The sequence below is a fragment of the Stegostoma tigrinum genome, chromosome 12 (genome assembly GCF_030684315.1).
Source record: "Stegostoma tigrinum isolate sSteTig4 chromosome 12, sSteTig4.hap1, whole genome shotgun sequence".
NCBI classification, from domain to species: domain Eukaryota; kingdom Metazoa; phylum Chordata; class Chondrichthyes; order Orectolobiformes; family Stegostomatidae; genus Stegostoma; species Stegostoma tigrinum.
The window spans coordinates 78,610,224-78,729,399 of record NC_081365.1 but is presented as its reverse complement, the minus strand read 5'-3'; the positions used below and the strand labels follow the sequence as shown (position 1 = coordinate 78,729,399).

Genomic DNA, 119,176 nt, shown 5'->3' with positions numbered 1-119,176 from the left:
GCACAATTCTCAAAAAACAGGCAGTAAAACATCCAACAGAGGGGCTTCCTGCCCCAAACATCACTTTTGAGTTAAGTGTCAAAGCTCCCGGGGCTCAGGTAAGCTCAGAGAGGGTAGAGCTCGCTTCCGGTTGTCTGCCACTTTAACACACCACCCTGTTCCCGCGCCAACATCTCCAGCTTGCTACAGCGTTCCAGTGAAGCTCAACACCAGCTGGAAGAACAACACCTCATTTTCCACTTGGGGACCCTACAGCCCTCCAGGCTCAATACTGAGTTCAGTAATTTTAGTGCTTACACTCTCCCATGTCCCAGCCCCCAACCCCACACACCAAGCCTTGTTGTCACACAAACTACCAATTTTTGGTCACTAACAGTCCCCATTACCATCTGTTCACCCTCCCGGCCAGATCGCTACCCACTCCTTTGTTTATCCAACTGCTCTTCTCTCTCTTTAAGCCCGAAATGTTAACTCTGAGCTTTCTTCGCAGATGCTGCCAGATCTGTTGAGCTTTTCTGGCATCTTCTGTTTTTGTTCCTGATTCGCAGCATCTGCAGTTCTTTCAGTTTTTATCAGTGATGGGCAAGTTGTTGGAGGGGATTCTGAGGGACAGGATTTACATTTATTGGGAAAGGCAAGGACTGATTAGGGATAGTCAACACTGCTTTGTGTGTGGGAAATCATGTCTCACCACCTTACTTGAGTTTTTTGAAGATGAAGAGGATTGATGAGGGCAGAGCGGTGGATGTGATCTATATGGACTTCAGTAAGGCACTTGGGAAGGTTCCCCATAGTAGACTGGACAGCAAGGTTAGATCACATGGAATACAGGGAGAACTAGCCATTTGGATATAGAATTAGTTCAAAGGTAGAGACAGAGGGTGGAAGGGTCTGGGCCCAAAACGTCAGCTTGTGTGCTCCTGAGATGCTGCTTGGCCTGTGTTCATCCAGCTCCACACTTTGTTGTCTTGGGTAGTGGCGGAGGGCTGTTTTTCAGACTGGACCTACAGTGAGCCACAAGTATTAGTGCTGGGTCCACTACCTTTTGTCATTTATATAACATGACTTGGGTGGGAACACAGGAGGTACGGTTGCTAAGTTTGTACATGAAACCAAAATTGGAGGTGTGGTGGACAGTGACGAAGGTTACCTCAGAGTACAATGGGATCCTGATCAGATGGGTTGGTGGTCTGAGCAGTGGCAGATAAAGGTTAATGCAGCTACATATGAGGTGCTGCATTTTGGAAAGGCAAATCAGGGCAGGACTTATACTCCTAATGGTAAAGTCCCGGGACGTGTTGCTGAACAAACAGACCTTGGGGTGCAGGTTCATAGTCCCTTGAAAGTGGATTCGCAGATAGATGGGATGGTGAAGAAGGTGTTTGGTATGCTTGCCTTTATTGGTCAGTGCATTGACTATAGGAGTTGGGAGGGTCATGTTGTGGCCATACAGGAGAGTAGTTAGGCCACTTTTGGAATACTGTGTTCAGTTTTGGTCTCCCTGCTATAGGAAGGATGTTGTGAAACTTGGAAGGGTTCAGAAAAGATTTATAACGATGTTGCTGGGGTTGGAGGACTTGAGCTATGGGGAGAGGCTGAATGGGCTGGGGCTATTTTCTCTGGAGTGTCGAAGGCTGAGGGGTGACCCTATAGAGGTTTCTAAAATTGTGAAAGTTATGGGTAGTGTAAATAAACCAGGTCTTTTCCCTCGGGTAGGGGAGACCAAAACTAGAGGGTATAGGTTTAAGGTGAGAATGGAAAGATTTAAAAGGGGCCTAAGATGCAACTTTTTCACACAGAGGGTGGTGCATGTATGGAATGAGCTGCCAGAGGAAGTGATGGAGGTTGGTACAATTACAGCATTTAAAAGGCATCTGGATGGGTACATTGATTAGGAAGGGTTTAGAGGGATATGGGCCAAATGCTGGCAAATGGGACTAGACTAATTGAGGATATCTGTCGGCATGGACATGTTGGGCCGAAGGGTCTGTTTCCAAGCTGTACAGCTCTATGACTCTATAACATGCCTCACAACTGTCCTCAAATTGGCAACATTCGACTCAAACTCTCAAGAAGGAACACATATTTCTGCAGCACCTTGGGCTGCCTCAGGATCGATACCGCAAAGCATTTCACAGCCTTCGAAAAGCAACACATTTGACAGCGTGGGGAATGCAGAGATCGAATTGAGCACAGCAATCTCCCACAGACAGCAAGGTGATAATCACTAGGAATCGAGGTTAGTCGGGTCACTGGTGGAGGGGTGGGGGAATTATTTGAGAGTCCACCCTTCCCTGCTGTGGGCAATAAACTTCCAATCAGGACAAAACCCCTGGAGGGGACCGGCAGGGTCTGGATTCACAGTGGACTCTGACATTGCAGTCCTGAGCCACAGCCCCAAACCCTGCCCTACTGTCACCCAGCTGGGACCTGTCATTCATTCATTATTTCCTCTTCAACCCTAGACCAAGTCACATGGCTGTACAGCATTAGATCGCAGCAGGGACGGAGTGCGTGTGTATGCGTGTGTTTGTGGCTGGTTGGTGGCTCCAGCGAGATGTATTCACAGCCCAGCCACTAGGGGGCAGCTTTGTGACATCTGCCTGCCTCAAGGATGAGGGACAGCATGGCCTGGAGAAAAGGAGGGGGAGAACATCCTTATCTTGTGCCTCCCCAGCCCACACATCTTAGTTCACGGGATGTGGGGCATCTCCAGCTGGGCCATCCTTAGTTGCCCCTTGGAGGAGGTGGGGGGTGAGATGCCCTCTTGAACCGCCTCGTGCTGCAGCTTGACCCACAATGCCCATAGATAGGGAATTCCGGAGAAAACCGTAAGAGAGGTTTTATTCACCACTTGGTTTCATGTTAGAAACCTGCAGTCTTTCATTCCCCACCGAAATCATGACGTGGTGCTGTCAACCCAGACAGCGCCATCCTTGCAATCAAGCATAACCTATGGCCCGCTAAGGTGGTGGCCACTATAGGTACTGCAGCTCAGCGCTGAATTAATTAATCGCCAAAATTCATCAAAAAAAGTGTAAATAAATAATATCTGTAAAACAGGGAAATAAAACCGTGAAAATGAAAACTACTGTGAGCAATGAAGGCTTTGACAGACCAGACATGTCAGGTTTCTCCGACAAAACGTGGTCAACGCTCAAAAGGTCAATTCTGAGATAAGTTCAGTACCAGAACACACCATCTGGGATTCGTGTCCTTTTATTGAGAGAGGCCGCTGACCTGCTCACGAGGAGATGCAGAGACAAGGGGTGGCTGGTCACGTTGCACAGCAGCAGACTCGGAAGTAAGGGAGGAAACGGCGAGACCCCCTTGCAGGAACATTTGCATCATCTCTAACTGCAAGTTTGGTGCCTGATGACTTGAGGGGGGCTGTTGTTGCACCTTTGTTTAAGAAAGGTTGGCAGGAGAAACCAGGGAACTATGGACCTGTGAGCCTGACTGCAGTCGTGGCTAAATATTTGGAGGTGTGTACAAAGAATAGGATTTATGGATATTTAGAGAGGCAAAATTAAGGATTAGTAGCATGGTTTTGTGCAAGGAAAATTGTGCCTCACAAACTCAACTGAGTTTTTGGAGGAACTTACCAAAATGATTGATGAGGGCACAGCAGTAGACATTGTTTACTTCGACAAGGATCCACGTGGCTGACTAACTGGTAAAGTTAGGTCACACGGGATTCAGGGTGAGCTTGCAAATTGGATTCAAAATTGGCTTAATGGCTGGAGCTGAGAGTGATGGTGGAGGGTTGCTTTTTGGATCAGAGGTCTATGTCCAGTGGTGTCCCACAGGGATTGGTTCTGGATCCTCTTTTATTTATCATTTATATAAATGATTTGGATGAGAATATGGAAGGTATCATTAGTAATTTTGTGCACGACACCAAAGTTAGTGACGTAGTAGACAGTGAAGAAGGTTTTCTAAGATTACAAAGGGATCTTCATCAAATGGGTCAATGGGCTGAAAAATGACTTATAGAGTTCAACCTGGATAAATGTGAGGTCTTGCATTTTGGTGCAACAAGCAAGGGTAGGGCTTATACAATTAATGGTAAGGTCTTGGGTAGTGTCGTAAAACAGAGGAACCTAGAAGTACAGGTACATAATTCTTTAAAGTTTGCGTCACATGTAGACATGTGGTTACATAGAACATAGAACATTACAGCACAGTACAGGCCCTTCGGCCCTCGATGTTGTGCCGACCTGTCATACCAATTTCAAGCCCATCTAACCCACACTATTCCATGGACGTCCATATGCTTGTCCAATGACGACTTAAATGTACCTAAAGTTGGCGAATCTACTACCGTTGCAGGCAAAGCGTTCCATTCCCTTACTACTCTCCGAGTAAAGAAACTACCTCTGACATCTGTCCTATATCTTTCACCCCTCAATTTAAAGCTATGCCCCCTCGTGCTCACCGTCACCATCCTAGGAAAAAGGCTCTCCTTATCCACCCTATCTAACCCTCTGATTATTTTATATGTTTCAATTAAGTCACCTCTCAACCTTCTTCACTCTAATGAAAACAGCCTCCAGTCCCTCAGCTTTTCCTCGTAAGACTTCCCTCCATACCAGGCAACATCCTAGTAAGTCTCCTCTGCACCCTTTCCAAAGCTTCCACATCCTTCGTATAATGCGGTGACCAGAACTGTACGCAATACGCCAAGTGCGGCCGCACCAGAGTTTTGTACAGCTTCACCATAATCTCTTGGTTCCGGAACTCGATCCCTCTATTAATAAAAGCTAAAACACTGTATGCCTTCTTAACAGCCCTGTCAGCCTGGGTGGCAACTTTCAAGGATCTGTGTACATGGACACCGAGATCTCTCTGCTCATCTACACTGCTAAGAGTCTTACCATTAGCCCAGTACTTTGCCTTCTGGTCATTTAAGTCGTCATTGGTTAAAAAGATGTTTAGCACGCTTGCCTTCATTGCTCAGTCCTCTGAGGACAGGAGTTGAGACGTCATGTTGAGGTTGTACAGGATATTGGTGAGGCCTCTTCTGCAGTACTGTCTCCAGTTCTGGTCTCCCTGTTATAGGAAGGATATTATTAAGCTGGAGAGGGTTCAGAACAGATTCACCAAGATGTTGCCAGATATGGAAGGTTTGAGTTACGAAGAAAGGTTGGATAGGCTGGGACTTTTTTTCAAAGGAGTGTAACAGGTTGACAAGCAATCTGACAGAAGTTTATAAAATAATGAGATGTATAGGGAGAATTAATGGTAGCTGTCCTTTCCCTAGGATGGGGGATTTCAAGAATACAGGGCACATTTTTAAGGTGAGAGGAGAGATTTAAAAAAAGACACGAGAGGCAATTTTTTTATGCAGAGGGAGATTTGCATGTGCCATGAACTTTCTGAGGAAGTGACGGATGTGGGTACAATTACAATTATAAAAGACATTTGGACGGATATAGAAATTAGGAAAGGTTTGGATGGACATGGGCCACGATCAGGCAGGTGGGACTCGTTTAGTTTGGGATTATGGTCGGCACGACTGGTCTGTTTCTGTGCTGTATGCCTCTGTGATTCTTTAAGTGAACACTCAAACTTGTGATAGCATCAACCACCCTGGAAGGGTTACAGAACAGCTATCTTGGGCCAACTCAAAAGTCACTGTTGAAGCATTACAGAAAGTCAACAGGTCAATGGAACCTTGTCAGTGGGTACGCCAAGGGTACAGGCCTTGTGTAATTCACTCATCATCAGCATGATAGCCCATGTAAGTGATGCAGGTGGTGTGGCCGGATCCAGAACACAATATGTGTAAGGTATGTGGCAGCAGATGGTTAGGAGATACCGCACCCCAGGATCTATACAAAGTTAGTGTGACTGCAAACACCCATTGTAGTCACGTCTGGATGGTGTAAATTGTGTTCACTGTGGGTCCAGGGATCACAGGCTTACTGACGCACAAGGGTGTGGTCCCTGTCCATGACATCATCATGACAACCGTAGACCACACAAGAGCACCATCAGAAACCCTAGGTGTGCTTTGGGGTAAGATTGTCCAGCTCTACAATGCAGGTCATCAGTCAACAAGCTAGACAATAGTTTAACCCATTACAATACCCATTCTGAATGTGGAAATGTTATTTGTTTTTTTCTTAATTCATTCATGGGATGAGGGCACCACTGGCCAGGCAGCATTTATTGCCCATCCCCAATTGCCCAGAGGGTAGTTAAGAGTCAACCCCTTACGGTGGGTCTGGAGTCACATGTAGACCAGATCAGGTAAGGAAGGCAGTTTCTTTCTCTAACGGACATTAGTGAAGCAGGTGGATTTTTCCGACAGTCGACAATGGATTCACGGTCATCATTAGACCCTTCATTCCACATCTTTTCAAAACTGAATTCAAATTCCACCATCTGCTGTGGCAAGATTCAAACCCAGGTCCCCAGAGCTTTAGCTGGGTCTGTGGGGTAACAGTCCAGCGATAATACCACTCAACCTCTCCTTGTTAGACAAACCTCTCCTGTTACTCACTGATACTCGCAGCAAATGCATTATAAAAACAGAGTATAGCATTTGTGAAATATTTTGGAATCTACTTTTATAAATGTTATGACCAAAGCATATTTTTAAATAAGAAATTAAATGGTGTATGTTCTTGTCCTTACTGAAGGAGGGGGCGGGTAAGAATTATAATACATATTAAATTGCTAATTAGTCACGAAGAATTGAAATAAGTGCTGTTGCTGAGCAGTGACAAGTGTTGTTTGAAGCCTGCATCACATTGAGAAAAAGGACATACTCCCCCATCATTCCTCAGCTGATAATGAACTGCTCTGTAGGTGTAAGGAGTTCAATACACACCTCAAAGCATCAGTAATTCATAACTTCCTCACTTGTAGCCATTAAGGTTTGATTAAGTAATAATTCACCAGGTCCTATTACTGGTAAAGGACAAGTTGACAGTTAGCTCTCTGTGCACGAGTCCTGTGCGGTCGACTTTATGGTGAACAAAATGTTCAGATGTACAAGCAAGGTCACGATTTAAGAGCAAGGTGGGATCAGGATTATGTCAGTCACAGTGTATTCCCATCCCTGACTGATGCTGCTAGGGTGAATTTAGCTTCTATCTCACAATTACAACAACGTGTTCCAGTTTGCCTGAAACGCTTCCAATAGCTTGCCACCATCTTCTCGGGGGGGCGATTAGGAACGGGCAATAAATGCCAACTTATCCTGCCAACCGACAAATTAATGTTTAAAAAGCAGAAAACCTTCATACGAGGTTATTTGGAGGTCATTGCATTGAACCACAAACACCTTGAGAGCAATGAAACTGCGATTTTTTTTCACAGCGGAGGTTCCTCCCTTGAAGGGGATTAATGAATCAGGACTTCTCTGACAATCCAATGGGCTCTTGTTGTTATTTTTAAAAAAGGAATTAACATTTGCCAGCAAACACAGGGAGAGATTTAACATAGCCATGATACTCCCTTATTCTGGGGGAGAAATCACCATGGGGTTTGTTGTCAATGATAACTTTCTGAATTAACTCATGGGATGTGGACGTCCCTGGCTGGACCAAAATTCACTCCCCATCCCTAGTTGCCCTTCAGAAGCTGGTGCAGTCCATTTTGTGTGGGTTGACCCTCTATGCCCCGAGGGAGGGAATTACAGGATTTTGACCTAACGACTCTGAAGGAATGGCGATATATTTCCAAGTCAGGACTGCGATTGGCTTGGAGGGGAACTTGGAGGCGATGGAGAGCCCGTGTCACTCATTTTTAGACATTTATAATCTCGACGTTTGCTGTGGGTTTGATTCCAGCTCCAACACGAGACTCACCACAAGTGTGTGACTCACTAGACTCCCAAAGCCCAGAGAATCAAGAGAGAGTACAGCATTCTATTAAAACATAACAACAATGTTCTTTTTCAAATGTACAGGTAACAAGGGCCCATAAACCTTATTGGCCGGGGTAAAAATGGCTGCAACCATAGGAGGGACGTTGGTATCATTTTGTTAACCAGGACATCAGTCCAGCTATCATTCACATTCTTCCCTTACAGAAGCGGCCAAAATCCATTTAGGCCACGGTGTCTTGTCAAAGACACAAAGCTTCTAACAAGCAATGCACTTTAAATAAAGCCGAACATATAATCTCAACGGAGAGCAAGCGAAGTTCAACTCTTTATCCCTCCCGTCATTCTGTCCTACTCACTGTATGAAACATTTCTACAGGAGCAGAAATGATAGAGAGGACTGCAATGTCAAGGCCAGGATGCAATTTGTAACACAAGTTACGAAATGCAGTGGGTGTATTATCCTGGGAACCTACGAGACCTTGAAACATTGCCCACTATTATTGGTCACACGTTGGCTGGCGCTGGATTACCTCTGTAATACGGAAACTGGCTTGGATTGCTGTAATAACCCTGACAGGAAAGGAAAATCATACCTCGGGACTCATTATGCATAGTTGCACCATAAAGTCCTGGCAGTCTCCAATCAAACTGAAAATGTCCATAAAATTTTGTCCATCAGTCATAACTGCTTTGCTCAGCACAGGTCCCAGATAATGTCTCGGTCACACACACATATTTCCATGGAAACCACTGCACTGCTTATATACTTAGCAAATTTCTACCGTCATCCAGTGACCAAGGGAGTAAAAACGGTTACAAAAGAACAGCCCGAAGAGCTGCGAACCCTGGAAATCAGAAACAAAATCAGAAACTGCAGGAGGAACTCAGTAGGCCTGGCAGCATCTGCAGAGAGAGAAAGCAGAGTGAACATTTTGGATCAAGTGACCCTTCCTCAGAACATCTCCCAGCCATAGGAATGATGTTGTGAAACCTGAAGGGGTTCAGAAAAGATTTACAAGGACGTTGCCAGGGTTGACCTATAGGCTGAATAGGCCGGGGCTATTTTCCCTGAAGCAGCGAGGCTGAGGCGTGGCCTTATAGAGGTTTACAAAATCGTGTGGGGCATCAATAGGGTGATTAGCCAAGGCTTCTTCCTTTCTTTTATGAAGAGGTTGTGGGCCGCCACCAGCGAAACCCCACCCCCAAAGTAAGGACGTCCAGGCCAGACCCACCACACAGCTAACGCTGAAGGCCCCTGCATCTCCGCCACAGCAAGAATGGACAGATTGGACCCACCAAGTTGCCAATGCTGAAGCCATCGCCACTTCCCTCGCCACCCGAAGCCACTACCATGCTGCTACAGCAATGAGGAACAAACTAGAGCTACCGCACTACGACCCCGAGAGGCGTCACTGCACCGCTGGCAGGAGGAAGCGACCAGACCCACCAACGGCGAAGCCTCAGCCACAAGGAACGGACATCCGGGTCTACCAGACTGCCACCACCGCCACAGCACATCCTCACAACAGCCTTCCTCCATCACAGCTGCGGATAAGAATCTGCTTCGAATCCCAACACGGCAGGCGGTGGAACTTGGAAGTCAACAAATATCTGGGAATGAGGCGTCTCACCATGACCATGGACCCATTGTTGGAAAACCCCACCTGGTTCACTAATATCCTTTAGGGAAGGAAACTGCCATCCTTACCTGATCTGACCTACATGTGACTCCAGACCCACGGCAATGTGGTTGCCTCTTAACTGGTCTCTGGGCGATTAGGGGTGGACAATAAATGCTGCCTGGCCAGTAAGGCCCTCACCCCGTGAGTGAATAAAAAGTAAAGAAAAGGTGAACTTTGCTACAAAAGGGAAACAACAGGAGAAAGGAGAATGCGGCCAGGCAGGTAAGTGGGTGCTGGAGAGGATGGGGCACAGAGCCTGAACACCTCCTGCTGTGCCATTTCGGGCTTCATTCCCTTTTTTGTTTGATTTTTGACCGTGTTGAACACAACTGAGTGGCTTCCTCAGGCAATCGCAGGCAAACACATCCTGGGCTCCAGAGTCACCTGAGCTAGACCGGGTAAAGTCGGCAGATTCATCTTCCCTCAAGGACTTTAGTGAACCAGTTTCTTGGCCTCCATTATCAGGAATGGCTTTCAATTCCAGATTATTTTATTATTAATTAATTAATTGAATTCAAATTCCTTCAGGTGTCATGGTGGGTTTTGAACCTGTGTCTCCACGTCATTACCTTTATCCTCTACTATTAGCCCAGTGACATCAACTTCTTACCATTGCCTTAGTCATCAGGAAAGTCTCTGGTCTGGTAAATGATTGGGGTCTAGTAGTAGTTGAATCAAATGTTCTCAGGGCTCAGTCACTGTCGTGATGTTGGCAGCTATTCATGGTAAATTCATGGAGAGAGTTTTCTCACGGGAGATGGTCAGTCATTTGTGTGGTATGGACTTGCACAGGCTCCCTACAGTGTTTGGCCCATAAAGTTCATACTGATTCTCCAAAAATCATCCCCACCCAAACCCAACCCCCCTACCCTCACCTTGTAACCCTGCAGTGATCATGGCTAACCCAACCTAGCCTGCACATCCCTGGCTACCATGGGGCAATTTACGATGGCCAATTCACCTAAATTTGCACATCTCTGGGTTGTTGGAGGGAACCAGAGCAGTCAGAGGAAACCCATGCCAAATGGCCTACTCTTGGCCCTATATGACATTACAGGTGTACGCACAAAAGAGGAGCAACAGCAGGCCATGCAAGGCATCCTACGTCACACTGAGGTTGTACGGAACGTTAGTGAGGCTTCTTCTGGATTGGTTGCCCTGTTACAGGAAGGATATTACTAAGCTGGAGACAGTTCAGAAAGATTTACCAGGATGTTGCCAGGATTGGACGGTTTGAGTTACAGGGAGAGGCTGGATAGACGGGAACTTATCCTCGCTGGTGCATAGGAGGTTGAGGTGCAACCTTATAGAGATTTATAAAATCATGAGGGGTGTAGTTATGGTGAACAGCAAGGGTCGTTTCCCTAGAGCTGGGGAGTTCAACATTAGGGGGCATGTTTTTAAGGTGACAGGAGAAAGATTTAAACAAGACATGAGGGACAACATTTTTACGTGGCGAGTGGTTTGTGAGTGGAATGAACTTCCTGAGGAAGAGGCGGATGTGGGTACAACTACATTGTTTAAAAGATGTTTGGACAAGTTCATGAATAGGAAAGGTTTGGAGGGATATTGATAAAGCTTAGGCAGGTGGGACTAGTTTAGTTCAGGATTATGGTTGGTGTGGACTGGTTGGACCAAAGGTCTGTTTCTGTGCTGTATGCCTCTATGACATGATCAACACTGATCTGTTGAGTGGTTCCCCATGACACTCTCCCGCCTATCTCCCAATAATCACCAATTTCCTTGCTAGTGAAGAATCTCTTCACCTCTACCTTAAAAATATTCAATGGCCCTTTCTGCACAGCTCCTGGTGTAAGGGAGCTCCAAAGACAGAAGACGCCCTGAGTGAAACCTCATTCTCTATTGTAAATGGCAGCTCCCTGTGTTTAAGCGGTGTCCAGTTTTGAAGAGGAGGGGTACCCAAAAGATAACTAGGAACCTGAACATGACAAATTGTATTCCCGGTTCACAAAAAGGCACTGAGTAATGGATGTCTTCATCACCACAGTACATATTCTCCGAATGTCTGCTGGCGTACTTTCTGATGCTGCTTGGCCTGCTGCATTCATCCAGCTCTACGCCTTGTTATCTCTACTTTCTATGCCTGTTGTGTTTGTTGTTGAGATGGTGAAGAGGAAAACATTAAGTATTAGAGTCATCGATATGTACAGCACAGAAACAGACCCTTCAGTCTGACTCGTTAATGCTGACCAGATATCCTAAACTGAATTAGTCCGATATGCCAGCATTTGGCCCATATCCCTCTCAACCCTTCCTATTCATGTACCTATCCAGATGCCTTTTAAATGCTGTAATTGTACCAGCCCCCTCCACTTCCTCTGGCAGCTCATTCCATACACGCACCACCCTCTGTGTGGAAAAGTTGCCCCTTAGGTCCCTTTTATCTCTTTCCCCACTCACTTTGAACCTATGCCTTTTAGTTTGGACTCCCCCAACCTGAGGGAAAGACCTTGAGTATTCACCCTATCCATGCCCCTCATAAACCTGTATAAGGCCATCCTCAGCCCCCAACACTCCAGAGAAAACAGGTCCAATCTATTCACCCTATAACTCAACCCATCCAAACCTGGAAACATCCTTGTAAATCTTTTCTGAACATTTTCAAGTTTTACAACATCTTTCCTACAGGAGGGCAACCAGAATTGAATGCAGTATTCCAAAGGGGCTGAACCAATGTCCTGCACAGCTACAATGATCTCCTACTCCTGTACTCAATGCACTCAGCAATAAAGGCAAGCATACAAAATGCCTTCTTCACCATCCAGTCTACCTGCAACTCCACTTCTGAGGAACTACGAACCTGCACTTCAAGGTCTCTTTGTTCAGCAACAGTCCCAAGGACGTTACCATTAAGTGTGCGAGTCCTGCCCTGATCTGCCTTTCCAAATAGCAGCACCTCACATTTATCATAATTAAACTCCATCTGCCACTCCTCACACTGTGCCAAATGGGTCAGACTTTGAACTGATCTAGCAACTCAATACTGCATATCTGTGAGACACTGTGGCCCATCAACAGCTGCAGAATTGTACTCCAGCACAATCTGTAACCTCATGGCCCGGCATATCCCCCACTCAACCATTACCATCAAGCCTGGGGGTCACCCTGGTTCTAAGGGAGAGTGCAGGGGGGCATGACAGGAGCAGCACCAGGCCTACCTGAAAACCACCTGGTGAAGCCACCAAGCAGGACTACTTGTACGCCAAGCAGCAAGTGATAGACAGAGCTATGCGATTCTCTAAGCAACGGATCAGACCTAAGCTCTGCAGTCCTGTCACATTGAATTGTGAATGATGGTTGGGAATTCACAACTCACCAATGGAAGAGCCCAACACATCAATGCTAATGAAGCCCACATTTCACATTCCAGTAAGCATTATCCCAGCTGATGTCAAAATGTGAAGGTAATACAAATGAAGCAAGTAGTTGTAATTAATAGCATTGTACAAATAATCCTGAATAAAAATAAAGCATAGAATAATAAGAAAATTGCAAAATTATAAGGGAGTTACTGTATTATAATGTCTTCATGTTGTGCCCTGTCTGAGAAATGTGCATTCTCCATACTGAAAGCAATCACTCATCTTCCTGAAACAATGGACATGCAGACAGACTGCTGCACTGTTTAAGAAATGGCTGATTCTCATACTGAAAGTTCCCCCAAGGTCAACACTGCTGGTTTCAGGCACAAGAATAACACAGACATTGGAATCGACAGGAAAATTACACACGGGCCAATCTGGAGAGGAGCCAGACAGCAAAGAGGACATTAATTGACTGCTGGGTGCCAGGCAACACAGACAGGCTCACGAAATGAGCAGTCAAACAACAGCCAGAATTTAATACAGAGAACTGACAGCTGAAGAAATGGGGACAGCAAATATTAAGTTCATGGCACACTGCTACAGATAGTGCAGGGACAGGCGACACTCGTGTATATGGGACTGGAAAGAATGCACGACACAGCGAATAAGTATTTGGGATCTTGGCCTTCTAAAATAGAGGTGTAGAGTTGTGCTGAATCTGTACTGAGCTTGGGTTGTGGCACATCACTAACTAGCAATCCAGAGACCCAGGCTAATCTCTGGGAGCGTGGTCTCACCTGGCAGGTTCTAAAATTTGAATGAAATCAATAAATTATAAGGGAATTATAAGGCTAGTCTCATAATGGTGATCATGACAGTCATCACTGATTGCCCTAAAAATCCCATTTGATGTCCTTTGGAGAGGGAGATCTACCATCCTTACCAGGTCTGGGCCAATATGTGACTCCAGACCCACAGCAACACGGTTGACCTATCGCTCTGTGCAATAATTGCTGACCTATGCCTCCTCTTCAGAACCCTTTATTGTCCACATGACTGAGTTATGTCAATCATGGTAATACCCACTGAGCCATCTCCAGGGAAACACATGTTGAGTTAAACAAGACAATGATAATAAACAAAACCAGAAATCGCTGGAGAAACTCAGCAGGTCCAGTTTCTCTCTCCATGGATGCTGTTAGACCGACTGTGTTTCCCCAGCCTTCTCTGGTGTTTGCAATCTGTTGCTTTTATTTAAGCACAATGACTACTTTTTAATAGGATATAATGGAAACAGTAATTTAAAATTGGGATGGGTGATGAATGTGTCTTGTCAGTAACACCCGCATTCCATGAAAGAATATAAAGGAATCTGGTCATGACTATACCACAAGGCCGACTGAACAATTATAATACATCGAGCAGTGCTGAAAGAATGTCAGCTTCCAATTTTCTTTCTTTGCAATCACTAATAGCTTCGGAAAGAAAGGAGGAGAACACACCCCCATCTACATCAACAGAACTGAGGTTGAGAGAGGGAAAGAGCATCAAGTTCCTCAGAGTGATGATAACCGACAACCTGTCCTGGACTTCCCACGTAGATGTGACGGTCAGGAAGGCACAACAAAGCCTCTTCTTCCTCAGGCAGCTCAGGAAATTTGGCAAGTCCGTAAGGTCCCTCGTCAATTTCTACAGATGTGCCGCTGCAAACACACTGTGCGGGTGCATAACGGCCTGGTGCGGCAACTGCTCTGCCCAGGACTTTAAGAAACTACAGAAGGTGGTGTGCACAGCCCAGACCATTGTGGAAGCCACCTTTCCATCCATGGACTCTACTTGCATGGCTCACTGCCGTGTAAAGGCTGCCAACATCATCAAAAACCCATCTCACTCCGGTAATGACCTCCTACAACTCCCTCCATCAGGCAGAAGATACAGAAGCCTGCACACACGCATCAGCAGGTTCAGGGACAGCTTGTTCCCAGCTGTTATCAGATTGTCGAATGGACTGTAGCCTCAAAAAATGCTGATCTTGCTAATGTTGACCTCACCTAGCACACACCCTGCGTACTGTAACCTGTATGCTTCTGTCCAAGTCTTTTTGATCTGTACATCCTTTGCTTACTATGACCTGCCTGTACCACTCATAAACAAAGCTTTCCACTGTATTTCAGTACAGGTGACAACAAATAAATAAGTCAATCAATCAAATGTTAGTATTTGACCCTTACAAAAACGTCCATTTGTAACAACTCTGAGATAGTCATGAAGCCATACAGCACAGAGACAGGCCCTTTGATCCAACCACTCTGTTCTGACCATAATCCCAAATCAATCTAGTCCCACCTGTCTGTGCTTGGTCAATATTCCTCCAAGCCTTTCCAATTCAGGTATTTATCCAAAAATCTTTTAAATGTTGTATCCGTATCCACATCCACCCGCTTCCTCAGGAAGTTCATTCCATAGACAAACCACACCCTGCATAAAAAAATTGTCCATCTTATTTTTTTTTAAATCTTTCTCCTCTCACCTTAAAATATATACCCTTACTCTTGAAATGCCCCCACCCTGGAAGAACGACACCTGCCATTAACCCTATCTACGCCCCTCATAATTATATAAACCTCTAACAGGTCACCTCTCAACCTCCTACACTCCAGTGAAAAAGTCCCAGCCTATCTGCTCATAACTCAAACCCTCCACTCCCGGCAACGTCCTGGTAAATGCTTTCTGAACTTTCGCCAGCTTAATAAAATAGTTCCTATGAAAGGGCAACCAGAACCGGACACAGACATCGAAAGCTATGAAAGGTTATGGCTATGTAAGCAAACTCTAGATTTGCACCAAACTCCAGAGCAATGAGGACTGAAGGTGTGGAGGGAAGGAAGAAGGTGCACTTACATAGCACCTTTCATGACCTCAATATGTACCAAAATCATGAGGGGCACAAACAGGGTTAATGGTAGGTGTATTTTCCAAAGGATGGGGAATTTTAAGATGAAATGACAGGGATTTTAAAAAGACCTGAGAGGCAAATATTTCACACAGAGGGTGGTTTGTGTGTGGACTGAACTTCCTAAGGAAGTGGTGGGTGTGGGTACAGTTACAACATTCAAAAGACATTTAGTTAAGGACACGAATAAGAAATGTTTGGAGGGACATGGGCTTGGAGCAGGCAAGTGGGATTAGTTGAATTTGGGATTATGTTCAGCATGGACTGGTTGGACCGAAAGGTCTGTTTCTGTGCTGTATGACTCTATGAGAGATGTCACCAAGGGCCCATCTGATTGTGACAGTCCCAGGGCACTATAGTGAAGAGCAGGTTGGTCCTCTCTGGCCACTATCGGTCTCATGAGCCAGAATGTGGGTGCTATGTCGATGGTGGAAAAGGACTCCAGTTTATTTGCTGTTCATTCCACGTTTGCCAATTTCTGTGACTGACATTAGCACCTTTCCCATCTCTCTTCAAGTTGGTTACAATGCCGTCAGATTGAGCCTTCTCCCCCCAAGAGACTGAAAACCCTCAGATGCGCTGTATACGTAACACCAGGGAGTAAGTGAACAGCCTTCCACAGCTAACAGGCATCATCGAGTTCTGGGAATCCTCCCATGGGTTGAGGTGCTATCTGTTTCTCAGAGACAGCTCCGCATATCTCAATCCCCTACCTCCCTCCTGACTCAGGGCTGAAGGTTACCCATTTCCACATTGGTCAGACAATAGTGCGTTAGCCAGGGGCTGAATGCTACAGGGTCAGCAGATCATCGTTCAGCTGCAGTTACAAACAAACTCTCAGAAACCAGGCTCATCCCTGAACCCCCAATGCAGGTCGGAGTTATCAACTGAAGTAAAGAAACAGCTCAAAACAAAACGCAACAAGGAGAAACTGACTGTAGAACCTATCACAGCTTTCGTTGATCTAAACGAGTGATGCCAATGATTCATCACGGGATCCTTTTCAATTCTGACCTTAAATCAAGTAAATCAAAGCCACATGAATGTACAGTCACTCCAATCCCCCCAACCCACCTCCCAGAGGGTGCACCATCCCCTGTATTCCCCCCCAGGGGGTTCATTACCCTCCCTGTATTCCCCCCCCCCCAAGGGGGTTCATTACCCCCTGTATTCCCCTCCCCAGGGGGTTCACTACCCCCTGTATTCCCCCCCAGGGGGTTCACTACCCCCTGTATTCCCCTCCCCAGAGGGTTCATTACCCCCTGTATTCCCCTCCCCAGAGGGTTCATTACCCCCTGTATTCCCCCCCAGGGGGTTCACTACCCCCTGTATTCCCCTCCCCAGAGGGTTCACTACCCCCTGTGTACCCCCTCTGGGGGTGCAGTAACCCGATGTACTACGCCGCCTCTCGAGAGCGCATTAGTCGCTCTATTACCCCCAGAGGATGCATTAACCCCTGCATTTCTCCCACTGTCCCCTCCCCGCCGCGGCTATGCCTGCCGTCCGTACCTGTCCGCCGCGGTGAAGCCAGCAGCAGTAGATCCGACATCTTCGCGGTCCCTGCCGCCTCCCTCAGCCCGCTGCCTGCTCCTTAGCGCACTGCGGCACTCACTCTCCCCCCACACCCCTCTCCCCCCACACCCCTCTCCCCGCCCCGTCTGCTGGGGGCAGCGGCGGGGGGGTCAGTACCGGCTCTCCGCCCCGGTACCGGGCATTGCTCACACTCCAACCTCTCTACCCCCACCGAGCACAGGGATACTGTCTGTCCCCAGCCCTCCCCGGCAAACACCGAGCGCTGTCTAATCATCGCTTCTCCGCAACTGTGTCTGTTTCCACATCCATGGCAATTCAGCAATATACATTCCTGTGTGTGCATGTGGGTACATGTTCATCAATATACGTTCCTGTGTGTGCATGTGGGTGCATGTTCCTCAATATACCCTCCTGTGTGTGCATGTGGGTACATGTTCATCAATATACATTCCTGTGTGTGCATGTGGGTACATGTTCATCAATATATGTTCCTGTGTGTGTGTATGTGGAGTTATGTTCAGCATTATACATTCCTGTGTGCGCATATGGATTTATGCTCATCAATATACATTCCTGTGTGCGCATATGGATTTATGCTCATCAATACACGTTCCTGTGTGTGCATGTAGATTTATGTTCAGCAATATGCACTCCTGTGTGTGCATGTGGACTTATGTTCATATACATCCGTGTGCGTACATGCAGAGTTACATTTATATACATTCAGGTGTATACATGTGTAGTTAAGTTCATACATGTTCTCGTGTGTGTGTGGAGTTTGATTTATGTAATATCCTGTGCGTACATGTGGAGTTATGTTTATATACATTCCTGTGTGCACAGATGGAACTGTGTTTATATGCACTCCTGAGTACATGTGGCGTTATCTTTATACACATTCCTGTGTATGCATGTGGAATTGTGTTCATACACGTTCTTGTGAATGCATGTGGAGTTATGTTTATATACATTCCTGTGTACATGTGTGGAGTTGTGTTTATATACATTCCTATGTGTGTATTTGGAGTTATGTTTCACAATATATATTCCCATGTGTGCATTAGGAATCATGTTTAGCAATATGTATTCCCGTGTGTGATTTATGTTCAGCAGTATACATTTCTGTGTGTTTTTGGATTTATGTTCAACAGTATACATTCCCATCCAAGCATGTGGATATATGTTCAGCAATATACATTCCTACGTGTGCATGTGGATATATGTTCAGCATTATAGTGTTGTGTGTACATATAGAGTTACTTTTATATACATTCCTGTGTATACATGTGGAGTTATGTTTATATACATTCCTGTACATGTGGATTATGTTTAGCAGAATAGAGAATTCTGGGTAATCCAAAATGGAGGACAGTAAAAATTTATGGCTGTAGGAGGTGCTCCTTTTTTTGAAGTATTTTCAGTGTTGGAGCTGATTTGCTCAAATTCTAGGAGCAGTAATTACTGTGTTATAAGCTGTTGTATTGCTTTCGAACTTTAGGGGGACAAGAAAAGATGAAAACAAACACGCTTTAAAAAGTAGAAATTGAGACAAAGGTAGTGACGACGTGGGAAGTGGAACAAATGGAGAAGTAAATGTATACATCTGTCTGACTCAGCAGTGAATCTACATAGCTGATTGCCTCTGCCATTTGATTTCAAGTACCTGTGGACATCAGAGTTTGCCTGTGAAAAATGAACAAACAGGAAAATTCACAGCTGACCCTTGGAGAAATCTGTGTGGATGAGCTCACAGCAGGGGAGCAGCTAAGTGGCTAAAAATATAATTTTACCATTTTATTTTGTAAATCTACAATAATGAGCAGAGTGGGCTCTTTTTATTGTTATATATTTTTATATCGAGGTCTGACTCTTGATTAAACTATAAACACATAGGTATTAAGTTAGTCTGGAGCAACATTTTTAGAGCAGTAAGACTGTGCTATTTCTGGGTCTGTAGTTTGTTGAGGCACAAAGATAGCCATTAGTAGAGTGATGTACCCATCCAGTTGGATGTGGGAGATTAGGGCAAGTTTCCATGTTACTGATGATTATATCTGCAGGAAGTGTGCTTGATTGTGAATTCCATTGGATCACATGGATTGGAGTGGCAGTTAGAGGCAATGAGGAATTTACAGGAGCTAGGGAGTGTGATGGATGATGGTTGCAGGGAAGGGAGAAAACCGAAGACTAAATTCAGGTAGATGGGTCACTGCCAGGAAAGGTAGTAGAGGACGTAGTCGTGCGGGACCTTCATTTAGTTTTCTCCATCTCAAATAATTGTTAGCTGTTTTGGAAAACGTAGGGAGTGATGGATTGTAAGGAAGCCTCTGTTATCTGTAAGAATAATAGGATGGTAATGGTAAAGGATTTTAACTTTCCAAACATAGACTGGGACTGCCGTAGTGTTAAGGGCTAGGATGGAGAGAATTTGTTAAGTGTGTACAAGAATATTTTCTGATTCAGTATGTGGATGTACCCTCTAAGAAAGTTGCAAAATCTAACCTACTCTAGGGAAATAAGGCAGGGAGGGTGACTGATGTGTCATTGGCGGAGCACCTTGGGGCCAGTGACCATAATTCTATTCTAATGATGGAAAAGGATTGACCGGATCGAAAAGTTAACTGTCGATTAATTAGATCAGGAACATTTAAATTTCTCATTACAGGGAATAGAAAAGAATATTGATTTCTTGATCAGTTCCAACAAAGCCACATGGTTACACAAAATGTCAGAATTCTTTACCTGATAAGTTTTGTCTCAATGCATTCATTCAATTCACTTTCCAATGTCTGATAATCTTTGTCCTCCCTATAATGATAAGGATGGGTTGGGGCACCTCTACTACCTGAACTGGTTTAAATCTTTTCCTCATATGTTTGTGATGATTATTGTACAAACGTGGAACTATAACTGTATCTGAACCTGTGGCTATGCTTATCTGAAGGATCTTAACCAAAATCTACTCTTAATGTTATAACAGACTGCTTAAATAAATCAAGAGAAACAACTAGTCAGTGTGAAGTATTATTATCTGTGGGAGCAATTGAAGGTGCATGTGCAATCTCATTTAGTACAGACCTGCTATTGTTCTGCTTGCTGAGGCTACAATAAGCAAATAATTTCCCACACACACTCTCTAAATGCTGTCAGCCATGTTCTGCAGAACTTGCTTGAGGCATTTGTTGGCCATTTTGTGCCGAAGAGAATGTGGGGAAATAAACAGCCACGTGTTGAAAGATGTCCGCATTACGGAGGAAAAGGTGCTAGACACCTTAAAATGCATAAAAAACGTGGATTAAACCCCAGGACCTGATCCAGTGTACCCAGAATTCTATGGGAATTGATATTTGTATCATCATGGGGTAGCACGGTGGCTCAGTGGTTAGCACTGCAGCCTCACAGCACCAGGGACCCGGGTTCAATTCCAGCCTTGGGCATTTGCATGCTCTCCCTGTGTCTGCGTGGGTTTCCTCCAGATGCTCCGGTTTCCTCCCACAGTCCAAAGACGTGCAGGCTAGGTGGATCGGCCATGCTCAATTGCCCGCAGTGTTCAGGGGTGTGTGGGTTATATGGGGGATGGGTCTGGGTGGGGTGCTTCAATGGGTGGTGTGGACTTGTTGGGCCGAAGGGCCTGTTTCCACACTGTAGGTAATGTAAGCTAATCAACAGCCATAGGTGAGTTGCTGGAAGATGGAGGTCAGCTAACATTGTGCCGCTATTTAAGAAAGGATGGAAGGAAAGGCCAGGTGAGCCTGACATCAGTGCTGGGTATGGTGTAGGAGGGAATCATGAGGAACAGGAGTTACATGCATTTGGAAAGGCAAGGACTGATTATAGATAATCAGCATGGCTTTGTGCATGGGAAATCATGTCTCACCAACTTGATTGAGTTTTTTGAAGAAGTAACAGAGAATTGATGAGGACAGAAAAGTGGACATGATCTATGTGGACTTTGATGAGGCATTCGACAAGGTTCCTCATGGTAGACTGGCTAACAAGGTTAGATCAGAGGGAATACAGGGAGATCTAGCCATTTAGACGCAGAACTAGCTCGAAGGTAGAAGACAGAATGTGGTGGTGGGGGGTTGCTTTTCAGACTGGACGCCTGTGACCTGCGGTGTGCCAAAAGGATCAGTGCTGGGCCCACTGCTTTCCATCGTTTATATAAATGACTGGATGTGAACCTGTGTGGTAAGTTTACAAGTGACATCAAAATTGGAGGTGTAGTGGACAGCGAAGAAGGTTACCTCAGAGTACAACGGGACCTTGATCAGATGGGCTAATGGGCTGAGCAGTGGCAGATGGAGTTTTAGAGTAGATTAGATTAGATTCCCACAGTGTGGAAACAGGCCCTTCGGCCCAACAAATCCACACTGCACCCTGGAGCATCCCACCCAGACCCATCCCCCTATAACCCACACACCCCTGAACACTATGGGCAGTTTGCCATGGCCAATCCACCTAGCCTGCACATCTTTGGACTGTGGGAGGAAACCAGAGCACCCGGAGGAAACCCACGCAGACACAGGGAGAATGTGCAATCTCTGCACAGACAGTCACCCAAGGCTGGAATTGAACCTGGGTCCCTGGCGCTGTGAGGCTGCAGTGCTAACCACTGAGCCACCGTGCCGCTAGTTTAGATAAATGTGAGGTGCTGCATTTTGGAAAGGCAAATCAGGGCAGGATTTGAATGCTGCTGAACAGTCATCTTGGAGTGCAGGTTCATAGTTCCTTGAAAGTGGAGTCGCAGGTAGATGGGATGGTGAAGAAGGTGTTTGGTATGCTTGCCTTTATTGGTCAGCACATTGAGTATAGGCGTTGGGAGGTCATGTTGTGGCTGTACAGGACAGTGGTTAAGCCACTTTTGGAGAATTGCATGCAATTCTGGTCTCCCTGCTATTGGAAGAATGTTGTGAAACTTCAAAGGGTTCAAAAAAGATTTATGAGGATGTTCCAGGGTTGGAGGGTTTGAGCTATAGGGAGAGGCTGAATAGGCTGGGGCAATTTTCCCTGGAGTATCGGAGGCTGAGGGGTGACCTAAAAGAGGTTTATAAAATCGTGAGGGGCATGGATCGGGTAAACAGACAAGGTCTTTTCCCCGGGGCGGGGGTGTCCAAAACTAGAGGGCATAGGTTTAAGGTGAGAAGAGAAAGATTTAAAAGGAAACTAAGGGGCACCTTTTTCGCACAGAGGGTGGAACGTGTATGCAATCAGCTGCCAGAGGAAGGGCTGGGGTCTGGTACAACTGCAACATTTAAAAGACATCTGGATAGGTATATGTATAGGGAGGGTTGAGAGGGATAAGGGCCAAATACCAGCAAATGGGACCAGATTAATTTAGGATAGCTGATCACTATGGACAAGTTAGACCAAAAAGATTCTGCTTCCGTGCTTACATCTCCATGACTCTAATATACATTCCAGTGTGTGTACGTGGATTTATGTTCAGCAATATGCATTCCTGTGTGTGCATGTGGAGTTATGTTTAGAAATGTATAAGTGTGTGCATGGGGACAAGTGTTCAGGAATGTACAAATCTATGTGTGTATGTGGGGCCTTAGGAATGTGCATAGCATTGTGTACACAAGAAGGTATGTTCATGAATATATGTGCTCATATCTATTTGTTGAGGCATTTTTAATAATGTGCATAACTGTGTATATGCGTGGAAGTATGTTGAGGATTGAATGGATGTGTGATTCTGTGAGGATATATTCAGTGATATACAGACCTGCAGGTATGTGCATTATGTTCAGGAAACTATAAGCACATGCCTACACAAGGAGACATGTTTAGAATTACGTATACTGTTGTGTTCAGGCAGTATGCACTGAAGTGTATGTACCCTTGTGTGCAAGTCAAAGTGTGTTGAGTCATATTCAAACCTCTCTATAAATATGTGGAGTTAAATCCAGGAACATACAAAACTATGTAAAACATTTGTAGATTTATTTAGGATGTGAATTTGGAGATATACTCAGAAATGAAGAAATGAATAGGTATATGCTGGGTGTCTTTAGGAATGTACATTGCTAGATGCACATGTTTCCAGGGATAATTGTACCCCTGTTTGTGTGTGGAAGTTTGTTTAAGAATGTATGTACCTGTATGTACATGCGAAGGTACTTTTGGAAATACCCAGACCTGTGTGTATACACGGGGTTATGTTCAGGAATATCTGTTCCCATGAATATATTACAAATACAAAAACAAAAGTTACTGGAAGAGCTCAGCTGGTCTGGCAGCATCTGGAAGAGAAATCAGAGTTAACATTTTGGGTCTGGTGACTCTTCCTCAGAACTGATGGCAGCTGGGAAAAAGTTGTTTTTTTATGCAGAAAATAGAGCAGTTGGAGGGGGGTAAGGAGTAAATGATAGGTGGGGATGGAGCCCAAAGAGAGAGAAGAACAGTTGGACAGACAAATGAGTGGATAACGATCCGGCCAGGGCGATGAATAGCGATTGATGGGGACTGTTAGCGGCCAACAATAGCTTGTGTACAACAGCAGACTATGTGATAACAAGACCAACTTGGGGGTGGGTAAGGAGATGGCAGAAGCTCAAGGCCTAAAGCTGTTGAACTCGAGTCCAGAAGGCTGTAGCTTTCTCATGACAAATGAGGTGCTGTTCTTCCAGCTTGTGCTGAGCTTTGCTGGAACATTGTAATGACCAGAGACGATGACCAGGGAACAGGATGGTATGTTAAAGATGCAGCAAACTGGAAGCTCAGGCTCTTTTCTGCAGACAGAATGTAGGTTTTCTGTGAAGCAGTCATCCGTGAATGTATTCCCTGTGGAGTTGGTTTAGGAATAATGGTATGTGAAAATGCTGGTGGAGTTATGTTAACGATTGTTTAATGTTGTGTCATTGGAAAATATAAAATTATTGTAAGCACTGGAAAATTACTTTTTGACATCACTGGGTTGCAAGAGATTGATCATTCGAATGCTTGGATCTGCAAGGTCAAAAGGTTAAATGAGACTATGGTCCATTTGATCTTTATAAATAAACGTGTGACTTTGGAAAGCAACGTGTGGCAACATTTTAGAGAGTGTTATGGGTACTATTTTATTGTTATAGTTGTTGGGGAATCAGACTGTCATACAATTCCTGCTGGAATGTGCTTTGGCAAAGGAAGTCTGGAGAAAGATGCAGTGGTTTGTAACGAGGTTCATCCCCAGCAGCTCCATCATGTGGGACCCTGTGCCCTACAGTCTGTTCCCCGGGATGCACAGTGAGACAAACATCGACTGGGTCTGGGGATCCACCAACTCAGTGAAAGGCGTTCTTTGGTCTGTCCAAAACCTGTTGGTCTCCCAGAGCAAGGAGTTGGCCCTGTCCGAGTGTTGCAGACTGGCACATCCCAAGGTCTGGGACAATGCGCTGAGGGACGCACTCAAGCTTATGGACAGCTTCTGCTATAACGCAGTGAGGAAAGATCACCGTCTGAGGTCTTTGTGCTAAAGTTAAATGGGGGTCCAGTCACTTATCAGACCCTCATAGTGCCTCAAATACATGTAAATGCCGTTGTGTAAAAGTCAGAAATTCCTTTGCTTTGTTTGTTGGATACAGTCAAACTCCAATGGTTGTTTGCTTCTTTATATCCTACTGTACAGATCCGAACTGCTTTAGTGACTATGAATACATAAAAATATTTTTATGAATGAAGTATATTTTTGACATAAAAAATGGCTCATGCATAGGTAAATGTCAAAGGGTTGGATTTTAATTCATTCTGAAAAGAAGGAAAGAGAGATTTTGAGGCTATTCTGTAGCTGAGTGCTGTTAAGGTAATGGTTCCGAAAGTGTTAATGTTGCATGACCTTCCCTCAGCTGGATGATGTCACACTGTCTGTGAAGAGTGTTTGATGGGGTCGGGATGAAGATGGATGAGATTCACAAAATGGCTCACAATAGCTGTAACAATGCAGCTATTTAACATTAATGTTACAGGGAGCTGTCACACCTCACTATGTAAGACTTTGGAACTTTTCAAACTTTTGCTAATTTTATCTGTTTCATCCTCTGATGTTAATAAGCAGGGCTGTATGTTTTGCTTAGAACAGCAGCTTCTGTAGCCTCATGGATAAGGTACCAGCCCCCTGAGTCAGGGATTGTGGTGTCAAATCCCATCTATTGTGTTGTGTGTTTTGCTTCGAAATACTCACTGGAAAGCCAGCTGTGCTGTGGTTATATCACAGGTAACAGTTCTGAAAGTGTTAATGTTGCATGAGCTTCCCTCAGCTGGACTATGTCTTTGGAGAGTGTTTGATGGGGTCGGGATGGAGATGGATGAGACAGACCAGGCTCACAATAGTTGTAACAATACTGCATTATTTACTGTTACAGAGAGCTATCATATGTCGTTGTGTCAGAAAATACCCCTTTTCAACATGATGTTGCTTTGTCTTCGATCACTGTTGTTAAGGAGGGCCATATACTCTGTATGGAGTAGCCCAATGTGTGGCTCCAGTGGCCTAAAGGATAAGGCATTGGCCTCCTAAGCCAGGGATTGTGGGTTCGAGTCCCACCTGGGGTGCTGTGAGGTTTGCATTGTGATTTGGACTGGGAAGTCAGCTTCACAATGATGCTGTGCTTGTATCACAGGAGGGTATTTCTGGCTCTGTGTTTCAATGCCCCCCTTGCAGATGGTGTGGTGCAATTTCTATCTCATAAAAGTCTGGAGAGTTGGTTTTGTGCTAATGAGCTGCTCTTGCGAGAATGGCCTCCAGTAAAAGACTTGGAGGCAATGGGCTCGGTGGATGTCGATCTAAGTGCGGCAGCAGATAAAACAGCTACTTTTTATTGTTTCTCCTCTTGATTTTGTAGTTTATGAAGGTCTGTGAGCCAATGGTAGCCCATGATAGGACATTGCCTGCTGTCCCAGTATCAGACACCAGTTAGAGCCCAGCTGGAGTATTGTGTAACTTGGTGACAGCCCCATTATTGGAAACATGTGAACACATTGGAGATGGAGAGTGCAGCAGTGGTTTAAGAACGACTCCAGGATTGAGAACCTTCAGTGCTGAGGACAGGTTGAACAAGTTGGGAGTGTTCTCCTCGGAGAGAGGAAGCTGAGAGCAGCTTTGATGGAGTTTTTTCAAATCATGATCGGACTGGATAAAGTAAATATTGAAAAGTTGTTTCTGCCTGTAAAAGGAAGAAAAATACAGTGGAGATGGACTTAAATTGATGTGCAAAAGAAGTATTGGAGATGTGAGGAAAATGGTTTTCACACAATGAGCAGTTAGGATCAAGAATGTACTGTCAGGAAATGTGGTGGATGAGATTGGAGTCAATCAGAAGGGATTAGGAGGGTTATTTGGATAAAAGACAATGTACAAGCCTCAGGGAAACAAAAAGGAGAATGGGCCTTATACGCAATGTTTCCCGCTGTAGATTGGATCGTTGTTCTTTCTCGATAGGAGCTTTCTCAGCTCAAAACAGTCATGTCTGTCCCTTTTGTTCCAGCTCTTCAACACTCGCCCTCAGCTCCACGTTTGACACCATGTTACACACTCAATCCAGTCACTTGCTTGTGTTCTGGACCATTTTGGAAAATGGTCGCAAGAAGGATGCCCCAGACAGTGTCCATGGCAGAGTTCACATCGGTATGAAAAGCCAGACGTATAATGGTACAGTTTTTTTTTTCTATCTCAAACAGCCAGAAGGATGGAGAAGCAAAGGCCACAGATTTAGGGAGATTGATGAAGGAGTGGAATAATGGAGGGATCATATTCAATTGTAACATTTCATTGGGAATTGGATGACGAACTTGAGGATAAACTGTACATGGCAACAGACACATGTAGTGGTATTTGTCTGCTTGGGGAATTCTCCCTCAAAGTGTTAACACTGCCACAACAGCCCTCAGTCCTGAAGAAGACACCAGACTCAGAACATTAACTCTGCATTTCTCCACAGATGCTCCCAGGCATATTGACTTTATCCAGCTGCTTCAGTTCACAATTTCGATCTTTAGACTACCTTAGAATCGTCTCCTTCCATGATGCCCAACTTAAAAAGCCAGAAAAGAAACTGACCAATCTCAGAAAATGTGTACAGTACTGCAGATTTCCTCTCACTGAAAGCCATGCCCTAACCCCAGGTGGGACTTGAACCCACAATCCCTGGCTCCGGAGGCCAGTACCTTATCCATTAGGCCACTGGGGCTGCTGATGGCCTTGGCTGCACCATGCCCTTCTGTAATCACTCTCCTACTGGTGTCTCTTTCTGGACCAGCTCTTTCCTTTTGTTCACACTCCCATTTGCCTCAATCCTGTTTCAGACTCAAAACCAGATCACTCTCCAATGACCTTGAAGAAAGCCTCACTGAGAGATCTAGTGACCTCTGTGTCTCTTTCTCTCCTGTTTTATCCACTCTTTTTCTCATTGACGAGGAATCCGAATGCACTGCAACAGAATTCCAAAGACTCACAACTCAGTGAGAAAACATCTTTCCTCAGCCCTGGTTCAAATGGGCGCTGCCTTCATTTTAAACGATGGTGAATCATTCTGGAGTCTCCACTGAGACAAAACACGCTGTCAACAAATACCTGGTCGACCCCCTCAGGATCTTTAATGTTTAAATTAATTCACCTCTGTTTCGTCTAAACACCACAGGATACAGGCGCAGCCTGTCAACCTTTCCTCATAAGGCAACCTGCTCTTTCTAGGTATCAGTCTCATAATCCTGCTCTGAACTGCCTCTAACACATTAACATCTGCCTGTGCATACAGTGAACAGTATTGTACACTACTCCAGATGCAGTCACACCAATGTCCTGTATACCTGGAGCAGAACCTCCCCACTCTTCAATTCAATTCTCCTCACAATAAATCATCACATTCTATCTGTTTCTCCTGATTACTTGCTGTACCTGCACACTGCTGTTGAGGGTTCATGCACTCGGACACCCAGATCCCTCTGCATCACTGAGATCAGCAACTTTTCACCATTTACATTAAACAGATCTTTTCACTTCTTTGTGCCAAAACGGACAATTTCACACTTTCCCACATTGTACACCATTTGCCAGACCTTTTCTCACTCACTGAACCAAAGAGCCCAGGCCTGAAACATCAGTCGCATTGATCCTCTGATGTTGCTTAGCCTGCTGTGTTCATACAGCCCTGTACCCTGGTATATCCATTTGTAGGCTCCTTATGTCCTCTTCACAACTCACTCTCCTGCCTATCCTTGTGTCATCAGGAAATTTAGCTGCACAATTTGGATCCCTCTATCTAAATCATGTCTATGCACTGTACAGAGTTGAGGGTCCATCACTGACCTGTAGGAACATACATTCCTTCAATGCATGTTCAGCAATGTGCCGTCCTGGATGTATCCATTAGAGTCAGACAGATGGACAGCACAAAAACAGATGCTTCGGCCAACTCCTCCATGCCGACCAGATATCCGATATAAATCTAGTCCCATTTGCCAGCATTTGGTCCATATCCCTCTAAACCCTTCCTATTCATATACAGACCCAGGTATCTTTTAAATGTGACTGTACAAGCCTCCACCACTCCCTCATGACAGCTCAGTCCTCACACGCACCATCCTCTCTGCCAAAAAGCTGCCATTTAAGTCCCTTTTTATGCCGTTCCCCTCTCACCTGAAACCGATGCCCTCAAGTTTTTAACTCCCCGAATACTGGGAATAGACCTTGTCTATTTACACTATCCATGCGCCTCATGATTTTATAAACCTCTTTAAGGTCACCCCTCAGCCTCTGACAGTCCAGGGAAAATAGCACTAGCGGATTCAGCCTCTCCCTGTGGCTCAAGCCCTCCAACCCTGGCAACATCCTTGTAAATTCCTACTGAAACCTTTCCAGTTTCACAAGATCCTTCGCACAGCAGGGAGACCAGAATTGCAAAAGTATTCCCAAAGTGGCCGAGCTAATATCCTGTATGCATGCAACATGACGTCCCAACTCCAATACTCAATGTGCTGACCAATAAAGGCAAGCATACCAAATGCCTTCTTCATCGCCCTATCTACCTGCGACCCCACTTGCAAGGAACTATGAACCTGCACTCCAAGGTCTCTTTGGTCAGTAACACTCCCCAGGACCTTACCATTAACTGTCTCAGTCCTGTCCTGATTTGCCTTTCCAAAATGCACCTACACATATTTATCTAAATTAAACTCCATCTGTCATAGCTCACCCCATTCACCCAAATACACAAGATCCTGTTGTCCTCTCACTGTCTGCTACTTATCTAACTTTAGTGTCATCCGCAAACTTACTGACCAAACCTCCTATGTTTGCATCCAAACCATTATATAAATGACAAAAGGCAGTGATCCCAGTACTAATACGTGTGGCTCACCGCTTGTCACAGGCCTCCAGTCTCAAAAACAACCCTCCACCACTACCCCTTGTCTTCTACCTTCCAGAAAGTTCTGTATCTAAATGGCTAGTTCTCCTTTTATTCCCTCTGATCTAACATCGCCGATCAGTGTACCATGAAGAACCTTGTCGAATGCCATACTGAAAACCATCTCGATCAAGTCCACCGCTCTACCCTCATCAATCCTCTTTGTCATTTCTTCAAAAATACTCAAAGAAATTAGTGAGACACGATTTCCCACACACAAAGCCGTGTTTACTATCACTAGTCAGTTCCTGTCTTTCCTAACACATGTAACTCCTGTCCCTCTGAATCCGGTCCAACAAGTCTCTCACCACCGATGTCAGTCTCACTGGTTTCTAGCTCCCTAGCTTTTCCTTACCACCTTCCTTAAATCTTGGCACAACTTTAGCCGACGTCCAGAGTTCCAGCATCTCACCTGTGGCTATCAATTATTTATTGTGTTTCTTTTGCTCAGAAGTGTACATATTGGTGTGTGTGCATGGAATATGTTTAGGGATGTATATATCTGTGTAAGTGTGTAGAATATTAAACTATAAGGTGCAAGTGTAACAGTAAACTCGGTGTGTGTATCATGCCTTGAAAGCACGGTGCTCCCGGGTACTACCCAGGAAGGTCGTGAGAATGCCACACTTTGCGCGGTGAGAGGGACCTTTCCAACAAGCACCAAGGCATCACTGGGCTGGTGGGGAGAACGGTCCTACCTGTGAGATCCTCCACGTGTCCCCACACTCTCTGCATCACCACAGGCTGTCCCTGATGTAGCTGTGGTTGGGAAATAGGGAGTGGGTGTTGAGACTGTCACGTATCTCCTGCTGGAATGTGCTTTGGCAAAGGAAGTCTGGAGAAAGGTGCAGTGGTTTGTAACGAGGTTCATCCCCAGCAGCTTCATGATGTGGGACCCTGTGCACTACAGTCTGTTCCCCGGGATGCACAGTGAGACAAACATCGACTGAACCTGGGGAACCCTCAACTCAGTGAACGGTGTTCTTTGGTCTGATCAAAACCTGTTGGTCTCCCAGAGCAAGGAGTTGGCCCTGTCCGAGTGTTGCAGACTGGCACGTTTCAAGGTCTGGGACAATGCGCTGAGGGACACCCTCAAACTTAGGGACAGCTTCTGCTATAACGCAGTGAGGAAAGATCACCATCTGAGGTCTCTGTGCCAATGTTAAATGGGGGTCCAGTCACTTATCAGGGCCACACCGTGACTCAAATATATGTAAATATTGTTGTGTTAAAGTAAGAAATTCCTTTGCTTTGTTTGTTGGATAGAGACAAGCTCCAGAGTTTGTTTGTTTCTTCATATCCTATCGTACAGACCCCAACAGCTTCAGTAACTCTGTATGTCTATGAAGATATTTTAGTGAATAAAGTGTATTTTTGAAATAAATAAAAGGCTGATACATAGATAAATGTCAAAGGGCTGGATTTTAATTCATTCCTAAAAGAAGGAAAGAGAGATTTTCAGGGTATTCTGTTGCTGAGTGCTGTTGAGGTAACAGTTCTGAAAGTGTTAATGTTGCATGAGCTTCCCTCAGCTGGACCATGTCTTTGGAGAGTGTTTGATGGGGTCGGGATGGAGATGGATGAGACAGACCAGGCTCACAATAGTTGTAACAATGCTGCACTATTTAACGTTACTGTTACAGAGAGCTATCATATGTCGTTGTGTCAGAAAATACCCCTTTTCAACATGATGTTGCTTTGTCTTCGATCACTGTTGTTAAGGAGGGCCATATACTCTGTATGGAGTAGCCCAATGTGTGGCTCCAGTGGCCTAAAGGATAAGGCATTGGCCTCCTAAGCCAGGGATTGTGGGTTCGAGTCCCACCTGGGGTGCTGTGAGGTTTGCATTGTGATTTGGACTGGGAAGTCAGCTTCACAATGATGCTGTGCTCGTATCACAGGAGGGTATTTCTGGCTCTGTGTTTCAATGCCCCCCTTGCAGATGGTGTGGTGCAATTTCTATCTCATAAAAGTCTGGAGAGTTGGTTTTGTGCTAATGAGCTGCTCTTGCGAGAATGGCCTCCAGTAAAAGACTTGGAGGCAATGGGCTCGGTGGATGTCGATCTAAGTGCGGCAGCAGATAAAACAGCTACTTTTTATTGTTTCTCCTCTTGATTTTGTAGTTTATGAAGGTCTGTGAGCCAATGGTAGCCCATGATAGGACATTGCCTGCTGTCCCAGTATCAGACACCAGTTAGAGCCCAGCTGGAGTATTGTGTAACTTGGTGACAGCCTCATTATTGGAAACATGTGAACACATTGGAGATGGAGAGTGCAGCAGTGGTTTAAGAACGACTCCAGGATTGAGAACCTTCAGTGATGAGGACAGGTTGAACAAGTTGGGAGTGTTCTCCTCGGAGAGAGGAAGCTGAGAGCAGCTTTGATGGAGTTTTTTCAAATCATGATCGGACTGGATAAAGTAAATATTGAAAAGTTGTTTCTGCTTGTAAAAGGAAGAAAAATATAGTGGAGATGGACTTAAAATAGACTTAATTGAAACATATAAAATAATCAGACGGTTAGATAGGGTGGATAGGGAGAGCCTTTTTCCTAGGATGGTGATGGCGAGCACGAGGGGGCATAGCTTTAAACTGACGGGTGAAAGACATAGGACAGATGTCAGAGGTAGTTTCTTTACTCAGAGAGTAGTAAGGGAATGGAACGCTTTGCCTGCAATGGTAGTAGATTCGCTAACTTTAGGTACATTTAAGTCGTCATTGGACAAGCATATGGACGTACATGGAATAGTGTAGGTTAGATGGGCTTGAGATCGGTATGACAGGTCGGCACAACATCGAGGGCCGACGGGCCTGTACTGTGCTGTAATGTTCTATGTTCTATGTTAAATTGATGTGCAAAAGAAGTATTGGAGATGTGAGGAAAATGGTTTTCACACAACGAGCAGTTAGGATCAAGAATGTACTGTCAGGAAATGTGGTGGATGAGATTGGAGTCAATCAGAAGGGATCAGCAGGGTTATTTAGATAAAAGACAATGTACAAGCCTCAGGGAAACAAAAAGGAGAATGGGCCTTATACGCAATGTTTCCCGCTGTAGATTGGATCATTGTTCTTTCTCGATAGGAGCTTTCTCAGCTCAAAACAGTCATGTCTGTCCCTTTTGTTCCAGCTCTTCAACACTCGCCCTCAGCTCCACGTCTGACACCATGTTACACACTCAATCCAGTCACTTGCTTGTGTTCTGGACCATTTTGGAAAATGGTCGCAAGAAGGATGCCCCAGACAGTGTCCATGGCAGAGTTCACATGGGTATGAAAAGCCAGGTGTATGTGAATACAGTCGTCTTTTTCTGTCCCAAACAGTAGGAAGAAAGGTTTCGCAGTGGACACAGATCAATGAAGGTATAAAATAATGGAGGAGCCTCATTCATAGATCTGTAGAATCCCTACAGTGTGTAAACAGGCCCATTGGCCCAACAAGCCCGCAACAACCCTAACATTTCAGTGGGAATTGGATGAGTACCTTTTGGTGTAAAATGCACTTGGCGATAGAGCAATGCAGTGGTGTCTGCCTGTGGAACACTCCCCCTGAGGCAGCACGGCCACACAGCCCCCAGCCCTGAAGAATGGACACCAGACTCAGAACATGAACTCTGCTTTCTCTCCACAGATGCTGCCAGACTTATTGACTTTCCCCAGCTGCTTCTGTTTACAATTTCAATCTTCAGACCAGTTTCGAATCATCTCCTTCCATGGTGTCCATTTTAAAAAGCCAGAAAGCAAAGTGACCAACATCACAGAGAACACAAACAGTGCTGCAGCTGTTCCATTACAGTCAGCCAATATCAGTCCCAGGTGGAACTCGAACCCACAATCCCTGGCTCCGGAGGCCAGTGCCTTATCCATTAGGCCACTGGGGCTGCTGATGGCCTTAGCTGCACCATGCCCTTCTGTAATCACTCTCCTACTGGTGTCCCTTTCTGGACCAGCTCTTTCCTTTTGTTCACACTCCCATTTGCCTGAATCCTGTTTCAGGCTCAAAACCAGATCACTCTCCAATGACCTTGAAGAAAGCCTCACTGAGAGATCTAGTGACCTCTGTGTCTCTTTCTCTCCTGTTTTATCCACTCTTTTTCTCATTGACGAGGAATCCGAATGCACTGCAACAGAATTCCAAAGATTCACAACCCAGTGAGAAAACATCTTTCCTCAGCCCTGGTTCAAATGGGCGCTGCCTTCATTTTAAACGATGGTGAATCATTCTGGAGTCTCCAATGAGACAAAACATCCTGACAACAAACACCTGGTCGAGACCCCTCAGGATCTTTAATGTTTAAATTCATTCACCTCTGTTTCATCTAAACACCACAGGGTACGGGCCCAGCCTGTCAAGTCTTTCCTTATAAGGCCAGTTAACACATTAACATTTGTCTGTGCGTACAGTGACCGGTATTGTACACTGTACTCCAGATGCAGTCACAAAAATGTCCTGTGTACTGGAGCACAACCTCCCCAACTTTTTCTGTTTATGGTTCAGATATTCAGCATCTAGAGTTTGCTGATTTATTTCAGAATAGTATCCTTCTGTGGTGTATGATTTGGAAATTCATAATGAAATCACAGAAGGTACTTCATCTTTCCTCTCAGTCCAAACTAAGCTGAAGCCCCAGGTGGGACTTGAACCCACAATCTCTGACTCCAGAGGCCAGCACCTTATCCATTAGGCCACTGGTGCCACACAAAATCGATCCTGCAATGTGTTCTTCTGTAATCAGGATGTTCTTTGTGTCCTTGTGGGTATCTGTTCTCTCCTTTTCTAAATAATCATATTCTCCTTAATTCTAGGTCAGCCTCAAAACCACATCACTCTCTTATGTCTGTGAAAACACCTCACTGTGTGATCCAATGATCCCTGTGTCTCTTTGTCTCTCAAGTTGGAATCCACTGTCTTTCTCATTGATGGAGAATCTGAAGGCACACCCTTTTGAGAAGGAGAGCTCCAAAGATTCACAGCCCAGAGAGAAAACATCTTTCCTCATCTCTGTTTGAAATGGTCCCCGTGTTAATTTTAAACATTGAGTCCTAGTTCTAGATTCTCCAATGAGACCAAACATCCTTTCAACGCCCACCCATTTAAGTCCCCTCAGGATCTGAATTGCTTCAATTAAGTCATTTCTGACTCTCCTAAACCCCACACAATACAGGCCTCGCTTGTCTAGCCTTTCCCCATAAGGATCTCTGTTCATTCCAGGTCTAGCAAACCTTCTCTGAACTGCTTCCAGCACATTAACATCCTTCTGTACATGTGGTGACCAGTACTGTTCGCTGTTCTCTCGATGCAGTCTCACCAATGTCCTGTATAACTGAAGCAGAACCAGCCCCACTCTTGCTTTCAATTTCCCTCGCAGTAAACCACAGCATTTTTGACTTGATTTGATTCATTGTTGAGACATGTAATGAGATACAGTGAAAAGTATTGCATTGTGTTAACCGGACAAATTGTCCCTAACATAAGTACATCAGGGAAATGGAACAGAATATAGTGTTACAGCCGTAGAGAAAGTGCAGAAAAATATCAAATTCAATATATGAGTTCTCTTCTGATTACTTCCTCCCGTTGCGCACTAACCTTCAGTGATTCATACACAAAGACGCCCAGATCCCTCTGCATCTCCCAGCTCTGTAACCTCTCACCATTCAGATAATAGGCTGCTTTCTTATTTTTTCTGGCAAAATGGACAACCTCACGCTTTCCCACACTGGAGTCTCCTTATGTCCTCCTCACCACTCTCTCTCCTACCTATTTCTGTGTCATCAGTAAATTTAGCTCCATACTTTAACCCAGCACTGACCCCTGTGACATATCATCGTCACATCCTGCCAGGGTGAAAACAGACCCACTTTTATCTGCGGTCTGCTTCCTGTTCACCCGCCAATTTTATATCCAGGTCAGTGTGTTACCCACTTTACCATGAGCTTTTATTTTCTGCAATTGTTTTATTGTAATTGGCAAAAGAATCAGAACTGGAATGGGGAGCAGAGGAGCTTCACCCGCATGTTTCCTGGGATGGAGCATTCCAGAGATGGAGAGAGGCTGGATAAGCTCATGTTGTTTTCCCGAGAGCAGAGCAGGATAAGGGGGGTTGGGGGTGGACCCCTGCTAGAGGTGGATAAGTTTATGAGGGGCACGGATCGGGTGGATAGAGAGCAGCCGTTCCCAGTGGGTGTAGGGTCTATAACAAGGGGGTATAATATTAATCTTAAAGGTTTAAAGATGATTGGGAAAAAACATTATCACCGAGAGGCTGGTGGGAACCTGGAATGCACTAGTTCGGTGGGGGGTGGCGGGGGGGCTTAAGTCAGGACAGTACACAACCTTTAAAAGCACATCAATGTGCTCCTGAAACATCATCATATTCTAGGCCGTGGGCCGAGTGGATTCATGTGGGCAGGCTGGTGAGAACTTGATGGCCTGAAGGTCGTCCTCTGTTCTGCCTGACTGTCTGCCTCTAGAACCTTTGACATGACTCCTTATTAAATGCCCCCTGGAAATCTCAGTGCGTCCTCTGGTTCCCCGTTCCCCACAAAACACGTTCCTTCTTCAAAGGAATTCAAGCAGAGAGCGCAAGGTGATTTCCCTTCGACCAAAGCCTGTTGGCTCTGCCTGATTACACTGAGCTGATCCAGGCTCCTACCGGCTGCTTTTGTGGTTCCAATCACAAACACCCGCAACCTCTGACATTCTGCTGTAAGGAGACCGTGTCGCTCTCACCATTGGGACCATCAACTGAACTGGGAGTTGGTCTGATATTACTGGAACTTAAAAACAAACAGGCGTTGTATATTGTTAAGCTGTGCAACACAATGATGATCTTGGGAAGCAGTAAGAGGGAGAAGGTGACACTGAGCAGCACCCAGGATATTTGAAGTTGAGGAAATTCAGCTTAATAAAAGTTTCCTGATTGGTTGACTGCCCTCTGCAACTAGATCCTTCCTGATCCATAGGCTCTGCCCAGGACTGTAAGAAACCAGAAGGTGGTGGGCACAGCCCAGACCATCACAGGAGCCGACCTTCCATCCAAAGACTATACTTACGCAGCTCGCTGGTGTGGAAAGGCAGACAACATTATCAAAGACCAAATGCACCCTGGCAATGATTTCCTACAACCTCATCTGTCAGGCAAGAGCAGTTTCAGGAACAGCTCCTTTCTGGTCGTATCAGACCGTTGAATGGATTCTAGCCTCAAATAATTTAATCTGCAAAGTAACCCATATGGCTCTCAGTCTTTTTGATCTGTAGATGCTTTTCTTGCTGTGATCAGCCGTACCACTCGTAAACAGACCTTTTCATGGCATATCAGTAGATGTGACAATAAATCAATCGATCAATAAATGTCAATGCAGAAGGAGAGAACATCCAGAGGCTGCAGATAGAAAGCTCCATATCTCCCACACTCTCACCATGTCGGAAAAAGACAGAGAAAGCAAGAAAGCTTCCAGGAGAAAAATTCTACAACAGAAGTTAGAAATGTATCTGATCATTGAGGGATGTGTCACCTTATAGACAGTAGCATATCATCATTGCAAAACTCCAAAGCACGGTGAGAAAAAAGTAACTTTCTAGATTATGGAGTGGCATTTGGATTTGCAGAATGTTGTTTACTCTGTCTCTGTTCATTGTCCATCCTCAGGAACGGCGTAAAACTATTAGCGTTTTTTCTGTCTTAATCATGTATGTGTGGGTGTGTGTGTGCGGGTGTCTGTTTGTGTGTGTGTGTGTGAGACTGTGTGTCTCTGTATATGTATGTATGTGTGTGTGTGTGTGCATGTATGTGTCTGTCTGTGTGTATTTGTGTGTGTATGTGTGTGCATGTGTATGTATGTTTGTGTGCGCATGTGTGTGCGTGTATGTGTGCGTGAGTGTGCATGTATTTGTATGTGCGTTTGTGTGTGTGTGTGTGTGTGTGTGTGTGTGTGGGGGGGGGGTTGTGTAGGTGTGTGTTTGTGAATGCATGGGAGTGTGCGTGCCTGTGTGCATGCATGGGTGTGTGAGTGTGTGTGTGTGTGGGTTTTGCAAGGTGCAGCGAAACCTTCCCTTTGAACTGCCCATGTTAAGCTGATGGAGATGGGTGAATGGATTCTGCAAAATAAATCTGTCGACAGATGCTACTGCAGTGTCTACAGTCAGTGAGGTGCTGCTGAATATAAGCTGAACGGACCCAGGTGCAGGTGGAATTGAACATATTACCCACTGATGAACGATACCAATTGTTGAGAGACTGCAGCAAGTTGGTGCCTGCCAACTCACACAGCTGCACTGGAAATTGTGCAGAGAAGATTTAAGAGGATGTTGGCAAGACCAGTAGGCCTGAGTTGGAGGGAAAGGTTGGCCAGGATGGGACCTTAATCCTTGCTATGAAGGAGAATGAACAGTGAGGTGCATAAAATCAGGAGGGGCACAGATAGGATGAATATATATTATTTATTTTCCCCCAGGGATGAGGAATTGAAAACTGGAGAGCGTGGGTTTAAAGTGAGAGGGGAAAGATTTGAGAAGGACCTCAGGGGCAACTTCTTCGTGCAGAGAGTGGTGCGTCTCTGGAATGTGCTGCCAGAGGAAGTGGTTGAGGCTGGTACAATAGTAACATTTAAAAAGCATTTGGATAGGTTCATGGATGGGAAGAGTTTAGTGGAATATGGACCAAACATGGACAATTGAAACTAGCTGCGTGGGCTCCATGGTCAGCATGGACCAGTGTAGGCTGAGGGGCCTATTTTTGTGCTGTATCACTCTGTGGCTGTCTGACTAAGTCATTGCCGCGACTTTTGTTATTAATATAAAGCGACTGCCTACAGTAGCACCCCAGTGGCCTGATGGACAAGGCATTAGCCTCCTAAGCCAGGGATTATGGGTTTGAGTCCCCCCACCTGGGGTATGCTGAGTTTTGTTGCCAAACACTTTTGGTTTTTCTCGCAGTCAACATTTCTGTCACAGAAGCAGCCAATCTTGTGATCTCCCGCTCAGTGTACAAATTCTCACTGTCTCTGCCTTGCCAGTCTCACAGTGCTTCTGCCCAATATTGTCTCATCACAGAGTTGGGAGGCAATTTCAGTGTGATGTATATTTACAGGATAACTCACAAGAGAGAAGCAGTTGACTTACAGCTCACGGAGAATTTTGGGATAATTTGATGCGTTACTAGTCAGAATCCTGAACAGTGATTCAGGAACAGGCTCAAAGCACACATTTTTCACACTTCAGCAAAAAAACCAAGCCTTCAAGTATTGTATTGATTGGTCTGATGCTTCTATATACCTGTGGATCCAGATGATCTCCCTAGCTCTACTTAGAATTCAATACAATCGGTCATATACCTGACCTGCCTCATTTCCTGTACATGAAAGCAACATGAGATGTGGCAGTGGAAAATTAGATGTAACAATTGGAGTATTAAGGTCATGAACGATATGCTTGGAACAAAGGATTGATTGATACAGACAGTCTCACCACCTACCTTAATGACTCCTATGCCAATAGCAATACTGTAGCGATTACAGTAAATGGTTGGTCAGCATGCCCATTTCCTCCCACAGTCCAGAGATGTGCAGGTAAAAGCGGATTGGCTCTCCCGAGGGCCAGGGTGGACTTTTTTTTTTTTTTTTTTTTTAGAAATGGCCTCTTTTTGCACCGTAAAGATTCGACGATTCTAGTAAATTGCCTCCTTTCCCAGTGTTGAACACCAGTTAGACCACAGCTGGAATATTGCGGGAAGTTGTTGGAAAGATGTGAATACAGTGGACAGAGGGTGCACAAGTGATTTACAAGAATGGTTCCAGGATTGACAAGCATCAGTGATGAGGACAGTTTGAAGAAGCTTGGATTGCTCTCCTTGGAGAGAAGGAACCTGGGAGGGAGATTTGACAGGTTTTCAAAAACACGAATGGGCTGGGTGGAGTAAATAGGGTGCAGTTGTTCATGCTTGTAAACAGAACAAAAATAGAGGGCATGGATTTCTAATGATGGGCAAAAGAAATAACAGTGACGAGAGGAAAGCGTTTCTCACACAAATTGCCGTCGGACAATGGAATACATTGCTGGGAAATATGGTGGAGGTGGGTTCCATGGAGCCCGTCAGGAGGGAATTGGATTATTATTTAAATAAAAATTATGTGGAAGGTTATAGGGAACAAACAGGAGACTGGCCCTAAAGTCATGAGGCTCGGTTGAAGAGATAATGGGAACTGCAGATGCTGGAGAATCCAAGATAACAAAGTGTGGAGCTGGACGAACACAGCAGGCCAAGCAGCATCTCAGGAACACAAAAGCTGACGTTTTGGGCCTAGATCCTTCATCAGAAAAGGGGAATGGGGAGAGCGTTCTGAAATAAATAGGGAGAGAGGGGGAAGTGGACCAAAGATGGATAGAGGAGAAGATAGGTGGAGAGGAGAGTATAGGTGGGGAGGTAGGGAGGGGATAGGTCAGTCCAGGGAGGACGGACAGGTCAAGGGGGCGGGATGAGGTTAGTGGGTAGGAAATGGGGGTGGGGCTTGAAGTGGGAGGAGGGGATAGGTGAGAGGAAGAACAGGTTAGGGAGGCAGGGATGAGCTGGGCTGGTTTTGAGATGTAGTGGGGGGAAGGGGAGATTTTGAAGCTGGTGAAATCCACATTGATACCATTGGGCTCCAGGGTTCCCAAGCGGAATATGAGTTGCTGTTCCTGCAACCTTCGGGTGGCATCATTATGGCACTGCAGGAGGCCCAGGATGGACATGTCATCTAAGGAATGGGAGGGGGAGTTGAAATGGTTTGCGACTGGGAGGTGCAGTTGTTTATTGTCAACTGAGCGTAGGTGTTCTGCAAAGCGGTCCCCAAACCTCCGCTTGGTTTCCCCAATGTAGAGGAAGCCACAACGGGTAAAGTGGATGCAGTATAACACATTGGCAGATGTGCAGGTGAACATCTGCTTGATGTGGAAAATCATCTTGGGGCCTGGGATGGGGGTGAGGGAGGAGGTGTGGGGGCAATTGTAGCACTTCCTGTGGTTGCAGGGGAAGGTGCCGGGTATGGTGGGGTTGGAGGGGAGTGTGGAGAGGACAAGGGAGTCACGGAGAGAGTGGTCTCTCCGGAAGGCAGACAAGGGTGGGGATGGAAAAATGTCTTGGGTGGTGGGGTCGGATTGTAGATGGCGGAAGTGTTGGAGGATGAGGCTTGGTTGAGGAGTCAGTGCAGCCATAATGGGCCAAATGGCCTCCTTATATACCACAACAATTCTGTCATTGGGTGATGCTGTAGGCTTCAACTGAATGGAAAGGCAGGCCTTACAAGTTGAAGGCAAACTCCTGTTCCTAACAAGCTACTCACAGCTGCTCTGGCTGGCTGGGTCGATCTGTCACAATTTCATCATTTTGCCATTGTGGATGGAAACACTGCCAGTTCTGGTTCTTATTACCCAACATTTCCACCGGGGCTAGGAGAGGAAAACATGCAGCTATTATGCCTAAAACACAATGTTCCCACCGTAGGTTACATCCTTGTTCCTTCTTCAGTGGCTTGTAGGAGTTTCCTCAGCTCCGAACAGTCATGTCTGTCCCTTTAGATTCAGCTCTTCAACACTCGCCCTCAGCTCCACTTCTGACACCATGTCACACGCCAAATCCAATCACTTCCTTACATTCTGGATCATTTGGAAACTTGTTGCCAGATGGATGCTCAAGTCAATGGTCAGGGCAGAGGTCACATGACTATGGCAAGCCAGGAGGTACATTGGTAGAGTTTTGCTTTTCAATCTCAAACAGACAGAGGGATGGAGAAGCAGAGGGCACAGATTTAGGGAGATTGATGAAGGAGTGGAATACTGGAGGGATCATAATCATTGTAACATTTCAGTGGGAATCAGATGTGGACCTTTAGTATGAAATGTAGATGGCGATAGAGGAATGCAGTGGTATCTGCTTGAGTAACACTCCCCCTGGAGTCAGCAATGCCACAACAGCCCCCAGTCCTGAAGAAATGTCACTAGACTCAGAACATTAGCTCTGCTTTCTCTCCACAGATGCTGCCAGACTTATTGAATTTCCCCAGCTTTTTCTGTTTATGGTTCAGATATTCAGCATCCAGAGTTTGCTGATTTATTTCAGAATAGTATCCTTCTGTGGTGTATGATTTGGAAATTCATAATGAAATCACAGAAGGTACTTCATCTTTCCTCTCAGTCCAAACTAAGCTGAAGCCCCAGGTGGGACTTGAACCCACAATCTCTGGCTCCAGAGACCAGCACCTTATCCATTAGGCTACACAAAGCCATAACTGCAATGTGCCCTTCTGTAATCAGGACGTTCTTGGTGTACCAGCTCTCTCCTTTTGTCAATAATCATATTCAACTGAATTCTGTGGTCAACCTTGAAACCAGATCATTCTCCTGTGATCTTGAGAAAAGCTTCACTGTGAAATCTAGGAGTCAACACACACACACACACACACACACACACACACACACACACACACACACACACACACACACACACAGAAACATACACACACACACACACACACACACACACACACACACAGAAACATACACACACACACACATGCACAGAAACATACACACACACAGAAACATACACACACACACACACACGCACACACACACACAGAAACATATAGACACACACACACACACAGAAACATACACACACACACACACACACACAGAAACATACACACACGCACACACACACAGAAACATATAGACACACACACACACACACACGCAGAAACATATAGACACACACACACACACACACAGAGAAACATATAGACACACACACGCACACACAGAAACATATAGACACACACACACAGAAACATACACACACACACACACACACACACAGAAACATATAGACACACACACAGAAACATACACACACACACACACACACACACACACACAGAAACATATAGACACACACACACACACACACACACACACACACACACACGCACACACAGAAACATACACACACACACACAGAGAAACATATAGACACACACACGCACACACACACAGAAACATATAGACACACACACACACACACACGCACACACAGAAACATACACACACACACACACACACACACACAGAGAAACATATAGACACACACGCACACACACACAGAAACATATAGACACACACACACACACACACACACACACACACACACACACACACACACACGTGGGCAGGCACTCACTTGCTCCTGACTATGACAGAAACAGGTGAGCGGTTTAATCTAGTTCCTATGGAAGCACCGTGAGCAGAGGCAGAGGGGACAACATTCTGAAGTTCCAAATTACACTCCACAGTCTGGAAAGTTACTTTTTTCTCACAGCCCTTTGGGGTTTTACAGTAATGTTAAACTGTCGTGTTAAGGTGATAGCCATCCCTCATGTACAAGATTAAAGTGCCTAGGATAGGGAGAAGGATAGTGAGGTGGAGAGGAAGCTGGTTGGCAGAGAGGAAACAAAGAATTAATGGGCCCTTTTCAAATTGGCAGGCAGTAGCTAGTGGGGTGCCACAGGGATCGGTGCTGGGACCGCAGTTGTGTACAATATATATTAATGATTTGGATGGGGGAAGAAAATGTAACATCTCTAAGTTTGCAGATGATACCAAGTTGGGTGGAAGGGTGAACTGTGATAAGGGTGTGACAATGGTATGCCAGAGGGGTCAGTGCTGGGCTTAGGTATGGAGCTAAGTTTACTGATGGCACAGAGCTGGGTAGGGAAGTGAGTTGTGAAAGGGAAATAAAGAGCCTACAAATGGATACAGATCGGTTCAGTGAGTGGGCAAAGATGTGGCAAATGGAGTACAATGTTGGAAAGTGTGAAATTGTCCATTTTGGGAGAAAGAATAAGAAAGCAGCCTATTATCTAAATGGTGAGTGGTTACAAAGCTCAGAGATGCAGAGGGATCTGGGTGTCCTAGTGTATGAATCACTGAAGGTTAGTGTGCAGGTAGAGGAAGTAATCTGGAAAACTATTCAAATGTGATGGTTTAGTCTGAGGGGAATTGAATTGAAGAGTGGGGAGGTTCTGCTTCATATATACAGCGCATTACTGAGACTGCATCTGGAGTACAGTGAACAGTATTGGTTGCTGTCCTTACGGGAGGATGTTAATGGACCTGACTGTCTCAATATTGAAAGGAAGATTTGTATTGCTGGAGAATCTAGAACAGTTTAAGGTGGTACCCATTTCTAACAGATATGAGGAAAGATGTTTTCACTCTGGGTTGTGTATCCTTGGATAAAAACCAAAAGAACTGCAGATGCTGTAAATCAGGAGCAAAAACAAAGTGGCTGGAAAAGCTCAGCATGTCTGGCAGCATCTGTGGAGGAAAAAAACAGAGTTAACATTTCGGGGCTGGTTCTGAAGAAGGGCCACCAGACCCGAAATGTTAACTCTCTTTTTTCCTTCACAGAAGATACCAGACCTGCTGAGCTTTTCCAGCAACCTCTGTTTTTGTGTATCAAGGGAGTTGCCTTCCTCAACAGGCAGTGCATTAAGATTGCCCACCATTGAGAATGACAGTGGATTCCAACATGAGGCAGACAGAGAGAGAGAGAGAGAGAGAGATGCACACACATGGATCACTCCAGGCTGATTGCAGGATTAAGGTGAATATCATTATTTAGAAAAGGATAGAGCTGGTACACAAGCAAGAATATGGTAATTTCAGAAGGGCAGGGTGCAGCATTGCTGTTGTGTGGTCCCAGTGGCCTCAGTAGCCTGGAATTGTGAGTTTGAGTCCCACCTGGTGTTTTGGTTGCTTTGCTTTGAGAGGGAAGGTGGTTTGCTTCCTTTGTTAATTTTCAAGTTGTACACCACAGAAGGAGGTTACTTGAAAATAAGAAAAGGAACTGTGGGTGCTGAGTATTGGGGATATTTGGCAGGAGGAAAAGCAGAATTAATGTTCTGAGTCCAGTGACTGTTGTTCAGGACTGGGGGCTTCTTGCAGTGTTGCTGCCTCTGTGGGAGAGTTACCCAGGTAGGCAGTATTTCCTTCTCTGTTATGTTCCAGTCACCTTTACCACTTGTCTTTGATTTTGATGCAGTGCCCCAGGGGTCTACTTTGCTGTTATTTATTTTATGTCTCTCTCTCTGAAAGAATGGAGGGAGGTTTATTCTGTATGTAACGTCTTGTTGTCCTTGTCACGGGAGTGTCTGATGGGAACATTGTTGGCAAAATTGGCTTTGTGTTTGATTTGTGTTTACTTTGTGTTTTGTGCTGCTCCTGTCTTGGCTCTGTTTTGTACTGTCAGAGTCACTGAGCTGTACAGCACGGAAACAGACCCTTCGGCCCAACTGGCCCTTGCTGACCAGATATCATAAATTAAGCAATTCCTATTTGTTAGCATTTGGCTCATTTCCCTTTGTATTCATGTACCATCCAAATGCTTTAAAAATGTTGTTATTGTACCAGCCCCCACCACTTCCTCTGGCAATTCATTCCATACATGCGCCACCCTCTGCATGAAAATGTTGCCCCTTAGGTTCCTTTTAAATCTTCCCACCCTCACCTTAAACCTAAGGCCTCTAATTCTGGAGTTCCTTACCCTGGGGAAAAAATCTTGACTATTCACCGTATCTATGCTCCCTACAATTTAATAAACTTATAACCTCAGGCTCTGATGCTCCAAGAGAAATTGGCTCCAGCCTATTCAGCCTCTCCCGATAGCTCAAACCCTCGAACTCTGGCAACATCCTTGTGAATGTTTTTCTGAACAATTTCGAGTTTAGTAACATCTTTCCTACAGCAGGGCAACCAGAATTAACACAGTACTCCAAAAGTGGCTCATTAATGTCCTGTACAGCTGCACTATGACCTCCCAACTCCTATACTCAATGCACTGACCAATAAAGGCAAGCATACCAAACGCCTTCTTCAATATCCTGTCTACCTCAGACTCCACTTTCAAGGAACTACGAAGCTGCACTCCAAGGTTTCCTTAGTCACCAATGTCCCCCAGGACCTTACCATTTAAGTCCTGCCGTGATTTGCCTTTCCAAAATACAGCTCCTCACATGAATGTAAATTAAACTCCATCTGCCAATCCTAGGCCCATTGGCCCCATCCATTTCATAGGGATAAAGTTGAAGAAACCTTACTTTCTGTTCAACAGTTGAGTGTGTAACATGGTGCCAGACGTGGAGCTGAAGGTGAATGTTGAAGAGCTAGAACAAAAGGGACACGCAGGGCTGTTCAAAGCTGAGAAAACTCCTATGAGCCACTGAGAAGGAACAAAGATACAAGCGACAGTGGGAACATTGTGTATGACGTACAATACCCACATCCTTTCCTCTCCTAGCTGAAAAGCGATATGAAAGAGAACTGGCAGTGCTTCCATTCAGAAAACAAGGTTAAATGGGAATGTGTTTTGAAGATGTGAAGAAGTTTCAGGAAGATTTAGGCAGGCTTAGTGACTGAGTAAGAGCATGGCAGACTGAACTCAACATGGAAAAATGTAAAGTCAACCCTTTTGGTGAGAGAAGAGGATGTAGAGAATTTCTTAAATAGTAAGAGCTTGGAAGGTTTCAATGTAAGAATGAGCCTTGCCCACTTACTTAAACTATCTATATCCCTCTACAGACTTACAGTGCTTACTGCGCACTTTGCTGTGCCACTCATCTTAGTGTCACCTGCAAACTTTGACACACGACACACTGTCCCCAACTCCAAACCATCTGTGTAATTTATAAACAATTGCAGTCCCAACACTGATCCCTGAGGCACACCACTAGCCACTGTCAGCCAACCAGAAAAACACCCATTTATCCCTGCTCTTTGCTTCCTGTAAATTAGCCAATCCTCTGCCTGTGCTAATAGGTTGCCCCCAACACATTTATCGTTTGTGTGGCACTTTGTAAAATGCCTTTTGGAAACCTAGGTATATCACATCTACCGGGTCCTTGTTGTAATGTCTTCATAGAATTCCAGTAATTAGTTTAACATGACCTGCCCTTCATGAACTCATGCTGTGTCTGCACAATGGGACAATTTCTATCTAGGTGTCCTATTATTTCTTCCTTGATGATAGATTCAAGCATTTTCCCCACTGCAGAAGTTAAGCTAACTAGCCTGTAATTCCCCATCGTTTGTCTACCCCCTTTTCTAAGGAATTGAGGGATAATTATTCTATATGTGAACCTTTTTCATGTATTTATTGATTCACAGGATGAGGGCTTCGATGGTCAGGGAGCATTTTTTGCCCATCCCTAATTGCCCAGAGGGCGGATAAGAGTCAACCACATTGCTTTGGGTAGGAGTCACATGTAGGCCAGACCAGGTAAGGATGGCAGTTTCCTTCCCTAAAGGACATTAGGGAGCTGGATATGTTTTTCCAACAATTCATTGTCATCATTGGACTTTTAATTCCAGATTCTTTTTATTGAATTCACATTCTACCACCTGCTGTGTTGGGATTCAAACCGAGATCCCCAGAACATTATCTGGGTCTCTGGATTAACATGTCTAGCAATAATACCACAAGGCCAGCACCTCCACCTCCCCTAATTGTTACCCCCCCATCCTGAAAGTACACAAGGTGTCAAAGGATCTTTACCTTGCCTTTAATTTGAGTTTAAGGATTTAGGGGAGATTTTCCTCTATGTTTGCCCTGTGCTATCCCTGTCCACATGTACGGCGCCGAACAAACCTTATTTTCAGTTCATGAGTTGAGCGTGTAACATGGTGTCGGAAGTGGCACCGAGAGTGAGTGTTGAGGAGCTGGAACAAAAGGGACACACAGGAGGAGATTTGCTTTTCAGAAGCCATTCTCTTGTGTGTTTAACCTTAACAATAGCAGTCAAAAGAAAATATTTCTGGTTTCTGCAATTAAACTACACACCTTCAATATCTCAAATGCAACACAAACACACACACCCACACACGCGCGCCCACACACATACACAAACACGCACACATATGTGCACACACACACAAACACGCACACACACATACAAACACACACACATGCGCACACACACATAGACATACACATACACATGCACACACACAGACACGCATATACACATGCACAGACATAGACACACACAAACAGACACACGCATGTACACGCACATAGACACACGGATGCACAGTCACACAATCACACACACACACACACACAGATACATTGACACATATACACACATAGAGACAAAGACACACACACACACACACACACACACACATATGATTTCAACAGACAAAAGGCAAAATGTTTATCATAGATATACTGGATGGAGAATGAACCAAGATGAAGCAGGCAACATTCTGAACATTTGAACAAAGTACTCAGGACATACGTCTGAATTACAGGCCATTAACATTGTCACTATAGTGCTGTGCACCTTACTGAGAAACTTTTCCTGAGACAGATACAGATAGGTCACCTATAATGAAATAGTTGCATTCTTGTGTGACCTTACACTGTAGAAATTCATGCTATAGGGAAATCGCGATACCTATACAGCAGAAAGTTCACTATTCATCAATCGCATTACAGCCAATTTGTGTTAATGAAACACGCATTCTGGCAGAACTACCTGCAACAGAGAGTATTTCTAAACAAGATCACAGCTTAGCCCAGACTGGGCTCAAGTCCTAAATCCCTAGCTCATAAGGCCGGTCAGATCCTTTAGGCCACTAGCACCACAGGAGATGCAGCAAAGATGTAACATTAATGCCAGGCCTTTTTTTAATGTACAGACACACCATGGTGAACACCCCACCCCCTTCACTCATTTCCTCTGCTGCCTTATTAAAGTAAACCCTCATCTCCAGGTCTTTTAATGAAGGCCCATCTAAGAAAAGCACTGTATTAGCACTAATCCAACTGCAAGAGTGTGATTTGAACTTAGCACATGGAATGACAGCCCAGTGACATCCCCATTATGCCTGAGAAATATTTCCTGATAGAGATGGAGATAATATTTCAATACAGAACTCACAAACAGCATCTTCAGATGTCAGCACCTCTCCTATCAGACTACTGAGGTGAGACAACACCAGCCCCCTTATGTAACCCAGCAACTATTTCACAGTGTTTAATTTGCCGCAGTCCTTCAACAATTGTTCATCACGGGGGTAAAATATTGATGGGATGTGAAGTGCAACAGCTTTTACAGAGATGCATTGTTGCTTGATCCAGGTCAATGTTTCAGTCATTTACAATGCAGCAAATGCTCCATCACTGCAGAAGGGTCACTGGACCCAAAACCTTAATGGCTTTGGCTTTCTCTCCACAGATGTTGCCCGACCTTTTGAGTTTCTCCAGCAATATGTCTCCAGCAAATGCACTTTGAGCCCAACATTCATGATACTTATGGACAGAGATTGTCCAAGAAAGGCTTTCCTGCTCCTCTGACACTGTCTGGCCTGCTGTGCATTTCCAGTCACACACCGATAGACTCTTCCAGCACCTGCAGTCCTTATTGTCTTCGAGGGGAGAGGAAGATTATTGGTCAGTGTGTGACTGTACTGATATATCCGAATGTGGGGAATTTGGAAAACTGTAACAGGATCTCAGCAGAGATAACAGAATCTACACAGAGAATACTGGAGAAACTCAGCAGGTCTGGTAGTTGCGGGAGAGAGAAGAGAGAGAGAAAGAGAGAGAGAGGGAGGAAGGGGGGAGGGTTGTGAGAGCAGGGAGAGGGTGACAATGTTTTGAGTCCTGTGTGATTCTTCTTCAGAATCTCCACTGATGCCAGACCTGCTGAGCTTTTCCAGAAACTACTGTTTTTGTTTCCGACGATCTTTGGTGCATCTTGTAGACAGTACAACTGCTGCTACTGATCGTCAGTGGTGGAGGGAGTGGATGCTTGTGGATTGTAAGAAGCATTTTTTGTTAAATTTTTGTGTCTTTCCTGCCCAACAGAAGCTGGTTGTTCTCTGCATTAAAACACAATTTGAATTTGGATTTAAAAAAGCAGTTACTTTCCTGCAGCTGTTGCTATGAACCATGACTTTTGAATTGAAAGATTAATTGATAACTTATGTTTTATAAGTCAGTAACTCCAGGATTAATGCTAGGTGATATACTGAGCGCAGTGTCCCAGGGACTAATATTTCTCAGCCTAAGAAAATCAATTCATTTGTTTGTTAGGGCAGTGAAACCATCCAGTTCAAATCCTGGTACTGTGTGAATTTTTACTGAGCAGATATTTGGTTGGTTGATCTAATTGACATAATTCTGTTGGCCAATCCCCATAAATAGGTGTGGGATTTACACTGACATTGTGTTTGGGTATTTTCCTGTGTTTGGAAGACAGACTGTTCCCAGGCAGCAGTCTGAATCCTCAAGGGTTTGGTCTTCATCAGTGACTGGAAGAGCAACAACTTGCATCTACATAGCGCCTTTAAAGCATTTCAGCTGATCCCATTCGATAACACCACAATGTGTCCCCAACACCAAACCACTTCTGGAAATTAGAGCATATAGCAGTCAGCTCTCAAGTCTGCCACCTGGTGGAGAATTGTCAATGATAATGGGAACATTGTCAATGTTCGGTTTTCCCAACGTAATTGAAATCGGCAATTCTCATGGAATCTGTGAACCTTTTCTCGGGAATTCACAGCATTGACGAAATTGTGGTTCACTCTAAAGTAAGCTCTGAGTTTTTTTTTTAAATGCGTTCATGGATGCGGGACTCTGTGATTTATGATCTGGTCCCAGGGATATGCAATGAGACAGCCACTAACTGTGCCAGGCGGCCATCTATTCAGTGAATGGTGCTGGCTGAAAATTGTTGGTCTCACAGCGAAAGGCCTTGTCTCTAAATAAGCATTGCACAATCGAAGGTCAGGGGCTTCAGTCAGAGGCTTGTGCTGAAGCTTGGGGCAGCTACGACTGAGATGCAATGTGGAAAATGCCTCAGACTAAAGCCTTTTAGCTAGAGTAAACTGATGGGACAAGGAACTGGGGCAACCCTCATTCTGCATGTTCAACATGTACCATATTGTGTAAATATTACTTGTATGTGTAAATGCACTGAGCAGTATGCAGAGTTGGAAAAAAACATGGATTATACTTTTATGTGATGCCAACTCTGAATGATCAGGTCATGCAATTTTTGTAAATCTTATGAAGAAAATCTATTTTAGGAAGAAAGTGATGTATGAGTTGGGACATGAAATGGATTGGTCTTTTATGAGCTGGCTGTAATTCAGTCTCAGTATTGTCTACAGTCAGGCGCGCTAAGTACAGGAGGACTGTATCCGGATAAATTTCCGTTGGAAATAGCCCTCGTTCAGGAAGTGAATTAACTCAACTCACTATTGCTGTCACACAGTCCGAAGCCCTGGAAGTAACCGCCACAGAAAACACTGATCGTGGAATGTGACCCAAATCCTCGTAGTTACAGACCCCCCAGTGGAGATCACTTTGTGCCTGAGGCTTCAGGGTGGAGAAGTTAAAAATGCTTTGTGAAGGTTTCAACATTTGTAAGTAAATGAGTAACCTGGGGTCAATATTGACGTGAAAAAGCCTGCAAGGTTTTCTGTTTGTCTAGTCAGTTGCTCGACCCAGGCAGTTTTGGCTTGCTGTCGTTTTGGCTTGTTTTGAGTGATGGAGCTGTTGGTATTCTTGCTTTGTGCCTCTTGGTGCATGTCAGTTACCGAACAAGCACCTTCGTAAGTAATACTTTTATCTTTGCACTTTGCTACCCAAAACTGGGCTCTTCCTGGAGCCCTGGGCACTGTCCTGGGTGGTTTCCAATGCAGATGCATGGACGGTTAGTTACCTGGCTCCTCCCTGGCCCCTCAAGGCTGCTGAGGGGACAATTCAGTTGCTGGACGGGGTATGTTTGAACATTTGAGGGTCCCTTCCACTCCAGAGTTTATCTCGTTCACAGAGTGACCCAAACACACGCTGATCCAAATTCATCATGTCCCACTCTAGGGGCAGAGGGGGTGAAACCTGAGACCAATTTGCTGAAAGTATTCTTCTGAGAGGCATTTGTTCCTCCCATTGTAGCAATGCTTCAACAACACATAGTTAAACGTAGCAAACCTAGAAGATAGGAGCAGGATAGGTCCTTGTTGTACCATCTGTGGCCAACTCTCTATCTTAGTGGTATCCTCCTGCTCCCTTTCCATTGCCCTCCATGCCATCAGCCCAGAAAATCTTTCTTGAGTACAATCAATGATGTGGCCTTCTGTCGCAGAGAATTCCACAGGCTCACTACCTGCTAGATGAAGGAATGTTTCCTCATCTCAGTCCTAAGCTGGCTACCCCATATTGTGAGACAGTGACTCCTGGTTGGAGACTTTTCAACCAGGGGAAACTCCTCCCTGCCTCTAGTCTGTCTGCCTTGTTAGAGTTTTATACATTTCAATCAGATCCCCTGCCATCCTTCCAAACTCCACAGGACACAAACCCGATAAACCCAACCTCTCCTCATACCTGCTATCCCTGGTATCAGTCTAACGAACCTTCACCGCACTCCCTCTCTGTGGTAAGTCCTTCATTTCTTAGGTAGGGAGTCCAAAACAGCACACAATGAGGGGAAAATAAAACAACAACTGTTTTTTCATTAAGTAGATTCCTGAGAGAATCTTCACTAGGGTTCATTCAAACTCTACCATCCTGAAGGATGGATTTATAACAGGATGAGCAGGACTTCCCATTCCGGTCATAAACCTGATGTCAGGGGTCAAGCAGGGGTCCTGGACACGAACCATGTTGGGTACAGTAACCTGATTGGATCCCTACCTGACCAATTAGAAGCCAGGCTTGCTGTTTAATCGGGGTTGGTAGGTGGAGTAAGGAGCTGCCAGACAGCCTCAAACCAGGTAAGGTTCGGGGAGGGAGGAAGGGCTCAATAAATGGCAGAGATGGCAGCAGGGCAAATGGGTATCCTGTTTCAAAAAAAATACCATCCTCAGTCCTTGTGTCTGCCTATGAGAGAATTAAAGAACGTTTTTGCCACTGAATCCCCCAAGGATTAGGCCTCAAATGATGGATCTTTGAAATTGGAAAGGACCTCTGGTCTCTCTACTGCAGAGTGGGATTCCCATTACAGTGTGGAATTGTAGCCAGGAATGGGACAGGAGGATGTCAAAGCAATTGCTGTTAACTCCCTTATCTCCAATTTTAGGGGCATGGGGGAGGGGTACTGAAAGATCGTCTCCAGAGTTCCCTGACATCATGGGGTCCTGCACATTTCTCCTTCAGATCTGGCTCTGAGATTTTCTCAAGGCCTATTTGATATTTTCTTGGTTTTCAGGCCCTCACTGGGTTTGAATCAGACGCCAAACTGGTCTCAAAGTGTTACACTCTTTCAAGAAGGTTTGAGAAACTTAGTACTGGGCAAAGGATTCAATAAGAATGAAGCAATTTTCCTTCCATGTACCCCCCAACCCAATTCAGTAATTATAGAATCTCCAGGGTGGAAGCAGGCTATCTTCTGAAGGCACTGTCCTTATCCTATCCCAGTAAGTCTGCATTTCCCATGCTATGAGATAGTAGCAACTGCAGATGCTGGAGAATCTGAGATAACAAGGTGCTGAGCTGGATGAACACAGCAGGCCAAGCAGGAAGGCTGATGTTTTAGGCCTGGACTCTTCTTCAAAAATTTCTGAAGAAGGGTCTAGGCCAGAAACATCAGCCTTCCTGCTTGGCCTGCTGTGTTCATCCAGCTCAACATCGTGTTATCACTGGATGCTGTGGGGCAGTGTTGCATGGCCGATCCACCTAACTCACACATCTTAGAGCTGTGGGAGGAAACCCATACAGACTCAAGGAAGAACATGCAAACTCCACACAGGCAGTTGCCTGAGGCTGGAATTGAACCTGGGTTCCTAGAGCCATCAGGCAGCAGTGACAACCACTGGGCCACCTTTAACATCAATTGGGAAAAAAGTTTGAATTGAGAATCTAATCCATTAATCCATTATCAATTGCTGGGAAAAACCCATTTGGTTCACTAATGTCCTTTAGGGAAGGAAGCTGCTGTCTTTCCCCAACACAGTGGCTCAGTGGTTAACACTGCTACCTTACAATGCTAGAAACCCAAGCTCACTTCCTTCTGATGTGGCTGACTTGAAAGCAAACCCAAGCGACTAAGGGCCCTTTTTCTGGATCAACTGGACTCTGAAACATTTATCTCCGCATGTAAACATTTCTTCATAAAACTGAGAGCGCACACACAATCCACATACGTGGCCAAACACATCAAATCTGTAACATTTGTAAACACAACTCCAAAGCGATTAACAGAAAAAGAAAACTGGACTTATTGCCAGTCCCCAATAATTTTCCTCCCATTCCCTCAAATCTCTCTACTTGAGTTTTTTACCCAATACAACCTGGTGGGCAAGTATGAAAGGGGAAGGAAAGGGTTAACTACTCCTTGTTTGCCTATTGAACTCATCTTTAGTTAATAAACCTCAAAGTCAGGCCTAGGGCAATGGTTGAACTAAATAAATGTAAGCTTTATATTGAAGAAAACAATGAGAAAATCAGGTGTGCAAACAGTTAAGATATCAGTGTAGAAGTGACTGTGGTGGGGGGAGTCTCTACTTTTTCAAACATTCCCTCTCTCTCACTGTTTGTTATGACAGGTCCTTCACTGGGGAGATTAAGCGAGGATTGAGTGTGTGTTTCCTTAGGGTAAAGCCAGGCTCGGAGGCTCTTGGGCCACAGTGGTACTGTCCCTAACTCTGAGCCAGAAGGCCTAGTGTTTATATACCACACGCCCTACACTGTGTGTTGTAATACACCTGAACAGGTTAATTAGAAATCATAGAGGGCATGGGGGTGGGGGGAGCAGGGTCAGTTTCTGCCTCTCCTGTTGCCACTCTCTCATTTGTCGGAAACGTTTTACAGCTGTCAGGGAGTCCTGGAGAGCTGAGCCCTGGCTGTTTATATGTCTCTTCTTTCCAAGAGTCTCTATTGTAATGTATCTGCAAATTGTCCCTCCCTGGCGAGGTCATTGAGGGACAATGTGAGGGGGCAAGGCTGGTCAACTGGGCCAAATAGTCAACTCCTATTCCTAATTCACATGTTCCTGTGCTATGTTCCTATACATCGAGTTACCATTGTTTATGGATTACACACACCTAAAGAAAGGGTGACAGACTTGAATATTGATCCATATCAAGCCACTTTATCTTTTTTTGCAATGTCATTTAAGACTGAAATGAGGAAGGATTTCTTCAGGTGGTGAATCTTTGGAACTCCCTACCCCAGAGGGCTGTGGAAGCTCATGCATTGAATATGTTCAATGCAGGGAGCTATAGGTTTCAATGCATGAAGGGTTGGAGGATGGTGGAGGAAAGTAATATTGACACAGATGCACATTCATGATCTAAACTGGTGGTTCAGTCTCAACAGGCCAAATGGCCAACTCCTGCTCCTCAGTCGCATGTCCTATGTGGTAACTATGATTTGTGGAGTGCACAGACCTATAAGCTGGCTGACCTGAACTTTATTATTGGTCTATGTCAAGGCAACTTGCTTGTTTAAATGCTTCCAATTGATGCCCTGACACTGAAACTTGAATGAAGCATGTGCAGGAAGAGGACCGCCTAGTCCTGAGGAATAAATGAACACAACATTTTGTCTAACCAAATGATCAAATCCTTCGAACATCTCAATCAGACTTACCCTTCCATTTTTGAAACTCAGGTTTTGACAAACCCAGTCTGTGCAACTTGGCCCTCTGTATATAAAACCCTAAGGGGGGGTGGCGAAGGCTGACTGATTGTTGTTCCCCATCTGTATTTCTCCAGATACTTGATCACTGCTCCAAAGATTGTTCGTATTGGTGTGAAGGAAACAGTAACCATCCAAATGTTTGAGGCTCGCGGGAATTTTGATGCCTCCATTTACCTCCTGAACCAAAGAGAGATGGCAGTGTGCTCCGACAGGCACACCGTCAAACTCAACCACACAAACAACTTTGCCGAAGTCTTATTTATCCAGGTAACCGGCACTGTACGAGGGCCACTTGGAATTACCCAATTCTTTATATTATCGTATTAATGGCATGGTTAGCACTGCAGCCTCACAGCGCCAGGGACCCGGGTTCGATTCCAGCCTCGGGCAACTGTCTGTGTGGAGTTTGCACATTCTCCCTGTGTCTGCGTGGGCTTTCTCCGGGGTGCTCCGGTTTCCTCCCACAGTCCAAAGATGTGGATTGGCTATTCTAAACTACCCTTGAGTGTCCAGGGATGTGTAGATTAGATAAGGATGTGTCTGGGTGTGATGCTGTGAGGTTCTGTGTGGACTTGTTCGGCTGAAGGGCCTGTTTCCACACTGTAGGGATACTATGATCGCTCTTAGTGAAGCCTTGTGTTTGGTTTCCTCTCAGCTCAAGTACTCCGCTGGATATCCTCCCTGCTCCACCCCCCCCCCAATCTAGAATGACAGGGTGACTATAATAGAAGTTGAGCCATTTAAGGTTATCATACCTTTAATGATTCTCTGCAAGACTTATCGTATTATTATCTCTGGTTTCCCCTTCAGCCATTACTCCCCCTTCAGGTATTGATCCAATTTGTGCTCAAGGACTGCTATAGAATATGTTTCTATCATCAATCCAGACAGCACACCCTGGATCGCAGCAACTCGCTGTGTGAACATTTTACAAATCTCATTTCACCTCAGCTTCTTTGCTAATTTCCTCAAATCTGTGTCCTCAGTTATTGAGGCTTCTGCCACTGGAAGCAGTTTGTAGCATTCATACCTCCTCAGTCAAACCCTTTGAGATTCTAAGCAAAACTCTCTGGGATCTTCTCTCTGCCCCAAGATGTGGGTAAATTTTCTTCTCCCTAGTACCATTCCATTATATCACACAGCCCCCGCCCCGCCCCCCTTGAGTTCTAACTAACCTGTATTTTATTGAGGACTTCCATTATCTCCTCGATATGGCCACCTTCTCACTGAGGATTCAGGGCAAGTCCCCACGCTGCAAAACCCCAAATCTTCAGCCCCTCGTGCCAGAGGTGGGAGAGTGATGTGGGCAATAACCGGTGCTGTGGTCACCAGCCTGGGGGCCCACATAGGCCTGCTGCATGCCAGGACGGTTCTCTCGTCACCTCCCAGTGAATGCCAGTCCAGCAAAGGTAACAAAATTACAGCCCTCTAGCCTTCACCCCTTATGCTCCCCCTTATCCTACACGGCCCCCATGCCCTGTTCATGCCAGGTCACACCACCTCATGCCCCCCTCCCTGCCCACATATTCTCATATAATCTCATGCCCTCCATTGCAACACATGCCCCTCCACCCACCCCTCATATCCCTTTATTGCCCTCTACCACCACCCTCTGTCTCCTACCATCAAGCCAATTTTGTATTCAATTGGCTAGATCCCCCTGGATCCCATGTGATCTAACCTTACTAACCAGGTTTACAATGTGGAACCTTGTTGAAGCTCTTGCTAAAGTCCAGGTAGACAACATCTACTGCTCTGGCCTCAGCTAGCCTCTTGGTTACATCTTCAAAAAATTCAATCAAGCTTGCGAGACACGACGTCCCACACACAAAGACATGCTGACTATCCCTAATCAGTCTTTGGCCTTTTAAATGCATGTAAATCCTGTCCCTCAGAATTCCCTCCAACAACATACCCCATCACTGGGGTCAGATTCACTTTTTCTCTGGAGTGTAGGAGACTGAGGGAGTGACCTTATAGAGGTTTATAAGATTATGATAAGCAAAGATAAAGTGAATAGCAAAGGTCTTTTCCCCAAAACTAGAGGGCATAGGTTTAAGGTTAGAGGGGAAAGATTTAGAAGGGATCTAGGGGGCAGCTGTTTCACACAGAGGATGGTGCGTATGTGGAATGAACTGTCAGAGGAGGTGGGAGATACAGGCACAGTTACAACATTTAAAAGACTTTTGGATAGGAGCATGGTTAGGAAAGGTTTGGAGGGATACGGGTAAATCACAGGTGAATGGGACTAGTTTGGGAAACTTTGTGGGCACAGATGGATTGGACTGAAGGGTCTGTTTCCATGCTACACTCTAAGACTCTATTGCAGACTGTCACAAAGTTTGGCCTTTATTGCTGGGTTAGGGGAGGGGGAGGCGTCAGGCTGCGAGAAGAGGGCACGGTGGCTCAGTGGTTAGCACTGCTGCCTCACAGCACCAGGGACCCGGGTTCAATCCCATCTTCAGGTGACTGACTGTGTAGAGTTTGCACGTTCACCCCACGTCTGTGTGAGTTTGCTCTGATTTCTTCCCACAGTCCAAAAGTGTGCAGGTTAGGTGGATTGCTCATGGGAAGATGTCCAGGTGGACTGGGTTAACCTTGGGCAATACAGGGATAGGGTGGATCCAGGCAGGTGCTCTTTGGAGAGTTGGTGTGGACTCAATGGGCTGAATGGCCTGCTTCCATTCTGTAGGGAAGTCTTGTTACAATTGTGCATAGCATTGGAACAGCCATGGCTGAGATTTTATCCCAGCATTTATAAAAAAGGGCATTAGAGGCACCTCAAAGGTGATTCCTAGGTGAAGGGGCTAACTTATCAAGAATGGTTAAACAGGTTTGGTTTTTATTCATTGTACTTCAGAGGAATGAAAGATGATCTTATTAAAACATACAAGATTCTGAAGGGGCTTGACAGGGTAGACATTGAGAAGATGTTTCCACTATTAGGGGAAACAGACAAAATGGAAATAGTTACAGAATACAGGGACTCTCGTGGAAAACCGAGATGTATTTCTTCTCTCAGGGAATACTGAATGTTTGGAATTCTCTGTCCCAAGGAGCAGAGGAGGCTGGATCACTGGCAGTATTTAGAGGGAGGTATTTTTGAAGTATTGAGGAATCAGGAACTATTGAGGGACTGGTAGCATAGAGCAGCTGAGACCTTGAGCAGATCAGTCATGATATTATAGACTGATGGGAGAGGCTTCAAGGGCTGAGTGGCCTGTTTCTGAGCCTATTTCTGAAGTCCGTCTGTTTACGGGTGACCCTCAGAATGTGGAGACTGCAAACTGAGGACAAAGTCCTATCATTTTTGTAGTAGGGGAGGGAAGGAGGAGACGGCAAAGCTATGGGAGAAGGATTGGACGTGGCTGAGGGCCCTGCCATAGCGTCGTAGAGATGTACAGCTTGGAAATTGCCCAGCCCAGCCCATCCATCTGGACCCAATATCCTAAATTGATCCAGCCCCCAATGCCAGCATTTGGCCCATATCCCTCTAAACCCTTCCTATTCATTCCCCCATCCAGATACGTTTTAAATGTTGCTATTGTACCAGCCTCCACCACTTCCTCTGGCAGCTCATTCCATACACACACCACCCTCTGTGTGAAAATGTTGCCCATCAGAACCATTTTAAATCTTTTCCCTCTCACCTTAAATCTAGTTTTAGACTCCCCACCCCAGGGAAAAGACCTTGTTTATTTATCCTATCCATGCCCCTCATGATTTTAGAAGCCTCTATCAGGTCACCCCTCAACCTCCAACACGCCAGGGAAAATAGCCCCAGCCTATTCAGCCTCTCCCCATAGCTCAAACATCCTTGTAAATCTTTTCTGAATCCTTTCAGATTTAACAAAATCTTTCTAACAGGGAGACCAGAACTGCATGCAGTATTCCAAAAGTGGCCTAACCACTGTCCTGTACAGCTACAGCATGACCCTCCCAACTCCTACACTCAATGCACAGACCAATAAAGGCAAGCATACCAAACACCTTCTTTACCACCCTGTCTACCTACATCTCCACTTGCAAGGAACTATGAACCTGCACTCCAAAGTCTCTTTGTTCAGCAACACTCCCCAGGACCTTACCATTAAGTGTACAAATTCTGCCCTGATTTGCCTTTCCAAAATGCAGCACCTTGCATTCATCTAAATTAAACTCATAGAACATAGAACATAGAACATTACAGCACAGTACAGGCCCTTCGGCCCTCGATGTTGTGCCGACCTGTCATACTGATCTCAAGCCCATCTAACCTACACTATTCCATGTACATCCATCTGCTTATCCAATGACGACTTAAATGTACCTAAAGTTGGCGAATCTACTACCGTTGCAGGCAAAGCGTTCCATTCCCTTACTACTCTCTGAGTAAAGAAACCACCTCTGACATCTGTCCTATATCTTTCACCCCTCAATTTAAAGCTATGCGCCCTCGTGCTTGCCGTCACCATCCTAGGAAAAAGGCTCTCCCTATCCACCCTATCTAACCCTCTAATTATTTTATATGTTTCAATTAAGTCACCTCTCAACCTTCTTCTCTCTAATGAAAACAGCCTCAAGTCCCTCAGCCTTTCCTCGTAAGACCTTCCCTCCATACCAGGCAACATCCTAGTAAATCTCCTCTGCACCCTTTCCAAAGCATCCACATCCTTCGTATAATGCGATGACCAGAACTGCACACAATACTCCAAGTGCGGCCGCACCAGAGTTTTGTACAGCTTCACCATAATCTCTTGGTTCCGGAACTCGATCCCTCTATTAATAAAAGCTAAGACACTGTATGCCTTCTTAACAGCCCTGTCAACCTGGGTGGCAACTTTCAATGATTTGTGTACATGGACACCGAGATCTCTCTGCTCATCTACACTGCTAAGAATCTTACCATTAGCCCTGTATTTTGCTTTCCGGTTACTCCTACCAAAGTGCATCACCTCACACTTGTCTGCATTAAACTCCATTTGCCACCTCTCAGCCCAGCTCTGCAGCTTATCTATGTCTCTCTGCAACCTACAGCATCCTTCGTCACTATCCACAACTCCACCAACCTTAGTGTCATCTGCAAATTTACTAACCCATCCTTCTACGCCCTCATCCAGGTCATTTATAAAAATGACAAACAGCAGTGGACCCAACACTGACCCTTGCAGTACACCACTAGTAACTGGTCTCCAGGATGAACATTTCCCATCAACTACCACCCTTTGTCTTCTTTCAGCAAGCCAATTTCCAACCCAAACTGCTATATCTCCCACAATTCCATTCCTCCACATTTTGTACAATAGCCTATTGTGGGGAACCTTATCGAACGCCTTGCTGAAATCCATATACACCACATCAACCGGTTTACTCTCATCTACCTGTCTGGTCACCTTCTCAAAGAACTCAATAAGGTTTGTGAGGCACGACCTACCCTTCACAAAACCGTGCTGACTATCCCTAATCAATTTATTCTTTTCCAGATTATTATAAATCCTATCTCTCATAATCTTTTCCAACACTTTACCAACAACTGAGGTAAGGCTCACTGGTCTGTAATTACCAGGGTTGTCTCTACTCCCCTTCTTGAACAGGGGAACCACATTTGCTATCCTCCAGTCATCTGGCACTATTCCTGTAGACAATGACGAGTTAAAGATCAATGCCAAAGGCTCGGCAATCTCCTCCCTGGCTTCCCAGAGGATCCGAGGATAAATCCCATCTGCCCCAGGGGACTTATCTATCTTCACCTTCTGAAGGATTTCTAATACCTCTTCCTTGTGAACCTCAATCCCACCTAGTCTAGTAGCCTATATCTCAGTATTCTCCTCGACAACATTGTCGTTTTCTAGAGTGAATACTGTTGAAAAATATTCATTTAGCGCTTCCCCTATCTCATCTGACTCCACACACAACTTACCACTACTATCCTTGATTGGGCCTAATCTTACTTTCGTCATTCTTTGATTCCTTAAATACCGATAGAAAGCCTTAGGGTTTACCCTGTTCCTATCCACCAACAACTTCTCATGTCTCCTCCTGGCTCTTCTGAGCTCTCTCTTTAGGTCTTTCCTGGCTACCTTGTAGCCCTCAAGTGCCCTAACTGAGCCTTCACATCTCATCCTAACATAAGCCTTCTTCTTCTTCTTGACCAGAGATTCCACCTCCTTCATAAACCACGGCTCCCGCACTCTACAGCTTCCTCCCTGCCTGACAGGTACATATTTATCTAGGACACACAGGAGCTTTTCCTTGAATAAGCTCCACATTTCTACTGTGCCCATCCCCTGCAGTTTCCTTCCCCATTCTATGCTCCCTAAATCTTGCCTAATCTCATCGTAATTGCCTTTCCCCCAGCTTTAACTCTTGCCCAGTGGTATACACCTATCCCTTTCCATCACTAAAGTAAACACAACAGAATTGTGATCGCTATCACCAAAGTGCTCACCTACTTCCAAATCTAACACCTGGCCGGGCTCATTACCCAGTACCAAATCTAATGTGGCTTCGCCCCTTGTTGGCCTATCTACATACTGTGTCAGGAAGCCCTCCAGCACACTCTGGACAAAAACTGACCCATCTATAGTACTCGAACTATAGTGTTCCCAGTCAATATTTGGAAAGTTGAAGTCCCCCATGACAACTACCCTGTCTCTCTCACTCCTATCGAGAATCATCTTTGCTATCCTTTCCTCTACATCTCTGGAACTATTCGGAGGCCTATAGAAAACTCCCAACAGGGTGACCTCTCCTTTCCTGTTTCTAACCTCAGCCCATACTACCTCAGTTGACGAGTCCCCAAACATCCTTTCTGCAACTGTAATACTGTCCTTGACCAACAATGCCACACCTGCGCCCCTTTTGCCATCTTCTCTGTTCTTACTGAAACATCTAAATCCCAGAACCTGCAACAACCATTCCTGTCCCTGCTCTATCCATGTCTCCGAAATGGCCACAACATCGAAGTCCCAGGTACTAACCCATGCTGCAAGTTCACCCACCTTATTCCGGACGCTCCTGGCATTGAAGTAGACACACTTCAATCCAACTTCTTGCTTGCCGGTGCCATCTTGCTTCCCTGAAACTTTATGTCGGACCTCCCTACTCTCAACCTTTTCTATAGTTGAACTACAATTTTGGTGCCCATCCCCCTGCTGAATTAGTTTAAACCCACCCGAATGGCCTTAGCAAATTTCCCCCCCAGGATATTGGTACCCCTCTGATTCAGGTGAAGACCATCTTGCTTGTAGAGGTCCCACCTACCCCAGAAACAGCCCCAATTATCCAAGAATCCAAAACCCTCCCTCCTGCAACATCCCTGTAGCCACGTGTTCAACTCCTCTCTCTCCCTATTCCTCGCCTCACTAGCACGTGGCATGGGCAACAAACCAGAGACAACAACTCTGTTCATCCTAGCTCCCTGAATTTCTGCCTTAAATCCCCGTCTCTCTTCCTACCTATGTCATTGGTGCCAATGTGGACCATGACTTGGGGCTGCTCCCCCTCCCCCTTAAGGATCCCAAAAACACAATCAGAGACATCACACACCCTGGCACCTGGGAGGCAACACACCAACCGTGAGTCTCTCTCGTCCCCACAGAACCTCCTATCTGTCCCCCTAACTATGCAGTCCCCAATGACTAATGCTCTGCTCCTCTTCCCCCTTCCCTTCTGAGCAGCAGGGACAGACTCTGTGCCAGAGACCTGTGCCCCACTGCTTTCCCCTGGTAAGTTGTCCCCCCCAACACTATCCAAAACGGTATACTTATTGTTGAGGGGAATGGCCACAGGGGATTCCTGCACTGCCTGCCGGTTCCCTTTCCGGCCCCTGACTGTAACCCATCTGCCTTTTTCCTGTACTTGAGGAGTGACTACCTCCCTGTACCTCCTCTTGTTCATCCAGCTCCAGCTCCAGTTCCCTAACGCGGTTTTCAAGGAGCTGGAGTTGGGTGCACTTCCGGCAGATGTAGTCAGCAGGGACACTAGTGGTGACCCATACGTCCCACATTCTGCAGGAGGAACATTCAACTGCCCTGACCTCCGTTCCCATTATTCTAAATTCCCAAGACTTAAAAATAAAGAATACAAAATAAACTAGTTACCTTACCAATCAGGCACACAGAACCTTTTTTTTGCTTCGAGGAGGAGGATGGGTGGGAGACTCTACCCGGGTAGTGTTTCGGGTAACACAACCACACAAATATATTACCTCACTCACTCACCAGCCCCGTGTCGGCTCCTGCTCAGCGCCCCTCCGCCTATTCACGAGGTAAGCTTTTTAAAGATTCAAAAACCTTCACTCACCGGCTTCCCGACAGGCTCCTGCTCGCGCTGCTACTGCAACCAGAAATGGAAGACACCAGCACTCGAGGTAAGCTTTTTAAAGATTCAAAAACCACGACTCACCGGCTTCCCGACAGGCTCCTGCTCCAAGCTCCCGCTCGCGCTGTCATTCCTCAGCCCATTGACCCATCGGATCAAGATCCCATTGTATTCTGAGGTAACATTCTTCGCTGTCCACAACACCCCCAATTTGGTGTCATCTGCAAACTTACTAACCATACCTCCTATGTTCACATCCAAATCATCTATATAAATAACAAAAAACAGGTGGACCCAGAACTGAACATTGTGGCACGCCGCTGATCACAAGCCTCCAGCCTGAAAAGCAACACTTCAGCCCCTCCTTGTCTTTTACCTATGAGACAATTCTGTATCCAAATAGCTAGTTGTCCCTGTATTTCCTCTGATCTAACCTTACTAAGCAGTCTACCATGGGGAACCTTGTGAAATGCCTTGCTGAAGTCCATATAGATCACATCCACTGCTGTGCCTGCATCAATCCTCAAGTTAGTGAGACATGATTTCTCACACACAAAGCCGTGATGACTATCCCTAATTAGTCCTTGCCTTTCCAAATACATGTAACCCTTGTCTCCCAGGAATCCCCCACAACATCTTGCCCACCATCACTGTTGAGCTCACTGACCTATAGATCCCTGGCTCTTCCTTACCAACTTTCTTAAATAGTGGCACCTCAATAGCCAACCGCCAACCTTCCAGCACCTCATCATGATACAAATCACTGCCTTCGCTTCCCACAGAATTCTAAGGTACACTTGGTCAGGTCCCGGGGCAAAATGCAACACCCCACGTTTCTCTAAATTAGCTGCTGCTCCTCGGCCCTTCGGCTCATCTGACCACGGCCTAGTTGAGCTGTGAGGTAACCTTCTTCGCTTCATCAGCAACAATCAGTGGGGCAGGGGAGGGAGTCCGCGGCTGAGGTGAAAGGGGGATCTGTGTGAAGTTCTGTTGTGGAACCTAACATAGCTAGCGGAGATGCGACAGAGGCAAAGGAAGTGGGAGAACGGAATCAAGACGCAAGCAAGCAACAGAATAGGGGCGAAAAGTTGCAAAAAATTCCAACTCTTGTGTCTGTCTGCGGTCTTATGCCTTTTCCTGCCAGTGTTTGGTGGGGTGAGTGGGTGGCGGGAGGTGTGTACAGAGGCAATCTATGACCATCATGTTTTCCATGTGCTGCGTTGCATTGGAAACAAAGATGCTTGGAGACTGCATTAAGCTCCACATCTCATGAAGACTTGGTGGAGAAATGAGGAATATGGCCTAAAGTCCCAGTGGAGAGAGATGTATCACCCATGGCTCCTGATGGTCTGTTATTGTGTTGAACTAGAGAATGAAGTTTGCCGTCAGGCACTAAACTATATCTTGCCTCTTTTTGTTGAGACTCACTAGTGATTCACTGTTAACCAAATAGACCCTGAGACACAGTGTGGAAAGGAGGCCTGATGACAATTCTCTATCCCAGACCATTAGCTGGACCAACACCACACAACACGCTTTCTCCCAAATGTTCCCTGTCACTTGCACTGCTCCAATTCATTGGAACCAAGGGCCCTAATTGGCATTTTGTGTGGTGATCGCTGCCATCCTGATGAAGTGACCATGTCGCTGGGCTTACTTTGGGGTTTTCACCGAGATAGTGCAGGAACAGCCCCTCTCAAATTCCAACATCGGTGTTTACTCCTGAACCCTAGGTAGCATGGAATCAACGAGTCTGCCCCAAAACTATGACACACAGTCCATCAGGACTAGAACCTTCTCCCCCTACCATCAGCACACCCCAATCTCCTCCTAACTCCTGGAAGAGTCAGAACATCATTGGCCAAGACACAAGGGCCAGTGAGCAGAAACCTTTCCTCATTGGAGGATCCCTGACATGTAGATCCAGTGTCGGCTATAAAGGCACTCTTTGATTGGACCCTCTTGTCCAATGGGGCAGGACGAGAAAAGAGAAGGTTTTCTGAGAATATAGATGATCCTCTGAGGTACCTCTGTCGTCATGCACTAGTGGTCTGCTAGGAGCTTGGCGTGAGTGCTCTGTACCGTTACCATCTTAGATACGCTCATCAGTTAACATTGTTTCAAAGTAATCTGGAAGCCAGGGCCTGAGGCTTGTATATGAAATCTGAAGAACACAAACTGGGGCAGTATGCACTTCACCCCTAAGGGCCATATATGGAGAGTAAGCACCATCACACTGCCATGGTAACTGCCCATCTCACTACTCTCTCAGAGAGCCTTTCGATGCGGTGCCAGATGTTTGAGCCTGTATAACTTACATCCTCACCCTCTGTCTCAGATCCTCCCAGAAAACGCCAGGCAATGTAAATTATCCCGCAGGAGCCGGTATGTGACGCTGGCAGTGGAAATCCCCAAACTGCTTTCGAGGAGGAGAATGATTCACCTCCATATTCGGCCGAAACCGTATTTCATTTTTATCGAAACCGACAAGCCCACTTACAGGCCCAACGACACAGGTAACAGTCTTGGGATCGTGCTGTGCTGCCGACCTTCATGCCCTTTCTAAACTAAGAGCTGCTGCAGCTGCAGTGGATGGGTTCAGGGATGGCAGTGAGCGGCAAACGCTTTGTCAGAGCCTCGTTTCAGTTTATTAACCTCAAACGTTTGCGTTGGAATGCTATTGGGGCCTGAGGGTATTGGGATTTGGGAGGCAGAATCAGACGAGGAAACTGGCATGGCCCATCTCAATGTGAACATCATCGCAGTCCATCTTTTACATAAACTGTGACGTGTTTATCGAGTTAACTGTCATGTGCAGTGAAAAGTTTGTAATGTGGTCTCTCAGCACCATCTTAGGCACAGGGTGCCCAGGTACAGATAGTTTAAGTGTTAGTACAGAGTAAAAAAAAGGGCAAGCATGGGAATAGAATTTAAAAAGTACAGAATGATAATTAAAAATTATTATGAAGCACCTCAGTTCGAGAAGATGTTGCCCATTTCCACCATGCGTCTGTACCAGATGGCTCCAGATCACAAGGCAATGCTACCTCTACATGTAGGCGTCTGTGTAGGACTCACTCTGCTGCTCCTCCAGGACCCGACCCTCTCTTGCTCTGCTCCAACTTCAGGATTCGGCCGGCGGTCAGTCTGTCATTGCCCTGGGACATGGCTCATGCTCGCTCTGACATCAACTTGGGACTAGGCCCGCACTCGCTCTGTCATTGCCTTGGGACAAAGCCTGTGCTCGCTCTGTCATTGCCCGGGGACACAGCCAAAGCTCACTCTGTCATCGCTCGGGGACACAGCCCTCGCTTGCTCTGACACCGCCCTCGGGCTAGGCCCGCACTCTGTCTATCATCGCCCTGGGACACGGCCTGTGCTCACTCCTGTCATTGCCCTGGGACATGGTCTGCTCACCTCTGTCATCGTGTTGGGACTAGGCCTGTCCTCCCCTTATCATCGCTCTGGGACTAGGCCCTCGCTCGTTCCGTCATTGCCCTGGGACTCAGCCCTCACTTGCGCTGTCATTGTTCTGGGGCTAGGCCCACACTCGCCCTGTAATCTCCTGGGACGAGGCCCACACTTGCTCTGTCATCTGCCCATGCTCGCCCCGTCATCGCCCTGGGACACGGCCTGCGCTTTCTCTATCATTGCTCTGGCATATGGCGCGCTCTCGTTCTGTCATCGCCCTGAGGTCAGGCGCACTCTCGCTCTCTCATTGCCCTGGGGCTCGGCCCTCACTGGCTCTGCATTGCCTTGAGGTCAGGCGCACTCTTGCTCTGTCACCGCTCTGAGACTAGGCCTGCCGTCGCTGTGCTGTCATCACCCTGAGATCAGGCCCACACTCGCTCTGTGCAGGGTGTGATCAGCCAGCACCTGCTCTTCCACCTTGGCCCCCTCACATTCCGGGAGCCATCACCACCACGTCACCACTGGCCTAAGCAGCATCCCCAGATGTGCTCCAGAGGGCACACAAGCAGGGTACAGCTGCCTCGGGCACACCTACCGCCCAGGAATGAGCATCCAGTCCTCGACAGGGATCAGGCTGCTTCCTTGCATGGCTGCTACCTTGCTCTCCGAGCACGCACTCAGCTGGTTGTACAATCATACAGCGTGGAAGTAAACCATTTGCTCCAAGTCGTCCGAGCTGACCAAGGTTTTAAACAGAAGACAAAAGAATCACGAGTGGGTAAGTTCAGGCTCACATGGACCCAAAAGGATTTTGGTTTAGCTTCCCGCTTGCTGAGTAGGTTTTTCTGTCTGCTGAACCTGAAAGGCAGGCTTCCTCTTAAAAATGAAAAAGGGGCAGATTGTTTCTCTCTGTGTTTCTTTTCAATTGGACTGGAGAGAGACAGTCCGTGAGAATAAGATTGGAGAGAGACAGCCCATGAGAATGAGACTGGAGAGGGGCAGCCCGTGAGAATGAGGCTGGAGAGGGACAGCCTGTGAGAATGAGGCTGGAGAGGGACAGCCTGTGAGAATGAGACTGGAAAGGGACAGCCCATGAGAATGAGACTGTAGAGAGACAGCCCTTGAGAATGAGATTAGGGAGGGACAGCCTGTGAGAACGAGAATGGAGAGAGGCAGCTCGTGAGAATACTAACTATTTTGTTAAATTGCATTTGGCAAGGGTGTGTTTATGGGATGCTGCCTGTATTTGAACAGTTAATAATTATTGATTAAATAATACGTTATCTTGTAAGTATTTTGATAAAGTTATGCCAATTTTTTCTTGTTGTATTTTAACTGTGTTGCAGGAATGAAGTGTGTTTTGATTAAAGTTTACACCAATTGAATCATATCTCGAACACAGCGCCTTACCCTCACCTTTTAAAAAAATATAAAAGTTAGGGTCTAGGCTATCTCCATAATATACTTTGAGGGGTTCTGGTCTGGTTCATAACAATGTAACTAAACACACTAGAGATAGTCAAGCAAACAGAATCCTGTTATTTTACATCCAAATATCACGAGTAGGTTAGCTCAAGAATGGTAACATGCAACTTGCAACAGAGCCTGAATATAGGAACTTAGTTTCAGAAACGGACATCTATCTAAGGGTGCCACATTCCAATCACTCTCAAATCACAGTTAGCCTTGTTCAGAGCTTTTGTGAGTGTGGGTGCATTTTCTCATTCACTTCCCATTGGCTCTGGCTACAAGGTAAACAACCACTGTCTCAATGCAACCACCTCATCCCCATACTGCAGCTCTGATAACCCTGGAGGTGAATGGGTAAGGACTGGGATCAGCTGGAACGATTTGGGAAGGAGCGTCAACCAAGTATCATTGACGATTGTCTCAGGCCCGTGTTCCTCATCTCAACAAAATCTCTCTGGCTCTTCTTGTGATAGAAGGCAAAAGCTCTGGTGTTCCCTCCTCGCCTACTTGGGGAGGGGGGTCTGCTAACTGACACAAGAAAAGTTGCTTCATTTCTTTATCCTTCTTGGGATATGAAGGCTGGCATTTGATACCTGTCCCTGGCCACCCCTAAACTGAGTGGTTTGCTAAAGCGATCCAGAGGACATTTTTGTGTTCAGAATTGACTGTCTGGCCTTGGGCTTGGATTCACATGTAGACCCAGACCAGATAAAGAGGACAGATTTCCTCCCCTCAAGGGCATTGGTGAACCAGACGGGTTTCCCAACGATCAATGCCTGTCAGGATGAGATTTGAACCTGTGTCCCGACAGCGTTGTCCGTCACAGTCCAGTGCTTACAATGTGCTGCTAATGTGAAGCAACTGGGTGGAGGGACTGTGTTGTGTGTCGGTGTGACGAAAGGGTAGCCCCTGTGGGTGGGGGGAATAGGGCTTCTGAGTGGTCAGCAAACAATGAGAAGCTTTGACTTCGGAGCAAGGTCGGGGTGGGGTGTGGCGGTTAGCGCAACTTCTGGACGTGGAAGAGACCACTGAAGGGGTGTGCGATCGGTCACTTGACCTGCTGAGGTGCTGGAATTTTTCCCATGATCATTTCTCAACGCTGCCGGAGCAGTGAGGGCATTAACACTGAGCGCGAAATGCATTCCCTCTCTGGAGTGATGTGAGTGAGCTGTGCGACTACCATGGTATCACACAGGAGGCGCCGACTGGCCCATGAGGTGATGAGCTCGCCGTCACACATCAGTTATCCTCTCTTAATCCAGCGCTGTTGTGTTCTTTAATGCTTTTAGACAAAACATACGTCAATTCCAGCAAAAGCATTGAGTGAAATTTGTTCATTGGAATGACGTTTCACGTATTTTCTCACTAAATCTGCATTTCAGTACGATTTCAAACCTTTTCCCTCGATCACGAGTTGAAGCTCTCACGTTGCGATGTTGATGTAGAAATTCGGGTAAGTGATTGTCTTATTTCAGCACTGACCCCTCGTCCACAGCCTGTCGGAGCGCATCGCACGGCCTATTGTGTACTAGAAAGATCTGGGTACTAGTGCCACTCAGAGAAAGATTTCCTTCTAAGTGACCCCGGGCTATTTTTTAAATGCCTTACTGTTTTGTTGCACACCATTCGTGGCCTCACAAAGCAATCCCCAATACCTCGAGGTGATCAAACACAATCGTAGAATCCCTACAGTGTAGAAGCAGGCCATTCGGCCCAAGGCCGCAGTTCCATCACAGCGTACCGCAAGGATTCGCAACATCATGTCCATTAATGGTACATACCTGAGTGCCTTTCACAGAATCACAGGAGAAGGTCATTTGATCTATCGCAGTGTGCTGCTTCTACAAAGTCTTAGTGCCATTCTCCTGCCTTTGCCCCATAAAGGCCACTCAACTTTCTTCCTAACCAGTTCCTGAGGTCCAACTACCTTTAAACTACCCATCCAGCTCCCTGGCCCAGCCAATCCAACATACGACCGTCTGACAATACACAAACCCTCCCACCAGCCCTCATGGCCACTCAGCCCCCCACGCTGATAGTGCCCCTCCCACCCCGCTCACTCAACAATTTAACCAATTTCCTAGTCACTCACTAACCCACTAGCACCCCCCATCAATTCACTTGCTGACTCTCTCCCCAACTCACTCTATCACATGCCCCCACACACTAACCCACTCCCTCATTCACTGAGTCACTCACCCTGTCACTCACTCATGACCTCCATACACTTATCCACTTTCTTATTCAGTCACCTATTCATTATCTCATGACCTGCTCATTAATGCAGTACCCTACTCACTACCCCACTCTACCCCACTGACTAACTCACTAACCCACGTCCCCACTCGCTCAGCCAGTCAGCTGCTCACTAACCCACTCTACCCCACTCACTAACTCACTAACCCACGTCTCCACTTGCTCAGCCAGTCATCTACTCACTGACACACTACCCCACTCACTAACTCACTAACCCACATCCCCACTCACTCAGCCGGTCATCTACTCACTTACGCACTACCGCACTCACTAACTCACGTCCCCACTCACTCAGCCGGTCATCTACTCACTTACGCACTACCGCACTCACTTACTCACTCACGCACGTTGCCACTCGGCCAGCCAGCCATCTACTCACTGACACACTACCCCACTCTCAACTCCCTAACCCACGTCTCCACTCGCTCAGCCGGTCATCTACTCACTAACACTCTACCACACTCACCAACACGCTCACGCACTGAAGCTCTCACTAATCCAATCTGCCATTGACTAACTCACTCATTCATTCATTCACTATCCAGTCTCATTGCCAGACTTGAGACCTTCACAAACTCAACTGAAGCCAGCAGTTAGTGCTATAAAAAGGACCATTCAGTGGGACCCGTTCTGCTTTACCCATGGTCCTAGCTATAAATGGGTAGCTGTGTTCGATCACAGGAAAACCTTCTCTGGCTGTAGGAAAGCATCATGGCTGACCAGGGGATTGGGCTGTTTACTAGTGATTCCACGTCACTTTTAGTGGCGGATTGCTGTGTGCAAATTGCTGTGTATTTTACATTGTGACAGTGACTTCACTTTAAGATGACGGGGGATCATGGGGAGTGCTACATGAATGTATATTTTTCGGGTCTTGCTTGCTGCCTTTTGTCGCCTGGAGAACACACATTGAGATGGCTCCTTCGACAGTAATAGGTATTTGTTACCAGCGTGAAGTTCCTGGTTATAACTGATGAAGAACTTGTCTTCTCGCATTCCAGCAATCCAACACCATTGTTGCAATGGCTAGGAGTCGCACGCAAGGCCCGACTGCAGTCTGCAGGGGAGAAGTACAGCTCCCGTCGTCACTGTGAGTGTCTGGTTTTTACCTCAAACACTCTTCCACATCTTCACAGATAGTAGGAACTGCAGATCTGGAGAATCTGCGATAACACGTTGTAGAGCTGGATGAGCACAGCAGGCCAAGCAGCATCAGAGGAGCTGAAAGGCCTTTCCGAAGAAGGGTCTAGGCCCGAAACGTCAGCTTTCCAGTTCCTCTGATGCTGCTTGGCCTGCTGTGTTCATCCAGCTCTACAACTTGTTATCCCATATTTTCTCACACAGCTCAACAATTGGCCTCTTCCAACACACCATTCCCTACAGAGTGACACACATGAGTCCTGGGATGACAGGACTGATGCATGGAGAGAGACTGTATCATTTAGGACTGTATTGACTGGGGTTTGGAAAAATGAGGGAAGATTTTGTAGAAACCTATAAAATTCTAACGAGACTAGACAGGGGAAAACACAGGAAGCATGTCCCTGATGAGCAGTGGTAAGGAAACAGGTCGGTAGGGTAGTTAAGAAAGCATATGGGACATTTGCAGAAGTTGTTGGGAAGGCTCACAAGTCTGGCATCATCTGCCACAGGACCCGAAACGTTAACTCTGATGTTCCCTTCACAGATGCTGCCACATCTGCTGAGCTTTTCCAGCAACTTCTATTTTTATTCCTGATTTACAGCAACCACAGTTCTTTTGGTTTCTAAATGGGACATTTGCCCTTATTAGTTCAGGCATAGATTGTACGAGCATGGAGCTGGATAGGACTTTGGTTAGGCTACAGTGCTATGGAGATCTGTGTGTGATTCTGGTCACCGTACTATGGAATTGCCTATGCCTACAGTATGGATACAGGCCATTTGGCCCATTGAGTCCACACTGACCATCCAAAGAACATCCCAACCAGTCGCATCCTATTCCCATGGCTAACCCACCTAGCCCACACATCCCTGGACACTACGAGCAATTTAGCATGGCTGATCCGCTCTAACCTGCAGATGTGTGGACTGTGGGAGGAAACCGGAGCACCCGGAGGAAACCCGCGCAGACACTGGCAGAATGTGCAAACTCCACACAGACAGTGACCCGAATCTAGCAATGCTAACCACTGAGCCGCCATGCCATCCATGCCTATAGGAAGGGTGTGATTGCATTGCAGGGGGTATAGAGGAGATTCCCCAGGATGTTGCCAGGGATGGAGTTTTCTAGTGATGGAGAGAGGCTGGATAAGATCAGGTTGTTTTTATTGGAGCAGAAGAGGTTGAAGGAGGACTTGATAGAGCTATATGTGATTATGAGGAACATGGACAGGGTGGATAGAGAGCAGCTCTTCCCTATAATGAAGGGGTCACTGACAAGGGGCAAAATTTTAAGGAGAAAGGTGAGGGGGTATTTGAGAAAAAAACAGTTCACCTAGAGGGTAGTGGGGGTGGGGAATGCTCTGCCTGGGAGAGCAGTCAAGGCAGGAAACCTCACAATCTTTAAAAAGTCCTTGGATGAGCAATTGGAATAGCATAGCCTTCAAGGTTATCGGCCTAGAGTGGGAAAGTGGCACTAGCATTGACTTATAGATCCTTGGTGGTACAGACATAATGGGCCAAAGGGACTCCTTTTATAGCTTTAAATTGAGGGGTGAAAGATATAGGACAGATGTCAGAGGTAGTTTCTTTACCCAGAGAGTAGTAAGGGAATGGAACGCTTTGCCTGCAACGGTAGTAGATTCACCAACTTTAAGTACATTTAAGTCATCGTTGGACAAGCAGATGGGCGTACATGGAATAGTGTAGGTTAGATGGGCTTCAGATTGGTATGACAGGTCGGCACAACATTGAGGGCCGAAGGGCCTGTACTGTGCTATAATGTTCTATGTTCTATGTAATGGAAGGTTCTACAAATCTATGACTAGGGGTCACAAGTCTAAGGATACAGAGTTTGTCTTAGTGCGGAAATGAGGAGAACCACTTCACCCACACAGTGTTGATCCCGTGAAATTCTCTGACACAGGAAGTAGTTGAGGCCAAAACAATGAGTATTTTCAAGAAGGAGTAAGATGTCGTTATAGAGTCATGGAGTTATACAGCATAGAAACAGGTCCTTCAGTCCAACCATTCTGTGCCGACCATAATCCCAAACTAAACTAGTCTCACCTGCCTGCACTTGGCCCATATCTCTCCAAACATTTCCTATTCATGTACTTATCCAAATGTCTTTTAAACATTATAACTGTACCCACATCCACCTCTTCCTCTGGAAGTATATTCCACACATGAACCACTCGCTGTGTAAAAAAGTTGCCCGCCTGTCTTTTGTAAAACTCTCTCCTCTCACCTCAACAATATATGCCCTCTGGTTTTTAACTTCCCCACCCTCGGGTAAAGACATCAGCTGTTCACCTAATCTATGCCACTCATGATTTCATGGACCTCTATAAGATCATCTTTCAGCCTTTTCGCTCCAGTGGGAAAGGTCCCAGCCTATTCAACCTTTCTTTATAGCTCAAGCCCTCTTTTCCTGACAGCGTCCTGATGAATCTCTTTGGAACCCTCTCCTGCGTAATAATATCCTTCCTAGAACTGGGCAATCGGAACCGTCACAGTACACCAGAAGAGGCTTCATCAACATCCTGTACAACCTCAACATAAAGTCCCAACTCCTATGCTCAAAGAAAGGGATTGAAGGGTATGAGGAGAAAACAAGAACAGGGGACTGAGCTAAGTGATCAGCCCCAATCATACAGAATGGTGGAGCAGGCTTGAATGGTCTATTCCTCGTCCTATTTTCTCATTTTCTCTGAATTTGATAAGAACTTCCAAGCGATAGCATTATAGGGGCAATGAGGCAAAGGAGTGTGACTTGGGAATCTCGACAAAAGCCAGCATATGTTTCATTAAGGAATTATAATTTAGAGTTTAGCTTTCCTATGTCGCTGTTAATCAGACACGTTAACCCGGCTATGAAAAAGATTTTCAACAAAGTACACAAAAAGCTGGTTTTGTTTTAGATGGAGGCCCACAGATTGTCTTTGTCGCTTGGACACAAGAATTAAAAGCAGCAGGTCAGCTATTTCTCAGACTGAGGGAGGATAGCGAGTACTGTTCACCAGGGGCTCTGCCTTTTCTTGGTACAAAGAAATGGCTTGGTTTTCAAAATGCACCGAAGATGCCAAACTTGGAGCTGTGTCAGGCAACAAGGATGATACCTAATTGACTAGAACAGGACATATAGCTGGGCTCGCAAAACATGCAGGCAAATTGCAAACAGAATTTAATACAGGGTAACATGGGGCAGAGGGATAGACAGAAGCAAATTGGACTGAGCGACAGTTTCATAGGTTTCGCAGGGACATTGCATGTATATAACTCTTCGAACGCAGTAAGTTACATTGAAGGAATAATTGGCAACGTTTATGTGATTGTGGGTTCAGAAAGAGACGCGTTGCGTGCAGGAGCAGTGGAGTTATGCTGCATCTTTATAAAACCCTGGTTAGACCCAGTCTGGAGTACCATGTTAGGAATGGTAAGAAGGTGGGTGGAGATAGATTTATCAGAATGGGTACAATAGCCATAGTGTCATAGACGTATACAGCATGGAAATAGCTCTTCAATACAACTCATCCACAACAATCAGATATCCTAAACTGATCTCGGCCCGTTTTCCAGCATTTGGTCCATACCCCTCGAAATCCTTCCTACTAATGTTCCCATGCCTTTTAAATGGCAGCTCGTTCCCTACACGCACCACCGTCTGCATGGAAATGTTGCCCCTTCAAGTCCTTATGAAATCTTTCCCCCTTTACTATAAACCTATGCCCTTTAATTTTTCACTTCCCTACCCTGGGAAAAAAAACCTTGACTATTCACCCTATCCACACTCTTCATGATTTTATAAACTTCTATAAGGTCACCCCTCAGTGAATTTAGTGACAAGGTTAGATTGGAGAGCTCAGGGCTGTGTCCCTTAGATCAAGAGGGATTGAGGGGCAATTTCACTGACATGTAAGAGATTATGACTAGTCCAAATAAAATAGAAAAACGGCTGTTCTCATTAACTGATGATACAAGAATCATTTTAAGCAAAAGGTGCAGGGGGATTTTCTTATTCATGTGGGAAGAGGGCATTGCTAGTGGGGCTGCCATTTCTTGCTCATTCCTAGTTGCCCTTGAGAAGGTGGTGATGAGCTGTCTTCTTGAATTGCTGCAGTCCTCCTGCTGTAGGTTGACTCACAATGCTATTAGAGAGGGAATTCCGGGATTTTGACCCAGCGACAGTGAAGGAACGATGATATATTTCTAAGTCAGGATGATGTGTGACTTGGAGGGAGACCTGCAGGGGGATGGTTTTCCCATATATCTGCTGCCCTTGTCCTTCTAGATGGAAGTGATTATGGGTTTGGGAGATGCTGTTTGAGATGAATTTCTGCGTGGCATCTAGTAGATAATACATACTCCTGCTACTGAGCATCGGTGGTGGAGAATGTTTGCAGATGTGGTGCCAATCAAGCGGCTGCTTTGTCCTGGATGATGTCAAGCTCCTTGAGTGTTGTTGGAGCTGCACGCGTCCGGGCAAGTGGGGAGTATTCCATCACACTCCTGACTTGTGCCTGGTAGATGGTGGACAGGCTTTGGGGAGTCAGGAGGGGAATTACTCACAGCTCCTAGCCTGCTCTTGTAGCCACTATGTTTATGTAGTGAGCCCAATTCAGCTTCTGGTCAATGGTAGCCCCCAGGATGTTGATAGTGGGGGTTTCAGTGATGAAAACACCATTGAATGTTAAGGGGAAATGGTTAGATTTCCTGGAATTCGTGTGGCACAAATGTTTGCCACTTGTCAGCTCAAGTCTGAATATTGTCCAGGTCTGGTTGTATTTGAACATGGACTGCTTCAGTATCTGAGGAGTATTGAATGGTGCTGAACATTGAGTATTAATTAGCGAACATCCTCGCTTCTGACCTTATGGGAGGACAGTGTGGGGAGGTCATTGACGAAGTAGCTGGAGATGGTTGGGCCAAGGAAACTACCCTGAGGAACTCCTGCAGAGATGTCCTGGAGCTGAAATGACTCTCATCCAACAACCACAAGCTATGACTCCAACCAGTGGAGAGTTTGCTCCGATGCCCCTCGATTCCAGTCTTGTTAGGGTTCCTTGATGCCACACTTGGTTGGATGTAGCCTTGATGTCAAGGGCTGACACTCTCTCCTCAACTCTGAATTCAGCTCTTTTATCAATGTTCAAACCCAAGGCTGTAATAAGGTCAGGAGCTGACGGGACTACTAATCACTATTAATCTAGCTTTTATATCAAAATTTCATTGAATTCAGATTTCACCATCTGCCATGGTGGGGTTCGAACCATGTTCCCAAAACATTATTCTGGCTCTCCAGATCACTAATCCAGTGACATCACCATTACTTTCTTGATCAAAGAATTGTAAACTTGTATGTAGGAATATTGCATTGCTAAAAGTGTTTGAATAATTTATTTTTGAATTACTGACAATTAAATCACATCTATTTAATTCAAGGGTTGGAGACTTTGAGATGCAGGGATCTTCTACATTATATTCTGCCTACCAAGGTCATAAACCCTTTCAGATAAAGGAGCACGGTGAGTTTTTATTCACAATCTTTACTCGTTGCAAACCAGGATTGGGTGTATACAGCATGAAACCACATTTTGCAGTGAGGTTATTTTCTGTTGAAATTATAATTTTGATCCAGCTTAAATGTGGAACTATGACAAAATTTATCTCCAGCTCAAGATGATCTGCTGTATGCAAGCGGTTTGCCAGCTATCACTCTGATGAACAGTCATATTGTGGGCTGGAAGATATCTTAAACATCTTGATAAGGACTGATTTTACTGCTTATCTAAACTCTTGACAACAGAGAAGTTATATCCCTGTTTGTTGCTTTGTTTATTTTCAAAGGAGCATCCTCCCATTATTTACAAGAACTTTAAGCAAGGTTATTTTGGCTTTGTGGTGAATTCACATGTTGGAGCTCACCCCTGACACAATCAAAAGCCTGATTAGTTAAATGGTGACATATAGCCACTTCACATGTGAAGAGTAACCAGGAAACATCAGAAATGTGAAGAGCTGGTTTAATTGTCTTTCTGAATTGCTAATGGAACCATGTTTAATCAGTGCATAGTAAGGAAGGGAACTCAGCTTGTTTAGCTGCAGGTAACTGCTTAGCAAATTTTCTGACCAGCAAAATCAACTCAGATTATATCAACAGGTTTATTGTAGTAACAACAACTCTTTGAAGTTAGCCAACAACAGCACACGGAAACCTAACTTGAGAATTCTTGTTCGCTTTTTGTGTCTTTGATGAATTTTAATAAGTGCTGAAAAAAGTTCATTATAGCAATGAACCCTGGATCGCAGTAATTATAATATCAGTGGCTGTTTGGTTGTACAGATGTTGGGTATTGCTGGGAAAAGGCACATTTTGTCAAAGTCTTTTGTCTTGCACTGTTTTTAAGTGCTGCATTCTCAATGGCAACCCTTGTACCAATCAGAGTCCCCTTGCCAAGCATCAGCACATCCTTTCCACAGAGTACCAAATTTTTCTGCTTTCTTGGTATTCTTGTAAATTGTCCTGATGGCAAACAAAATGGATCTTCTTTTCAGCGATACTCAGTTATAATATGATCAAATGAAGGCTAAAGATAGTCGTTCTATCATATACAGTAATTGACTTACATGGAGGTAACTAATCCTTGTCCACTTGACATGGAATGTTGGCCACGTAGGCACCTAAAGATAACAAAGTGTGAAGCTGGATGAACACAGCAGGCCCAGCAGCATCCCAGGAGCACAAAAGCTGACATTTCAGGCCTAGACCCTTCATCAGAGAGGGGGATGGGGAGAGGGTTCTGGAATAAATAGGGAGAGAGGGAGAGGCGGACCGAAGATGGATAGAGGAGAAGATAGGTGGAGAGGAGAGTATAGGTGGGGAGGTAGGGAGGGGATAGGTCAGTCCAGGGAAGACGAACAGGTCAAGGAGGCGGGATGACGTTAGTAGGTAGGAAATGGAGGTGCGGCTTGAGGTGGGAGGAAGGGATGGGTGAGAGGAAGAACAGGTTAGGGAAGCAGAGACAGAGATAATGGGAACTGCAGATGCTGGAGAATTCCAAGACAACAAAATGTGAGGCTGGATGAACACAGCAGGGAAGCAGAGACAGTCTGGGCTGGTTTTGGGATGCAGCGGGGGGAGGGGATGAGTTGGGCTAGTTGTCTGATGCAGTGGGGGGAGGGGACGAACTGGGCTGGTTTTGGGATGCAATGGGGGAAGGGGAGATTATGAAGCTGATGAAGTCCACATTGATACCATTGGGCTGCAGGGTTCCCAAGCGGCATATGAGTTGCTGTTCCTGGAGTTCAACATCTGCAGTTCCCATTATCTCAGGCACCGAAAGATAGTTGGAACTTTACAATTCTACTTTGTATTTTTAAAAAAATAATCTGTAAATCTACCTTGAGAAATAATGAAACCGATATTTCAAAAATAAATCACTTACAGTCCCAGGGTAAATTCTTAGCAGATTGATGTATCTTCGTTTCCAACCTTCTTTGAAGAGGAAGCCTTTCCAGACATTAACTCTACATTCAGTCAAAGAACCTGACCGCTCTGGTGTCTGTGTACCCATTCTAACCTGGAGAATTTTGACCTTCCCTGTATTGCTCAGTCAGTCAGCTGTATTTGTTTTGTAAAGAGCCATACTGAGTCACAAAGACAAGTCCGACCCCATCACATCTTTCTGGAGGTCTTTGTGTTGAATTCATGAGGCTCTTCTGTCTGTAATTCATACAAGGGTTAAGCTGGTTGCCCCTGGTCATGATGTCCCCCATGTTCCCTCTTCGTTTGTGCTCATTCACTTCCTGAGAATGACTTCAATAATGTCTTTTAACTGTGATACACCTGAATGAAAGTGTCATATTAAAGTCATTCACTCCACAGCTTCTGAATTAAATGCATTAATGCTTTTTAACACTTTTTGAGGCAAGTTTAAATGTTCTCAGGAGTTTAGAAGAATGATTGGGTGTATACAGCATGATTAGAACATAGAACAGTACAGCACAGAGCAGGTCCTTCAGCCCACAATGTTGTGCTGACCATTGATCCTCATGTATGCACCCTCAGATTTCTGTGACCATATGCATGTCCAGCAGTCTCTTAAATGTCCCCAATGACCTTGCTTCCACAACTGCTGCTGGCAACGCATTCCATGCTCTCACAACTCTCTGTGTAAAGAACCCACCTCTGACATCCCCTCTATACTTTCCTCCAACCAGCTTAAAACTATGCCCCCTCGTGTTAGCCATTTCTGCCCTGGGAAATAGTCTCTGGCTATCAACTCTATCTATGCCTCTCATTATCTTGTATACCTCAATTAGGTCCCCTCTCCTCCTCCTTTTCTCCAATGAAAAGAGACCGAGCTCAGTCAACCTCTCTTCATAGGATAAGCCCTCCAGTCCAGGCAACATCCTGGTAAACCTCCTCTGAACCCTCTCCAAAGCATCCACATCTTTCCTATAATAGGGCGACCAGAACCGGACGCAGTATTCCAAGTGTGGTCTAACCAAAGTTTTATAGAGCTGCAACAAGATCTCACGACTCTTAAACTCAATCCCCCTGTTAATGAAAGCCAAAACACCATATGCTTTCTTAACAACCCTGTCCACTTGGGTGGCCATTTTAAGGGATCTATGTATCTGCACACCAAGATCCCTCTGTTCCTCCACACTGCCAAGAATCCTATCCTTAATCCTGTACTTAGCTTTCAAATTTGACCTTCCAAAATGCATCACCTCGCATTTATCCAGGTTGAACTCCATCTGCCACCGCTCAGCCCATCTCTGCATCCTGTCAATGTCCCGCTGCAGCCTACAACAGCCCTCTATACTGTCAACGACACCTCCAACTTTTGTGTCATCTGCAAACTTGCTGACCCATCCTTCAAACCCCTCATCCAAGTCATTAATAAAAATTACAAACAGTAGAGGCCCAAGGACAGAGCCCTGTGGAACACTACTCACCACTGACTTCCAGGCAGAATATTTTCCTTCTACTACCACTCACTGCCTTCTGTTGGCCAGCCAATTCTGTATCCAGACAGCTAAGTTCCCCTGTATCCCATTCCTCCTGACCTTCTGAATGAGCCTACCATGGGTAACCTTGTCAAATGCCTTACTGAAGTAAGTTTGATTGTAGTCAAACGTTCAAAACACTTGCAGGGATCAGCAGGTCAGATGCAGGATTCATAGGATCCCCACAGTGTGGCCGAATGCCATTCAGCCCATCGAGTCAACGTCAACCACCTGAAAAACATCCCACCCAGACCCACCCTTTCCCTGTATTTCCCATGGCTGATTCACATAACCTGCACATCCCTGGACACTGGGCAATTTAGTACGGCCAATCTGCCCAAACATCTTTGGACTATGGGAAGAAACTGCAGCATCCGGAGGAACCCCACAGGGATGTGCAGGCGAGGAGGATTAGCCATTGGAAAAGCAGGGATTGCAGGGAGAGGGTGCGGGGTGTGGGTCTGCGTGGGATTCTCTTCAGAGGATAGGTGTGGCCTCGATGGGCCAAACGGCCTGCTTCTACATTGTAGGGAGTCTATGATTCTAACAATGTTCTTTCTCACAAGCCAAAATATTCTGTATAGATGATAATGTTCAGGCACCTCAGCTGTCCTTTTCTTAAGAGAAACAGTCTTGTCGATCCTTTTCTGATGCATCTACCCATACGTTTGTGATTTTGTCTATGCGAATCTCCTCTACGCCCTCTGAAGACCTGTCTATAATATGGAGAACGGACATGCCCAGGGTAGCTACAGGTTTAGCCTGACCTCCCCCACAATCCAATTCTATTCCTCTCAAAATAAATCCCAACATTTGATTAGATTTTGCACTAGCTAACTGGCGCATTAGGATTTTTTTAAATGTATTCCACGTTCCAGCTTGGCATTAATGGTTAAAAAAGGTTTCCATCTATGTTTTGTCTTTTCAAGACAGTTCACACATACAGGCCCAGTACTGTGTGACTGCATGCTGTGTGAGGGAATTCTGGGAAAATGCCAATGGTCGTTCTTTCTCTGTGTAAATTAATCAACAAATGTAAACATTTTTGTGCCCTGCTATGTAGGTGGCATGGAAGAAAAGAAGAGCATTGTACCAAATTTTCTAAAATATGCAATTAATCTAACAAAGACAAAACGCTACTTCATACCTGGAGCTCCTTTTCAAATTATGGTAGGTATGGGCTCACAAGCAAACCACGAAAGGGGTGGGGAGGGGGGAAAAGGCTGCTTAAGTTGTCTCAGGTAGCGACATCTCTACCTGGAAATTTAGCGCCACGATTTCTACCAGACTTACTGCTAGATGCACGGGACAACAAACAGCACATTCACATTCTAGGTAATCATAAGACCTTTCATGCTTGTCTCCCTGCTAATGGCACGTCACTGCATGAAGGAGAGACTGTGGAAATGGTAGAGTTGTACTGATCGAAGGAGTGCTAGATCTGTTTATGACAGATAAGCCATAGAATCCCTTCAGTGCAGAAACGGGCCATTCAGCCCACACAGACCCTCCGGGTGGGGGGGGGGTCAGATTCACACCCTGAACCCTGCATTTCCCATGGCTAACCCACCTAGCTTGCACATCCCTGGACAACTGTAGACAATTTAGCATGGCTGATCCACCTGACTGTGCGAGGAAACCCACACAGACGTGGGGACAATGTGCAAACTCCATACTGACAGTCACCCGTGGGTGGGATCGAACCCAGGTCTTCGGTACTATGAGGTAACCATGGTAACCGCTAAGCTACTGTACCACCAGCCCAGCCAGCAATGCCACACTTAGGAGCAAGGTTTCATTTTCTTTTTGTCCTTCGATTTCACCCAGTTTGGAGGGCAGGAGAAAGTAAGTGTTCTAATATCAATCACCCAAATTTAAGGTCAAGAGTCACACAACAGCAGGTTATAGTCCAACAACCTGTTGGTGAAGCAACCCGACAAAGGAGCAGTGCACTGAAAGCTTGTGATTTCAAATAAACCTGTTGGACTATAACCTGATGTCGTGTGATTTCTGACCTTGTCCAGCTCAGTCCAACACCGGTACATTGTGGCTACCTAAATTTAACACAAGACACAGGATAGAATTTGGAAAGGCAAGTCGCCAACCAGTTATTTCTGGTGCATACACACAAGCAGAAATAAGTAGCTACTAGAAAGTGCTCTTAAACTCCTTAGTCCTGTGTCGAATGCTACTTTTTGGCAATGCCATTACCTTACTCCAAATGACCTCATCTTAAAATCCATTTGTTGTGAAACTCTCTGTAACTAAAGGGCACAGAAAGGTTCCAAAGCCACAATAGATATCCTCACCGGCTACTGACACCTTTCTCCAAGCCAATATCCATCCACAGCCTCCAATGGTTCTGTGATGTGTGGCAGTGGCGTGCTTTTTGGTTGAGCAGGGGCCAGGCAACCTGGGGGCTGTCCCAGTCAGAAGGATTTCTCTTTACCATTCCCCTCCACCTGATTAGAAGCTGGATTATCAGCAACATGCAAGGTGTTTTGAAATGTGTAAAATAGCACATGTGCTGGAAGACTGCCGGTCCTGGCTATATTCCCCCCAACCCCAAGTTTCCCTATAATAGTTCAGAGATAATAGGAACTGCAGATGCTAGAGAATCCAAGATAACAAGGTGTGGAGCTGGATGAACACAGCAGGCCAGGCAGCATCTTAGGAGCAGGAAATCTGACGTTTTGGGCCTAGACCCTTCATCAGAAAAATCATTTTTCTGATGAAGGGTCTAGGCCTGAAACATCAGCTTTTGTGCTCCTGAGATGCTGCTTGACCTGCTGTGTTCATCCAGCTCCACACTTTGTTGTCCCTATAATGGTTGTTGATTCAGACACCATCAAGGGTCAGTCCATTCATGGCAAAGACAGGCTTTTCCTGCAGATTGTTAAAGCAATTTCTTAGCAAAAAGGAAAGTCAAGCTGACAATGTCTTTACAGGCTTGTTGGCAGGCCCTCCAACCCAAGCTATTTATCCAGCTAGGGAAATCCAAAAATCCCACCTCATCGCTAACTGTGATACTCGGTTAAGGCAGACATAAAACAGCATATTGGAAAGATAAGCTATAAGGTAGGCATGGTAGCTCAGTGGTTAACACTGTTGCTTCACAGCAATAGGGGCCTGGGTTTAATCCTACCCTTGGGTGACTGTGTGTGTCTGTGTGGAGTGTGCACATTTTCCCTGTGTCTGTGTGTGTGTTTCCTGCCACAGACCGAAGCTGAGCAGATTAGGTGGATTGGCCATGGCACTCAGTAAGGTATGGGGTAGGTTTGTTAGCTGTGGGAAATGCAGGGATGGGGTGGCTGAAGGATCAGTAAGTACTTGATGGGCCAAATGGCCTGCCTCCATACTGTAGGGATTCGAAGATGACAGCTGGTGTATATACACAGCAATATGTGGATGGCCTACAGAAGAAACACAAGGAGTTAGTTCATTTCTTACTTTTCATGACCCAGGGATGTCTCAAAGTTGTTTAAGGTCAGAGATGCACTTTCTTCCTTTAATTGTTCCTGGGATCTGGGTATTGCTAGAAAGCCCGGAATTTGCTAATCATCCTTGGACTGAGTGACTTGCTTACCAAGCCATTTCAGACGGACGTTTAGTGCCTGTCTCATTGCCATGGATCTGAAGTCACATTTAGGCCAGACCTAGGACAGGCCGGTAGATTTCCCTCCCCCAAAGTGAACCAGGCGGGCTTTTACAATAATCGATGCTAACTTCATGACTGCCATTGCTGACACTTACTTGACATTCCAGAATGTATTAAGCACTGCTGGAAGGTAGGAAACAGATTCCCCTGTACATGCATGGAAAGATCCCACAGTTGGCAATGAGCAGATATTCCATTTCAATATTGGTGCCTAATGGATATTGAGAGGCATTGACAACAGCACTGGGAAGAGTTAACCTGTTCTTAGAATCATAGAATCATCAAATCCCTACAGTGTGGAAGCAAGCCATTCGGCCCATCGAATCTGCATCAAACCTCTGAAGAGCATCCCACCCAGACCCACCCTAATCCTGTAACCATGCATCCCCCATGGCTAACCTGCACATCCCTGGACACTATGGGCTTGGCCAGAACACCCTAACCTGCACATCTTTGAACATCTAATACAACATAGTACCTTAAAGTATTCCACATTCACTTGAGGGGCTATAATTTAAATACGTGCAAACACAGCATCAGCAGTTTAACACAGAATAGATTCAACCCTGAAGAAAAAAAATCTTGATTTTAATTGGGAGGAAGAATGCGTTAGCATATTGATGGGTAACAAAGCCAACTCTTCAATGTTGTTCCTCAGGCATTGGTGACCTACCTGGATGGCTCCCGTGTCTCTGAAGTGCCAATCAAAATTAAAATAATTATTTCTGCGGGAAAAACCCTCGAATCTACCCAGGAAGGATTAACTGACAGTATTGGTGAACTGAGCCTCTCCTTCAATGTTCCTGAAAATGCGAAAGATATATACATCAGTGTGAGGATATATTCTCAAAAAAAAATTTTTGTACCCTGTGCTGGACAAGCAATGCTGCAATTAAATTCACAGCTTTTCCATGGTTTCTCAAATCCCTTCACAATCTCTGCCCCACCTACAATCTCATCTGTCTCCATAATCTTCTGTGATTTCTGCTCACCAATAATTCCGATACTTTCCATTGTTCTCCCTCCATCATTGGTGCCCATGTCTTCAGTTGCCTGGGCCCTAATGTCTGGAATTCTCCTGCTACACCTCTCTACTTTGACTTCCTCCCACCTCGTTAATCAACTTCTGATCATTGATCCTAACATCGGGGCTTATTTGGTGTCACATGATTCAGTGTTGCTATGAAAAGAGGCATTTTTGTTAAAGCTTTTCATCTTGCAGTCACCAGGACCATTTGCAAGAATACCAACATTGACAGAAAGCAATCTTTTTATGCTGCATGAGAAGACAATCCTGATTGGTCCTCCAGTGGACACTAATTGATAGACTTGTTGCTATGGAGAATGCACTGGTTAAATGATGACTTGAAGTCAACTGTCAATCTTTGTTTAAACAGGTTGACTCTGATGGGTCTAACTTTTGATAAGTTCAAACAAGACTCAGCCATTCTATGCTTCATTGTTCAAGGCAATGCCTTGACCAATCAGTGTCGACCAAATGGTTTACATTTAAATAGCTTGACAATTGTCAGTCATGGCCTAACTGGTGCATTAACCTCTACCAATCAGAACCCACATGCTAACCAATCAGCATCTTCTTCTCATATTGTATTCAAGAAGTTGCTTACCAGTGACATTGGTACTCTTGCAAAGTGTCCTGATGGATGTAAGTTGAAAACCTTTAACAAGACCTGTCTTATTTCGGCATTATAGAGTCAGAGAGTTATAGAGTCATACAGCACAGAACCAGTGACATTGATTTTTGCTGCAAGCTTGTTCTAACATCCGTGCGATCTTTGGTTTCCCTGACAATTTGCCGCTACAGGCCTCAGCTGGCGATATCACAGTTGGGAATGACGTGAGCCAAGAAATAGCAATCAAGTGCCATGACAGCAAGCAGGCCTACCTACATATCGGTGTCACAAACGCTCTGCTGTACACTGGAGACATCATTGACGTGACATTATCACCGTTCAGTCGAGCAGACATCAGCGATGTCAACTATTTTTACTACATGGTAAGTGATGGAAAGCCTTTACCTCGGTGTTTTCAGATAGGGACTGTGATTAAAGTGCTTTTTCACATGGTGCTGCTTCAATGCTCACTTTCTAGAAACCAGAAGGTGTAGAGCATAGAGCATGGAACATAGAACAGTACAGCGCAGAACAGGCCCTTCGGCCCTCGATGTTGCACTGACCTGTGAACTAATCTAAGCCCCTCCCCCTACACTATCCCAACATTATCCATATGCTTATCCAAGGACTGTTTAAATGCCCCTAATGTGGCTGAGTTAACTACATTGGCAGGCAGGGCATTCCACGCCCTTACCACTCTCTGAGTAAAGAACCTGCCTCTGACATCTGTCTTAAATCCATCACCCCTCAATTTGTAGCTATGCCCCCTTGTACAAGCTGAAGTCATCATCCTCGGAAAAAGACTCTCACTGTCCACCCTATCTAATCCTCTGATCATCTTGTATGTCTCTATTAAATCCCCTCTTTGCCTCCTTCTCTCCAATGAGAACAGACCCAAGTCCCTCAGCCTTTCTTCATAGGGCCTGCGCTCTAGACCAGGCAACATCCTGGTAAATCTCCTTTGCACCTTTTCCAATGCTTCCATATCCTTCCTGTAATGGAGCGACCAGAACAGCATGCAATATTCCAAGTGAGGCTGCACTAGCGTTTTGTACAGTTGCAGCATGACATCGCGGCTCCGAAACTCAATCCCTCTACCAATAAAACCTAACACACCGTAAGCCTTCTTAACAGCACTATCAACCTGGGAGGCAACATTCAGGAATCTATGTACATGGACACCAAGATCCCCCTGCACATCCATACTACCAAGAATCTTTCCATTGACCCAGTATTCTACCTTCCTATTATTCCTCCCAAAGTGAATCACCTCACATTTATCCGTATTAAACTCCATTTGCCACCTTTCAGCCTAATTCTGCAGTTTATCCAAGTCTCCCTGCAACCTGCAACATTCTTCCGGACTGTCCACCACTCCACTGACTTTAGTGTCATACGCAAACTTACTAACCCATCCACCTATGCCTGCGTCCAAGCCATTTATAAAGCTGACAAACAGCAGTGGTCCCAAAACAGATCCTTGAGACACACCACTAGTAACCGGACTCCAGGCTGAATATTTTCCATCAACCACCACTCGTTGCCTTCTTTCAGAAAGCCAGTTTCTAATCCAAGCTGCTAAATCTCCCTCAATCCCATGCCTCTGTATTTTCTCCAATAGCCTACCACGTGGAACCTCATCAAAGGCTTTACTAAAGTCCAAGTACACCATGTCAACTGTCCTTCCCTCATCCACATGCTTGGTCACCTTCTCAAAAAACTCAATGAGGTTTGTGAGACATGATCTGCCCTTGACAAATCCATGCTGACTAGCTCCAATCGAATTGTTGCTTGCTAGATGATTATAAATCCTATCTCTTATAATCCTTTCCAAAACTTTTTCTACAACAGACATAAGGCTCACAGGTCTATAGTTACCTGGGTCATCCCTACTGCCCTTCTTGAACAAGGGCACAACATTTGCAATCCTCCAGTCCTCTGGTACTAAACCTGTAGACAATGAGGACTCAAAGATCAAGGCCAAAGGCTCTGCCACCTCCTCCCTAGCTTCCCAGACAATCCTTGGAAAAATTCCATCTGGCCCAGAGGATTTATCTACCTTCACACCTTCTAGAATTGATAACACCTCCTCCTTACTAACCTCAATCCTTTCAATTCTAGTAGCCCATAACTCAGTCATCTCCTCTACAATATTCTCCAGTTCCTCAGTGAAAACAGATGAGAAATAATCATTTAGCACCTCTCCGATCTCCACAGGGTCCACACACAACTTCCTACTTCTGACTTTGACTGGCCCTGTTCCTACCTAGTCATCATCTTATTCCTCACATACCTGCTGTGTTTTGGCCATTTCACTGACCTTGTTCCTTTCCTTCACTGAAGTCATGAGTTGTTGCCTGGTTAATGCCCTCAACAAAGCTATGGCTTGGCATGAAGAGGAGAAGAGTCAAACCTGTATCAACTAACCACTAACATTATTAGTTTGGTTGGAACAGGCATACAATACACACTGATAATGGGAACTGCAGATGCTGGAGAATTCCAAGATAATAAAATGTGAGGCTGGATGAACACAGCAGGCCAAGCAGCATCTCAGGAGCACAAAAACTGACGTTTCGGGCCTAGACCCCTCATCAGAGAGGGGGATGGGGAGAGGGAACTGGAATAAATAGGGAGAGAGGGGGAGGCGGACTGAAGATGGAGAGTAAAGAAGATAGGTGGAGAGTGTATAGGTGGGGAGGTAGGGAGGGGATAGGTCAGTCCAGGGAAGACGGACAGGTCAAGGAGGTGGGATGAGGTTAGTAGGTAGCTGGGGGTGCGGCTTGGTGTGGGAGGAAGGGATGGGTGAGAGGAAGAACCGGTTAGGGAGGCAGAGACAGGTTGGACTGGTTTTGGGATGCAGTGGGTGGGGGGGAAGAGCTGGGCTGGTTGTGTGGTGCAGTCGGGGGAGGGGACGAACTAGGCTGGTTTAGGGATGCAGTAGGGGAAGGGGAGATTTTGAAACTGGTGAAGTCCACATTGATACCATATGGCTGCAGGGTTCCCAGGCGGAATATGAGTTGCTGTTCCTGCAACCTTCGGGTGGCATCATTGTGGCACTGCAGGAGGCCCATGATGGACATGTCATCTAGAGAATGGGAGGGGGAGTGGAAATGGTTTGCGACTGGGAGGTGCAGTTGTTTTTTGCGAACTGAGCGGAGGTGTTCTGCAAAGCGGTCCCCAAGCCTCCGCTTGGTTTCCCCAATGTAGAGGAAGCCGCACCGGGTACAGTGGATGCAGTCTCCCACATTGGCAGATGTGCAGGTGAACCTCTGCTTAATGTGGAATGTCATCTTGGGGCCTGGGATAGGGGTGAGGGAGGAGGTGTGGGGACAAGTGTAGCATTTCCTGCGGTTGCAGGGGAAGGTGCCGGGTGTGGTGGGGTTGGAGGGCAGTGTGGAGCGAACAAGGGAGTCACGGAGAGAGTGGTCTCTCCGGAAAGCAGACAGGGGAGGGGATGGAAAAATGTCTTGGGTGGTGGGGTCGGATTGTAAATGGCGGAAGTGTCGGAGGATGATGCGTTGTGTCCGGAGGTTGGTAGGGTGGTGTGTGAGAACGAGGGGGATCCTCTTAGGGCGGTTGTGGCGGGGGCGGGGTGTGAGGGATGTGTTGCGGGAAATACGGGAGACGCGGTCAAGGGCGTTGTCGATCACTGTGGGGGGAAAGTTGCGGTCCTTAAAGAACTTGGACATCTGGGATGTGCGGGAGTGGAATGTCTTATCGTGGGGGCAGATGCGGCGGAGGCGGAGGAATTGGGAATAGGGGATGGAATTTTTGCAGGAGGGTGGGTGGGAGGAGGTGTATTCTAGGTAGCTGTGGGAGTCGGTGGGCTTGAAATGGGCATCAGTTACAAGCGGGTTGCCTGAGATGGAGACTGAGAGGTCCAGGAAGGTGAGGGATGTGCTGGAGACCGCCCAGGTGAACTGAAGGTTGGGGTGGAAAGTGTTGGTGAAGTGGATGAACTGTTCGAGCTCCTCTGGGGAGCAAGAGGCGGCGCCGATACAGTCATCAATGTACCGGAGAAAGAGGTGGGGTTTGGGGCCTGTGTAGGTGCGGAAGAGGGACTGTTCCACGTAACCTACAAAGAGGCAGGCATAGCTGGGGCCCCAGCTATGCCTGCCTCTTTGTAGGTTACGTGGAACAGTCCCTCTTCCGCACCTACACAGGCCCCAAACCCCACCTCTTCCTCCGGTACATTGATGACTGTATCGGCGCCGCCTCTTGCTCCCCAGAGGAGCTCGAACAGTTCATCCACTTCACCAACACCTTCCACCCCAACCTTCAGTTCACCTGGGCCGTCTCCAGCACATCCCTCACCTTCCTGGACCTCTCAGTCTCCATCTCAGGCAACCAGCTTGTAACTGATGTTCATTTCAAGCCCACCGACTCCCACAGCTACCTAGAATACACCTCCTCCCACCCACCCTCCTGCAAAAATTCCATCCCCTATTCCCAATTCCTCCGCCTCCGCTGCATCTGCCCCCACGATAAGACATTCCACTCCCGCACATCCCAGATGTCCAAGTTCTTTAAGGACCGCAACTTTCCCCCCACAGTGATCGACAACGCCCTTGACCGCGTCTCCCGTATTTCCCGCAACACATCCCTCACACCCCGCCCCCGCCACAACCGCCCGAAGAGGATTCCCCTCGTTCTCACACACCACCCTACCAACCTCCGGATACAACGCATCATCCTCCGACACTTCCGCCATTTACAATCCGACCCCACCACCCAAGACATTTTTCCATCCCCTCCCCTGTCTGCTTTCCGGAGAGACCACTCTCTCCGTGACTCCCTTGTTCGCTCCACACTGCCCTCCAACCCCACCACACCCGGCACCTTCCCCTGCAACCGCAGGAAATGCTACACTTGTCCCCACACCTCCTCCCTCACCCCTATCCCAGGCCCCAAGATGACATTCCACATTAAGCAGAGGTTCACCTGCACATCTGCCAATGTGGGAGACTGCATCCACTGTACCCGGTGCGGCTTCCTCTACATTGGGGAAACCAAGCGGAGGCTTGGGGACCGCTTTGCAGAACACCTCCGCTCAGTTCGCAACAAACAACTGCACCTCCCAGTCGCAAACCATTTCCACTCCGCCTCCCATTCTCCAGATGACATGTCCATCATGGGCCTCCTGCAGTGCCACAATGATGCCACCCGAAGGTTGCAGGAACAGCAACTCATATTCCGCCTGGGAACCCTGCAGCCATATGGTATCAATGTGGACTTCACCAGTTTCAAAATCTCCCCTTCCCCTACTGCATCCCTAAACCAGCCTAGTTCGTCCCCTCCCCCGACTGCACCACACAACCAGCCCAGCTCTTCCCCCCCCACCCACTGCATCCCAAAACCAGTCCAACCTGTCTCTGCCTCCCTAACCGGTTCTTCCTCTCACCCATCCCTTCCTCCCACACCAAGCCGCACCCCCAGCTACCTACTAACCTCATCCCACCTCCTTGACCTGTCCGTCTTCCCTGGACTGACCTATCCCCTCCCTACCTCCCCACCTATACTCTCTCCACCTATCTTCTTTACTCTCCATCTTCAGTCCGCCTCCCCCTCTCTCCCTATTTATTCCAGTTCCCTCTCCCCATCCCCCTCTCTGATGAGGGGTCTAGGCCCGAAACGTCAGTTTTTGTGCTCCTGAGATGCTGCTTGGCCTGCTGTGTTCATCCAGCCTCACATTTTATTATCATACAATACACACTGTTTGGTTTAAAGCAGGTGTGCAAGATATACTACCACCAGGTGATTCATTTTGCAAGGTCAAATTAGAATGCAGTGTACAGGGTTAATGGTAGGATTCTAGCAGTGTGGAGGCACAGAGGGATCTTGGGGCCCACATCCATACATCCCTTAGAGTCGCCACCCAAGTTGATAGGTTTATAAAGAAGGCATGTGGTGTGTTGGCTTTCGTTGGCAGGGGAATTGAGTTTGAGAGCTGTAAGGTTATGCTGCAGCTCTACGAAACTCTGGTTAGACCACACTTAGAATATTATGTTCAGTTCTGGTCACCTCATTATAGGAAAGATGTGGTAGGTTTAGAGACGGTCCAGACAATATTTACCAGGATGCTGCCTGGACTGGAGGGCAGGTCTTATGAGGAAAGGTTGAGAGAGCTAGGGCTTTTTTCATTGGAGCAAAGAAGGATGAGGGGTGACTTGATTGAGGTTTACAAGATGATGAGAGGACTAGATAGGGTGGATAGCCAGAGACTTTTTCCCAGGCCAGAAATGACTATTACGAGGGGGCATAATTTTAAGGTAATTGGAGGAAGATATAGGGGAGATGTCAGAGGTAGGTTCTTCACACAGAGAGTGGTGGGCGTGTGGAATGTGCTGCCGGCAGTGGTGGTGGAGTCAGATACTTTTGAGACTTTTAAGCGACTCTTGGATAGGCACATGGAGTAACATGTAGGGTATGCAGGGTAGATTGATGTTAGTAGGATAATAGGTCAGCACAACATTGTGGGCCGAAGGGCCTGTACTGTGCTGTACTGTTCTATGTTCTGTGTTCTGTGTTTCTCTGACCCTCCTTGAACAGTCATCAAAAATAAAGGCTAATATCTCGGTACAGGACCTCACACTTTATCAAAAAGAGTAGGGATCTTTTAGCCCTGCACATATCAGGACATTTGGCAATGATGCTAATAAAGGGAGCAGAATTTCTTATCCTTGTTGTCCTTGTCATTGATGTTTCCTGCAATTTTGCTGATGAGTGCAAGACAAAAAGCTTTGAAATGTATCTTTTTTTCACGAATACTAATGTCCTGCACAGCCAAAGGCACAATGGACATCTCTGCCAATTAGAGAAAGACAATTGGTTACCCATGCCATGGTGGGGCCTGTTGTGGCGCTAGGACCCTGGAGCAGTCAAAAAGTCTTCATTACAGGTATTGCAAGAGCCAGTCTTCAACCAATGGAAGCCTCACCAAAATTTTCAGCAGATTCATTGATCGAGTTGTTTCGGGGAGAAATGTCCACCGTGTGGTCATGCCTTACCACATACATGCAAATGACATTTCCAGAGAGAGACAGAAACAATTTGAAAATTACATAGACTAACAGCACGATACTATAGATCAGAAATAAAAGTGTTGGAAAAATTGAGCCGATCTGGGGATACCCACAGAAAAAGGAACAGAATTAGTGTTTTGAATCATAATGATTCTTCTTCAGAGCTTCAGAATTCCAAAGAATCTCTCTGCAAGTGTGAAAGGGCAAGGTGAGGAGATTGACTTGCATTAACTTCAAACAAACGGTACATTGCCAATGTTATGCTGTTCCATGCTCGAACTATTTAGCCAACTGAGCTATTTAGAATCCTAGAATGCCATTTGGCCCATTGAGTTCCTCCAAAGAGCTTCCCATCTGGATGCAATCCCCCACCCTATCACTGTATTTCCCATGACTAATTCACTAAAGCCTGCACATCCCAGGACACTACGGGCAATTTAGCACAGCCAATTCACCTAAGCTGTGCATCTTTGGGCTGTGGGAGGAAATTAGAGCACCCAGAGAAAACCCACGCAGACAGCAGAGGGTGTGCAAACTCCACACAGGCAGTCGCCCGACAATGGAGTCGAACCCGGCTAACCCGTGCTAACCGCTGTGCTACCCAGGAGCCACATTTAAGGATGAGAAACTCTCACAGTTTTCCGGCTCCCCTTTTTCCCAGCACCCCCAGTGCCGCAGCGCTGTGAGTTGACTGGAAAGAGGCAGGGCTGAGTGTTACAGTCGATTCAACAGCTTTCAAATGGGCACCTGTAATCGACACAGATACTTCCAAAATAAGCAGGTTGCTATAATAAGGTAATGAAGTGTGGGGCTGGATCCGCTGCACCCGCTGTGGCTTCCTCTACATTGGGGAAACCAAGCGGAGGCTTGGGGACCACTTTGCAGAACACCTCCGCTCGGTTCGCAATAAACAACTGCACTTCCCAGTCACAAACCATTTCCACTCCCCCTCCCATTCTCTAGATGACATGTCCATCCTGGGCCTCCTGCAGTGCCACAATGATGCCACCCGAAGGTTGCAGGAACAGCAACTCATATTCCGCTTGGGAACCCTGCAGCCCAATGGTATCAATGTGGACTTCACCAGCTTCAAAATCTCCCCTCCCCCCACTGCATCCCAAAACCAGCCCAGTTCGTCCCCTCCCCCCACTGCATCCCAAAACCAGCCCAGCCTGTCTCCACTTCCCTAACCTGTTCTTCCTCTCACCCATCCCTTCCACCCACCTCAAGCTGCACCTCCATCTCCAACCTACTAACCTCATCCCACCTCCTTGACCTGTCCGTCTTCCCTGGACTGACCTATCCCCTCCCTACCTCCTCACCTGTACTCTCCTCTCTACCTATCTTCTTTTCTCTCCATCTTCAGTCCGCCTCCCCCTCTCTCCCTATTTATTCCAGAACCCTCACCCCATTCCCCTCTCTGATGAAGGGTCTAGGCCCGAAACATCAGCTTTTGTGCTCCTGAGATGCTGCTTGGCCTGCTGTGTTCATCCAGCTTCACACTTTGTTATCTTGGATTCTCCAGCATCTGCAGTTCCCATTATCTCGTGTTGCTATAATGTTTCGTTTAACGTATAAACAGGTTGTGCGCAATGTTTACCGTGGTACTTTTACATCAAGTGGCCTTGTAATTGTGAGTTCTATGACTTATTTACTTCTCTGAAGTTGATTCCCAAACCAAGTCACGTCTGTGAGAAGCAGACTATTCAAGAGAAAGCATTCTGCTCATTTTAAACAATACTGCCGCTTACTAACCTGATAACGTGAGAGCCAATGAGCTGTGATGTTGTCGTAATGAAAAGTTGAAGGAGATTAATCCCTCCATGACCCAGAGTGTCGTTAAGGCTGGTGTAATCATGAGCTTTAAAATTCTGATTCCCGGATCACAATACTCTGAAGGACATACATGAGCTGAGCAGCTGAATATCTCATTGTGTTTGGATTGTGGGATGTGTGAACTAAGTCTTTTATATCATTGAAAAACAAAGCCACATGTTCAAAGGAGGGGCATAGAATCGCTACAGTGTAGAAGCAGGCCATTCAGCCCATCAAAGCTCACTAACCCTCTAAAGGGCATTCTACCCAAACCCACTCTCCCAATCTATCCAGATCACACATGATGAATCGTTTTCTTTCAGCTTTCTTTCAAACTCCTTCCAAACTTTAACTCATAAGCCAAGCTAGTGGGTGTACCAATTCTGGCCTTTCATTCACTGGTGGAGGATTTCCCTATTCAGTGTCATCGAAGGTGGTTTATCTCCTTTGTTACTCTTTCAAAAAGGCATTTGTAGGGAAAACAACTTACAGCGAAAGGTGACGGACAGTTACAAGATACTTGGGATTTCCTTTTGCTCCTGTTCATAGAAGGGACACAGGAAGGGGATGGATGCTTCTGTTGCAATATCTGTATACAACGCTTCAGCTACTTGCGTGCAAACCAATCAAGTGGCTGAGTTTGCTTGGATCATCAGCAAGTGGTTCCAATTAAAACACCAATCAGCAGGTTGTCTCTGTGCAAATTCTCCCTGAACAGAGGCAGTGCTGTTCTGTCTCGATTCTCTCTCACTGCTTGAACATGGCATCATTGTGACTATACCCCTCAATGTGCCCCAGTAACTCAATTTCAGAACTACAAACATCTTCTTCCATGGTTTCTTTGGTTTAAAGCAGTACCTTCCCTATTTTCAGTTCACAGTCCAAAAAGATTAGTAGTGGTCTTTACAAGGTGACAATGAAATGAAGCCTCCCTCAGTTACTGATGGACAAACTCACATGTATTGGATATAACACAGTGTGGAGCTGGATGAACACAGCAGGCCAGACAGCATCAGAGGGGCAGGAAAGCTGACGTTTCGGGCCTAGACCCTTCTTCAGAAATGGACATTTATTGGAGTTGTGGTTCTGGAAGTTCCTGCTGGAAGGAATTTCCTTTAGCGATGAAACATTTGGAAATTATCCGAATACGTTTACCTCTCTGTTAGCTGTAAATGGCTGAACTGATTGATGGGTGTTGGCTGAAAACTCATCTATAGAGAAGGTAACCCAATGTTCAATGAACTCAAATAAAAACATGTCGTTCTTATAAGTTACAACCTCTCTGCAGTGATGATGTGACAATCTTTGTTAATTTTCCATTTCAAAAAGGCATTTGGTTTCCAACATCATCAATGTTTACCATTTCAGGTGCTCAATAAAGGGAAGGTGCTGCTTTTTGACAGAGTCAGGAAGACAGTGAACACCTCGTTTCCAGTGACAATCACAGACGAAATGGTGCCTTATTTCCGCATTGTGTCCTACTATTTTGTAAATATTAATGGTAACAAAAGCATCATCTCAGACTCTGTGCGTGTGGAGGTGGAGGACCTTTGCAGTTCAAAGGTGTGTGATGTGTTTTTTGCTGGTAGACTCTATCATCTCTATCTATAACTGACAAAATGCTCAAAGCTGGTGGAATTTGAATTGAATAAAAATCCGGAATTAAGACCTTAATGATGACCATCATGAAAACCCCATCTAATGTCCTTCAGGGAAGGAAATCTGCCATCCTTACCTGATCTGGCCTACATGTGTTTCCAGTCCCACAGCAATCTGTGTTGACTCTTAACTGCCCTCTGGGTGATTAGGGATAGACAGTAAATGCTGACCCAGGCAGCGAAGTCCATACCCAGTGAATGTCATAGAGTCATAGAGGTGTACAGCACGGAAACAGACTCTTCAGTCCAGCTTGTCCAGGCCAACCAGGTATCCTATATAAATCTAGTCCCATTTGTCAGCATTCGGCCCATATCCCTCTAAGCCCTTCCTATTTGTATACACCTCTACATGTTGCAATTATACCAGGGTCTACCAACTCCTCTGGCAGCTCATTCCGTTCACACACCACCCTCTGTGTAAAAAAACTGCCCCTTAGGTCACTTTTTAAATCCTATTCCTCTCACCTTAAACCTATGCCCTCTAGTTTTTAACTCCCCCCACTATGGGGAAAAGACCTTGTCTGCTTATCCTATCCACGCCCCTCGTAACCTCTATAAAGTCACCCCTCAGTGTATGACACTCCAGGGAAAATAGCCCCAGCCTAGTCAGCCTCTCCTTGTAGCTCAAACCCTCCAATTCAGGGAACGTCCTTGTAAATCTTCTCTGAACCCTTTCTAGTTTAGCCACAGCTTTCCTATAGGGGCCTGTTGAAGCTGACATGTTGATGTTGTTCACAGTTTCAGGTACAACCTGCCCTGTACACAGACAATGATCAACAAAGATTGCTGCTTTCAGTGTTTTCTAACCAGGTGTCTGATGTGTTTGTCCGTGCAGTGGACACACAGCTCTATGGTCCCAAAAGAGACACGAGTATGTATCATCAGGTGAGTGCTTGATGAAGTGCCTTCACAGCTGGCTGCTGAGCTGCTTATAGATAGTTGGAACTCCTCAATGCATAAATATCATGACTGCATTTATGTCTGTGTGGATTTGCTCTGGGTCTTCCAGTTTCCTCCCACAGTCCAAAGATGTGCAGTTTAGGTGGCTTGACCATGGGAAATTGCCAGTAGTGTTCAGGGATGTGTAGATTAGGAGGATGGGTCTGGGTGGGTTGCTCTGAATGTCAGTGTGGACTTGTTGGGCTGAAGGGCCTGTTTCCACACAGTAGGGATTCTATGATCTATTGATCTATGCTTCACATAGATGTGGGTTGGACACCGTATCAAACACCATACTCAAGAGGGTGATGGTGAGGAGTTCATAGCAGACAATGAGCCAATGGCAGATTTGATGAATAAATATTTTGCTTCAGTCTTCACTATAGATGATGCAAAAACATTCCAATCAATCAAGAGGTAGAAAAGAGAGGGGATGTTGATGAAGTCATAGTCATGAGGGAAACGGTACTGGGCAAAATGATGGATTTCAGAGTCTCATAAGAGGTGGCTAATACAGGAATGGTTGCACTGATGTTAATTTTTAAACTTGGGTAGACCCCAGATAGGTCCCATCAGACTGGAATGTAGGGAGATGGGAAACAGGGAACTATGGGCCAGTTAGCTTGGCCTGTGTCATGGAAAATGTGTCAGAATTGATCATGAAGAAGGCTAGAGATAGCGGTGTATTTTATGAAGCAAGAAGTAATAGGCTATCTCTTCGGAAATGTCCTGGCCCATACCTGTTCCTCAACTGATGCTGTGGAAACAAATTGACTGGTCATTGCTGCATTGCTGTATGTGGGAGCTCATTGCAGACAAATTTGCTCCCAAAACGAGGACAGTCTGAGTTACTTATTGACGTGTTGCTGAAGCCAGTGAAGAGGGGCAGAGGGTGACATTTGCTTGAACGAGTAACCACAGAACAGAAGTTGACCTCAGATTCCAATCCACAGCTGAGTAAAGTTGAGTTGCAATGAGTTTGACAGGGATGACTTGAAGCATATCTGGGTGCACGGTACACTCAGCTGTCAAAAAGACCAGAGTTTGTGGATGATGTTCACCCATGGATTCGTCTTTTTGGCATGTCTTTAGGGATGGTCAACTGAGGAGCAATCAAAGAATCCCACAAGGCATGTCTAGAACGGTCAGGCTGTATTCCACTTCTCATCGATGGCCTCAATGGCCTGAGAGCTGAGTTGCAGTCAGTGGTGGTTTTCAGGTTCCTAAACATTCCTGATCCATTGGTTGAAATTTGTAGTCACATCTGGGATGAAAAAAATATTCAGGTTGGTAGTTCTGTAGGGCTACAGAAGGTACTTGTCTGTAATTATAATCTTCCTCCTCCTTCTTTTGATACATTTAGTCAACTTGCCTGATCCAAGACTCAAAACATTGGATGTCACGTATAGTCTTTTGTGTTAGCCTTATCCTGCGGAGGTTTCTTGAGGCACGCACAGCAGCTTGACTTGGAATTTCCCGTCAGAAGCGGTGACAGCTTTTCAGTATCATTCATGTTCCTTTGCTCTTCTTTCTATCATTGGGTTTTAAGGATGAAACATGCAAACAGCAACCTTGGAAAAGACGGTGAAACATCACAGCTTCTTCCATGTTAAAATAAATGTCCCTTGGCATATACTTGCTTCCATAACTCTAGTAACCTGACCACTTATGGCACAGAAGACATTGCCATGCCTTGTCCTGAACAGCCATCACAGCAGGTGAAGTCTTTGTGGCCTGGTCTCTGTGTCAGGCACAACGTGAATGTTTGCCACTGCTTCTCAATTGATCTATCTCCTAGTCTACAGCCCCAGTTCACCCCAGCTAGCACTCAGCTTTCCTGCCTAAATAATTGCCTTTTGTTGGAGTTTAAAACATTCACGTTTGACCCACTCTCCTCCCTTTCAGCCTGGATGTAAAGTTCACTCATACTATAACTGCTGCTACATAGTATCACACAGTATCATGGTGCTGCATTGCCCATTACTGAGTCTGGTATAGTCTATTCTCTGGTTAATTCCAGAATGAGGGTGGCACGATGGCTCAGTAGTTAACACTGCAGCCTCACAGCACCAGGGACCTGGGTTTGATTCCAGCCTCAGGTAACAGTAGTCTGTGTGGAGTTTGCACATTCTCCCCATGTCCACGTGGGTTTCCTCTGGGTGCTCCGGTTTCCTTCCACAGTCCAAAGATGTGCAGGCTAGGTGGATTAGCCATGCTAAATTGCCCGTAGTGTTTAAGGGTCTGTGGGTTATATGGGGATGGGTGGGATGCTTCAAGGGGCGGTGTGGACTTGTTGGGCTGAAGGGCCTGTTTCCACACTGTAGGGAATCTAATCTAAAAAAAACATGCTGCTCTAAGGAACTCCTTGTCAAGGTCACAATGTCCAATCTGATTTTGTCGCTGATATGTTGATTAAAGTCACCATAATTATGACCATCCCTTTATCAGAATATTTCTTCTTCCATACTCTGCTCTAAGAGATCACTTCCACAAGTGACTTCTTCCTCCTGTTATTCTTCATTTCAACCCAGACCAATTCAACGTCCTGATCTCCTGAACTAAACTCACCACTAACTCTTTGTTTAGGAATATTAGCCCTCTGCCTTTACTCATCGCCCTCGCCGCTGCCCCCCTCCAGTGTTCTTGAATGTCTTACACTTCTCAGCATTTATGACATAATCCTTGTCATCATCCAGCCGTGATGGACCATATTTATTTACTTCAATGTGTGCCAGCAATTCAATTAACTTGTTATGAATGATGCACTCCTTTCTGTCTTCTTTAGTGTCATGTTTGTCATCTTCACATTGAAGGTTGTTTTCTGCTTCCTGCCATTGTTTGTTCTTCATTTTCCACCTTTGTATTGGGTTCTTCTGCCACAATTCTTGGTTAATTACTAAAACTTGATCACTTACCACTTCCTCCATCCCACCTTCACTTTAAAAGTGTATCTACTTCCCTAGTTTTGCAGCAGCAAAGAAACGTGCACAGACAGAATGTCCCAAAGTACACCAACATGGACTCTTCAGCCCCTCGTTATTGTGGACCCTGACTCTAGCAAGGGCCTCTTTGTTGCTCAGTGGGTCCAAACTCAGACAGCATCCTTGGGTTTCCACAGCCCCTTTCTGGGGAAGTGGGCCGTTTAGCCCGTCAAGTCCACAGCAACGCTCCAAAGATCATCCCACCCCATCCCATCCCTGTAACCCTGCATTCCCCACGGCTAATCCACCTAGCCTGCACATTTTTTGAATGTGGGAGGAAACCGGAGCACCCGGAGGAAACCCATGCAGACACGGGGAGAATGTGCAAACTCCACACAGACAGTCGCCCGAGGCTGGAATTGACCGCGGGTCCCTGGCGCTGTGAAGTAGCGGTGCTAACCATGGTGCTTTCCTAGACTCCTGAATCATTTACTTCTTTCCCCTGAGATATCACACAGATAACAGGTAAAAAAGACCATCACCCAGCTGACCATCCCTGGAATAATCCGGATTGAGATACGAATCATTGAAACCCCTTTTGTAGACACACTTTGTCTCAATCAAGGAACCCGGAGAGAGCTCATCTGATGTTTCCCACTTCCAACTCAGGCCCTATCAAGTAACCATTCTTTGAACAGTAAGGCTGTTTTCAATCATGCCACATTTTAACAAGTTCAATCCCTAGCCTCATACTCCTGAAATATGCTGTAAAGATTCAGGAAATCCGACTGTTTCGCCAGGCGGTTAACTTGTGTATTTTCTCTAACTGAGTAGGCCTTCTACTGGAAAGACTACTATGACTTTGGCTCATCCTATGGTGGAGGACAAAACTCTGTCAAGGTCTTCGAAGACGCTGGGCTGCGCCTAATCTCTGATCTGATGGAGTCGACAGAAATTAGCGGTAGAACCTGCTTTTGCATGTTATTTCGAATAACTGGTTTATGAATAATTGAGTACACTTCCTGAGCAGCACCTTTTTGGCCAACGTTGACACCCCCTAAAAGCGCTGCAGTCATCCTCACGGGCTCCTCACACCTCGTGCTGAAGCTGGACAGGACATTGGTTAAAGCCTCTTCTGGAGTCCTGTGCCCGGTTCTGGTCACCCAGTTACACTGGAAAGGGTTTGGAAAAGATTCACTGGGATGTTGCTGGGAATACAGGGTTTGAGTTATGAGGAGAGACTGGATAGGCTGGGACTTTTTTCACTGGAGAGTAGGAAGTCGAGGGGCGACTTTATAGAGCTTTATAGCAACATGAGGGACATAGGTAAGGTGACTGGCGGGTGTCTTTTCCCTAGGGTGGGGAATTTCAAGACTAAGGGGGGCATATTTTTAAGGTGGGAGGAGAAATATTTAAAAAGGACATGGGGGGCATTTTTTTTACCCAGAGAGTGCTTCGTGTGTGGGTAAACTGCCAGGGGAGGTGATGGATGGAGGTAAAGTTGCAACATTTAAATGACTTTAGGATAAGTACATGAATAAGAAATGTTTGGAAGGATAGGGGCCAAGCGCAGGAAGGTGGAACTAGTTTAGTTTGGGATTCTGGTCAGCATGGACTGGTTGGACCAAAGGGTCTGTTTCTAGGCTCTATGACTTTACGTGTGCCTCTAGTGGAGCGGTTTGCCAGCTGTGCTCCCTTAAGAACAACATAACGTTAAGAACAGGAAAACTCCATTTTGTCGTTTGAATCATCTCTATCCTTTGTTTAGATCATGGCTGACCTGCTCCAGCTTTTGCACCAAATCGTCCGTGTCCCTATCCTGTACAAAGCTATCCCAGTCATGAAAGCTACAGTGGTGTTTTGTAGCGCACATGCTACCACCATCTGCCAATGGCAGGCCTTCCAAATTTCTCCAGCACTTTTCCATAAGGACCATATCCTCCTCTTCATTTGGCACTCCTTATGTCTAACTTTTGTGACTTAGCTCCAATGTTAGTTAGTAAGAATTGCTCCCAGGGTAAGAAATTTCAATTATGAGGATAGATTGAAGAAGCTGGGGCAGCTCTCCTCGGAGAGAAGAGGACTGAGAGGTTTGATCGGGGATTTCGAACCTGGACAGGGCAGACAGGATGATAAAGGATTGGGAAGGAGAGGGCACAGGACAGGGTCGCTCAGTGATTGGTGCTGCTGCCTCACAGGGATTCAGGTTCGATTCCACCCTCAAGCAAATGGTTGTGTAGAGTTTGTTCGTTCTCCCCATGCCTGCATGGGATTCCTCCCACAGTCCAAAGATGAGCAGGTTATGGTGGATTGGCCATGCTGAACTGCCACAGTGTCCAGGGATATGCAGCCTAAGTGGGTTAGCCTTGGAAAATGTGGAGGTTACAGAGGTAGGGTTGGGTAGGATACTCTTCAGAGGGTCCGTGTGGACTCCTGAGCTGAATGGCCTGCTTCCACACTGTAGGGATTCCATGGCAGAGAGCACTTCACAGAGAAGAAAAAAATATGAAATGAGGGCAATTTTCCTTGTGTGGTCATTAATTAGGGTCTGAAAGTGTGATGGAGGCAGCGGGACATTGGATGGCTTTTTAAATAGAAATGATGTGCAGGGTTACAGGGAAATAAGACAGGAGAATGGTACCAAGTCAAGATGCTCATTCAGAGCAGACATTATGATCTACCTCTGTACTTTAACAACGCTGTGATTTTTAATTTGCTTTTGCTTTGATTTTTGTGCAGAGCTCCACAAATGTCACCCTTTTGTGTTCCAGTCTGGACAAGCTGTGTGCCCTGGAGCAGCCTGTTCCCTTCAGCACTGTGAAAATGAATATAGAACACAGAATAGTACAGACAGGAACAGACCCTTTGCTCCATGATGTTGTGCTGAACATAATGCCACATTAATTCCTTCTGTCTGCCCTTGGTCCATATCCCTTCATTCCTTGCATATTCATGTGCTTATCTAAAAACCCTTAAATACCGCTAAGTATCTGCTTCCACCACCAGCCCTGGCAGTGCATTTCAGACTCCTACCACTCTCTGTGTAAAAACCTTGCCCCTCACATCTCCTTCAAACTTTCCCCTTTCACCTTAAATGCATGCCTTTAGACATTTCAACTCTGGGAAAAAGATTCAACCCTATTCATACATCTCATAATTGTACAGACTCTTATCAACTCTCCCCTCAGCCTGCGCTGCTCCAGAGGAAACAACATGAATTTTTCTAGGATAATAAAATGTGAGGCTGGATGAACACAGCAGGCCAAGCAGCATCTCAGGAGCACAAAAGCTGACGTTTCGGGCCTGGACCCTTCATCAGAGAGGGGGATGGGGAGAGGGCACTGGAATAAATAGGGAGAGAGGGGGAGTCGGACCGAAGATGGAGAGTAAAGAAGATAGGTGGAGAGAGTATAGGTGGGGAGGTAGGGAGGGGATAGGTCAGTCCAGGGAAGACGGACAGGTCAAGGAGGTGGGATGAGGTTAGTAGGTAGATGAGGTACAAGAGAGTTGCAATGGGAGAGAGATTCCCTGAGGTTGGTCCGGAGGGAGGAGGGTAACTTCTTCAGGTTAGGCATCCCTGGAAGAGGCTTCGCAGTGAGGTTAAAATAGTATCAGAGATAATGGGAACTGCCAATTCTCCAGCATCTGCAGTTCCCATTATCTCTGATACTATTTTAACCTCACTGCGAAGCCTCTTCCAGGGATGCCTAACCTGAAGAAGTTACCCTCCTCCCTCCGGACCAACCTCAGGGAATCTCTCTCCCATTGCAACTCTCTTGTACCTCATCTACCTACTAACCTCATCCCACCTCCTTGACCTGTCCGTCTTCCCTGGACTGACCTATCCCCTCCCTACCTCCCCACCTATACTCTCTCCACCTATCTTCTTTACTCTCCATCTTCGGTCCGCCTCCCCTTCTCTCCCTATTTATTCCAGTTCCCTCTCCCCATCCCCCTCTCTGATGAAGGGTCCAGGCCCGAAACGTCAGCTTTTGTGCTCCTGAGATGCTGCTTGGCCTGCTGTGTTCATCCAGCCTCACATTTTATTATCTTGGAATTCTCCAGCATCTGCAGTTCCCATTATCTATGAATTTTTCTAGCCTGTCCTTGTAGCTCATACCCTCTAATCCAGGCATCATCCTGGTGAACCTTTTCTGCACCCCCTCCAAAGTCTTGAAATCCTTCCCGTAATGTGGCAACCAGAATTAAATGTAATAACCAAAGGCTTACGAAAATGCAACATGACATCCTGACTCTTATACTCAATGTCCTGACCAATAAAGGCAAGTATGCCATACACCTTCTTTACCACCCAATCCAGTTGTGTGTGCACTTTCGGGGAGCTATAGACTTAGCTCCCAAGATCCTTTTGGGCATCAATGTTGTTCAGGGTCCTGCCATTAACTGTATACTTTCCCTTAACACTTATCTCCCAAAGTAATCATGGTTAACAGTTTAGGGATGTCTAACAAGGAAACCTCAAAGGGCAGGCAGACAACATTTGCATCCCAGTTGTTAGCTATAGCTCAATGGCAGCACTGCGACCTCAAAGTCACCAAGATCCTGTCAGTGGCCAGTTCCCTCCCATATACTTTGTGCCTTTGATACATTGGTTTTTTTTTGTCTGATGGACCGGGCCACATTTGGTTGTGATCCACATAAAGCCCACCACGATACGTTAACAGAGAAACAAAGGGAAGGGCTCTGGTCCATAACAAATGCTTTCACACCAAAGGGTGATTTCAGGACCATTTCTTTTTAGTGAAGACCAGTGAAGGGGCGACACAGTGGCTCAGTGGTTAACACTGCTGCCTCACAGCCCCAGGGACCTGTCACGCGACTGTCTGCATGGAGTTTGCATATTCTCCCCGTGTCTGCACGGGTTTTCTGTCTCCATAATGCTCCAGTTCCATCCCACAGTCCAAAGATGTTGAGTGTAGGTGGATTGGCCATGGAAAATTGCCCCACAATATCCAGGGATGTGCAGGTTAGTTGGATTGGCCATGGGAAATGTGGGATAGGGTAGGGAGGGGTGGGGGTCTGGGGGGATGCTCTACAGAAGGTTTGTGTGGGCCTGATGGGCTGAATGGCCTGATTCTAAGTGTGATGGTGAATGCCTACAATGAGGTAATGAGCCATACCCCACAAAAGACCACAGGAGATGGAAAAGGCCATTCAGCCGTTTAAGCCTGCTCTACCATTCACCGTGATCATCCATTTCGGTCCCCTATTCCTACTTTCTATATCCAACTCCTTCCTGAAAATATCAATGTTTTGGTCTCAACTGCTTTCTGTGGCAGTGAATTCCACAGGCCCAACACTGTCTGGCTGAAGAAATTCCCCCTTATCTCTGTCTGAATTTGTTTTTCTATTACTCACACACTGTAATGCTCAGCCACATTTTGATTCATCGTTGGAGAGAAGCTGAAATTCAATTCAAAAATTCCTCCAGATATATTTGCTACAGTATACAGTCCATTAAACCACAACAAGTCCAAGATCAGCACATTACCGATCACACACAGCAGCTCAGGACCAAACTCAACATGGTTACAAATAATGAAAACCATGTAGAACAAAACTTAATCCTTCAAAAATTATTTCCTAGAAGAAAAATACAACATCAGTAATTAATCACTGGCATATGTTGGGCAGCCAACCAGAGGATCTTTGTCCATTAGAGAGGGGCAGTAACTGTGGATATCATGAACTACCACATCCAGTATGGGGAGAGATCCTGATTATAATTTTGATTCAGTGCCACTCTCTACGTGTCTAGGCAATTGAGCTAATGGATCCCCCACACTCCGAACCATATAATGAGGTTAACAGCGATAACTAAGTAGCCGTGTGGGTGAAATTGGACCCAGGAGGCGTATAAGAGTTTTAAGTAGATTTCACCTTGTTCTACCTCATGTTCTGTCCCATATTGAAGTCAATGGAACTGAGCATTCTAAAGCAATATGTTTGACAACGCAAGTGTTACAGGGAGACTGTGGCCTAGTGGTGTAATCACTAGGCTATTAATTCAGGAGCTTGACTAATGTTCTGGGGTTGGGGGTGTTCAAATCCTGCCATGGGAGATGTTGGAATTTAAATTCAGTAAAGGACATGGAATTAGGAGTCTAATGGCGATCGTGAAACCATTGTCAATTGTTGGGAATAACCCATCTGGTTTGCCAAATGCCCTTTAGGGATGGAAATCTGCCATTCTCACCTGGTCTGATCTACATGTGACTCCAAACCCACTGCAATGGGGTTGACTCTTAACCAATGAGGGATTGGCAATAAACCCTGGCCCAACCAGAGATGCCCACATCCCACAAGTGAATAAAACGAAGAGCTGTGCATGATGAAGGTCTGAAACAAAAAGAGAAATTGATGGGTAGATCCAGCCAGTCTGGCAGCATCTGTGGGCAGAGAAAACAGAGTTAATGCTTCAAAGTTCAGTCCAATGCATCATCTTACATCACAGGCTATAATTTAAAAATGTTCAAAGCTTTCAAGTTTCAAAGACACTAAACTTGGAAGGATTGTAAACTGAGAGGAGGACAGTGTAGAACTCCAAAAAGACATTAACAAGATGGTGCAGTGGATGGATAGTTGATAGATGAGACTCAATGCATAGAAGTGTGAGGTGATACATTTTGCTCAGAAGAACACTGAAATACAATATAAAGTGGAGAATACAATTCAAAAGGAAGTGCAGGAGCAGATGGACCTGGGTGTATGTGTGCACCAATCACTGAAGTTGGCAGGGCAGGTAGAGAGAGCTGCGCAGTGTCCTCAGCTTTATTAATAGGAGCATTGAGGAATAAGAGCAGGGAGGAGATGGCTCAATGATATTAGCGCTAGACTATTAATCCAGAGACCCAGGTAATATTCCAGTAACTTGGTTTCGAATCTTTCCAGGGCAAATGATGGAATTTGAATTCAATAAATATCTAGAACTAAGCGTCTAAATGTTGACCATGGAACCATTGTCAGGAGAAAAAACTCGAAACGTTAGCTTGCTCTCTCTCCACTGATGCTGTCTGACCTGCTGCGATCTCCAGCATTTGCTGTTTTCAGTACAGATTCCAGCACCTGCAGTAATTTGTTCCCATATGTCGCTTCAGTGAGTTTTACATTCCACAACCAGAGACTACAGTGGCCTGCTGTGTCCATCCAGCTTCACACCTTGTTATCTCGGATTCTCCAGAATCTGCAGTTCCCGTTATCTCTGACTACAGTGGAATATCTCCACTGTGGTAGAGTGGTCAGGACTGTACCTGAGCAGACAGGGAGTGGGACAGACCCAATAAATGAGCTTGTTAAACTGAACCCCACACAGTCCAACTCAGTGACCGTCCTCATACAGTTTTCAGAGCTGATTATCATGAAGAAAGTAATTATTTCAAATAATCTGCCTCATTTCAGAAACAACAAGCATTCCGTGGCAGAGAGGGCCATTAACTGTTTCCAGAAGCGGTAAGTATTTTTCATTTGAGTTTCTTCTATTTAGAATTAGGCTCCAATTTAGGGCATTGGCTTTGCCTTTTCGATGATGATTGATGGATGATGAAGGGAAGTTTTTAAAATAATCTGTAACTTTATGAAGATCAGCTCACTGAAAGTAAGAAAGGGCCTACAATGTTCCCACATACTGAATATGACAAATTTGGAGTCAGGTTGCCACTGATTGACACCTAACGCATAGCTAAGACGTAGCGTTTCTCTGATGAAGCAGGAACACATTTCGTTGTTCTGATCTGAAGCTTTGCTAACTTGTGAAAATATCTTTCTAAATTCAACATTGCTGTGCCAGAATCCTAAATCCTCCCACTGCCCCCCCCCCCCAACCCCTGATGGCTTTGAGGGTGTCCCTACACCACAAGAACTGCAGTGGATCAAGAAGGCAGCTCAAGGAGGGCAACTAGGGACGGGGAATAAATGCTGGCCCAGCTAGCAATGCCACGTCTTGTGAGAAAATTTAAAAAGTCATTGGGTTACCTTGCAAAAGGTTTAAAAATCTGTTTATCAGGCATCTTAGCCTATCATTGTTGCACGTTTTTGGATTTTTGCAAATATTTTAAAATAATTACGTGAACATGACAAGGATCTTGCAAGATTTTAAAATCCCCATTTTGTATCATTTTACACAGAAGGCTGCACTAAGATTGGAATTAACTCAGTCTAACTATTACCTGTTTAGCTCTAAATGACACACGTTAACAGGACATTTGTAATGGCATTCCCTGTGTATTCATTTTGTTCTTTATTCATTTGTGGTCTGGGCCCGGCATTAATTGCCCATCCCTAGTTGCCCCTTGAGGAGGTGGTGGTAAACTGCCTTCCTGAACCGCTGCAGTCCAAGTGCTGTACTTTGGCCCACGCTGCCTTAAGGAGGGGAAGACCCAACGATGACAGGTCAGTCACAGCTCAGTTGGAGTCACAGCGTTCGGCTCCATGAGCTGAGCATAAAAGATGACACCCCAGGCAGTACTAAGGTGCAATCCTTTGGGCAAAATATTAAAGTCAGGCCCTTTTTGGCCTCTTGGGTCAATGTAAAAGATGCCATGGTGTTATCCTGAAGAAGAGGAGGGAGTTCTCTCAATGTTTTGGTCAATTTTGCCCCTTAATCAACAACAAATATCTTATCTGATCATTGTTACGAATGTATTTGTTGGAATTCTCCTGTGTGCATTTTGACTACAGCATTTTCTAACCATATCATCCACCATGAAAGTTTTCCCTGGGGCTTCTCCCTCTGGTTTCAGTTGGATAATTCCTGTAGGCATGTTTAACCCCTGCCTGACAAACTAAACTTTAAAACTGATCTCCAAATCACATTTTGCAGGATGAATGATTGAGGCAGTGTTTTCTCTGCTTAAGATCCAGTCCCTTGCAACCACTGTCCTCTTACTTTCCCCCTTGATTAACTAAATCAAGACTAAAACTGCAATGACCCCTCCATCTGTGAGATTTCTGCGTTTATATGGAAGCCTGCACCCTGATCTCAAAATGGCTTCCCCTGCTCTCCTCTCCATAGCAACAGTAGCCAAATATCCAATTGGCAATGTTATTAGCTATCTCTAACTGCCACTGCTTTCCATCTTAGAATCAAAGGAAAGGGATAGCTTAACCTAATAGTGTCACTACCTTTCTGGATTTTTGGAGAATTAGGGTCTCCTTGTTCTGAATGGGGAAACATTATTCACAATCAGCACCTCTGTTCAAATATTCAATGTGACTCTTCTTTTTAATTCCATAACAAATGACCCAGTTTAACTCTCAGACAGGCTCCACAACGGTCACTGAAATCATGATGAAAGTTCCGAACCGTGATAATCTTATAAACCAAATAATGCCAGTCCTAAAACATAACAGCGGTATAAACCTCACACAGCATACCTCTGGGAAAAAAATAACCCCTGGACAGATCCAAATGCAGAGGCCCCAGTCTGTGAGCAAACTCAACCTCAGTGCAGAACAGACAGGGGTTGCGAGGCCTGAAAAGCCAGTGATTCCACCCATCTCTCTAGCACTGCTTTGAAAGGTAATAATTGCACTCAAATCCGAAGGGTCTAGGCCTGAAACACCAGCTTTCCTGCTCCTCTGCTGCTGCTTGGCCTGCTGTGTTCATCCAGCGCCACACTGCGTTATCCACAAATCAGAACTTGGCTTCACATCAGCTGCTGATACTGGTCTCTACGCTGAGCTCTCAACCTTTGGAATAGGAGAATCCATCAATGTTTTAACAATTCTATCATTGCTTTTAATGTGTCAGCTGTCATAATAGGGGTAAAGTACAAAGCTTTGTAACGGTGCTAAGTAAATGCAAATTTAATGAGATTGCAAAATAGGCAACTTGTTACAAATTGAAATCCCAAGATTTCGGAAGTGTTTTTATATATATAAAATGCCACAGGAAGAACTGATTCTCAGCTCACATACAAATGAGATAGAACAGTTAGGTGCTGGTGTTTGACTCAGACAAGCTCAATGGGCTGAAGGGCCTTTTACTGTGCTGTAGATCCCTGTGATTTTATTATACTCTCTCCCTGTGACCAGGTATTGAGACCGCCGAAACGCACAACATTGTACATCCTACGTATGAGCACACTTGGATGTGGCAGATAGAGAACGCGTCTGGACAGAAAACATACAGGTATTGTGGAATGGAGCTGCTCACTGTATTGGTTAGGGAGAGTCATAACTCTGAAGAAGGTGCCTGGTTGATAAACAGACAGAAGTCCCTTTGACAATGGAGAGAGTTACAGGGAGGAATATACTTTCTCCCGCACTGATGTACTGTATTGGGAATACCATTAGTCTAGTGGTTCGGGTGAATTTCCTGATGACGTGTTCGAATACCCCCACAGCGGCTGGTGAAATTCAAATTCAGTTTATAAAATCTGGAATGTAACAGGTCATTGTGACCGTAGAGTTACCAGTAGTTGCTGTAAAGCCCCATCTGGTTCATTAATGTCCTTGAGGGAAGGAAACTGACATCCTCCCTGGTCTGGCCTCTGTGTGACTCCAGACCCACAGCAAATTTGAGACAGGCAACGAATACTGGTCTTGCTAACTCAAGTAAGGATAGAGGAAACAATTTCCACTCTCGTGCTGTTTTTATCCACATCTAGGGGAGTTTGCCCACCTCCTCCTTAAATTTATTGAATCTATTTGTTTTTAGCTCATCTGTAGAGTAGTAATATTTCTCCCATTGTCTATGCTAAGACTTCTCCACTGAATTGCCCTTTGGATTAGTTGATGACTATCGTGCCTGCTCATTCTGCTTTTTCCCACCAGCACAGACACTTTTGCTGTTTCTGGCCAGTCCTTTGAGATCTCTGACTGGTCCTTCTATAATTCTGACCCAATACATAATGACAAGAACTATCCTTCCAATTACAAATGCTTTGTGGAGAATGGTGCAGGACAGCAAAAGGAAAAGATCATTTGTCTTCAGAGAGAAGCAAAGCAAGCAGCATAATCACTGCCCTGAAGATCTTTATTGAATTGGTTGAGCTTGTGGGATGGAGGATCTTAAGATTCTCAAACTCCCTTCCTTTGCTCGCTGTTGAAATGTTATTTAAATTGGGGATTGACCCAACATTATTTCTAAAACTTACTGAGTGGTCACTACCAATCACAATGGCAGGAAAGCCATTTTCCAAAACTGGGGGAGTCATGGAATTCCTACAGTGTAGAAGCAGGCCATTCAGCCCATCAAGGTCCACACTTGACCCTTTGAAGAGCATCCCACGCAGACGCACCCCCATTTCCCAAGGCCAAACTACCTAGCCTGCACAAATTTGGGCTGCGGGTAGAAACCAGAACACCTGAAGCTAAACCCGGGCAAGAGACACCTGAGGCTGAAATCAAACCCATGCCTCTGGTGCTGTGAGGCAGCAGCATTAATCACTGTGGCACCCAAGTGTCCTCTGGCAAATTAAAAGGGAGAGTAAGAGACTCCATTGGAACCTCCCATTGGAGAACTGATTGGGTGCAGTACTGGGTTTAAAGTGAACGGGGAGCAATTCTGTCCGAACCTGCAGCTCTTCCTCTGTTGAAGGTAACTTTTAGTGACCCTCTCAGAGTTGAAACTCAGGAGTTCTTGAAGTTGGACTCTCTTTATTTGAGTCCCAATGAATCTAGTCACAAGTGTGCTGGAAGTTATGCTTTGTGTAATTGTGAACAAACAAATGGTGGAACATTTGATTGAAATATCCTTTTGGTAAGGTGAGATAAAGAAAGAGCATCCTATTTCTATTTTCACAGGTTAACATCAGATATCAACCCTCCCCAGTTCTGGGAAATTAGTGCTTTCAGAATAACAGAAGACAGTGGTAAGTAACCTAGAGACAGAATATACCCATTTAATCAGCTGTTCAGGTTATAATTTAGTGACTAACTGAAATTGATGATTGTCGTAGAGTCATAGGGTCATACAGCACTGAAACAGAACCTTCGGTCCAACCCATCTGTGCCGACCATAATCCCAAACTAAACTAGTCCCACCTGCCTGCTCCTGGCCCATATCCCTCCAAACCTTTCCTATTCCTATAACCCACCTAATCTACACACCCCTGAACACTACGGGCAACTTAGTATGGCCAATCCACCTAGCCTGCACATCTTTGGACAATGGGGAGGAAACCGGAGCACTCGAAGGAAACCCACACAGACATGGGGAGAATATGCAAATTCCACACAGACAGTCACCCGAGGGTGAAATCGAATCTGGGTCCCTAGCACTGTGAGGCAGCAGTGCTAACCACTGAGCAACTGTACCCCCAGCAAAATTCAGCACACCTCAGGTGGGACTCGAGCCCGCAATCCCTGGCTTAGGGAAGCCAATGCCTTATCCATCAGGCCATTGGGGCCCTTCTGTCCATGTTGATGCAGAAGCCCGTTGCTGTAACAAAGTAGCACCATTGTTGTCTGCCTGGCTGTTGTGAAACATGAAAGGGTTCAGAAAAGATTTACAGGGATGTTGCAGGGGTTGTACGGTTTGAGCTACAGGGAGAGGCTGAATAGGCTGGGGCTATTCCCTGGAGCATCAGAGACTGAGGGGTGACCTTGTAGAGATTTATAAAATCATGAGGGACATGGATATGGTGAATAGCCAAGGTCTTTTTCCCAGGATAGGGGAGTTCGAAACTAGAGGGCAGGGTTTAAGGTGAGACAGAAGGATTTAACAAACCTAAGAGGCAACTTTTTCACACAGAGGGTGGTGTGTGTATGGAATGAGCTGCCAGAGGAAGTGGGGGAGGCTGGTACAGTTACAGCATTTAAAAGGCACCTGGATGGGGATGTGAATAGGAAGGGTTTAGAGGAATATAGAACATATGCTGTCAAGTGGAACTAGATTAATTTAGGATATCTAGTCGGCATGGATGAGATGGACCAAATGGTCTGTTTCCATGCTGTGCATCTCTATGACTGTAATAATGTCAATGCTGCAGTACAGTACTATAGAAGGAACTTTACAGGATACTTGAAACTCTTTTCTTTATCCTTTCCTGGCTATTCAAGATGCTTTATTGCTGTCTAGGCACAATGTCCAGTTCATTGCTATTGATTCTGCAGGAGTTGTGCCTGAATATTTATGAAGTTAGCTTCAAAAGGGACACTGATGCTTTTTGATACCCCTCCCATTGACTCCAGACAATGCAATGGAGGCATTTCATGTGGAATTCCTTGGGCATTCTTCATCAAAAGAGAATTTTGCAGAGAAGAATGAATTCCCTTAAGAATTACTTCAGATTAGAAAAGTTCATATTGATTAGGTGACTTTAAACTGGATTACATTAGAATACACTATGTAACGTTGGAGTAATTCAGAGGAGAGCAAATGACATTAGAACAGATTGGACAAATGCAAATTAGATTGAAATTGATTGTAATTGATAACTGGATAAGATTCATTGAGATTAGAATGGATTGGATCAAGTTAGGGAGTAGATTAGGTGATTAAATTAATTTGGCAATCACTTAAGAACTTAGAAACCACATGTAACAATAACAATTTATGCTAGCATACGTAGCATCACAAACCACCCAAAAGCACTTTGAGTCATAGAGTTGGACAGCACAGAAACAGGTCCTTCAGTCCAACTCATCCATCCTCTACAGATCTCCTAAATTAATCTATTCCTATTTGCCAGAATTTGGCCCATATTCCTCTAAACCCTCCATATTCATGTCCCTATCTAGATGCCTTTTAAATGCTGTAATTGTACCAGCCTCCCCCACTTCCTCTGGCAGCTCATTCCACACACACACTACCCTCTGTGTGAAAAATTTGCCCCTTAGATACTTTTAAAATCTTTTCCCTCTCACCTTAAACCAAGCCCGTTGGTTTTCCACTCCCCTACCCTGGGGAAAAGACCTTGGCTATTCACCCTATCCGTGCCCCTCATGATTTTTTAAACCCCTATAATGTCACCCACTCAGCCTCTGTCACTCCAACCTTTTCAGCCTCTCCTTATAGCTCAACCTTCCAACCACGGCAACATCCTTGTAAAACTGTTCTTCACCCATTCAAGATTAACAACATCCTTCCTATATCAGGATGAACAGAATTGAACACAATACTCCAAAAGTGGCCCTAACCAATGTACTGTACAACCACAACATGACCCTCCCAACTCCTACACTGACCATTAAAGCATGTACCATTAAACTATCCTGTCGATCTGTGACTCCACCTTCAAAGGAACTATGAATCTGCGCCCCAAAATCTCTTTGATGGCAACACTCCCCATGACCTTACTACTAAGTATATAAGTCCTGCCCTGGTTTGCCTCATTAAAATACAGCACCTCATATTTAGCTAAATTGAACTCTATCTGCCACTCCTCGGCCCATCAGTCCATCTGATCAAGGTCCCGTTGTACAGCGAGATAATGTTTTTGACTGTCCACTATACCACCAATTTTGGTGTCATCTGCAAACTTACTAACCATTCCTCCTATATTCACAAGAGTCACATAAAATATGATGTGAAACCACATCAGGAGACATTAGTTCAGGTGAGCAAGTCTATTTGGACATCCACTATATTTAACGTCACACCATCTAAAAAACATTCAGATCTATCCTTTTTCATTCCAAAATGAATAATCTTTCACTTACAATGAACTCTATCTGCCATCGTTATGCCCATGTGCCTATTCCATAAATATCCCTTTGTAAATGTATGCTATCATTTATACTGTCTACTACCAATTTGACTACCTATAATTTGAGACCCATTATCCCTGCTTACTGCTGCCTGCCACTCAACCAATTTCTAAGCCATGTCAATAATTTACTCTCAATTTCATGGGCTTCAAACTTCGTGAACTGTCTCCTTATGTGGCCTCTGGATGTCCATATCAACAACATCCAAAAACATCCACCTGTCGACTACCTCAGGCACCTCTTCAAAACATTGTGAGTTTTTTTTCAGGTTTGACCTACTTGTCATGAATCCGTGCTGGCTGTCCCTGGGCTTAGTGAAAATTTTCAAGTTATTCAATTACCCCATCCTTGATAAAAGATTCCAGCTTTTTCACACTGCAGGTGTGAGGCCATCTGGTGTGTAATTCCCTAGCTTTTCTCTTTCATCTTCCTTAAACAGCAGAGTAACACGTCCAATTTTTCAATCCAGAGGAACGACTCCTGCATGTAGGGAACTCTGAAAAATTTTCACAAGGGCACCTAAGATGTGTTCCCTTACTTCCTTTAACAACCTCAGATGGAAAATGGGGGAGTTGTCACTCTAATTCCGCTCATTTCCTCATTACCAATGTTTTACTTAAGTTAATTTCATTCAGTTCCTGTACCCACTCCACTATTGATTTCCTCATGAGTTCCAGCACACTATCCTCCCTTTACCACCATAAATACTGAGGCAAAGTCATTGTTCATGTTCCCATGTATCTGCTAAAGTTTTAGAAGTATCATGGGTCCAGGGATAGGCTGCTGAGGGAAGTAAATTACCAGTGCGTTTAGCAAGGTGACTAATTTATACATCTTTTCTTATTTCAAGAAGTGTGCATTGCGAAGCCTCTGATAATGAGGATAGATGACAGCATTTAGGATTCTCCTAAACTGGATGACCAATTCTGCAGACTGAGAGCTACATTAAAGGGACAGGCCTTTCATCGTAGATGTCCAAGACCAAGAATGCTACAATATACATTTGTGATTTCACCAAACTGTCTTCACAATTTCCTATTGCATTGTCCCAAAGATAAGAAATGTAGACCATTCAAAGGCCGATGTTGTCTCCCATGTGACTGGATGATGCATGAGCAGCGATGTTAAATAATCTGCTACGTTAAATAAAATGCTTTTATTGTCACTAAAGGTTCTGTGCTCAATTGTGTTTGAAATCGCTCCTCTTCCTACATTACAAGGCATTGTATCCTCAAGCCCTCATTCTATTCTCTACTGAAAGCCTGTCAAACACAGGCTTGACTAATCTCAATGGGTCCAGCCTCTACTTTCGCTAGAGAAGAGAATTTCACAGACTAATTCAAGATGACTTCAGAAAAGAGAAAGCAAATGGCAGTAAACAGTTCCCAAAATGCCATGTGATCAGTTACTGTTTTCAAACAGTGAGACTGAAATATCTCAGGGTTATTACTCAATCAGGATGCCACTCAATAGTGAAGTCAGGATATACATCGAGAGAGAGAATGAGAGGGAGAGAAAGAAAAAGAAAAGGGACGGTGGTTCTGAGCACCCCCCCCCCCCCCCCGGATAATTAAAAGCCAGCAGAGGTGAAGTCCCCAAGTGCCTTTGTTTCTGCATGTGTGTTTTTGCACAGTCCTGCTTCACACTTGTCAGCACTTGGGTAAATCTACCATGTGTCGCTCTGTTTCACCACGCTGCTTAAGCCCTCCGGAAATATGTGGCAATTCTCTTCATTCCTTACCTCTGTGAAATTATGCCTTGTGAACCAAAGTCCAACTTGTGAGCATGTATTAGAAAAAGCAGTGATGAATACAGACCCAGGGGCAGCTACAATGCAGGTTTATTACATTCAGGCTGGGATCTCTTACTTGTTATATCATCCTGTCATTGTTCTCTCTCCTTCTCTCAACCTGGTAGATCAAAGGAACTGTGATAATAGGAACTGCAGATGCTGGAGAATCCAAGATAATGAAATGTGAGGCTGGATGAACACAGCAGGCCCAGCAGCATCTCAGGAGCACAAAAGCTGACGTTTCGGGCCTAGACCCTTCATCAGAGAGGGGGATGGGGTGAGGGTTATGGAATAAATAGGGAGAGAGGGGGAGGCGGACCGAAGATGGAGAGAAAAGAAGATAGGTGGAGAGGAGAGTATAGGTGGGAAGGTAGGGAGGAGATAGGTCAGTCCAGGGAAGACGGCCAGGTCAAGGAGGTGGGATGAGGTTGGTAGGTAGGAGATGGATGTGCGGCTTGGGGTGGGAGGAAGGGATGGGTGAGAGGAAGAACAGGTTAGGGAGACAGAGACAGGTTGGACTGGTTTTGGGATAGAACATTATAGCGCAGTACAGGCCCTTCGGCCCTCAACGTTGCGCCGACCTGTGAAACCAATCTGAAGCCCACCTGACCTACACTATTCCATTATCATCCATATACGTTTATCCAATGACCATTTAAATGCCCCTAAAGTTGGCAAGTCTACTACTGTTGCAGGCAGGGCATGCCACGCCCTTACTACTCTGAGTAAAGAACCTACCTCTGACATCTGTCCTATATCTATCACCTCTCAATTTAAAGCTATGTCCCCTCGTGCTAGCCATCACCATCCAAGGAAAAAGGCTCTCACTGTCCACTCTATCTAATCCTCTTATCATCTTGCATGTCTCTAATAAGTCACCTCTAAACCTTCTTCTCTCTAACGAAAACAGCCTCAAGTGGGTGGAGGGGAAGAGCTGGGCTGGTTGTGTGGTGCAGTGGGGGGAGGGGACGAACTGGGCTGGTTTTGGGATGTGGTGGGGGAAGGGGAGATTTTGAAGCTGGTGAAGTCCACATTGATACCATTGGGCTGCAGGGTTCCCAAGCGGAATATGAGTTGCTGTTCCTGCAACCTTCGGGTGGCATCATTGTGGCACTGCAGGAGGCCCATGATGGACATGTCATCTAAAGAATGGGAGGGGGAGTGGAAATGGTTTGCGACTGGGAGGTGCAGTTGCAGATCAAAGGAACTGATTGGTATGGAGACATCAATAAAGAGAGGAAAATAGGGGTTGAGCAACTAAAGTGAAGAGAGAAAGAATGAAATGAGAAAGAGAGAGAGAGGGAGAAATATAGAGAGCAATCATCAGAACATGAAACACATCCCGATGTTATTGCCTCCTTCACTGTTTCTCTCTCTTCCTCCCCTTCTGTCCCAATGTTTCACTCTCCAAACCTATCGTTTGTACATCTGTGAGTGATATACAGCTTGAAAGCATTGTGTACCAAGAGAAGTCTAGAGTAGAACATCTAAAGGGTGTGGACAGTTCAATGGAATGGGTAGACAAGGTCAGATTAAACTTAATGCGGAGCCTTGTGGAGTAAGTCATTTTGATAGGTATTATGAATATGGTACAAGGATTGCACTGATAATCAAAATCCATGAATCCACCAGTCGCAGCATTACTGTAAACATGAGATAGTAGGAACTGCAGATACTGGAGAATCTGAGATAACAAGGTGTAGAGCTGGATGAGCACAGCAGGCCAAGCAGCATAGAGCAGCAGGAAGGCTGACGTTTCAGAAATCTGAAGAAGGGTCTAGGCCTGAAACGTCAGCTTTCCTGCTGCTCTGATGCTGCCTGGCCTGCTGTGTTCATCCAGCTCTACACCTTGTTATCTCAGTTACTGTAAACTTGTTGATTTGAAAACCGCAATAACCACTTGCTTCCTTTATTGTTCAAAACAAAAGGAACATGACCTGATTTCTTTAATGAACTCAAAATAATGCATATGTTACAAAACAAAACTTATTATTAAAGCAAGTGGGCAAACACTGTTTAATATTGAAACTATAGTGTGAAATTATCCCCTAAAATA

The 119,176-nt window shown here is 45.6% G+C and overlaps 2 protein-coding genes, 1 long non-coding RNA gene and 5 other non-coding genes across 19 annotated transcripts in view; 4 read left to right on the top strand and 4 right to left on the bottom strand.

Moving 5' to 3' along the window:
* The window catches only part of LOC125456764 (MAP7 domain-containing protein 2-like), a 135,684-nt gene extending 118,263 nt beyond the window's left edge, over nucleotides 1–17,421 (bottom strand). For 3 of the 9 annotated variants that reach the window (XM_059650480.1, XM_059650483.1, XM_059650481.1), the window contains exons 1-2: nucleotides 17,311–17,421; nucleotides 4,948–5,052 (exon numbers count right to left, since the gene is read on the bottom strand). In XM_059650480.1, the coding sequence (XP_059506463.1) occupies nucleotides 4,948–5,052; nucleotides 17,311–17,350 (145 nt within the window). In that variant the 5' untranslated portion in view covers nucleotides 17,351–17,421. Of the gene's footprint in view, nucleotides 1–4,877; nucleotides 5,057–17,310 lie in introns of those variants that run through there. The other 6 variants (XM_048540151.2, XM_048540157.2, XM_048540154.2 and 3 more) reach the window with 5 other exon arrangements.
* Nucleotides 17,422–25,120: 7,699 nt separating this feature from the next.
* On the top strand, nucleotides 25,121–33,451 carry LOC132210426 (uncharacterized). Of its 2 annotated transcripts, none has more exons than XR_009446531.1 (3): nucleotides 25,121–25,307; nucleotides 26,805–26,944; nucleotides 32,853–33,451. It is a non-coding gene; the product is annotated as an uncharacterized LOC132210426 (long non-coding RNA). The 2 variants fall into 2 exon arrangements; XR_009446530.1 differs by having other exon boundaries at nucleotides 26,805–26,968.
* On the top strand, nucleotides 25,800–25,872 carry trnar-ccu (transfer RNA arginine (anticodon CCU)). The gene has a single exon. It is a non-coding gene; the product is annotated as a tRNA-Arg (tRNA).
* On the bottom strand, nucleotides 27,434–27,506 carry trnar-ccg (transfer RNA arginine (anticodon CCG)). The gene has a single exon. It is a non-coding gene; the product is annotated as a tRNA-Arg (tRNA).
* trnar-ccu (transfer RNA arginine (anticodon CCU)) lies at nucleotides 31,484–31,556 on the top strand. Its single transcript has one exon. It is a non-coding gene; the product is annotated as a tRNA-Arg (tRNA).
* Nucleotides 33,452–33,529: 78 nt separating the features above from the next.
* On the bottom strand, nucleotides 33,530–33,602 carry trnar-ccg (transfer RNA arginine (anticodon CCG)). The gene has a single exon. It is a non-coding gene; the product is annotated as a tRNA-Arg (tRNA).
* Nucleotides 33,603–34,344: 742 nt separating this feature from the next.
* Nucleotides 34,345–34,417, bottom strand: trnaq-cug (transfer RNA glutamine (anticodon CUG)). Its single transcript has one exon. It is a non-coding gene; the product is annotated as a tRNA-Gln (tRNA).
* Nucleotides 34,418–51,077: 16,660 nt separating this feature from the next.
* On the top strand, nucleotides 51,078–116,498 carry LOC125457341 (complement C4-like). Of its 3 annotated transcripts, none has more exons than XM_048541481.2 (16): nucleotides 51,078–51,193; nucleotides 55,484–55,676; nucleotides 66,049–66,226; nucleotides 69,974–70,044; nucleotides 71,849–71,937; nucleotides 77,433–77,515; nucleotides 82,069–82,175; nucleotides 85,322–85,495; nucleotides 86,489–86,680; nucleotides 96,506–96,700; nucleotides 97,534–97,680; nucleotides 101,490–101,616; nucleotides 108,075–108,125; nucleotides 110,709–110,805; nucleotides 112,422–112,489; nucleotides 116,179–116,498. In XM_048541481.2, the coding sequence occupies exons 2-16, from the start codon at nucleotides 55,545–55,547 to the stop codon at nucleotides 116,226–116,228; spliced, it is 1,761 nt and encodes a 586-aa protein (XP_048397438.1). In that variant the 5' UTR covers nucleotides 51,078–51,193; nucleotides 55,484–55,544; the 3' UTR covers nucleotides 116,229–116,498. The 3 variants fall into 3 exon arrangements, with proteins under 3 accessions (XP_048397438.1, XP_048397436.1, XP_059506462.1); XM_048541479.2 differs by lacking the exon at nucleotides 51,078–51,193 and adding an exon at nucleotides 51,267–51,382; XM_059650479.1 differs by lacking the exons at nucleotides 51,078–51,193; nucleotides 85,322–85,495 and adding an exon at nucleotides 51,267–51,382.
* The last annotated feature ends 2,678 nt before the right edge of the window (nucleotides 116,499–119,176 follow it).

Bases quoted from the DNA above. Each gene is read 5' to 3' on its own strand.
- LOC125457341 (XM_048541479.2), top strand. From the start codon at position 51,318: ATGGAGCTGTTGGTATTCTTGCTTTGTGCCTCTTGGTGCATGTCAGTT. The intron at 86,681-96,505 runs GTAAGTGATGGA...TTACCATTTCAG, and splicing joins TCAACTATTTTTACTACATG to GTGCTCAATAAAGGGAAGGT. The intron at 97,681-101,489 runs GTGAGTGCTTGA...CTAACTGAGTAG, and splicing joins ACACGAGTATGTATCATCAG to GCCTTCTACTGGAAAGACTA.